The sequence below is a fragment of the Ostrea edulis genome, chromosome 9 (genome assembly GCF_947568905.1).
Source record: "Ostrea edulis chromosome 9, xbOstEdul1.1, whole genome shotgun sequence".
Classification (NCBI taxonomy): Eukaryota; Metazoa; Mollusca; class Bivalvia; order Ostreida; family Ostreidae; genus Ostrea; species Ostrea edulis.
This window is the reverse complement of record NC_079172.1, coordinates 73042257-73184030: the sequence shown is the minus strand read 5'-3', so window position 1 is coordinate 73184030 and position 141774 is coordinate 73042257. Positions and strand designations below refer to the sequence as shown.

General features: G+C 35.6%; 1 protein-coding gene, 1 long non-coding RNA gene and 28 other non-coding genes across 30 annotated transcripts; 3 read left to right on the top strand and 27 right to left on the bottom strand.

Moving 5' to 3' along the window:
- The first annotated feature begins 21525 nt into the window (after window positions 1-21525).
- LOC125658501 (acetylcholine receptor subunit beta-like) lies at window positions 21526-31000 on the top strand. Its single transcript, XM_056150869.1, has 5 exons — window positions 21526-21837; window positions 26193-26213; window positions 28382-28537; window positions 29967-30002; window positions 30242-31000. The coding sequence occupies exons 1-5, from the start codon at window positions 21526-21528 to the stop codon at window positions 30998-31000; spliced, it is 1284 nt and encodes a 427-aa protein (XP_056006844.1).
- A 44115-nt stretch (window positions 31001-75115) lies between these two features.
- On the bottom strand, window positions 75116-75188 carry Trnaf-gaa (transfer RNA phenylalanine (anticodon GAA)). The gene has a single exon. It is a non-coding gene; the product is annotated as a tRNA-Phe (tRNA).
- Window positions 75189-76376: 1188 nt separating this feature from the next.
- Trnaf-gaa (transfer RNA phenylalanine (anticodon GAA)) lies at window positions 76377-76449 on the bottom strand. Its single transcript has one exon. It is a non-coding gene; the product is annotated as a tRNA-Phe (tRNA).
- Window positions 76450-77625: 1176 nt separating this feature from the next.
- On the bottom strand, window positions 77626-77698 carry Trnaf-gaa (transfer RNA phenylalanine (anticodon GAA)). The gene has a single exon. It is a non-coding gene; the product is annotated as a tRNA-Phe (tRNA).
- A 1184-nt stretch (window positions 77699-78882) lies between these two features.
- On the bottom strand, window positions 78883-78955 carry Trnaf-gaa (transfer RNA phenylalanine (anticodon GAA)). Its single transcript has one exon. It is a non-coding gene; the product is annotated as a tRNA-Phe (tRNA).
- A 170-nt stretch (window positions 78956-79125) lies between these two features.
- LOC125653728 (uncharacterized) lies at window positions 79126-85863 on the top strand. Its single transcript, XR_008798895.1, has 4 exons — window positions 79126-79542; window positions 82748-82832; window positions 83419-83474; window positions 85499-85863. It is a non-coding gene; the product is annotated as an uncharacterized LOC125653728 (long non-coding RNA).
- Window positions 85864-94950: 9087 nt separating this feature from the next.
- Window positions 94951-95023, top strand: Trnaf-gaa (transfer RNA phenylalanine (anticodon GAA)). The gene has a single exon. It is a non-coding gene; the product is annotated as a tRNA-Phe (tRNA).
- A 6406-nt stretch (window positions 95024-101429) lies between these two features.
- Trnaf-gaa (transfer RNA phenylalanine (anticodon GAA)) lies at window positions 101430-101502 on the bottom strand. Its single transcript has one exon. It is a non-coding gene; the product is annotated as a tRNA-Phe (tRNA).
- Window positions 101503-102691: 1189 nt separating this feature from the next.
- On the bottom strand, window positions 102692-102764 carry Trnaf-gaa (transfer RNA phenylalanine (anticodon GAA)). The gene has a single exon. It is a non-coding gene; the product is annotated as a tRNA-Phe (tRNA).
- A 1185-nt stretch (window positions 102765-103949) lies between these two features.
- On the bottom strand, window positions 103950-104022 carry Trnaf-gaa (transfer RNA phenylalanine (anticodon GAA)). Its single transcript has one exon. It is a non-coding gene; the product is annotated as a tRNA-Phe (tRNA).
- A 1189-nt stretch (window positions 104023-105211) lies between these two features.
- On the bottom strand, window positions 105212-105284 carry Trnaf-gaa (transfer RNA phenylalanine (anticodon GAA)). Its single transcript has one exon. It is a non-coding gene; the product is annotated as a tRNA-Phe (tRNA).
- A 1183-nt stretch (window positions 105285-106467) lies between these two features.
- Window positions 106468-106540, bottom strand: Trnaf-gaa (transfer RNA phenylalanine (anticodon GAA)). Its single transcript has one exon. It is a non-coding gene; the product is annotated as a tRNA-Phe (tRNA).
- Window positions 106541-107723: 1183 nt separating this feature from the next.
- On the bottom strand, window positions 107724-107796 carry Trnaf-gaa (transfer RNA phenylalanine (anticodon GAA)). Its single transcript has one exon. It is a non-coding gene; the product is annotated as a tRNA-Phe (tRNA).
- Window positions 107797-108980: 1184 nt separating this feature from the next.
- Trnaf-gaa (transfer RNA phenylalanine (anticodon GAA)) lies at window positions 108981-109053 on the bottom strand. The gene has a single exon. It is a non-coding gene; the product is annotated as a tRNA-Phe (tRNA).
- Window positions 109054-110241: 1188 nt separating this feature from the next.
- Window positions 110242-110314, bottom strand: Trnaf-gaa (transfer RNA phenylalanine (anticodon GAA)). The gene has a single exon. It is a non-coding gene; the product is annotated as a tRNA-Phe (tRNA).
- Window positions 110315-111499: 1185 nt separating this feature from the next.
- Trnaf-gaa (transfer RNA phenylalanine (anticodon GAA)) lies at window positions 111500-111572 on the bottom strand. The gene has a single exon. It is a non-coding gene; the product is annotated as a tRNA-Phe (tRNA).
- Window positions 111573-112757: 1185 nt separating this feature from the next.
- Trnaf-gaa (transfer RNA phenylalanine (anticodon GAA)) lies at window positions 112758-112830 on the bottom strand. The gene has a single exon. It is a non-coding gene; the product is annotated as a tRNA-Phe (tRNA).
- A 1185-nt stretch (window positions 112831-114015) lies between these two features.
- Trnaf-gaa (transfer RNA phenylalanine (anticodon GAA)) lies at window positions 114016-114088 on the bottom strand. The gene has a single exon. It is a non-coding gene; the product is annotated as a tRNA-Phe (tRNA).
- A 1185-nt stretch (window positions 114089-115273) lies between these two features.
- Window positions 115274-115346, bottom strand: Trnaf-gaa (transfer RNA phenylalanine (anticodon GAA)). The gene has a single exon. It is a non-coding gene; the product is annotated as a tRNA-Phe (tRNA).
- A 1185-nt stretch (window positions 115347-116531) lies between these two features.
- Trnaf-gaa (transfer RNA phenylalanine (anticodon GAA)) lies at window positions 116532-116604 on the bottom strand. The gene has a single exon. It is a non-coding gene; the product is annotated as a tRNA-Phe (tRNA).
- Window positions 116605-117789: 1185 nt separating this feature from the next.
- Window positions 117790-117862, bottom strand: Trnaf-gaa (transfer RNA phenylalanine (anticodon GAA)). The gene has a single exon. It is a non-coding gene; the product is annotated as a tRNA-Phe (tRNA).
- A 1185-nt stretch (window positions 117863-119047) lies between these two features.
- On the bottom strand, window positions 119048-119120 carry Trnaf-gaa (transfer RNA phenylalanine (anticodon GAA)). The gene has a single exon. It is a non-coding gene; the product is annotated as a tRNA-Phe (tRNA).
- Window positions 119121-120306: 1186 nt separating this feature from the next.
- Trnaf-gaa (transfer RNA phenylalanine (anticodon GAA)) lies at window positions 120307-120379 on the bottom strand. The gene has a single exon. It is a non-coding gene; the product is annotated as a tRNA-Phe (tRNA).
- A 1185-nt stretch (window positions 120380-121564) lies between these two features.
- On the bottom strand, window positions 121565-121637 carry Trnaf-gaa (transfer RNA phenylalanine (anticodon GAA)). The gene has a single exon. It is a non-coding gene; the product is annotated as a tRNA-Phe (tRNA).
- A 1185-nt stretch (window positions 121638-122822) lies between these two features.
- Trnaf-gaa (transfer RNA phenylalanine (anticodon GAA)) lies at window positions 122823-122895 on the bottom strand. The gene has a single exon. It is a non-coding gene; the product is annotated as a tRNA-Phe (tRNA).
- Window positions 122896-124080: 1185 nt separating this feature from the next.
- Trnaf-gaa (transfer RNA phenylalanine (anticodon GAA)) lies at window positions 124081-124153 on the bottom strand. Its single transcript has one exon. It is a non-coding gene; the product is annotated as a tRNA-Phe (tRNA).
- A 1185-nt stretch (window positions 124154-125338) lies between these two features.
- Window positions 125339-125411, bottom strand: Trnaf-gaa (transfer RNA phenylalanine (anticodon GAA)). Its single transcript has one exon. It is a non-coding gene; the product is annotated as a tRNA-Phe (tRNA).
- Window positions 125412-127845: 2434 nt separating this feature from the next.
- On the bottom strand, window positions 127846-127918 carry Trnaf-gaa (transfer RNA phenylalanine (anticodon GAA)). The gene has a single exon. It is a non-coding gene; the product is annotated as a tRNA-Phe (tRNA).
- Window positions 127919-129103: 1185 nt separating this feature from the next.
- Window positions 129104-129176, bottom strand: Trnaf-gaa (transfer RNA phenylalanine (anticodon GAA)). Its single transcript has one exon. It is a non-coding gene; the product is annotated as a tRNA-Phe (tRNA).
- An 8321-nt stretch (window positions 129177-137497) lies between these two features.
- Window positions 137498-137570, bottom strand: Trnaf-gaa (transfer RNA phenylalanine (anticodon GAA)). The gene has a single exon. It is a non-coding gene; the product is annotated as a tRNA-Phe (tRNA).
- Window positions 137571-141774: the final 4204 nt, after the last annotated feature.

Below are 141774 nucleotides of genomic sequence, written 5' to 3'. Positions count from 1 at the left end.
AGGGTTATTATGCCTTGCTTACTTATATTCTTTTTAACAAATGAATTGAACTAGCATTCACACACATGGATATAAACAGGTTTCCGTTGGGTTCGTTACAGCGTGATATGCCTGGTAATTGTTTTAATCAATATGGGCTGCTGGCGCTGTTTATGTTGTGGGGGTTCAGCGCCTCATTTACGTTCGGAGTTTTGTGAATTATGTGATCGTTGTGGCGGTCTGATTTTTGAATGCAGACTGTTTTTAGGTTGGGTGTTAAGCCGTTCTTTGCGTTGTGACTTGTAGTCTGTTTGCGTGGTCGGAATATGACATTTGCGGCATATATGACCGGTCAGTGAGAGATGCTTGCTCCAAGTGGCTGTCTGGTTCCAATCCCAGTGTATCTGTTTAAAAAACAGGTTCATTACCAAGAACATACAAGGATTATTATGCCTTGTTCACTTATGTTCTTTATATAAACTGGTAGCATTCACTCAAATGAAAATGAATATAACTTGTATTCACACTCATAAAATCACACATTTTGGTTGGGTGCGCGGGAGCATGTTTTCCGTGTGCTCCGTTTATGAATGGAGGCGGACTGCTGGCCGATGCGTCAATGTTGTGGAAATTCAGTTTTCTTGCTTTGCTTCGGCGTTTTGCGAATTCTGTGCTTGCTTTGGCTATGTGATTTATGAATGCAGCTTGTCATTGGACCGTCTGCTATCTGACGTGTTTAGTGTAGGTTGTTAAGCCGTTCACTGCGTGCTAGGTCAGAGGGGTTTGCGGCGGGTGTGTTCGGACTGTGGGAAATGCTCGCTTCTGATTTTGTCTCTGGTGTGTTTGTGTTTGGCGTGCTACTGGTTGGGTATTCTTGATTGGAATTATGAGATTGTTCCCTCGTCATTTTCTGTAGTTTTTCCTGAATGTAATTATTATCCACACACAACAAATTAAAGACGTTGATCACCAAGGACACACAAGGGTTATTATGCCTTGTTCACTAATGGTTTTTTTTAAAAAACTGAATGTAACTAGTATTGACACACTTGAAAAGGAATTGAACTAGTATTCACTCACATGAAAAATGAAACTGGTATTCACTCACATAAAATGAATGGAACTACTATTCACACACATGAAAATAAATGGAACTAGTATTCACAGACATAGATATAAACAGGTTTTTGTTGGTTTCGCTGGAACGTGCTGTGAGTGACTTATTTGTAAATTATTGCGGGCTGATTATTGAATGCAGACTGTTTTTAGGTTGGGTGTTAAGCCGTTCTTTGCGTTGTGACTTGTAGTCTGTTTGCGTGGTCGGAATATGACATCTGCGGCATATATGACCGGTCAGTGGGAGATGCTTGCTCCAAGTGGCCGTCTTGTTCCAATCCCAGTGTATCTGTTTGAAAAACAGGTTCATTACCAAGAACATACAAGGATTATTATGCCTTGTTCACTTATGTCCTTTATATAAACTGGTAGCATTCACTCAAATGAAAATGAATATAACTAGTATTCACACTCATAAAATCACATATTTTGGTTGGGTGAGCGGGAACATGTTTTCCGTGTGCTCCGTTTATGAATGGAGACGGACTGCTGACCGATGCGTCAATGTTGTGGAAATTCAGTTTTCTTGCTTTGCTTCGGCGTTTTGCGAATTCTGTGCTTGCTTTGGCTATGTGATTTATGAATGCAGCTTGTCATTGGGCCGTCTGCTATCTGACGTGCTTAGTGTAGGTTGTTAAGCCGTTCACTGCGTGCTAGGTCAGAGGGGTTTGCGGCGGGTGTGTTCGGACTGTGGGAAATGCTCGCTTCTGATTTTGTCTCTGGTGTGTCTGTGTTTGGCGTGCTACTGGTTGGGTATTCTTGATTGGAATTATGAGATTGTTCCCTCGTCATTTTCTGTAGTTTTTCCTGAATGCAATTATTATTCACACACAACAAATTAAAGACGTTGATCACCAAGGACACACAAGGGTTATTATGCCTTGTTCACTAATGGTCTTTTACAAAACTGAATGTAACTAGTATTGACACACTTGAAAAGAAATTGAACTACTATTCACTCACATGAAAAATGAAACTGGTATTCACTCACATAAAATGAATGGAACTACTATTCACACACAAGAAAATAAATGGAATTAGTATTCACACACATAGATATAAACAGGTTTTTGTTGGTTTCGCTGGAACGTGCTGTGAGTGACTTATTTTTAAATTATTGCGGGCTGATTTTTGAATGCAGACTTTTTAGGTTGGGTGTTAAGCCGTTCTTTGCGTTGTGACTTGTAGTCTGTTTGCGTAGTCGGAATATGACGTTTGCGGCATATATGACCGGTCAGTGGGAGATGCTTGCTCCAAGTGGCTGTCTGGTTCCAATCCCAGTGTATCTGTTTTAAAAACAGGTTCATTACCAAGAACATACAAGGATTATTATGCCTTGTTCACTTATGTTCTTTATATAAACTGGTAGCATTCACTCAAATGAAAATGAATATAACTAGTATTCACACTCATAAAATCACACATTTTGGTTGGGTGCGCGGGAGCATGTTTTCCGTGTGCTCCGTTTATGAATGGAGGCGGGCTGCTGACCGCAATTCAGTTTTCTTGCTTTGCTTCGGCGTTTTGCGAATTCTGTGCTTGCTTTGGCTATGTGAGTTATGAATGCAGCTTGTCATTGGACCGTCTGCTATCTGACGTGTTTAGTGTAGGTTGTTAAGCCGTTCACTGCGTGCTAGGTCAGAGGGGTTTGCGGCGGGTGTGTTCGGACTGTGGGAAATGCTCGCTTCTGATTTTGTCTCTGGTGTGTCTGTGTTTGGCGTGCTACTGGTTGGGTATTCTTGATTGGAATTATGAGATTGTTCCCTCGTCATTTTCTGTAGTTTTTCCTGAATGCAATTATAATTTCGGTTGGGAGCGTCCTTTCCGTGTTGTAGGTTTTTAAATTGAGACAGGCTGCTGACGGGTGTGTTGATGTTTTGGGGTTAGGGGAAGGGGTCGGCGGTTAGCTCTGATGTGTCTGTGCCCTACTTTTGATCGTGTATTCGTTTTGGGGATTGTGAGATTGGTTGCTGTTCATTGTTTTCGCTTTTTCATAAACTAAATGTAACTAATATACACAAACTGGAAAACAAAGAAGTGAATCACCAAGGACATACAAGGATTATTGTGCCTTCACTTATGTCCTTTATATAAACTGAGGGTAACTGACATTCACACAGATGAAAATGAAATAAAGATTTCCATCACCAAGGAGAAACAAGGATTATTGTGCCTTGTTCACAGATATGAATATACATGATATGTAACTAATATTTACACATAAAACCACACAGATTTTGTTGGATGTGTAGGAACATGTATTCCGCGTGTTCTATTGAAGAATTGAGCAGCTGCTGGTAGATGTGGTCGGTGAGCGGAGAATGCTTGCTCTTCCTGGGCGCCTGCTCCCGGTTCCGAGTTGTCCGTGTTTGACCCACTTTTGATTGTGTATTATTCGTGAGAATTGTGGGATTGGTCACTGTCCGTTGTCTTCTCCTTTTTATAAACTTAATGGAACTAATACACACAAACTGGAAAATAAAGAAGTGCATCACCAAGGACATACAAGGATTATTGTGCCTTATTCACTTATGTCCTTTATATAAACCGAATGTCACTAGGATTCACACACATGAAAATAAAGATTTCCATCACCAAGGAGAAACAAGGATTATTGTGCCTTGTTCATATGCCATTTCTCTAAACTCAATTTAACTAGTGCTGAACCGTTGGTTGACGTGAGGGTTGTGTATCGCTTGGAATCGGCGTTTTGCGCATTCTGTGGGCGTCTTGGTGGTTTGATTTGCAGATACAACCTGTCATCAGATCAGCTGTTATCAGATGTGGTTCGTGCTTTTTCTTAAACTGTTCTCTGCGTGTTAGTTTTGACTACGGGTTGCTCTGTTTTGATTGGTCATAGTGTTGGGTTTCTGGCGATTGTGTTCGGCTGGTGGGGATGCCCGTTCCTTGTTGCCTGATCTCGCCTCTATTGTCCGTGTTTGCCGTGCTCGTGGTCAGGTTTTCTGATATGAATATGCGATTGTTCGCGGATTTTCTTAAACTGAATGTAAATATTATTTTTTCATAAACTAAATGTATCTAATATACACAAACTAGAAAATAAAGAAGTGAACCACCAAGAACATCACCAGGGACACAAAAGGGTTATGATGCCTTGTTTAGTTATGTCCTCTATATAAACTGAATCTAACTTTAATTCTCCCAGAAGAAAATTCACATACTCGTGAAAATGTTACTAGGTAGGAAAACCAGCAGGAAAGTATCCACCCCACAGGGCATACAAGGATTATTATTCCTAGGTCTTTTATGTTCTTTATATAAACTGGGAGGATTCACACAAATGAAAATGAATATAACTAGCATTCACAGAAAACATCATACAGATTTTGGTTGGGAGCGTCTTTCCGTGTTGTAGGTTTTGGAATTGAGGCAGGGTGCTGACGTGTGTGTTGATGTTTTGGGGTTTGATGAGGGGGTCGGCGTTTAGCGGATTCTGTGGTTGTGGAGGTCGGATATGTGGATACAGCCTGTCATTGGGTCAGGTGTTGTCTTGTGTCTTTAGTGTATGTTGTTTGCGTCTGGTTTTCACTACGAAATGTTTCTCTTGTTTGATCGAGATGTGGGACCTAAGGCGGATGTTCTAGGTGAGCGGAGAATGCTTGCTCCTTCTTAGTGTCTGCTCCCAGCTATGATGTGTCCGTGTTTGCCCTGCTTTTGATTGTGTATTCTTTATGGGGATTGTGAGATTTGTCGCTGCTAATTGTCTTTGCTTTTTAAAAAAAACTTAATGTAACTAATATACACAAATTGGAAAACACAGGAATGCATCACCAAGGACATACAAGGATTATTGTGCCTTGTTCACTTATGTCCTTTATATAAACCGAATGTCACTAGGATTCACACAAATGAAAATAAAGATTTCCATCACCAAGGAGAAACAAGGATTATTGTGCCTTGTTCACATGCCATTTCTATCAACTCAATGTAACAAGTGCTGAACCGTTGGTTGACGTGAGGGTTGTGTATCGCTTGGGGTCGGCGTTTTGCGGATTGTGTAGGCGTGTTGGCGGTTTGGTTTGTAGAGCAAGCCTGTCATTGGATCAACTGCTACCTGTTGTTTTTGCGCTGTTTTTAAACCGTTCTCTGTGTGGTGGTTTTGACTACGTGTTGCTCTGTTTTGTCTGGTCATAGTGTTGGGTTTGTGGCGGATTTGTTCGTCCGGTGGAGGATGCTTGCTCCTTGGCGCTTGGTCTCGCCTCTAGTGTCCATGTTTGCCGTTCTTGTGGTTAGATATTTCTAATGGGACTATGGAATTGGTGGTTCCTCTTTGTCTTGGGTTTTTCCTAAACTGAATGTAAGTATTATTGATAAACAGGAAAATGTCTAGGTCCATCACCAGCGACACACAAGGATTATTATGCCTTGTTTGCTTATGTTCTTTATATAAACTGAATTTAACTAGCATACCCTCACAGGACAATTCACATAACTAATATTCACATGCATGAAAATGGTACTAGGGAGGAAAACCAGCAGGGAAAGATCCATCCACAGGACATACAAGGATTAGTATGCCTTGTTCACCTATGTCCTTTATATAAACTAAAGGTAACTGACATTCACATATCAAGATTTCCATCAGCAAGGACAAACTAGGATTATTGTGCCTTGTTCGCATGCCATTTCCATAAACTGAATTTAACTAGTAGTTACACACATTCAGATATATATAACTAGTATTCATGCATGGAAATAAACAGAATTTGGTGGGGTTCTAGTGAGCGTGTATTGCGTTTGGTGTTCTCGTAAATGGAGGCGGGCTGCTAACCGGTTGATTGATGTTGTGGGAATTCATTGGTCTCGCTTGGCGTTTCGTTGATTCTGTGGTCGTTCTGGCGGTCTGATTTGCGGATGCAACTATTACGTGTGTTTCTTACCGGTTGTTAGGTCGTTCTTTGCGTTGTAACTAGTTGTTAGTACGTTTGCATGGTCGAAACTGTGACGGGTGTAACCAGTCGGCAGAGCATTCTTGCTCCACCTGGGCATCTGGTCCCGATTCTGGTTCGTCCGTGTTTGCTATTGAAAGTAAACAGGTCCATCACAAAGGACACACAAGGATTATTATGCCTTGTTTACCGATGTCCTTTATATAAACTGAATTTAACTAGCATTCTCACACAGGAAATTTCACATAATTATTATTCACACGCTTGAAAATGTTACTAGGTAGGAAAAGCAGCAGGAAAGTATCCACTCCATGGGACATACAAGGATTATTATGCCTTGTTCACTTATGTCCTTTATATAAACTGGCAGCATTGACACAAATGAAAATTAATATAACTAGCATTCACACAAAGAATCATACAGATTTTGTTTGAGAGCGTCTTTTCCGTGTTGTAGGTTTTTGAATTGAGGCAGGGTGCTGACGGGTATGTTCATGTTTTGGGCTTTAAGGAGGGGGTCGGTCTTTAGCGGATTATGTGGTTGTGGAGGTCGGATATGTGGATACTGCTTGCCATTCGGTCCGGTGTTGTCTTGTGGCTTTAGTACCTGTTGTTTGCGTCTGATTTTCACTACGAAATATTTCTCTTGCTGGGTCGGGATGTGAGACCACAGACGGATGTTCTCGGTAAGCGGAGAATGCTTTCTCCTTCTTAGTGTCTGCTCCCGGCTCTGGTGTGTCCGTGTTTGACCTGCTTTTGATTGTGTATTCTTTATCGGGATTGTGAAATCCGTCGCTGTTCATTGTCTTCGCTTTTTTTATAAACTTAATGTAACTAATGTACATAACCTGGAAAATAAAGGAGTCCATCACCAAGGACACGCAAGGATTATTGTGCCTTATTCACTTATGTCCTTTATATAAACCGAAGGTCACTAGGATTCACACACATGAAAATAAAGATTTCCATCACCAAGGAGAAACAAGGATTATGCCGTGTTTATCTATGTCCTTTATATAAACTGAAGGTAACTGACATTCACACATCAATATTCCCATCAGCAAGGAGAAACAAGAATTATTGTGCCTTGTTCGCATGCCATTTCCATAAACTGAATTTAACTAGTAGTCACACACATTCAGATATATATAACTAGTATTCATGCATAGAAATAAACAGAATTTGGTGGGGTGTTAGTGAGCGTGTATTGCGTTTGGTGTTCTCGTAAATGGAGGCGGGCTGCTAACCGGTTGATTGATGTTGTGGGAATTCATTGGTCTCGCTTGGCGTGTCGTTGATTCTGTGGTCGTTCTGGCGGTCTGATTTGCGGATGCAACCATTACGTGTTTCTTACCGGTTGTTAGGTCATTCTTTGCGTTGTAACTAGTTGTTTGTACGTTTGCATGGTCGAAGCTGTGGCGGGTGTAACCGGTCGGCGGGGGATGTTTGCTCCACCTGGGCATCCAGTCCCGATTCTGGTTTGTCCGTGTTTGCTATTGAAAGTAAACAGGTCCATCACAAAGGACATACAAGGATTATTATGCCTTGTTTACCGATGTCCTTTATATAAACTGAGGGTAACTGACATTCACACAGATGAAAACTAAAATAAAGATTTCCATCATCAAGGAGAAACAAGGATTATTGTGCCTTGTTCACATTCCATTTCTAAAAACGCAATGTAACTAAAGCTGAACCGTTGGTTGATGTGAGGGTTCAGTGGTCACCGTTGGTGTCGGTGTTTTCCGGATTCCATGAGCGTGTTGGCGGTGTGATTTACAGATAGAGCTTGTCATTGGATCAGCTGCTATCTGATGTATTTCGCGGAAATTCTTAAACCGTTTTCTGTGTGCTAGTTTTGACTACGGGTTGCTCTGTTTTGTCTGGTCATAGTGTTGGGTTTGTGGCGGGTGTGTTCGGCTGGTGGGGGATACGCTCCTTGTCGCATGATTTCGCCTCTATAATCCGTGTTTGCCATGCTCGTGGTTAGGTATGTCTGGTGGGAATATGATATTGTTCGCGGCTTTTCCTAAACTGAATGTAAGTATTATTTTTCATAAACTAAATGTAGCTAATATACACAAACGGGAAAATAAAGAAGTGAATCACCAAGGACATCACCCGGGACATACAAGGGTTATTATGCCTTGTTTACCTATGTCCTGTATGTAAACTGAATTTAACTAGCATCCTCACACAGGAAAATTCACATAACTAGTATTGACACGCATGAAAATGTTACTAGGTACAAAAACAGCAGGAAAGTATCCACCCCACAGGACATACAAGGATTATTATGCCTTGGTCACTTGTGTCCTTTACATTCACACAAGTATATCTAGTGTTCACACATGAAATTACACCGATTTTGGTATGGTCGAAGCTGTGGCGGGTGTGTCCGGTCGGCGGGGGGTGCTTCCTCCACCTGGGCATCTGCTCTCGATTCTGGTGCGTCCGTGCTTGCCCTTGAAAATAAACAGGTCCATCACAAAGGACATACAAGGATTATTATGCCTTGTTCACTTATATGTATGTCTTTTACATAAACTGAATGTAACTACACATAGTATTCACACACAGTGAAAGAAGACATTTAAAATTACACATTGTAAAAGGAAAATTGTATTATTTATCGTTTTGGAAATTCGACATGTTTTAGTGGACGGTTTCCATGTTTCATTAATATAGAAATATTATAAACAAAAACCTCTGTCTCTAATCACTTTGAAATAAGTATTTGCACGCTAACTTTATACAAAGATGGCGGACAAGGGAATGTTTCTTAATCGTAGTGCTAATATCCAGTTTGAATCTTTTTAAATTATGTAAACATGTAATACAACAATTGACAGTTTTCGGTCAATACGATGTTATATTAACCGAGCCCGGAATGTTAATAAAACAAAACCTACAATATTGTATCTATTCATGTGTTTTTTTTAAATAATCAGTTTTTGTTATGTTTATCACAACCAAATGTAATCAAATATAGCACTGAAGTAATGATTACGCATTTTGAAGTACATAAAACATTATAAATAATTACTAAATTTTGTATATGGAAATAAGCTACTATGTCAATTTTTAAATAAATTTTGTTTCAGAAATAGTACTTAAAAAATGCTTAGACATTGTAAAGTACATACATGAAATGTTAAACATTTATAAGTCATGATATTCGAAATTGCATTCTGAAGAAAAATTACGTATTAATAATCTTTTATATGGGAAGAAGGAACCATGCGTCACATTTTTAATTAATTCTCTTTCACCCCTTTTATATTCTTACTGAGAATGACCCTTAAAATGATAGATTTTTGTTTTTTATTTAACGACCTACATACTTCCTGTATCTACCTGCATGTTTTCCGTGTCAGACCCAGGATACACCTGGGCTTCCTGTTCCTCTTCCGCCAATTCTATTCAATTCGATGCCATTTTGGAAAAAAAAAATAAACTCAAAATAATAAACAAACAGTACAAGAAACAAAAGCAATGATACCAATTAGGATATATCTTAAAACTTTACCCCGTTGAATTAATAAATTTATAGGTGATCTAACACATTGAATTATTTCTCAAATAGATCTAATAAAGAATGAAAGATAACTTATACAAATCCAAAATGAGATTTTTCTTCTTGTAATTGCAAGGATGCAGGGCAGTTCTTCAGTTCGCAGGTAACCGTCAACTGAGGAAGGTTTAACTAAGGAACTCTTATATGTAGCCATGTTCAATTAGAAAACGCTCACTCAAGGACTAATACTCGGTAATTATCACAACTCTCTAGACGGACATGCCTGGAAGAGTGCTCATTAAATAAATGACGGGCGTCTTACCTGGAGTAGCGCTCGTTAAATACTGGACAGGTGTCTTACCTGGAGTAGTTCAGGTTAAATACCGAACTGATGTCTTACCTGGAGAAGTTCAGGTTAATACCGGACAGGTGTCAACGGAGTTAATTAGGTCGATTATTATTTTTTTTTTTTTACTTTTTCTCCGGGAACATTGCCACTTCTGGAAATAATCAATAAATTCCTATACCTTCCGGGGAAATATCTCGATGAGTGAAGCATTTGTTTTAAATAAAATATAAAATCGTATTAGTATAAAATTGCATTTCAAAATATAAACATATTTTCCCTTTCCCGTCAGAGAGCTAGAAATATATATATATACATATGCTTAGCACACCAAGTACCGTGATTTAAAAAATAGTATATCTAACAATATTTAACTATAATGATATATTTTATTTATACGGGATATACGATGTAGCACTTATTTTACACTGGGTTTATTTGCTACATGTAGTAGAACACCTTTTCACTGTTCTTTATATCATTTTATGGTATATGGACGGAAAGTCACAGGACAAAAAGTCATACAATCGGTAAGACAAGAAGTAACAAGCAATGATGTCGTTTGCTCAGATAGGATAAAAAGTCACATGACAATAGGTCACAAAATTGAATGTTTACATGTATGTCATATTCATCATTAAATCCCCCCCCCCCCCCCCAATTAACTTGTTTATATAGCAATCACTTACTGCTTGTTTTGACAATAATCTGGAGGGAAAGGAAGCCATACATAATTCTGTCATCAGATTTTGTTTTCACAATAATTGATATATAGTATTGTCAACCAAATGATCACAAAGTTTATCTTTATCGATATCAATAAAACATTCTCTGTTTTAAATCTAATTCACATTTTACAATAAAAGAAATTATTGAATTATCATTATCAAAATTTAAAGTTTCAAATTTAAATAAATTCTCATAGAAAATATAACATTTTACATATATAGATATTCTTAAACTTTACAAAAAGAACATTTTTTATTTATATAAAATGATTTTTTAACAGATTTTCTTACAAACTGTGACTTTTGTCCTGTGACAAACTCACAAAATGTGTCCTAATTTCACAAACTTTATAATTGTGACTTTTCGTCCATGGTAATTTAGTGCGTGACTTTTTGTCCCGTGACTCTCTGTCCTACATTCCATTTTATTCGTCTTATTATAGATATTGATCTACTTTGCCAAATAAGGATATGTGTCATTCCATTTATAACTTATCTGAATTTTATGCCTTTCAGACTTCCAAGTAATTTCACGGTGACGTTTGAATTTTTGTTTTTAATTCCAAAGAAGTTTAAAAAGTCAGTACCTTGAATTTCACCCACAAACTTACAACTTTGTACCTAACACGTTCCTCGATGTCTTCGTTTATCTACCACAATAAGCCTGCATTTGACAGTTGGACTATATGCCACAAAGATGCACACTAAAGAGAGTGTCACTCGCGCTGTCCAACACATTTGTCGTATTTTAAGATTTTTCGGAAATATTCGGAAAATGCTACACACGGACATTTCATACATGTAATTTAGAAATCGCGACGCCATCTTGAATTTTAGCTTTGTCAGTTGTGCATCCAAATAGCCTTAGGACTGTGTTACAAGTGCAGAATGTGGATACCCTGTCTCATGGTAGGAGAGATCTAAGACATCTTGTTTCTTTATCAGTTTACACAAGACAAAGGGTTGATCCGCTATGTTCAGGGAGGTGTGAATGAAGTAAAATTCGCACGTGCGAGTAGCCTACTCGTCATAATTACGGTAAGCTACAGTTGTCAGACTGCTGGGGGGAACAAAAGTGTGCGATTATGCAATCAAGCTACATATGTAGTTAGTACACAAAATTATACATGTCTTATGCGTGTAGTACACATGTAAATCATGCGATAATTAGTCACATTTTGGATTTAAATCTATGTCCCGATTGTAAAAACTCTCGTTATATTACTTACATGTAGGTAGTCACTTGGTACAGTGACGTCACATGCTACCCTATTCGATCAGCTCATTGTTAAAGTAGTGGTAAATAATTAAATAATTACGTTTATGTAACCGGTCTTGGATGTAAAGATAATCCACAAGATGGTTAAGGTCGTAGATTCGTTTAATAGTGGGAAACAATGAAAACAGCCCTATAACAACAATAAAAACATATAAGGACAAATACAATACAAAGACAAAAGACGCTATCGAACATATGATATATACAACGATACAAATATATATATTGGTCATCATTTTATCGTCAAAGGAAACAACTCTCTGAACCATTAATTATAAGTAATTGATATTACAAAAATGAATATAATGTCCTGCAGTGAATTGCATATGTACATGTACATACCAGTTTATGGAACTGGGCTTCAGCTTCCGAAATCAAGGTGAAGCTGCTTAAAACTCTCTTATGATGACCTATTGAATAATTTACTAAAATACTAAATTCTGTACACATATATCACTCTGCGCATTTAAATTACATAAAACTCATTATTTAATTAAAGAACAGAAATTATGTTTTTCCACAATTCTACTTTCAGTAAATCTTTTACTCATGACTTGCACACAAGTTTTATGAATAAAGAAAAGTTTAATTACTTATTTAAATACATTACTTGCTTTTAATGATATAGTAAAACTATCAGCTACTTACAGTTGTTGGTGTTAGCAAATCCTCTATAAATTAAATATATACTTTATACTTTTTAGAATTCAATAATGGCAACACCCTTTGGAATCTCTTTCAAAACTAGATTTCCTGAACCATTTCATAAAAAGAACTCAGGAATTCCCGCCAGGAATTCCTATTGGCTAGAACAAAATACTAAAACCAATCAGATGACAGAACAAGTATAACACCTAAGATATACATGAACTAATCCAAGTTATGTTTTAACTGGACCCTTACGGATTAAACCATTATATTTAAAAGGGGTATTTAGGTTTCTTTAACACACAACACAAAGTAAGTAAGTAGCGCAGCGCAAAATGTATTGAAGTGAATGAATGTGAATGGCAATATAAAAATATAAAACTAAACTAAGTACAACTACCACATTTATCAAGAGGCTCACGGGCCTCATCGGTCACCTGAGTATTCGTTAAAATAAGTAGAAACTAGGACTAGTCCTAAAGGTTATGAAATCTAAAAATAAAATTTTTGTTCTCAATATCTAAACTAAATTCTAATACTGAAAAGGTATAAAACAAGATGTTATTTAAATATCTAAATCACTGGGGTCAATGTGATGTCCGTAACTGCAGTCACTGACAAGATAGAGAATGCTGATTTAGGTAACAACATATAGTATCGTCGATTTCGCAATGATTGGGGGTACTCCTCCGTGTGTCGTGTTTTCATTGATGAACTACTTTGGATAGATCTTATGTACACAGAGTCTTAGTTTAATCCTGATTTATAAGAAGAAACCATATTTTTAAACTGGGGTGATGTGGGTAACTGTGAAAATGATGTCCGTAACTGAGAGATCAGCCTAGACAAAGGATGTCCGTACCCGTTGGATTACGTTATTTCTTTCTTTTCTTCTTCTCGATTTGATGGAACGGAAGAACAAATCTAGAGAGCTTATATACTCAATTGTCTTATGAAACACCAGTAATAATTGAGATTGATTGCATATTGTTTAACGTTCCGCTCCAGATTTTTTTCACACATATGGAGACGTTAATAAATGAGAAATATTACACAACATGTGAACCACGAATTAAGAAATTATACAAAATTAAGTATCGGGAAGGGGACACGTTGAGATATATAAAGTGTATGCATTTTATTTTTTTTTTTAGATTTTAAGTGTAAATGATAATTAAAACCCGTAATAATTCAGTTTATTGCAAACTTGGTAGAGGTCCTTTAGCGGTCACAATGAAATGTAGAATATTGATTGAATGTATATTGTTTAACTTCCCTCTTGAGAATTTGTCACTCATATGGAGACGTCACCATTGTCGGTAGAGGGCTGCAAAAGTTCAGGCCTATGCTCGGCGCTTATGGCCTTTGAGCAGGCAGGGTTCTTTATCGTGCCACACCTGCTGTGACACGGAGCCTCGGTTTTTGCGGTTTCATCCGAAGGACCGCCCCATTTAGTCGCCTCTTACGATAAGCAAGGGGTACTGAGGACCTATTCTAACCCGGATCCCAACGGGAACGTAGAATATTGAAGTATTGGGTTAAATTTAAACGATCATATAATTGTGTCTTAAAAGCATGCTATGAAGAACGAGTTTCCTGTAACAATAGTTGAATTGTAAACATTCAGAGAGAATTGACAAAGCTAGGTTTATCTTACATACATCTTTGGAATGTCTCAAATGTAAATAATAAACATAGAATGACAATTATGTACTGTTTGTGATCTAAATGATGTAGAGGATGAGTTTCACTTTGGCGGCGTAAAATGATCAACTACACATGGTGACCAACAATCCCAGAAAATATGAACAAATCCATGTAGCGGTTTCTGAGGAGTTGCGACCACAAAGTGTTCCTATTGTGTATCATGTACGAATTCAACAAAGTCCCATAACTCCTGTAATAATTGTAGAATCAAAATGGCGGCGTAATATGATCAACTACACATGGTGACTAACAAACCTGCAAAATATGAACATAATCCGTTGAGTGGTTTCCCAGGAGTTCCGTCCACAAAGTGAAGTAGGACGGACGGACGGACACCGTTGTTTCTATGTCCCCTTCCGCCTTGCGGTGGGGGACAAAAAGTAATGGAATCGTTTTGTGTGTAGTTGAATGTGGCGTATCCCGAGTTCAATTGGTGCATGGAGTTGACGAGTTGATGTGATAAAAGATCTTAGTGTGTTTGTAACTTCTAAAGTCAATGCAGTAAGTTAAAAAAATTATGTCCGGCTGGGGAAAGAAATGAAGAAAAATTGGAAATGCCTAAGCAGCGAAAGTCGGGAAAAGTTGGCTGTGGGATGTTCTAAACGAAGATTGAGTTCATCACAAAGATCACATGTGGCGGTATACGAAGCTTATCAATGATGTCCACGTCCTCTATATAGTCTAATAGATTGTTTCTGTCCCTGAAACCATATTCCCTCCGGATACGATACCTATTTCCTAGCAAAGCACAGACCACCACCATGTTCAATATAGACTTAAGACAAGTATCTGGATGTTTTAAGATTTCTAACAATTTAAGATTATCTGAAGACATGGCAGTTTTGTGAAACAGCTATGATAGATCTTATGACAAATTTTAGTCATACTGACAAAACTTTGGTCCAGTTTATAACATCAAACAAAATACTGTTTAATACGGCACATATACATGTACCTTTAAGGGTTATGACTCTAAGGGAACAGGTGTTCTTAGACCCGGCCCTTAAGCTCTGCTGTATATTTGATTAACCAGATGTCGAAAATTGACTGGTAAGGCTATTCAATAATTCAAAATGAAGGAAAATAATGAATTTTCAAATAAATCGAATAACACTTTAACTTGTCAAATACAGATAATTATGTACAACAACGGGACATACATACACGTAATAGAAATGAGCAAATTCATTTTCTTGTTTTATCATTTATTCTATTCCATCATGTCAAATGAAACAGGCACGTTGACGTCTCAATATGAGTGAAAAATCCTCGAAAGGAACGTTAAACAGTATAAAACCAATCCATTAGGTAAGATGCAACACTTCTGTCATTTCATTACCTATTGTATAATTTTCTTTATGAGTTTCTTTTAATTCAGATCTCATCTGGACAAACTTTGTGGGTTGGTTGTATATTGTTTAATGTCCCGTTCGAGAAGTTTTCTCTCCCTGATCAACATCCGTAAGCGCCGAGCATAGGCCTGAAATGTCGCAGCCTTTCACCGGCAATGGTGACGTCTCCATTGCGGGCTGCAAAATTGCAGGCCTGTGCTCGGCGCTTACGGCTGTTCATCAGGGAGAGATTTTTATCGTGCCGCACCTGCTGTGCTACAGGGCCTCGGTTTACGCAGTCTCATCCAAAAGACCGCCCCATTTAGTCGACTCTTACGACAAGTAAGGGTACTGAGGACCTATTCTAACCTGGACACTCACGGGATCGACAAATTCTGTGTGAGAAACGGGAGAAGATTTCACACTAAAACAATATGCCCCCATTCTGGGAAGTTTAATAACTTTAGAAATAAAAAATAATCCACCATAGGTATTTTAAAAAGTTTGATTTCTGCTTGATATATCAATATTTTACCTTGAAGTTTACATTGAAATGTACGGGAACATCATGTTTTATCCAAATATTTTAAAAAGAAATAGTGTTTTTAGATAATTATACAAATCTTTCGGTAAAATGTTAGATAAACTTTCTCCTTACCAAAATATGAAATGAAATTAATCATCTGTAGCAGATACAGTGATTTTAGAAAATTAGATTTTGCTTATTTGTATCAAGGAAGCGCTTCCTAGGCAGACAACTCTTCCAAAAATGTTTCAAGTGCAAAAATATTTACCCATCATGTGAATTTGGTCTATTTCACTTTTATCATTATTACCGGTAAACATTAAATAATTATTAATTATTATTGATTAATCAATTATCATTAATTATTCATATCTCGATTTAAATCTTCGAATCTGTTCACTCTCTCTTCGCTATACAATGAATACCTGAAATTGTGCATGGGGAAATCATTTGACTAGTATAAAATGACTCGATTACTAGATGAATACCAGTATCTACACAGAGTTGTCGTTCTTTGATCGCGGCTCTAGGCCCTTGTAAAACCCACTTCACATCTGTTTCAACACACTAGGTTTCATACCCAATGGTTAGTTATAAAATATCATGTTTAGGGTTTAAGAAAACTTGTGAGTTGTGCTGTTAACATGGTATTTACATAATTACACTGTAAATGTATTTTCAAGGGGATCATTTCGCGGACTAATATTGAACTTAGATACGAAAACAATATTGAACAAGTGATCCTCAGATTAGAACATCGTTTCGAACGAAACGTGTCATTTGTCAATGTTGGTACAACCTTGGATGGATACGTTGACTGAGGTGTATTTAAGATATGAACGATATATAATATCGGTTGGACATTGTGCAAATACCCATAAACAGGAAATGAAGCTTATAAATGAATATACACATACTAAAAGTGCATGATGAAAAACTTGTAAATCGAAATAGATGTTCAAAAATGATATCTTATTACACATGTAATAGAGAACTCAATATTTCATCGATTCTGGTAAACATTTCAGTCGTAAAATCATTAAGTCTACAAGATTGCTACGCGTAGCCCGGTCCTACTAAACAGAGTACGATAGAGTACGTTAGAGTACTTTAGATTACGCTGGTAAAATTTCATAATTTAATGCAATTTATCTGCTGTTCGTAGGTGTTTATACTTCACTTTAACCTTATAAATATATATCTGGAATACATTGTGTTTGTTTTCATTAATTTAGAAAATAGTTTGAATTACTGTTTACCGTTTGATCCCGATCTTTAACTATATGTACATATTGCACAAAGTACCAGCGCATTACACTTAATTTTCCAAGATTATGCCTTTATCTTATTTTCAAAGTATTAAATCTTTTTTAGTCAACTGAACAATGAATTCCATGAAAATAAATCATTCAGTGGTATTTAGATTTACATAAAAATGAAATGATTACATCTATGAAGATGAGTTCTTCGATGACTGTCGCTGTTGTTTGAAGTCAACACTGGATGTGGTTTGTTTTAAAGGCCGGCAATTATTCAATTGGTTCGAATCAAACGCGTAGTCATGTCCCCTACCACCGCAAAATATCGAAGAATAAAAGTTCCATTTTCCTGTAAAATTTGTCGAATCAAAACGACGGCGCAGAATGATCAACTACATATGGTGACTAACCATCCTATAAAATATGAACAAAATCCGTTCACCAGACTCTGAGGAGTTGTGTCGACAAAGTGTGTTCCTATAGTGTATCATGTACATATTCAACAAAGTCCCATAACTCCTGTAAAATTTGTCAAACTAAAATGGTGACGCAATATGATTAACTACATATAGTGACTAACAATCCTACAAAATATGGGGGGGGGGGGGATCCATCAAGCGGTTTCGGAGGAGTTGCGTCCACAACGTTTTCCTATAGTGTAGCACGTACACATTCGACAGAGTGCCATACTCCTGTTAAAATTGTCGAATCAAAATGGTGGCGTCATATGATCAACTAAACATGGTGACTAACAATCCCAAATTTCAACATGATGCTTGTAGTATAGTGTCAAACACTCTTTCTTGTTAAAAAAAAAATGTATAAAAATTTGACCCTGGTATATCCCTTGAACCATAGCAGATGGACTATTTGAATTTAATTAAGAGCAACACACCGAACAAAATCAGCTGCTTTTTTAAACCAAGGTCTGTGTTTTCAGAAGGATTCATCTTGATACGATTTGATAAATTTACTGTCTTACTATTGAAACCTCTAAATTTTGTACTATCAAGGTCAAACAGGTTCAAAGACTACAAGGGAGGATTCTGACTAAATAGCAAGAAAAGTTAAAGCTGTGTGGTCCGAATTAAAATATTTTTTTTCCATCTCGTAAAAACGCTATCAAATTATCGCACGTATGTAGTTATGAGACTGTACGACATATCATAAATTATTTCACCTGTTTTAACCCAAATAATTTGATTTTAAATCGATGTTTACAAATAACCGCGTCACTCTGCCATTTTAAGTGACAGTCACGTGACCAGTTCAAACTTTCAGATCATCGGTGGTCTTATCTGTGTAAAGCTGTGTATTTTGTTATAACAGTACCGTACCATAAGTTTAATAGAAATAAAAATATCAAATACCGCTTAGTAATTCGTTGTTTTACGCTCTTTCAGCCTTAAAACTAGACATTTGCGTACGAGTTAATACATCATGTTGGGATTCCCCTGACGCGCGTGGGTCTATTTATAGACGTCTATTATGGGATGATTTATATATGTAGCCACTATATTTACTTTCTAAATAATATTCGCACTGTTTTCTTTTACATGCAGATGTTTTCAAGCATGTAATTAAGGGAAAGATAATAACTTTATAAAGTAATTAATCTGCTTTAAAGTAATTATGTACAAAAATAATACATGAACATCGGGTCATACAGCTTTAATAATATGTCAATACTTCTTAAAAGCTATCAATTAACGCTTAAGTATCATTATTACCGATTTATTGTTGAACATATATCGTATAGCTATTATAATGAAAGTTTTGTCAATAAACAGACATCAAAACTGATCCAGGAAGTGTTCGCAGTGAAGATTCCATTTATTTGATACTCAGTTATACAGACATTAATGCACGGAATATTATTTATGGTTTAATGGTGTCACGCTGACAGTGTATACAACAAACCACGTCTTCCTTTGTGCCCAGGACATCACGTTAAACAGACGACCAAGACACCACCTTAAACAGACGATCAGGACACCACGTTAAACAGACGATCAGGACACCACGTTAAACAGACGGACAAGACACCACGTTAAACAGACGATCAGGACACCACGTTAAACAGACGATCAGGACACCACGTTAAACAGACGGTCAGGACACCACGTTAAACAGACGGTCAAGACAGCGCGTTAAACAGACGGTCAAGACAGCGCGTTAAACAGACGACCAAGACAGCGCGTTAAACACTCTGCCAAGACAGCGCGTTAAACAGATGGCCAAGACAGCGCGTTAAACAGACGGTCAAGACAGCGCGTTAAACAGACGGCCAAAGACACCACGTTAAACAGACGGTCAAGACACCACGTTAAACAGACGGCCAAGACAGCGCGTTAAACAGACGACCAAGACAGCTCGTTAAACAGACGGTCAAGACAGCGCGTTAAACAGACGATCAGGACACCACGTTAAACAGACGGCCAAGACACCACGTTAAACTGACAATCAGGACACCACGTTAAACAGACGGCCAGGACACCACGTTAAACAGACGGCCAAGACACCACGTTAAACAGACGGCCAAGACAGCGCGTTAAACAGACGGTCAAGACAGCGCGTTAAACAGACGGTCAAGACACCACGTTAAACAGACGGCCAAGACACCATGTTAAACAGACGGCCAAGACACCACGTTAAACAGACGGCCAAGACACCACGTTAAACAGACGGACAAGGCAGCGCGTTAAACAGACGGTCAAGACAGCGCGTTAAACAGACGGCCAAAGACACCACGTTAAACAGACGGTCAAGACACCACGTTAAACAGACGGCCAAGACAGCGCGTTAAACAGACGGCCAAGACAGCTCGTTAAACAGACGGTCAAGACAGCGCGTTAAACAGACGATCAGGACACCACGTTAAACAGACGGTCAAGACACCACGTTAAACAGACGATCAGGACACCACGTTAAACAGACGGTCAAGACACCACGTTAAACAGACGGTCAAGACACCACGTTAAACAGACGGCCAAGACACCACGTTAAACAGACGGTCAGGACACCACGTTAAACAGACGGTCAGGACACCACGTTAAACAGACGGTCAAGACACCACGTTAAACAGACGGACAAGACACCACGTTAAACAGACGGTCAGGACACCACGTTAAACAGACGGTCAAGACACCACGTTAAACAGACGGTCAAGACACCACGTTAAACAGACGGTCAGGACACCACGTTAAACAGACGATCAGGACACCACGTTAAACAGACGGTCAAGACATCACGTTAAACAGACGGTCAGGACACCACGTTAAACAGACGGTCAAGACACCACGTTAAACAGACGGTCAAGACACCACGTTAAACAGACGGTCAAGACACCACGTTAAACAGACGGTCAAGACACCACGTTAAACAGACGGTCAGGACACCACGTTAAACAGACGATCAGGACACCACGTTAAACAGACGATCAGGACACCACGTTAAACAGACGATCAAGACACCACGTTAAACAGACGGTCAAGACACCACGTTAAACAGACGGTCAAGACACCACGTTAAACAGACGGTCAGGACACCACGTTAAACAGACGATCAGGACACCACGTTAAACAGACAGTCAAGACACCACATTAAACAGACGGCCAAGACACCGCGTTAAACAGACGGTCAAGACACCACGTTAAACAGACGGCCAAGACACCACGTTAAACAGACGATCAGGACACCACGTTAAACAGACGATCAAGACACCACGTTAAACAGACGATCAAGACACCACGTTAAACAGACGATCAGGACACCACGTTAAACAGACGGTCAAGACAGCGCGTTAAACAGACGATCAGGACACCACGTTAAACAGACGGTCAAGACAGCGCGTTAAACAGACGGTCAAGACAGCGCGTTAAACAGACGACCAAGACAGCGCGTTAAACAGACTGCCAAGACAGTGCGTTAAACAGATGGCCAAGACAGCGCGTTAAACAGACGGTCAAGACAGCGCGTTAAACAGACGGTCAAGACACCACGTTAAACAGACGGCCAAGACAGCGCGTTAAACAGACGGTCAAGACAGCGCGTTAAACAGACGGCTAGGACAGCGCGTTAAACAGACGGCCAAGATAAAGATAAACAGTGACGATAGGACACCAAGCGAAGTAGCACTGATCATCAGTTACCTACATTACGCTGTAATCGTTATAAAAGATGGTCAAAACGATCTACCATGTCTTTTTGCTCGTAGTCTCCGATTTAATCACCCTAGAGACACGCTATATAGACGACTACAAGCAGCTTCAGAATTCCCTGATGACCGACTACTCTAACAAGATTCGGCCACTTTATCACCAGGATGAAACTGTCCACATATACACATCATTCTATCTGTCCACTGTTCTCGAGGTGGACGCCGTCCAACAGCGGCTGGTGACGACAGCGCACCTAGGCCTCGCATGGATAGATGAATTCCTGCAGTGGGATGAAAGCCTTACAGGAATCGAAAGACTTTATTTCAAACAGGTGAGATAGATCTCGTGGTGTTTTCTATTTGTGATCATTTCTTTTAAAGCATAGATAAAACACAATCTTCTAAAACTAGTGATATAACTATTAATGTACCGATTATTACTGACAGAAAATTATCATCCAAGACAGTAATTCAAATTAGGTCCCAAATTCTCGGGTGTGTTGTGAATTTTTTTTTCGGTATCTTGCATGTATACCAAAAATATTGTTTCAAAGACGACTCCTCCCTCTTGGGAAAGATAATGAAAACATACAATATACATGTAGCCCCGGTCATTGGTAGGAACACCCTTGGAGAGTATGTTCGCATTATATATAAATCTTTACTTAATAATTCAACGGAAACACATTTAACCAAAAAGTACCTGTCAGTCAATGTATGATGATGCTGGGATTGGCCGAATAGTTGTCAATCATTCTAGAAGAGCTTATTGCTGTTGAACTGTATACAGTACAGGGTAAGTGCTATGGTACAGGCCAAACTCTTGTTCGCAGTGTGAAACGTACTAAAATCATTTTATGAATATTATTTTTGACAACAATAAACCTTCAAAATGCAAGGGTTTGTTTCTCTAAAGGAACTGTATTGTTTCGCCTCCTACCACCTGATCAATTCTTACCAGTTATCATTTTAAAATGAGTTTTATATCAATATAGGTATTTATATGAATTTGCATAAGCGTTGATTCAGTTGACAAAATAAAGAAAGATAACTCCATAATTTTGATCCATTTCAACCTTTTTTCCGGGAGTTTTGCCCCTTTATTTGGAAATAATTATTATATGGAGGGTACATAATTTTTCCACCCTACTCCTCCCACAGTTTTCAAGTGAGAGCCTTCTTAAAATCACGTATTTCACTATAGGAATCAATTGAAAACGGAAAATATTTTAAAAACACCCCCCCCCCCCCCCCCCCCCCAGTGAAATACAAATTCCCTTTTGCAGGTATTATAAATTGCCATTTAGCAAATCTATACAAAAACTTAATGTTTCACAGGGGACACAAGTTTACAGACCAAAACAGCGAAAATGTTCACTCTGTGATGAATTGCAAATGAGGATAAAGTGTGGAAAATGAAGATTAACCATTTTTTTACTCTACAGTATAAAGTAATTTGACAAATTAAATAGCTGTTTATTGATATAAATAAGTATTTTAAAAAATCTGACGTTTTAAAGCCCGGTTTCATGGAACAATTTTTCTACTCCTGTAATGAAAAGGAGTTGAAATTAAGAACAATTAATTAGCTAACACTAGTATTAAAGTTAATAATGAATTACTAATGGATTCCTGCTTTAAAAATTTCATTAGGAAAGCAAAGCTTTTTAAAACATAGTAATTGAAAATGTAGGCGGGAATCCAGAGTTAGTGTATGTAGTTTTTTTTGTTTGTTTGTTTTTTTTTTTTTAATCAAACTAAATTCAAAATTTACTGCAATAAATGAATAAATCATATGGTATTTCTGAATGGACAGTATATCAAATACAACCTGAAATGGGATATCAAACCAAATTCAATCTGGAATAGCAAGTACAGATTAAGAACATTAACAACATACTTCTAAAATACTTTGAAAATATAGCTCCGACTCTCATTACTAAAAATCGGTGTGGTAATCACTCAGCATCCACCCCGTGAGAATCCGGGTAAGAATAGGTCCCCAGTACCTCTTGGTTGTCGTAGAAGCCGACTAAATGGGGCGGTCCTTCGGATGAGACCGCAAACACCGAGGTCCCGTGTCACAGCAGGTGTGGCACAATAAAGATCCCTCCCTGCTCAAAGGCCATAAGCGCCCAGCATAGGACTAAATTTTGCAGCCCTTCACCGGCAATGGTGACCTCTCCATATGAGTGAAATATTCTCGAAAGGGACGTTAAACAATATTCAATCAATCAATCACTCAGCATCCAAAGACTGATTAGCAATTATGATAATGCAAGGATTCTGGAACACGTAGTTTTACCTACCTGTTTGCATGTTCACGCTGTTGATCCACGACAACAGTATTGCTCCACTTATAAGTTCTAAATTGTAGCAAATCTCTCGATCATTGATTAAATGGAACGATAGGAAAAATAAGTTACTAGCATGGAGAAAGATGAGGATTAAAAACCGAGTATTGGATAAACATTCAACAGATGTATTTCCCTCTAGTTAAGCGGAGTGGTTGAACTAAGAATACATTGTAGCGTAGATTGTCGAAGAGGTTGTATGTGAGAGGGAATTGTGGTGGCCATTCAGACACGTTTACTAGTTTACTACAGAGAAAATTCAAGTCTAATGTTATTTTTGTTTTACATTAAGGGTGTACTCTCGTGGTACTTTTACCGCGAGTGAGTCTCCATACTTTTTAAAGTCGTAAATATGGGGATGCGTGTGTTTTATTTCGTATGCACAAAGAAGAACATTAATATCTGTTTTTATTTGTAAGTAATGTTAATAAACTAACAAAAAATAATTAAAACATGACAATTTTTAACTTATTTTCTCATTTTACGACATTCATGATGACGTTACGATTGTAAACAAACTCGAGCTTGAAGACGCACACTGTACGATGTCGCATTTAGTCTATTCTAAAGCAGTCCAGAAACATACATGGGCGATTCGTTAGAAGTAAAACGGCAGTTATAGATCAGTCTGAATCCGATATTCTCACAAGTGAGTGGCAGACAAAGAAAATTACAGACAAGCAGGCACAACCACGCACATGGTGACACACTACAATACTGTACATAGTGTCAGACGAGAGGGGGAAATGGAAGGATGTTAGCGATGTAGTAACCGAATCAGAGGCTGCTGATATATTATTGAATGAATTTGTAAGTTTTTCAATATACAAGAATTTTTTTTATGAAAATAAAATATACAAACTATGAAATATATGCTAAAATTCTAATCAGGATTTTTTTTTTAAATTTGCATTTTCAATACCCTATAAACAAATTTTAACATATAATTATTAAAACTTTTTGACAATTACACTTTGAAGGAATAATTAAAATAAAATTTTGATAAAATAATTTAATTTTAATTTTCCAGAACTGATTAGAAACAAATTATCGATCTATTAGCCCCCCAAAAAACATATCTATACATGTATATATAGGCAACAAAATTATCTTCTGTTTTAACTAATTTGTACAAGAATGGCGGGCCATAATTCTCTAGATGGGAGAAACCCCAGTTTTCCCTTTGAACTCTTTTTAATGAATTAAATTCGCTGTATACTTTGGCGATTTTTTAAAACAATGATATATTATTAGATCACACGTTTTAATCAAAATGATGCTTCAATAATGATACATTGAACGTTAGGCGCGAGATTCGCTCGTGACCGACTAGGCGGGATCGGGAAGATCGCAGATCAATTTAGGTACAGATCTAGACATATGGATACATACAAAGACGGGAAGATGCCTATCAATTTTGGGGTCAGAAGGTCAAAGATCAAGGTCACAGTGCATGGAAATTAGAAAATGCTGATGCGGGGGCATATGTTTTACACATTCTGTAGTTATAAATGAATTAGTATGGTATATATGCATAATGCATATATTATTTATGTTTTCTGATTATTTATCATAATAATGAAATAAATCTATAGAATTTGTAAATATGAATTGAAAAATACACATTTTATAACAAATCGTATATTGTTATTGTTTAGAATGTATGTCAGTGTAAGAAGGGGGGTGGGGGGGGGGGTGGGGTGGGGGGGTGGGGGGGGACACAAAATGGTTCAAATCTTTGTTCCAATGCACACTACCCCACACATTTTTTTTCATTTAAATTAAGCAAAAATATGATTCAAATCTACATTAGTAATTTCAGAAAAAGTTTGATACAGATATTCTCCCTAGGTTGAATTTTTTGATGAAATAGGTCTTCAGATTTGTGTGATATTTTATACAATTATGTTAATTAATACTTGGTTTTTTGTAGAATTGGTGATATATTTTATGTAAAAGTTATTGAAATAATCAATTATGCTTAATTTTCATAAAATAAAAGAAAGCCAAAATTATTCTGTCCTTAATATTTGTTTTATAGTGTGTTTCTTGTGAAAATTGGTGATTTTCATGAAAAATTAAGTTTCAGTAAAGGGGCAACTTTGAGGGGCTGTAATTCTTTAAAGTCCACACTAACATACTCTTTTTTTTATGTTTTAAATGTCTTTCGGATAAAGATGTATCAGTTAAAATAGTTTATCAAAAAAGTTTGATACTTCTGAAAAAATTCAAACCAGGAGAGAACATCCTTAAGCTAAATTAAGTATCAAACCTGGATAGAGCAAGTTCAGTTTTGATTACGTTTTCAACATTACCTCTACTCTAATACACAGAGGGACATTTGGACTCCAGACCTGGCGGCCGTTTCACTAACCGATCGTAGATCGTAAACGTACGATTACGTTTAAGATCATTTGACTCGCACGTATACGAGCGTTTCACGAAACCTATCGTAGTCGTAACACTTACGATTGCGATTTACGTCTGACCTTTTTAGAACTCTTTTCTCTATGGAGGTAGATTTAAAATTAATCCTACCATGGAAAGAAATATCCATTCATTATTTCCTCATGGTTTTAAACATATCCTTATCGTCTGCAGTAACCCATGCAAGTTGTCAACAAAAATAATGGAAATTTTGAGCCCGATCTCTAGTGTAACGTAAAGAAAATTCCTAGAATGTTTAAACAATTGATATAATAATTTTTATTGACTTTCATGTAACTAAAATGGGGGGGGGGGGGATGCTATAAGAAATAATATAAAAGATTTACATTTTAGAATTTTAAATGCCATGTATCGATCTGTTCATGCGAGTCAAGTTTCCATCAATAAGTAAACTATGTTCAATGGATTAAAAAAAAAAAAAAATAAGAAAATGAAATGATATTGATAAAAAAAAAGATAATAGAATGAAAATAAAATTGCACACAAGTATAGGAAATTTTATCCTGCATCAAACCATGGATATACATGTACTCCGGCGTTTAATCATTATAGTAAAATACGCTGTAACACTAATGACATATCTATTCACATATTTGTATAAATTTCAATCAAATCATGGGCTCAATTTGTCCCTTAATTTATTTTCCCCATGCTTTTGTATTTTATATTTTTTTTTTTTGTTTAGGCATGTAAGCATATGCTAACTTCCGTCTTTACGTGATGATGTATAATCCAGATCATTTATTAAAAATTATTATCGATATTGCACTTTATGATGATTGATTTTTATATTGTTTAACGTCCCCCTCGTGAATTTTCACTCATGGAGACGTCACCATTGCCGGTGAAGGGCTGCAAAATTTAGACCTATACTCGGCGCTTACGGCCATTGAGCAGGGAGGGATCTTTATCGTGCCACATCTGCTGTGACACGGGACGTCAGTGTTTGTAGTCTCATCCGAAGGATCGCCCCATTTAGTCGCCTCTTACGACAAGCAAGAGGTACTGAGGACCTATTCTAACCCGGATCCCCACGGGAGTGCACTAAGGGGTCGGAACCCCAAGGGTCCGATAATGACCCTTCCCTTGTCTGTGTATACATATAGGTCTAGTTTGTATGTTTAATTTCTAACGACCTTCATAAAACTACAGAAACGTTCCACTTGCAAAACTGGGATTTTAACCCCTCTCCCATTACCAAATCATTTTATTATCATATTTTCCTTAAAGTTTGTAATGTTTATCATTCGAATGTGCATGCATTATGCAGTTGGTCAGTTGCATCAAAGGTATTGATCTGACGAAAAAAAAAATAGCTGAGTACGTCGAATCGCAACGTCTCGGATTTAAATCAACTGTTACTAAAGAAACTTAATTTTTGAACATGTCTATGAGAATTTTAATGTCTTGAATTCTGTCTAATGTTTTAATATACATGTAATATAACGGTGATGCAGGCACATGTAGTAGTACCCCCCCCCCCCCCCCCCCTCCCTTATTACTTTTCTAACAACTGTTCTCGTTATTATTACATGCAAAGTTTGATATATTGACTACCCCTCCCCTCCTCACTTTTTGAAATATGAATTCATTGCCTTTACATTTATTTCAGCAGACTGGTCACAGGGACTAGGCCCGTTTTAGACCCGAACTCTGTGATACAATGAATTTACTATATTTGTGGTATCACAGAGCCCGGGCCCAAAACGGACTTGACCCCTGTGAGACTGGGATAGCTGTGGTTGTGCGTAACAAAGAAGGACAACTCTAATATTGATTTAAGATTCGGGCTCGGAATGTACAATATTCTTGTGCAAAAGCAGACTGCAAGTCATTACATTGTGATTGTTTTCTTCCTACAAAGTATAAACAAACAGCCATAAAATGACCTCAGGCGGGGCCAGCATGGCGGCCATATTGCTCATTTACGTGCATGTAGGAGCACTTACGATAGCCCTAGACCACTCGTAGGGTTACGATCAATACTGATCGTAAATCGCAAATCGTAACTTTTAGTGAAACGGTCGCACGTGCTACGTTCACGTTTAAGTCTACGTTTACGATCTACGATCTAGTGGTGCTTAAGAATGGCGTTAAAAAGTTCGAGGAGCTGGGCGGAGATTTCTACTACATTATGGTAATACCGGACGGCACAACTTATTGGTATCCCTACCAGGTGTTCGAGAGCAAATGCAACATAGACATAACCTACTTTCCGTTTGACACTCAGGTAAATGTAATAGCATGTAACATAATTATCCATTATTCACTTTCGTTTCTTTGAGAATCCTTCACTTACATCGAGACGTCAGTAAATATATAGAATAGACTAATGCATGGTGCTCAGTGCTGTGAATTTGAGGGTTCTTTATCATCCCAACGCCTGTTGTGACAAAAACTCGGTTTTAAAGGCTTTCTTTTAAACGGAAAACTCCGTTTACCTGACCAAGATATAAAGCTCAGGATGGGTGTGACCGGTCGACAGGGGACACTTACTCCTCCTAGGCACCTGATCCCAGCTCTGGTGTGTCACGGAGACCGTGTTTACCCAACTCTCTGTTTTGTACTGCTTATAGGAGTTATACGATTGATTACTGTTCGTTATCTTCACCTCTCCAAAAAGCTCCTGACTCTCAAGTATAAAAGTGAAAGATTTTCGAGCGGGACGTTAAACAATTCTGCGTTTGGTGACAAAGCAATCACTACCTATTTTCACGTCTTAGACGTGGCCACGGCTCCAAGGGAGATCAAACACACGACCTTCCGAGTACAAAATGAACGCCTTTTTTATTTTGAAAGATATGCTTAAACCACTGCGCCACCGCAAGAGGTTCTTACCTTTTTGGCATTCAAGTCTGCAATTATGTAATCTCACGAAGTTATTATTAACCTCGGTTGAGATTCGGCTCGGCTGAACATTTTGACTGACGTCTTCACCGAATCTCGGAGCAGTCCTTCATAATTCATGCCTGGAAATTTACTTTCAGCTTCAGCCGTTTCTAGCAATTAATGTGGACTTAGGTGACAGTGCTGTTCGCTTCAAATAAGTGATTTGACAGTTAAACTGACATGACCGTCACTTTCTGATTACAGACCAAAATAAAATGATTGTTTTTCTGTAGGTTTACAATATTATGTCTAATGAATGATGTGAAACATATATTGTGCATGCTAAATCAAATTTGCGTGCTCGAGTATCCACATGCTTTGTATTTTTAGCATTTTTTATCTGATCTTAACAATTACATTTTGAGATTTCAATGAAATGTTTTGAAATTTATGTATCAGATATATTTTTGGACTCTCTACTTAGAAGCATCATTAAAATCACTCATATACACACACTCAAGCACGAACGTTTAATTTTTATTGGCTACTATTTCTAAAGATAACCGGTAAATGTAAAGTGAAGATAATTAACAGTGATCAATCTCTTCTGTCTGAGAAAAATGGACTGATATTGATACAAAAACTTAGAATATACGATGGTAGGCTGTGCACAAACAGAATGACACCACTTTTTAAAGGGAGAGGGGGGCGTATGGGGAACACCCGCAACGATCCCCCGTTACAATTGGAACTTGTTACTTTCGTTTTTGGAAATCCTGTATGTAATATGAAATGACATAACCAATCCATACTATACTTTTGGCACTCAGGTCTGCAATATCGTATTCGCCAGCTGGAACTTCAGGATGACGAGGTGAACATTACACTGTTTGATGAGGAGAACGCTCCGATAGACTTCTATGACTATGTAGAGGAGAACGCTCCGATAGACTTCTATGACTATGTAGAGGAGAACGCTCCGATAGACTTCTATGACTATGTAGAGGAGAACGCTCCGATAGACTTCTATGACTATGTAGAGGAGAACGCTCCGATAGACTTCAATGACTATGTAGAGGAGAACGCTCCGATAGACTTCTATGACTATGTAGAGGAGAACGCTCCGATAGACTTCTATGACTATGTAGAGGAGAACGCTCCGATAGACTTCTATGACTATGTAGAGAATTCCGTGTGGGACATAGAGTGTACAACCTCTCACACGTCCTCTGAACAGATTCCGGACTCTCAGGTCACCTTTACTCTGGTTCTCCGTCATAAACCTTTATATTACGTCATGAATTTGATTCTGCCAATCGTTCTTCTAGGTGTGATCAATCTCATGGTATTTGTGATCCCCGAGGACTCTGGAGAGAAGATGTCGTTTTCCGTCTCTCTGTTTCTGGCGTTAGCAGTCTTTCTGTCCATTATTAATATGCATCTTCCCACCAGTTCACAAAAACTGTCACATTTTGGAGCATTTCTCATCTTTCAAATGACAATCGGTCTCGCTACAATCGTTGTGTCAGCCTTTCAACTCAGACTGCACCATCGGAAATCTGAAAGAGAGGTCGGTAAGTTCTACAAAAGGATTATTCGTATCGAAAGATGTTTGAGATGTTCATTTACAAACTGTTCAAAATCTTTTCGCTTGGAAAAAGTCAACAGAGAAGCGACTGAACGAGACATAACAGAAGATTTTGATGACGTTGACTGGAATGATGTGTCGTCTGCCATTGATTTCTCGTGTTTCTGGATAATTTTATTTTTCGAAATACCGGGTAGTCGCAATGACGGTCATTATTATGACCAGGGAGTAGCTTCGGACACCATTGGAAGTGGGATAGTGGACACATCAAAATAAAAATATATCCTGTTGTTTCACTGTCTAAACATTTAATTTCGTTTATACGTAAATGTACCAGAAGATGTCTGAATTCTCCCCTTATAAGTGACAAAATACGATTAAGACAAAACTGCAATATAATATCCTCATTAAAAAAATTTCAGCAAAATTAGTTCATTTCATGCCTAAAACTACTTTACATGTGTTTTAAATGAAACAGTTTGCGTAGTTTTCGAGTTTGAAAGCGATGGAATTCAAATCTTGCGATATGCATATCTTCTTCGATACTAGTATTTTACGCGCCATTATCTGTGACGTTATATTTCAATTTTCGAAGGAAGCTATGAGGGACAAGACGCGAGTATTTTTGTCGGCACAACGACTTTGCCATTAAAAAAAAAACCCATTAAAATTTGTCCCTGTACTTTTTCAAACAAGCACTTGGACAAAGACGTAGATAAACTGCTAGAAAATGGTTCTATCGAAGCTACGCACTGTTACATATAGGCCTACGGCGTATGCTTTCCGTTCTGCTCTCAAATTCAATACACACTCGCACCAACTGACCTTCACCTTGTAACGACTTTGCTAGCAGTGTCTACCAACTGGTAGTTTTAAAAAAGAAATTTAAAGATAATTGAACTTTCAATTATATATAATAAAATATGATATTTCCCAACTTTGAATGAATTATAATGCTTTCATTTTTTTTTTTTTAAAGAACGCGTACGTGTTTACAACAGCACGCTGGCTCCCACTTCCTAAGTAACAACGTGTAGATAACAAAAAATAATGATTAATGAAATTGCTTGAATAAAATAATTTTAAAAGTATTGTGATTTTCTCAATAAGTTTGATCGTTATTATTATTTTTTTCGAAATGCGCCCGTGACAGTGACAGTAGGCGGTACTGACTAAAACCCGGTTTCGGTCTCGGTCCCGTGACTAAAACCCGGTCTTCGGTCCCAGTCCCAGATTTTTTTATTCGATAAAAACAGAATACATCAGAATATTTTAGCCCCAATTTCTCGTTAATTTAGATATGACATATCATGCCTGCATTCTGATAGTTGATTGATAATATTATTGTCGTCTTTCGTAAAATAATATGTGAAAACTCCGGAACCGGTGGGACCGAGAAGTAAAAACAGTGCTAAAAGCCAGTCCCGGTCTCGATGTTTTTTTATTTTTCTAAATAGCCGCTTTAATCTACTTTTTTATGAGAAAAAGATAAGAGTGTTATATTCAATGACATTCCTTTGTATGTACATGTATGTTTCTGATTTATTGTATGTTTGTGTTTTATTCCAATTTTCCTTTTTAATGTCAAAATCGAACTCAACTACGTGATTTTTCTCTCCCAAATGAACGCGTTACAATACATTTTCATAAAAAGATAAGGGTGTGGAAGAGAAATGATAGATATGTACTTATCCTGGTGTATTTGTTTGTAATTTACTGTTGGATGTAGTATTTACAAAGTCTTTTTTATATTTCATTTAGGTCAAACACCTAACCACACGATTGATAAAATTTTCAAATTCAATGTTGGTGTATTCCGAACCGGGTCTCTGTATATGTACATGTATTCTCTCTCTCTCTCTCTCTCTCTCTCTCTCTCTCTCTCTCATTTACGAGTGTATCGTGAGAATCGCATTAATTTGTTAAATTATGATGTTATATTAGTTGTTTTAATCAGGGAAGAAAAGCCTCTATGTAAATATTAGAATAATACGTGCAAGATATGAGTCCAGAATGTACGATGTATGAAGTACTTTAAAAAATTATGTTCATTAGTGAAATGGAAAAAAAACCCAACAAAACAAATATTGTTCTTAAATTTTATTATGATTATTGAAACATGATGAATAATTGTTGTTGATAGCGAAACAAAATTAATGTGCACTCTAGTCAACAACCCCTCCCCCGCCCCTTTCCAGAAAGATTCTGAATACAAGAATGATGCTTTTGAAAAGCAAATGTTATACCCCCGTAATCGGATATTTGGGGCGCATTTATATAGTTTTTGGTCCATCCGTCTGTTTGTCAGCAAAAACTTGAACCTTCGGCATAACTTTAATTTTGAATGCATGTTGATAGGGTTTTCATATTTCACATGTGTACTCCTTGTGACAAGACCTTTCTTTACATGCAATTCTTCACTTTTCAAATTTGACCTACTTTTGAAAATCTTTAGCTTTAGCCATAACTCTTGAATGGTTAGTAAAAATACACGAGGGTATAAAATGCTTCACGCAGGCATACTTTTCATGAAGTGCTAACAGTAGGCCTATTTGTATTTTCAAAACTGAAATTTATTCCTTAAATAAATTTACATGTATGTCTTGCATATTTATAAATGTAGATTTCATTGTTTGTAAATTTATCAGTTTATGTCAAATTTATGCACTTTGAAATATAAGATATTTTGAAAACAGGAAACCAACAGTTTTTGTGCAGCATAATTAATACATATATGTTTGCACATATACGTATATAACTATTCACAATAAATATAGTTAGAGTATTTGAAGATCATTTAAAGTCAGAGGGTATCTTCTGTATAAGTATACAGAATCTGTGAATTTTTGGTGAGCATGTGCTCTATGTATGACACACTTTTATAGATACTATAAATATATTAGGTGGACCTTTTTAAAAGCATTGTATCTAAAAGAACCACAACTGAAAAAAAAAAGAAAACTAAGTATGAAATAAGAAAGGAAAAAATATTTTATAGTTATTATTTATTGGTTATATACAACTATACCCATATAAAGAGATCGGGTTCGGAATACCAAACATGAATCTTTGAAAACTGATTTTGACAGGAATAGAAGAAATAAAATAAATGAACAAATAAACTAACTGTAAATTACAAATAAATACACCAGGATAAGTACATATCTATTATTTTCCTTCTACATCCTTATCTTCTAATGAAAAGGTAGTGTAACGCGATCATTTGGGACAAAATGTCACGTACATGTACATGTAGTTGAGTTCGATTCTGACATAAATACACGTATAAACAATATTGGAATAAAAAACCTATACACACAATAAATATATGTATACAAAGGGATGCCATTGAGTATCACGTCCTTATATTTTTTTATGAAAAGGTAGATTAAAGCGGCTATTAAGGAAAAATATCGAGACCGGGACCGGCTTTTAGCACTGTTTTTATTTCTCGGTCCCACCGGTCCCGGAGTTTTCACATATTATTTTACAAAAGAAGAAAATGATGTGATCAATTTACTATCAGAATGCAGGCATGAGATGTCATACCTAAGTTATTGAGAAATGGGGGTCAAATATCCTGATATATTCTGTTTGTATCGAATAAAAGTATCTGGGACCGGGACCGAGACCGGGTTTTAGTCACGGGACCGAGACCGAAGACCGGGACCGAGACCGGGTTTTAGTCAGTACCACAGTAGGCCTAGTTGTCAATGATACATAATCGCATCATGATTTAGGCCTATCTAACTACTCCAAAAATAAATGTTTAATTTAGAAAAGCAACAACGCTAATTACAGTTGTTTACAGAAATGTCATTACCAAATTGTGTTTAGACAGTGATCACATGTAAACATTATTTACTCGCATTTATGCAGATTGCATCGTCGCTTTCCTCACTACATTTGGGTCGCTATTTGTATGCACTGGTGGCTAAAAGATATAAGACTCGGGAAATTTGGTTCATTATACTGAGGTGTCCTATGCTGAGGGTTTTTTTTATAAGGAGGTCCATTATAATAATGAGATCAGTATATGTATATATGTAAGACCTCGGTATAAGAGACCTCTGTGTAAAGAACCTCATGCAGTGCAAAGGGCCTCGAAGCAAAGGATCCAAGTATAACTATCAGTACAATTGATTGATTGTATTGCTATTTTCCGCCACACTCAACAATTTTTCAGTTTTCTGAAAAATTGCTGATCAGTTTTTATTGGTGGAAGAGAGAACCCAGATCAGTATATGGGCTGGGAAGAGACCACCGACCTTCCGAAAATAAACTGCAACTTTCTCACTTACCGGCGCGAGCGTGAGGTGAGAAGCCGTGTGCTTTTGAGCGCGATGCTCTAACCACTCGGCCACGCAGGCCTTTACATCAGTACAAAGCTAACTAGTATCGATCTTGGAATAAGGCATCTCGGTTGGTTATAAATTGTTTAATGTCCCGTTAGAGAATTTGTTACTCATATGGACATATCATTATCGGTGAAGAGCTGATAATTGTTAAGCATACGCTCAGCGCCTTTGAGCAGGGAGGGATCTTTATCGTGCCACACCTGCTGTGATAGGTCCTGAGTACCCCCTTGCTTGTCGTAAGAGGCGACTAAATGGGGGCGGTCCTTTTGGGTGAGACCGTAAAAACCGAGGTCCCGTGTCACAGCAGGTGTGGCACGATAAAGATCCCTCCCTGCTCAATGGCCATAAGCGCCGAGCATAGACCTAAATTTTGCGGCCTTTCACCAGAAATAGTGACATCTCCATATGAGTGAAAGATTCTCGAGAGGGACGTTACACAATATACAATCAATCAAAATATTTTGTGGCGTATTATATGTATGTGTACATGTATATATCTGTATAAAAATATATATGACAAATCACCGTGGTTGCAGCGGTCATCATTTAAACAAATTAAGTTTATATCATGGTACATCACAGATATTTCCACGTTAATTTCATCATTTTGTACATTTAGAAATCGCTCTTTTAAAAACGATCTTCAGTTTTACAGTGATGAGGTCCTAAAAATTTAAACTACCTTTTGTAATGAGCTAATCAACATATTTTTCTGATTTATTCGTAGATTTGTTAAATTTTGATTTTTTATGATTAATTCGTAGATTTGTTGAATTTCGATTTTTTATGATTTATTCGTAGATTTGTTAAATTTTGATTTTTTTTTCTGATTTATTCGTAGATTTGTTAAATTTTGAGACACCGGAATTGAAATTACCTTAGAATTCGTGGTGGCTCAATCTTCGTGGAATTCGTGGATACCCCTCACCCACGAATTTACATCCTCAACGAATAAAGACATTCCAGAGTTATCTTTCGTAGAAATATATAAATCCATGAAATTACGTCCCCACGAACCCGTAAAATTTCAGCAATACACGAAAATTGGCCCCCACGAATTTAAATGATGCAACAGTATTGTTTAATGTGTTAAAGGAGATTGCACCTTGGAAATACGGACTATAGGATAGCATGTTACAAATGTTATCCGTTTTATTTTTGGCTATTGCAGTACATGTATTTAGTAAAGAGATCTTTCTCCCCGACTACATTGTACTCACATAATATTCTGCGTGATCAGACCATTGTACACTATTTTCTGAGTTGCTAATTGCGTCTTTTGAAATAAATGTACATGTATGATATTAATCCAATACACGATAAAGGGTAGAACCATACTTATTAAGGTGTAAAATGTGTGTACAAGAATATCAATATGATTAAGATTGTCTGGATTTATATGGAGTAAAACAAGGGGAGCTCAATATCACAGTAATGACGACCAGAGTACTAATCATTTACTAACAGCGATCATTTGTCAACAATCGGTAATAAATGGTCACATGCTATTGTGTGCATGTTACTGTCGTATGAATGACACGTGTTCTATCGGACCTGCAAGGACAACCACGCCAGAAGGTCAACATAACAATGGTAGGGTTTCTTATAGTGTAATACCACTATGTCCATTTCATTCAATTGAACGTTTCATATCAAGAATTGTGTCGTATGTGCTATCAAAATTTACCGTTTTGCCATTTAAAGAAATCATTCGAAAATATGACAAATTTCCTTTTAAGGAGTATGAATACTCGAGTATTGGGGGAGACGAGGTTGCCGAGCTTAAGAAAATCCAGTCAGACGTGCGAACCATTAACGAGGCCCTGACAGCCAGTATTGGGCGGCTCCTGAGGCGTGAGGGGGACATGGAGACCCTGGAAAGGACGGCAGAAAAATTGTCAGAAAAGGTAAAATATTTAGCATCTTCTAGTTTAAATGTTAAAAACTAGAGTTCAAAATCAGCTTTCCTGGGAAGAAACCAAATTATAGAATATTTCCTTTATTTCAATGGACAACCGTGATTTATAAATTAAGATTGCAATTTATTTTGAGTAGAAAGTTATTTTATAATTGAAGGGAGAAACAGTATAAGAATATGATACTATCAAATATGATCGTTTATTTCCAGGTGTTCTGTTTTCTTTAGGGAGACAGTAACATCGTTTTAAAATTATATTGTAACGGGACTGTCTAGGGTAATCCCGTATATTTCATATCCAAAAAGGATGACAAATTCTCAGTGTTTAGCAACAATTATATTCCGTTATTATTGAACATGAAATAGACGTGCATCATTATCACATTAAATCCAAGAGAGTGTGAGTGTAATTACTGCTGCAGTTACAGAGTTGTAACAAGATGCAGAATTTAACCCCAGTCCCAAACATACTAGTAGGTCTATCCTCTATAGAAGTATATTAGTCTGACCCCCCCCCCCCACACACACACACACATACACACACACACACACACCCAATCGACTGGGCGCTAAAGTCCCTAAGCGAAGGGAAGAAACTCTAAATAATAAAGACTAATAGGGAAACACCAAATATTAAAAATATCCAAAATACAAAACCATCACACCCAACTCCCTCCTTAAGATCTAATGTGGATTCCACATAGTCTCACAATTTATCAACATACAATATACAACATACAATATACAACATACAACATACAATATACGAGTAGGGAAACATGTCTTCTTTTAATGAATTTATCAACATACAATATACGAGTAGGGAAACATGTCTTCTTTTAATGAATTTATCAACATACAATATACGAGTAGGGAAACATGTCTTCTTTTAATGAATTTATCAACATACAATATACGAGTAGGGAAACATGTCTTCTTTTAATGAATTTGAAAACTTACACGTTAAAAGTGCATACGGCACACCTGTTAATATTCAAGAACAAATACGATTTAGCATCCAGTAAACGGAATATCACATTTTATCATTGTTCATCTCAGTCACAGGTCAGAAAGCGAACAGTTACTATCATCACACGAGTTTTTGTGATTCTCTCTCTCTCTCTCTCTCTCTCTCTCTCTCTCTCTCTCTCTCTCTCTATGTTTTCGGATTTCCCGTAACAACTCCCGAATGAGTTGACTACTCCTTTCTTCTCTTTCACTCTATAATTCCACTAACTTCTTCATCATTCCCCCCCCCCCCCCCCCCCTATCCGGTCACTGTCAAAATCCGAGTTAGAGGATATACAGTCTTCTGTTCAAATTGTTTCATATACTTTCACCATTCACTTCTTTTAAATGATCGATATTGCACTATAAACAAAAGGAATTTCATGTATACATGAGAAGGGTTCTATTTAATCACCGAAATCGGCAGTTTTTGTTACAAAATAATGTGTATTTTGTGCAAGAATGTTGCTACAACTCAATTACTGTTAGAATTCTGAATCTGACTAAAAATGATACAGACTTGTACATGTGTTATCGTGAAAATGACGTGTCCTTACCCTTCACGTGAAAATGACGTGTTTTTTTACCCTTCACGCAGTTCTTCTATCAGGTAACATTGGTGGCAGGCTTGGATAAACTTTATAAAAGAACAAAACATTTATATTCCCAGTACCCTTAATTTGATTGTTAAAATCATTCTGGAAAAAAAAATCCCTAAAAGGGATTTTGATTTTGAATTATTTGTATAAAATTGAGAGAGTACATCACGCTCATTGTTCTGTACTCCAAATAACTGTAAATATCAGACAAATAACTGTAAATACCAGAGACAAATAACTGTAAATATCTGAGAGAAATAACTGTAAATATCTGATATAAATAACTGTAAATATCAGAGACAAATAACTGTAAATATCAGACAAATAACTGTAAATAACAGAGACAAATGACTGTAAATATCAGACAAATAACTGTAAATAACAGAGACAAATAACTGTAAATATCAGACAAATAACTGTTAATAACAGAGACAAATAACTAAATAACAGAGACAAATAACTGTAAATATCAGAGACAAATAACTGTAGATATCAGAAACAAATTAAATGAAAGTGTACTCTTCATGGTTTTCAAGTGCGTATTTCATTTCAAAGTGAACTACAACATGTATGTGACTTTATTTTAGTGTTATGATATGTAATAATCACAAATATAACCTTGGTAGTCGGCTCACGGCGGGTGTGACCGGTCGACAGGGGATGGTTACTCCTCCTAGGTACATTTACCTGATTCCACCTCTAGTATATCCAGGGTTCCCTGTATGCCCAACTCTCTTTTTAGGTCACCTGAATTCATTCAGGTGACCTATTGCTATCTGTTTTTGTCCGTCGTCGTTCGTCGTGCGTCGTGCGTTAACATTTGAACATTTTCAGCTTCTTCTCTGAAACCCCTGAACCAATTTCAACCAATTTTGGCATATAGCATCTGTGGGTGGAGGGGAACAAAATTTTTGAAATTCTTGGTCCCTGCCCCCCTGGGGCCTGAGGGGTGTGGTAAAAACCATCAAAATGAGTGTAATTTTAAAAAATCTTCTTCTTTACTCCTGGACATCAAGGAGCCAAACTGTGGGCATAATTATAATGAGCGTTGAGCCCTCTACCAAAATTGTGAAATTCATGGCCCCTGGGGCAGGGGTTCTTGTGTTAGGGTGGGGCTCTATTGGTCATATAGTGAAAGTGTAGAAATTCTTTGAAAATCTTCTTCTCTGTCTCTGGGTATTAAGTAGACAAGCTAATAGCATGGTAATGATGAGCAAGGATGCCTCTTTATACCCCCCGCAACAAGTTGTGGGGGGGGGGGGTATACTGGAATCGGGTTGTCCGTCTGTCCGTCCGTCCATCTGTAGACGCAATGGTTTCCGGGCTCTAAAGCATTATCCTTTCCACCTACAATCACCATATCAAACATATGGACTACCCATGGGATGAAGATGTTCCCTATCGATTTTGGGGTCAAAAGGTCAAAGGTCATGCACACTGGACATCGAAGTAGCAATATGGTTTCCGGACTCTAAAGCGTTATCCTTTCCAACTACAATCACCATATCAAACATATGGACTACCCATGGGATGAAGATGTTCCCTATCGATTTTGGGGTCAAAAGGTCAAAGGTCAAGCACACTGGACATCGAAGTAGCAATATGGTTTCTGGGCTCTAAAGTGTTATCCTTTCCACCTACAGTCACCATATCATACATATGGACTACCCATAGGATGAAGATGTTCCCTATCGATTTTGGGGTCAAAAGGTCAAAGGTCATGTGCACTGGACATTGAAGTAGCAATATGGTTTCCAGGCTCTAAGGCGTTATCCTTTCCACCTACAATCACCATAGCAAACATATGGACTACCCATGGGATGAAGATGTTCCCTATCGATTTTGGGGTCAAAAGGTCAAAGGTCAAGCGCACTGGACATCGAAGTAGCAATATGGTTTCCGGGCTCTAAAGCGTTATCCTTTCCACCTACAGTCACCATATCATACATATGGACTACCCATGGGATGAAGATGTTCCCTATCGATTTTGGGGTCAAAAGGTCAAAGGTCATGCGCACTGGACATCGAAGTAGCAACACTCAGAAAAGAGGTAGTTTATACCTATTACCAACACCCTTTGGGAGATTGGGGTTAGCGGGGGGTATTCTTAGTGAGCATTGCTCACAGTACCTCTTGTTAAAAATTGTGAAATTCATGTCCCCTGGATCAGGGGTTCTGGTGCTAGGGTGGGGCTCTATAAGTCATATAGTGAAAATGCATTATTTCTTTGAAAATCTTCTTCTCTGTCCTTGAGTATTAAGTAGACAAACTAATAGCATGGTTATGATGAGCAAGGATGCCTCTTTCAAAATTGTTAAATTCATGGCCCCTGGGTCAGGTGTTCTGGTATTAGGGTGGGGCCATATTGATCATATAGTGAAAATGCATTTTATTTCTTTGAAAATCTTCTCCTCTGCTGCTGGGTATTAAGTAGACAAACTAATAGTATGATAATGATGATCAAGGATGCTTCTTTCAAAACTGAAATTTATGGCCCCTGAGTCAGGGGTTCTGGTGCAAAGGCGGGGCTGTCCACATAGCTATTCAATGTTTCTTCCATCCAAAAGTAAAATTCTTATATTTAAACACAAACCTAATTCAAACATTGGAAGGTTGTTACATGATACTCAGGTGACCTATAAGGCCCCTGGGCCTCTTGTTTGTATTGCTTGTAGGAGTTATGAGATATATCATTGTTCGTTATTATCACCATTACATATAGAAAGGAATGAAACTCGGCTGAAATTGACTTAGTGTTCTATGCTATGTATTATATAATGATCTAATTTACAAATATAACCTCTTGTTAGGTGGAATGCTGCCTGACGTGTTTTATATCATCTGATAGACCGCTCTTTAAATACTGACTTAGACTACTGATTATTCTGTTTACCTGTTCATGATGTAGTGCCAACGGCTGATGTGACTGGTCAACAGGAGATGATTACTCTTCATAGGCACCTGATACCACCTCTGGTGTTTCCTGGGGGTCCTTATTTGCCTTTCCCTCAACTTTGTATTCTTTATGCTATTGATAAAATTGATCACTGTTCCTAAACCTCATTTTGTTATAAATAAATGACATTGTAAATACGATATCAATTCATTTTATCAACGAATAATGGCAAAATGCTGATCTCGTTTCAGGCACATGAATTCAAAGTCGTCACAAGGAAAATTAAAGGTCGTGGAATACTGAGCACCAGGAAACTCGTCTTCATCATAGGATCCATCTTTGTTTCTGTCGTCATTCTGTTATTGGTTTCGTTTCTGTTTCTGGTACCACTGAACAGTCAGTAACCTCCTAGTCCCACTGAACAGCCAATAGTCTTTTAGTGCCTTTAGACAGATCATAGCTTCTTGTGCCATTGGACAGTGTGAAGTCTTAGTATTATTCCAGGTGGAAGCCACGATGATTTCTATGTAAGAAAAAAGAGCAGTGATACAATGTATTTGGCTTCCTTCTGTAGAGGTTGCACCTTCTGGTACTCAGTAGTGGTCATCGTGCTGTCGGTCAAGTGAATGATTACGAAAATTGTGAGTTAAGAAACTCACCGTATCCATCATAAAATTTTGTGCATTCTCTGATTATTAACTTATTGAGTTGAATCAATAAAATTCCATTATGGTTTTTGTGATTCAATTCAAATTAATTGTGTGAAGAATCCAGTCACAAAATGACCTGTCAAAGTCTTTTCTACGCTTAAGGTACGGATAGAGAGCACATTCACTTGAGAATGAATGCTATTGTTGGAGGAAAGATGGACCGAAACATGCATTTTGTAAATTGATTTTTGTGTTGTTAAATCTTCGATAATCTTGTTGGAGATATATCTGATTCGGTTCAGTAAACAACTTAGCATCATCTTGCAGAGTTCATCTTTCACTGTAAGCACTTGACATACTATTTTTCAAATATTGTAAATAAGTTGTTGTAATGTAAAACTTATACGGTACCAATTTTGATCCACCAGATGCGCATTTCGACAAAACATGTCTCTTCAGTGATGCTCAACCGAAATGTTTGAAATCCGAAATAACAATGAAGTTTTAGAGCTATTATAGCCAAAAAAACAGCGTGCCAAAAAAAGTGGAGTGAAATTCGTCTAAGGATAAGAGCTATGTATGAGGGAGATAAGCCATTCCAAAATTCAACAACATATCACAGGAACCGGTAAATTTGTCTGTAATAATAATAGTAGGAGTATATATCATATCATTCCCTAATAAAGCAAAATGATTACTGGACCAGAGAGATCTTTGGGGTGGGTGACGATAAAAGTAGAATTTTAAAACTATTTTGAAACGAAGTTTTGAATTTTAAAACTATTTTGAAACGAAGTTTTGAATACAATTTCGTTTCATTCCTTGATTTTTTTTTATTAGGGGATGGAACCGTATGGTATATATCCATACTATTATTATTGAGCACTATATCTCCATCAGGTAAATGGAGTTATCAGTAGTCAAATCAGCGTGCCAAGAACGGCCTAACAATCGGTATGAAACACGTCAGACAGCATTTGACCCAATGATAGGTATTGTATTGTATTGGCAAACTAGATCGTTATAACTACCATAGAATTTTCGAAATGCTGACTTTAAACAACACTGTTGGAACCCCTGCATCATCAACTTGTATCTCAGTAGTCTGCTTCGATTTAAAAACTGACCATATGGAGAACAAGCTCTTGCGTATCGAACCAGTTTAGAGACATATACATCATATACAGGTGATAATGGAATATTGCTAAATAAATATGTGAAGTTGACGATGGGGAAGCTGCGTGTGAATTAGAATATTTCATATTGTTCTAGCTGCAATAATTTAGTTCCGTCCAACTTTAATGCAATTTTATTCTCATATTTTTGTGAAAGAGATATGTATACAATTAAAATTGCATGGGAAAGAGAACAGTAGTGCATGTTCATTATGACATTTTGTTTCCCATATTAAGTTAAAAACCTATGGTAGAAACAATCTTATCCGATTTCTTTCTCCCATGGGAAGTATGGTGGGAGCACTAATACATGTAGGAGCTAAATTCCAACCAAAGTCCCATGATTTTTTTTTTAATTTCAGGTTGAATATCTTAAAAACTACAATATTTACAGGTGTATATTTTTGTGTATATCTTGTGAACATATAATACCATCATTTATTGTAAAGGCTTTATTTGTATCCTTAATGAAACCCGTGTCCGGAGTTAAATATTGCACTGTTATATATGCATTGTGTAGTCCGATCTCTACAAATAGGTACAATCGAGCTGTAGACCCATGTTTTGTTGCAGTTTTCGGAGTTAACCGGTAATAAATGCAGTCACGCTAGACATGGTTTTTAAGTCGAATGATTGTACAAGAGAACGGTAGTAAAGACATTTACATCGCATATACCTTGAAAGCTCAAAAGGCCGACATTCTCAGGGGGTGCCATTCAATGTCATTTGAAACTAGGTACTTTTGCGTTATTATTAGTATACAGAGGTCGTAAGTTATTTACAGAAACAAGTGCCGGTGTCTTGAATCCACAAAACAGTGCCCATCCTTTTGGTATTTTTTTTATAAATGAATGGATACTTATTATATGAAATATATTGAACCCGAGACAAACACAGTAAAAATTTGCAACTATAATGTTTGTTATATTTTTCATGTTAATACGCTTGATTTGTTTCAAGAGATTATATAACTCGAAAGTCAATGTTAACAATAATTTCAACCCCTAATCAAGTAAGTGTGACTTTAATTTGGAAATATATATACAGTTATATAAATTGTCTAAAAATCCATTCATGTCAATCCCGCAGAATCGCATGCTCAGTTTGAAAACCCATATTAGAACAGGCCACACTCTTGCGCAGCCTGTAATGATCCCCATTTCTCGATAAATTAGATATGACAATTTGACAGTTGTTTAATCATATTGTTTTCTCCGTTTCAAAATAATATGTAATAAAACCGGTCCCTGTCTCGACATTTCCCCCGAACAGCCGTTTGAACCAACCTTTCATTAATATAAAAAATGTCAAGGGGAACTCAAATATATTTCCTCAACGGTATCCTCGTGTTCTCATATATTTCTAATTGATTGTCTCTTTTATTTTGATTCCAATTTTCCTTTTAAAGTCAAAATAGATTTTATTTTCACCGAAGAGAAGGATGTGGAAGAGAAATAAAGTATACGTACTTATACTCATCAACTGTTAGTGTATATTGCTATGAATACGGATGACTGCTGAAATTGCATTTCGTTTTTCTATCTTTTCTTTCTTATTTGTAGTTTTAATTATTTATCTGAACAAGCTGATGTTATAAAATACTTTGTGTGATGTAATGTGACGTTACAAGTCCCCGGCCTACATTTATATTCATATAAGTTTACTATAATCAAATTGCTTATAGCGTGAACATTCACGCCATGCATTATATCATTTATTCAATTCAATATGTTAAGCCCTTAAGATAGGTGCATAATTAGATTTGATGATTCCTTTTCGGATATCATGTATACTCAATCTTAAAATGATCTATAAAAAATTGTAAAATCTGTGATGCATTGCTCACTAAAACTTCATTTAATAATAACCTCACCGGACGTAGTTTCTCTACTAAAACTTTTGAATATTTGACCTGTAAATCTTCTAACTTTGTCTACGCTATTGAGTGTAATCTCTGTGGATCTATTTATGTCGGGGAAACTAAGAAATCACTCCATAAAAAATGTCGAGACGCAGATTTCAAATAAATGATTATGGTAACCAACTTCTATATAAACATGTCAATTCCCCAGATTATTCCATCTTGTCCATGAGGGTCAGGATTCTAGAACAAATACCATCATTCAAACAATCCAACTTTAAGTACCCCTTTTTGTAGACAACGAGAATATCACTGGATCAAGATTATGGGCACTGCATTTCCATATGGATGCAAGGTAAAGATAACGAATGCAACGACAACGTAGAATCCACAAGGAAATAACCCGAATGTGATGCCACTTTTCCCAAATATACAAAGACGTAAACGCAGTTATGGACATCGTTCGTATAGAAGACCACGTATACACGATGTCACGCTTGATTCACTTTTACCTTACGTCAACAGACAATTAAGTCCACATCATATTCGCACAAAACTTTACTCTGTTCCAATGAAAGTTTTGAATCCGCATTTCAATAAAGCCAAAGCTAGTTCATACCTCGATTTTTCAACATAGACTGAATTCTTTGATTATGGAAGTTGCCAATCCCAGGGTCTTCAAACCGACGCGGGTTCTGGATGACATTCCTTTGCAATCACGCTGCTAGGTCTTTAAACTCAAATTTACTACCAAAGGAATAAATTTTCAATTCTTTACGCGACCATTCCTCACAATATATTGAAAACTAGAATTTTCGACATTATAGACAGTTGCTTCTTTGACGAAAAATGAAAAAGGGAAATATTCATACTTAGTTATCAGTCATTCAAAAAATATCTTTCTCGCATACCGCTCTGATTCTACGCACAAATACTCTTAAGTTGATCATAAAAAGATGCTGGAGTTCCTAATCGACAGTATCTTCGTAGTCTTTCGTATTCAGCTCTTCCAACAGTCTGTTGGCTTTTCCATGGACACGAATTATCTTCCTTTGTTAGCTGACCTGTTTGCATATTCTGATGAGACAGAAGTTCTTCAAAAGCTTCTACATGAGAGGAAAATATCTCTAGCTATGACCTTTAACTCAAAATTTAGATATATCGACGACGTTTTATCTATTTGCATAATTTTGCATCATTCATAATCCCAGTGAACTAAAAAAAAAAAACAACACAGAGTCTTTTACATCTGCTTCATACTTAAATATTTTATAAAACAACGATGCTAACGGCAGACTAACAACTCAACTTTATAAGAAAAGGTAGGACTTTAGACTCATGTCAACTTTCCATTTATGTAGCAATATTCCATTAACACTTGCATATCGTGTTTATGTCTCTCAACTGGTTCGATTCGCAAGAGCCTGTTGTGCATGTCATCAGTTTTTTTAAATCGAGATAGACTGCTTACAAACAGATTAATTCACAGGGGTTTCTTTTAAGTCAACACTTAGCAAATTCTATGGTCGTCATAATGATATAGTTAGCCAATACTATCATTGGGTGACATGCTGTCTGACTTGTTTCATACCGATTGTTAGGTCGTTGTTTATACACTGATTTTGACTACGGATTACTTCGTTTACCTAATTAAGATATAGGGCTCTCGTCGGAAGTTACCAGTCGACAGGGGATGTTTATTCCTCCTAGGTACCTGATCCCACCTATGGTATATCCAGGGGTCCGTGTTTGCCCAACTGCTTCTTCTTTCTCGTTATACTAGATATATATAGTTGTAAGAAAAAAAGGTCTTGTAACATTATAATTCGTTACTAGCTTGAAAATGCGGATGTATATTTAATTGTTGTTATAAAATTTAGAAATTCATTTCAAAATTAAGGATTATCTCCCTCATGCATAGCTCTTATCCTTCAACGAATTTGGTTCCACTTTTTTGGCACGCTGTTTTTGGCTATGTTTAGCTCTAAAACTTCATAGTTATTTCGGATTTCAAACATTTCGGATGAGCATCACTGAAGAGACATTATTTGTCGAAATGCGCATCTGGTGGATCAAAATTGGTACCGTATAAGTTTTACATAGCACAACGTATCAAGTTGTTCAGATAAATAATCATAGAAACAAATAAGGAAGAAAAGAGAGAGAAAAGGGTAATGTAATTTCAGCACTAAGTCGTAAACACATATAGAGAGGCCGGGTTTGGAATAACTGTATTGTATTACTGGGAAAACGTTTACCGGAACGGGAAAATCAAAATGAATTATAAAACACTAACAGACAGTTAGAAACAAACATCAGGACAAGTACATACATTTCATTTCTCTTCCACATCCTTAATTATCTTTTATTAGGAAAAATGTATACACTAACAGTTAACGAGAAACAAAAACACCAGGATATACATTTCTGTCCCATATCCATATCTCCTATTGGGTGAAAATGTCGACATCGATTTTGACCTAAATAGGAAAATTTGAATTAAGACAAAAAACACAGAATGAATTGGCCGAGTGGTTACAGTATCGCGCTCAAAATCACACGGCCTTTCACCTCTGTCGGCGCGGATTCGAATCCCGCTCGCGCCGGTAAGTGAGAAAGTTTCCCAGTTTACTCTAGGAAGGTCGGTGGTCTCTTCCCAGGTGCATTGTGTCTGGGTTCTCTCTTCCACCATTGAAAACTGGGCACCACCAGATAACTGAAAATTTTTTGAGTGTGACAGAAAACATCAATCAATCAAGCAGTCATACAGAGGACATATTTCATAAAACAAAATCCTGAATCGAGAACTAAATTCCATTTAAAACTAAAAAAAACTATTTGAGAGGGCGTTCAGTCTACCGACCCTTGATTTCAAGTAATCAACACACAACATGATATAAACATTTACACAATATAATGTCTGTTACATGCATAATTACAACAGTTGATAAAAGTTTCAGTACGGATAATCCAATAATAAACAGGAAGCATAGCTAAATATAGCATTCCAGGATTTCCTCATTACGTGGCATGTATCTAACGTTAGGATAACAGTACTGACTGTCCGAAGACAATGATGTACTGCATGTGGACATTTATAATTCTCTCTGTGACGTACAGCCGGGGGACGGGCGCCTGTCCAGACAAGTGTAGATGTAGGACTTCGCATATTTGTAGTGGGACTTTCGTAAATTGTGATGATAGAGGACTGACCTCAGTGCCAAGCAACATCCCCAAGGACACGTGCGTCTTGTAAGTCATTCATTTAATTGAAATATACATTTTACACACATTTTTTTACAAGGACATGTGTGGCTTGTAAGTCACCCATCTTATTGAAATGTATATTGTGCATTTATTTTTTTTCGGATTTATTTTTACCGCGAAATACCTTTTCAATAAAATTAAGTATGCAAACAAGTAAACCAAGGACAGTAAGTCGGAAAGCTCCTTTATCTGAAGTTCATGAACAGTTGGTTGTCTAGAAAGAATATTAATGATTTGTAATTCACTTAAATAGAGAAATGCGAAATTCTGATTGAAAAAAAAGGAACCCAGTAAATTGCATTGTTTTACATAGTTGTTTTTCTTCCGATTGTTCGTTCCTGTATTCTTATATACTAACTACACCGAACTTGTGAGCGTCCTCGTATCAGGTTTTGTGTATCACCCGTGTTTTGACAGCAAACATTCTCAGCGGCATTGAATTTTACACATTTAGAAGATTAAGTTTTTTAAAAAAAAGGCAAGAGTGTTGCGTCTCCCTAACATCAGCTCACTTGGGCGCAACTATGTACTCTCATCGTGTTTCGTACTTGTACATGTACATTGTGTTGATAATTGTACAGATCCAGTCAATGGGCATTTATAACATGGTCATATACCAGTTTTTATGATTATTTAATCTTTTACACAGTATACACCAAAATTTTGAACCGTTTCAAGGATGCGAATTCTAAAAAAAAAAAAGCCGCATTTTGTTTAATTGTTTATTTTTGCTTGTTTGTTATGAGGATATCAATTTAAATGAATATATTCCAAAATACTTATGAATATGAAATATCACTCATAGTGTAGGAATATCTAACGTATGAAAACATTGTGTCGTGCAACGGCTTTTTTAAAGTGGTCATTACATGTAATGTGATCGGTGAACTTTTGGCTTGATGCACAAAACATGGCCTCCTCGCCAAACACAAAGTATCACTTGGTTTTATTTCGCATTTGAATTCCAGCAAATTTTAATTGTTCAAAGTGACATTGCAGCCTGGCTAAATTTTAGTCATACATGTAATTAATTTACATTACCAGATGAATGACATTAGAAAACGAGAGCCACTGAAGCACAACATCACATTATATTAATATTATATTGTAACTATTTATTGGAACTGAACCAAGGAATAAATTAATAAAAATGAAATATCAATGAAAAAAGAATGAATAAAATATTCGTTGTATAAAAGAGGTAATTTAAAAAAAAACTAATGACAAAATCTTTAGGTCTATTCAAAAGAACAATAACACAAAATAGAACGATTATCTGCCTAAACGGTAACGTTTAGCTAATTCCCTGCATGTAATTCAAATACAAATTAGTCTATGGTTTTCTATTAATATTATCAGCTTTGATAGCGTAAAAATTGATAAGGCTGCAAAAATGGGGCCAAAAAAAAAAAAAAAAAACAACAAAAAACCAGTACGGGCGTATTGATCGACAATGTTTATTTGTTGTTGTTGTTGGGTTTTTTATTGGCAAAATTAGAATATTCCATTGTAATGCTATAAAACAGAATCAAAGTGATATGTGTGACTGTGAACATTAAATGCAGGACGTTTTATTTCGATGCAAACTCCAACATCGTATATATTAACATCTACAATATTTCATTATGCATACATGATGGCTTTTTATTCACGAAATCATTCTGAAATGTGTAAAATCAATGTTTGAAATGGTGTTAGAGTGTGGAATTTGATTGCAGATTTTGAATTGAATTTCCAACAAACCAATTGACATGGCTTACATTGTTCATCCAAATGTTTCCATATACTACAGAAAAGATATCAGGATCGTCCTCATAATGACAATATTATTAGATGTGTTTTGACGCAGCACTGTCATTGTTAACTGTGATAGTTCACATTTGTATCACACCACTGCTCCTGATAACCATACTGAATTTATGATGGACAGAATATTTATCTAGGAACCAATGTCATGCATTGCCAGTATTATGCTTGATCATAATTCTACTGTGAGTTTTTTCTTTTGTCACATTTCATTCAAATATCTGAGGTCATTCTACATACATTGTATCTCAGGGCACTGAAAACTGAATATCAATTTAATGGATCAACATCAATCTATCATAAATCTTAAGAATCTATTTCATCAAATTCCATGATATAATATTCTGACTGACATAACATTGTTCAGTTTATGATACGTGTTGCAAACTCCGTTCCATTCATTAATGATATGAAGACAACACATAAATGTTTTCCCAATCAACGATTAACAGATTAATTCACGATCATTCTAGGTTCTCTATATGCTGTTAGATTAGTGGCTTATTTTATAATCTATGATATAGTTATAAGTTTTCACTATATGAAATGGTAATGTTAAGTCCATGACTAATTGATTAAGATTACATGCACGTAGTGAATCTTCAAAAATAGCCTATCATACTTGATACTTCCAATCTTACATTTTCCAAAGACATATGTTTTTTTAAATGTCTTTATAGACAATTTTCTCCTCTTTCCACAGATAGTGATTGTCTTTCGCTCAGAGGATTTACGACTTTAGAATTCAACTTCTATTAATGATTTATGTTCACAAACATAATATACACAACAAAACAATTCTGAATAATATAAGACAGAAATTGTAAAGATGCACTATTGTTTTTAAATCTAGATATCTGCATAGAAATCGATTGACGACGATAAGCAGTGGTAGTTTTGAAGGGCTATCCAACCTACTGTACCTGTAAGTATCTTAATTTTGTATACTTATATTGCACCAATGAATCGAAAAGTTCTATTTTTGGAATATGGTGAAATAGAAAGCATAAATGTGTACGCTGTGCTAATTTTTAGTCCTCTGATTTACAATTTATTGTCATCAAATAATAATATTCAAAGATTTTAACCGGTCTTACATTAAATGATAACCGCAGCTGCAGTTGTTTTCACTTGTGGTAGTGTGGTTTCCTTTCTTTATTTTTTAAATATTATGTGGGTTGAGGGAATAATTCATGTTGAATATATATATATATATATATATATATATATATATATATATATAATTCAATAAAAAAAGCAGGAAAATATACAGTTCCAAAATATATTTAAATATATTTTGGAACTGTATATTTTCCTGCTTTTTTTTTTTTTATTGAATTATTTTGACTGTGTGATATCAACTCTTTCTATTTGGATTATATATATATATATATATATATATATATATATATATATATATATATATATATATTTAAAAGTTTAATCCTACTTTTTACATCTGTTGATAACGTATCGAATTATGACTGTATTTTTCATTTCATTGCAGACGGTTACTATTTTATACTTATTTATGATAATATTCAAGCAGTTCAAATCCCCTTTGATTCAATTAATAATTTAAGTATTATGAAGCTCCGAGGAATAAAAGGAAGAGTAGATAAAAGACTTACTGTTTTCTTATTTAGATCTCTGAGATACAATCGATTGACAACTATAGAGAAGGGCAGCTTTGAGGATCTGTTTAATCTCTTGGAACTGTAAGTATGATTATATGGTGTTTGTATACTCAAGCCTACTTGACGAATTCTGTGAAATAAGAACTATTGTGTTATTATTTGTCTTGATTTAAATATATAATGTCATTACGCAAGTTGGAGATAACGAATAGTGATCAATCTCATAACTCATAAAAGAAATACAAAATTATAGATAGTTCGGTAAACACGGACCCCTGGACAGAGGTTATACATTTAAAAGATTTTTTTCCGGTCTGAAATCAACTCATAACCACAGATGCAGTTTTATTTACGTGAAGGGGTGTGGTTGATTTTCTGGCTTTTGCAATAAATACTAATATATGATAATCATGGACTCGATTTTTGTCTTTTAATGCTGAGAGAGAGAGAGAGAGAGAGAGAGAGAGAGAGAGAGATGTCTTTTGCTTTTAATAAGCATTATACCTTACTGTAGTTTTTATATTTAAAGGTATATGTACTTTTTTATATGTTACGGTCGATTGATTAATAAATAATCGAAAATGACAAAAAGAATTTGGATTTTTTAGCGGAGATAATTTGAATTTTGTAATCGGCGTGCGCATTAGAGTTTTAGAGGAGCGGATCTCAGACGGGGAGAATATACAAAGCAAACGTATGTTCACATTATACATGTAATGAGTTCAGAATAAGAAATACAAATTCATCTCATTTAATGAAACCTATGATTTCACATCTTGTAAACTGCTATTCTAAAATAAAATGTTCGACACTTCTGAAGATGGAAAACTGCTTGCATTGGATATAACTTAATGACCCTTTAAACATTTTGAAGTAATGATCTTTGGAGGAATTATCAGGTCTGTTCTATTTTTACACGAGAGAGGGTAGGCCTATTTTTGATTCACATGGAGATTTCAGGGCTCACGGCGGGTGTGACCGGCCAACAGGGGATGCTTACTCCTCCTAGGCACCTGATCCCACCTCTGGTGTGCCCAGGGGTCCGTGTTTGCCCAACTATCTATTTTGTATTGCTTATAGGAGTTATGAGATTGATCACTGTTCATTATCTTTACCTTGCATCTGTTAATAATGTATCGAATTATGACTGTATTTCTCATTTCATTGCAGATGGTAACTGTTTTATGCTCATTTATGATAATTCAAGAAGTTCAAATCCCTTTTGATTCAATTAATAATTTGTTTGCATGAAATATTACTTGTTCGTGATGCTAAGTATTATAAAGCTCCGAGGAATAAAAGGAAGAATAAGTAAAGGACTTGCAGTTAATATTTTTTAAATTTAGATCTCTGGGTTCTAATCAATTGACAACGATAGAGAATATCAACTTCGAAGGTCTTTCTAAGCTACATAAACTGTAAGTATATGACAGTTGTATACTCAAATCTATTAAACAGATGCAGTGAAATAAAATATCAATTTCTAAATCAAAAAAGGCTATTGCATTTCAAGATATTCTAATTGTAACTATTGACAGAAACAGGCAAGTAGCATCGGCGTTTTTTAAAGTTGGAGAGGGGCAGCAGAATTATTTCATAATTGACTTAACGTTTTGACAAGGAAGAAAAAAAAAATGAATTTGGAGTACTTCTCCCCAAATGCAAAACTCCTATAAATCGTAGGAGGGGGGGGGGGGGGGGGGGGGGGCGCAATCGTAGATTCACTACACATATCCTTCAATTTAGCACTTCACACATAAACTACCTTTCACTATTTATTTAAAAATAGGGGAGGGAACAGCCAATCAATTAAAAATTGCGTGTAGAAGATAAGGACTTTGTATATAAAAATAACAGGGAGTGTAAATACGTCCCATATCTATGTTGCAGTATTCTAGGAATCGTTAATTGTTCTTTGGTTAAGTAAGAAACACCATACTATACAAGCAAGCAGTGCTAATACTGTAAAAGTCACGTGCTTAGTAATTGAGTCTCTTTGGTCATGTTATGTTCAGAGAGCCGCTGGATGAGCTATGTGTCCTGGAACGCCCCAGGGACCCACATAACACACTTTCCTGGGAGTTTTTTCCCTTCGAAACAGCAATAGCAGTCAGGGCCGTGTAGATGAGAGTATTTATATAGCTAACCTCTGGTCTCATTACCTTGGTTATTTTGATCGTGTAAGTAGGGGACTTCGCCACCCTCTATTTTCCAACCTTTCAAGATGATCGTTATGGAGAAAGTACAAGTTTCAATTTATTTCCGAGGTCCAATAGGTTTAAACAATCCACTGGTGAAAAGGAAGAGTACTGCAGGAATAATGTTCTTGTGAAGCTGACTTTGTTTAATAAGGCAACGAATAGATCGCCGCTCATCCTAAATAGAGTCATAAGGCCAGTGTAGCAAATATGTGGCTGATGCTGAATTGATTTGGCTTTCTTTTCACTTGCATTAAATACTGTGACTTAAAGGCAACTGACTTGGCACTTCCGAGAAACGAAGCACTCCTTTATGTGTTGCTGTCATATTAGGAAAACATCTCCCTCTTTGGCAGCTTGTACTTCGCAGGTATAAGTGGTTCTGGGAACAAGGTCTTCCCGGGAGACATCAATTATTCGTGGAAAATTTCATATATAGCCGAGTCCAGAGTTCCATTGTTTACAGATATTCCGTACGGAACAGAGTGCAACTCCAGATAAAATGGCACTATGTTCTTTTGCAAACAGGATGTCCGGTTCTGTTGAAATGCTATCAAAGCAACAGGCGATGGTGACGTATATCTTCATCTTCTGTCCTTTTTGACACTCTTCAACTGCATTGTAAGTGGTTCACCACTAATGTCTCCTCCCTCAACACAGGCTTTCACCACTTCATTGCCATAAAATGGTAAGGACGCACACAGTTCAATATCAGTCTAGCCTGTTTTACCATCCAAAGATATCACTATTGTTTGATGTGTATGCTATTATGGATTCCAAATCATAACTTTCCTGACATTCACTATTGGTTCCTCTCCACAGATGTCTTGCCGATTCAAAACTGTTCGGTAGTTTATTTCTTTCATCAACGAAGAGTCTTCAACTGCATTGGCTTTCAGAAATTAAATATAAGTACTCGTATGGCTTGATAAGTAGACAGGGACTCACGGGACTTAAAGTATAGCAAACAGTTTTCTTCTTCAGAGATTCCTCCATTTATAAAGATAGAATTCTCCATTTGGCCACGAATATCAAGATTTCATTAATATAAGCAATGCAAGATATACTAGTATTCCTTAATAAATGGTCCATTGCCATCTTGAAATTATGTGTGTAGAAGCGTGATTTTCGCTGTTGACACATAGCGATCCACAACAATACTAAGTTGATTCCCCATCCAGTGGCCTCAATCCGTCCTACAGCTTTACAATAAAGTATATGTATCCTCCAATGTGTCATGTTTACTTGATGCAAGAAGTTTTAGAGGGTGCTTCAGCATCACTGCCATATTGATCAGTGTCACATTTGGACCGAAGTCGATTATACTTTATGTAGTTTCATCGATTGGAATCAAAACTATAGTCACATTATATTTAAGAATAAATTGAGCCATTGAGAGCATTTTGTTTAGGATGTATGTGATAAACGCGCTGAAACTGATCAATTTAAAACGGTCATCAGGATGTGCTGTGCGTCTAGACGATTGGGGGGGGGGGGGGTCTTCAGAAAAAAATATGAATTACCAAAAAATACAGTATCTTGCATTAACTGTGTTCTCAGCTTTATGTGTTGTGTAAAACACTCTTCTATAGTTCAAAAATAGAATGATTTTTTTTCACCATGAAGAAACCATTGTCTTTGAGAATTCGGGTATTTGATTAGTTGATATATTGTTATTTTGTAATCAGAAAACATGTCTATCTTACAAAAATTAGTACTCACGAATTTCTTTGTTGATTTTGGGAATTGTGAATATTAAACAAGCTTTAAAACAATCCGGGACTGGTGTTTAAAACTTGAATTTGCTTACTTACTAAACATTGCCTTCATAAGGGTCGTGCATTAGATGTGTTAATCATTTGCGATGATGTCCAGCATTGATTAACTCTTCTGGAATTATATAGTAAACAAAATCGCAAATTAACTGTATCACTAATCTTCTCTTTTTTGTACAGATAATGGATGTATTTTGCTTAGATGATTTACGACTTTAAAATTCCACTTTCATTAATGATTTATTTTCACAAATGTAATATACAGTTATGATATTATGAACACTACAAAATAACTCTGAATAAGGTGAAGCAGAATCAGCTAAGACGTGCTCTTCTTTTATTTAGTTTTATGCATAGTAATCGATTCACAAGGATAGAGCCACGTAGTTTTGAAGGGCTATCCAATCTACAGTACCTGTAAGTATATAAATTTTGTATTATGCTGATACTCGAAAATTTATCTTCATGGAATGCAGTGAAATAGAAGAGCATTATTGTATCTTGCCATCTTCACTGTACATATTTAAGCTGCGTTAATCTGATTTACAATTAACATCATTAGGGTATAAGATTCAAATATTTTAAACCGTCTTACATCAAATGATAACCACAACAGCTGCTGTTTTCATATGAGGTGTATGGTTTCATATCTGTGTTTTAATCATTTTGTGGATTGGGGAATATTTCTTTTTTTACCCTTTCTCCACCGACATTATTATAAGGTTTTTTTTTACAACTAGATGACAATATTTTAAAAATATTTTTTGCATATTCTTAAAGGGCATAATTATTATTTTATTATCATTATTATACAAAATTTATAAAGCGCTAAATATAATGTAAAGTTGCTCTAAATCGTTGTACATAAAACATGTATGGACATAAGAGCATAAATATTACTTAACAAATACTAGAGCTTAAAAATGCAAGTTAAAAAGAATATACATATAACTTTGAAAGGATTAGTAATGTTCTCATGTAAAATTCCTGTGTTGTACATTGTAATAAGGTCAATTTAATTCATTCAAAACCTCTACATGGGAAGAAAAAAAAGTCGCTAGCCATGGTCTTCAGCTAGACATTTAGATATATCGACGACGTTTTATCTATTAGGAATAATCATGTTCATTCATATGTCGATTCGATATATCCGCATGAATTCGAAATGAAAGACACCACAGAGTACTACACATGTGCTCAGTACTTAGATTATTGAACATAGATGCTAACAGAAAACTAACAACTCAATGTTTTGATAAACAGGATAATTTCAGCTTATCCATCGTCAACTTTCCAAATCTATGTAGCAATATTCCATTATTACCTACCTATAACGTCTACATGTTTGTACTTCCACTGATTCGATATACAAGAGTTTGTTCTGCGTATCATCAGCTTTCAAATCTCGACAGGCTACTTACTAACACACAAGTTGGTATTATAGGGGTTTCAACAGTCTCGTTTAAAGCCATTCTTTCGCAAATTCTAAGGTCATTATAACTATCTATTTTGTCAATTCAATCTGTCATTGGGTAAAATGTCTTTGTCGTGTTTCACCTTTTATTAAGCCTTTCGTTACACATTGCTTTTGATAACGGATTACCCCATTTATCTCATCAAGATATAGGGCTCACGACGGGTGTGACCGGCCGACAAGGGATGCTTACTCCTTCTAACCACCTAATGCCATCTCTGGTATATCCAGGGGTCCGTAGTTGCCCAGCTTTTAATTTTATATTTCATATAGATTGATCACTGTTCGATACATATCAAATAGTTTGGGTTGATTCGGCTAGCAATGTACAGCAAGTTCTATTTCGTCTCAAAAATCAATATGTGAAAGGCCGTGCGAAACAGCAGGGTACGGAATGTTTTTTTCTTGTTCGAAGAACTTGAAAACTCAAGCAACGGACAGTTTAGCGTTATCTTGTCGAATCATAATTCGTTTTCCACGCTGTAATGATATTCAATAGTTATACAGGAATGGGGTCATAGTGTACATTTTGGTCCTGTCGTCAACATGAAAGGTGAAGATAACGAACAGTGATCAATCTCATAACTCCTATAAGCAATACAAAATATAGAGTTGGGCAAACACGGAACCCTGAACACCAGATGTGGGATCAAGTAGTGTCTATGAGGAGTAAGCATCCCATGTCGACCAGTCACAGGTAAACGTAGTTATCCATAGTCAAAATCAATGTGCCAAGAACGGCCTAGCAATCTGTATGAAACCCATCAGACAGCATTTGACCCAATGATAGGCTGTATTGGCAAACTAGCTTATTATAACGACCATAGAATCTGTGAAATGCTGACTTAAAACGAGACTTTTGAAGACCCTGCACCAACAACTTGTTTGTTAGTAGTCTGCCTCGATTTAAAAATTGACCACAAGCAGAACAACATCTTGCGTATCGAATCAGCTGAGAGATATATACACCATATGGAGGTAATAATGGGAAATTGTCACATAAATTGAGTTGAGTTCAGTTGTTAGTCTGCTGGTAATATCTACTTGCAATAAATGATCTAAACATGAAGCAGAAGTGAACGATTCTGTGGTGTCTTGTACTGCAAGTTCACTGGGATATATCGAATCGACATATGCATAAAATACTATTGTTGATAGATAAAATGTCGTAGATATATTTAAATGTCGAATTGAAGGTCGTAGCAAGTTTTTTTCCCTTCTTCTCGCGTACACGTTTTTGAATATATTCTGAAATATAAATATTAACATTTCAACATATACATGTATATACAATGTTAATGAATTTTTCTTATTCAGATATCTGTGGAATAATCAATTAACAGCGATTGAAAGTGACTCTTTTCAGGTTATGTCAAATCTGCGTGAACTGTAAGTATCTTTATGGTCTTTGCATGTTAATGCAATACTAGCATTTAGAAATGTATTATCGAAGAACACATTTAAAGGGGGTCTACATCAACATTGACAATCAAATATTGCACATCAAATTCATAGTCTCTACGTTTTGCGATAGTCTATATATAGAGAGGCGGTGAACTAGAGCTTAGAGCGTTCGCCCCGCATGCGGAAGGCCGGGGTTCAAGGAGGACTCTTAAAACGGATGTACCGTGTCACAGTAGGTGTGTACGCTAAAGAACCCTCACTGCTCAATGACCATAAGCGCCGAACATAGGCCTAAATTTGAAGCCCTTCACCGGTCTTAGTGACTTCGCCATATGAGTTTAAAATTCTCGAGCGAGACGTTAAGCAAGATACAATCAAAATCTCTCTCTCTCTCTCTCTCTCTCTCTCTCTCTCTCTCTCTCTCTCTATATATATATATATATATATATATATACATATATCAATCAATCAATCAATCAATCAATCAACCAATCAATCAATCAATCAAGCTATCTATCTATCTATCTATCTATCTATCTATTTATCTATCTATATATAGTTTGTTGATACATTGTACATGCATTAGTGACATGATATTAATCTACTATATGAATGCTTAGTGATTTTATATAACTGTTCTGGAAATGCGATATGAAATAAAAACCAATTAATCCATTTGACTAAACCTCTTTCATTATGAAATGAACATATTTTGATTTAGAAATAATTTTGATAAGAAAGTTGAAATTTTAATCAACAACAGCTAAATAACACTCTGAAAAGCCTGGTAATTCTTTTTCAAATAAAATAACCTGAATAATATGGGTGAACATATATAATTGCAGAAAGATTCATTGAAGTAAAAATAAAGAGTATTTTAAAAACAAAATAATTCGAGACTTTAATATCACAAATAACATCTTAAGTTACGAATCATTGGGTGCACAAAACACCTGCCATGACTCCCTTACTCTACATGTACATCCACACCCTTTATTTAAATGCCTCAACATATAGACGATTGTAGCTTAGTTTCGTCTACTTTCTTTCCTCAAAACCATAGGAAAATAAGAAAACACATTTCGGTTGAGCATCACTGAAGAGACATTATTTGTCGAAATGCGCATCTGGTGCATCAAAATTGGTACCGTATAAGTTTTACATACAGAACACATTCCCATCATGTCAAGTGTTAAGTCAACCTACAAATGTACACCTGTATATAGTTACTAGCAGATACGCTGTAATCGCTCTGCAGTAACAATGCACGTCAGTGACCACACCGCCAAGAAAAACTGCGGTAAAGACAGTCACACTCTTTAGAAAATTTGATGCATACATACCATGGATATGTTTTGGAATGACGATTAAAATCTTAATAGAACAAATATATGTTTGACATTTTGAATGGTACATAAATAAATATGTAACACATGAAAAATGGTCGTTGGTAAGCTATTACACACAGTATATACATGTAGTGTTTCAGATACCAGTAGAAATATATCGTCAATTGTTATTATCACCAAGACTTACAAAAACTTTCTCTAGAAAACATGTTTCCTGACTTATAGTGTGCCAATATCAACATGAAAAACCAAAAATCTACTAACCATTTGAAATCTAATTAGGAACCAATTTGAATTTAAAATAGTTTCATTTAACCTGATTGCTATGATCACAACAGTCTTACACTTACACCGGTAGTTAGGACAAAGAATATCATTGGAAATAAATTAATGTTGTGCAAATGACCACAGAGGGGAAACTATTTATTGCATATAAAAATATTTCAAAGAACATAATTTTGGATATGAAAAACATTAGGTTTTATCTGATACACAGCAGATCTAGTTCCCAAGAATAAGCAATTCTCGTTGATATCGTATATTTGCGTTCTAATGGGCCTTTAATGCATTTGGTAGTTCTTTATAGTCAGAAAGCTATTTTATTCGTTTTGTTATTTGTTTGTTTTATGTCCATTGTGAAATATTTTATTCATATTGAGACCACACCAGCAAAAAATTTAGAACTCCGAGTGACGCTAAGAACCATAGCATTTCTGATTCCCCAGTATTCCAATTCCTTCGCTTAATGGTTATAGCTGAAAGACCCGTAAATCTGAGTGATAAATGCCGAGGGCTAGGCTCAATCACCGCATATGTTTACGCCTTAGATTTGACGCAGTCATGACACGAGCGAGGCATGAACTCATGACCTCCCTATCACGAAATGAACATTCCAACCACTGAACACAATGAAAGTACATACTGATGATGAAATGCATAGACATTCTATCATTGCCTGCCAGATTATATAACTTCCATGACTAGCAATGAATTCGTATCAATTATATTAAATGATAACATCTTCCTTCACCATTTGAAAGTGTATTGTTGAATATAATGAAATCTGGAGAAAAGTCGCATAAAACCCAGTCAAACTGAAACAAATACAAATCATAATGAGAATAAACCATGTTCAACCCTAAAAAAGTGTGCAACCATTCTGAGATAAAAACGAACCGTACAATGCAATCCGTGTAGCGTACCGCATAAGAAACAAACTATCAAACCGTGAAGCTGGTATATGAACATGTTTGAGTGCCTATAACTTCAATGATTCTAGCAGATCTACATGATTCACAGTAAGGATAGTAGATAATCACCGGTCTCAATCGATACAATGAAAAAAGATGGGAGAACATCTACAGACCACTCCTCATTTAACAATGACATTACAGAGAAACAAATGAAGAGAAGTGTTTATAGTTTCCTTGTACATTTTCCTTTCAATCACAATTCCATTTTTTTTAAAATATAAAAATATGCGTACTAGTTGCGTAAAGAATTACGATGTCTCAAATACAAAAGGTCTCGGACCATATTTTATATCTCTTTCCTAGGATTATTGTTATGTGGAAATTTGAAATTATAATGTAATTTACTTGTATTCCCCATCAGATAGAAAAACTACTTACGCTGATCCGTTTTATTATTATTATCATCTATAATCTGTTTATTTTCCTTTTAAAATATTTAAAACCTAAATTTTGCATCCTTCGAACTATTCATTTTGAGTGAAAGGTGAAGATAACGAACAGAGATGAATCTCAAACTTCCTATAAACAATACAAAATAAATAGTTGGGCAAATATGGACTCCTGGACACATTAGAGGTGGAATCAGGTGCCTAGGAGGAGTAAACATCCCCTGTCAATTGGTCACACCCGCCGTGAGCCCTATATCCTGATCAGGTAAACGGAGTTATCCATAGTCAAAATCAGTGTGCCAAGATCGGCCTAACCATCGGTATGAAACACGTCAGACAGAATTTGACCCAATGATAGGTTGTATTGACGAACTAGATCGTTATTACGACCATTTTTGCGAAATACTGACTTCAATCGAGACTGTTGAAACCCCTGTATCTTCAACTTGTTTGTCAGTAGCTTACCTTGATTTAAAAATTCAGCATACGCAGCTCTTGCGTATCGAATATCATAATAAAATACAAAACCTACCAAGACAACAAGGATGGGAAGTTCTCTCTTCTTAATATCCCCATAGGACGTAGTCGCCTACATATGTATATATAAGCGATATGCATCTGATCCTATCTCTGATATATCCAGGGATCCGTGTTTGCTGAAGTATTTATTTTGTATTCCTTATAGAAATCAATCGATCTTCGTTATCTTTACCTTCAATATATTTAATACTTGATTTATCCTATTAGTTCAATACATTCAACCAGCAAATTTGGCAATAGAGGTAATGTCGATAAGTCTCAACGTTAATACCAGATGTGACCTCGTCTATAAATAGGACTTTCTTCACTGTCGCATACATGTACAAAAGCGAAAAAGAGAATGTCTTTGCAGCCAGTAGAGTCTGGCTATTCATCTTCTGCCATTCAGGAGTGGTCTACGTATGATCTCCTGGCTCTTACGTTGAATTCTGTTTCTGGTTGACTTCTCCCTTATCCTTCTCTGAAAAAGCAGCACCAGAGTGTACAACCGCCCCACCCCTGACTTACAAATGCGGTCCATGCCTGATCAACGATCATTGATCAATCTCATAACTCTCATTTGCAAAACAAAATAGATAGTTGGGCAAATACGGACCCCTGAATACACCAAATGTGGGATTGTGTGCCTATGAGGAGTAAACATTCCCTGTCGCTGGGCACACCTGTCGTGAACCCTATATCTTGATCAGGTTAACGGAGTTATCTGTAGTCAAAATATGTGTGCCAAGAACGGTCTAACAATCGGTATGAAACACAGTAGACAACATTTGACCCAATGATAGGATGTATTGGCAAACTAGATAGTTATAACGACCATATCATTTGCGAAATGTTGACTTTAAAGGAGACTGTGGAAACCCTGTACCATGAACTTGTTTCTCAGTAGCTTGCCTCGATTTAAAAACTGACTATACCCAGAACAAGCTCTTGCGTGTTGAATCAGTTGAGAGATATAAACACCATAGGCAGGTGATAATGGAATATTGCTACATAAATATGGAAAGTTGACGATGGGGAAGCTGAAATCATTTCTTTTTTCATAAAGTTGAGTAACATTGCAAAAGCAAATACTTTCTTCTTTATCATGAGTACTTACCCTAAGATCTAAAATTTTGATTATCTTCGACTTGACATGCTGAAACAGAAGTTTGATAATGTGTTTGAGATCAGTAAGTGTCTATTTACTGTTTGGCATATTTTTAAACGTTATAAACAACTTTCAATTGAAAATAGTCACACATCACACTTTTTTTCTTTTTCAGAGATCTGGCTTTAAACCATTTAACAACGATAGAAAATGGTGTATTTGAAGGGCTGTCAAATCTACAGACACTGTAAGTCTCTCTGCGTCTATAATTATTATATGCTTATATTATACTAGTATTCGGACAAATGGTATTCATTGAATGTAAATAAAAGAAACAGCTGGTTTCAGTTCATCAACATAGTTCACAAACATTAGCGTACAGGTAAGTAATTTTAATGTTGATGCACATGAAATATTAGTACTTATATTATTAGTATTCGTAACGTTTTTACAAGCTTCAGCATGGTTAAATCTTTTGTCACAGTTTAATTGACAAAGAAAACTATGAAAACGTTCTACGTTAGGTAGTTTCGGTTTGTATGGTAGAACATTTATTAACTTTCCTATACTGCGCTTCTGTATTTTAATAAATAGTCATATATCCCATTAATTAGGTTCAATATGTTAGGGGTACCGATCTTAGACACCACTGACACTACATGTAAGTGAAACACTTCTTCCTTGTATACAAATCCATTTAACGAGGGTTTAAATCATATACATGTAGTATTTGTTTTCAAGTTGTTATTTCAAAATACCATATATTTGTATTTTTTAACTATTAAAGAACTGAGAATGTGTGCATTTAGAAAATTCCTTTCTTATAGAGTTAAATTTTCTCCTATCATTATATCATAGTTGTAACACAAAAAATTTAAACATTTGTTATAGTATCAAAAAACCGTGTACGTAATTATGCATTCGATGTTTATTTACTATGGTTAACTGTATAACCGATGGTCTTTCATTTGTCTAAATATTCTTTTTTAATGTTCGTGTAACAGAAAATTTCTAATGGAATTTCATTATAAAGGATAACTCCGTTTACCTGATCAGGATGTAGGGCTCACGGCGGGTGCGACCGGTCAACAGGGGATGCTTACTCCTCCTAGGCACCTGATCCCACCTCTGGTGTGTCCAGGGGTCCGTGTTTGGCCAACTATCTATTTTGTATTGCTTGTAGGAGTTATGCGATTGATCACTGTTCGTTATCTTCACCTTGCATGTATTACATAAAGTTCTACACACTACAAAATAACCCTGAATAATGTGAAGCAGTATATGTGAAGACGTACTATTTTTTATTTAGACATCTGTATAGGAATCGATTGACAACTATAGGGAGGGGTGATTTTGAAGGACTATTTAACCTACAGAACCTGTAAGTAATATAATTTTGTATACTTATATTGTACCAGTACTCGAAAAGTTCTATTCATGGAATGTGGTGAAATAGAAATCATTGTTGCGCATGTGTAGGCTGTGCTAATTTTAGTCGTCTGATCTACAATTTAATGTCATCAAATGATAAAATTCATTCAAGATTTCACGTACAGTGGTGTTGTTTCCTTTCTTTCTTTTTGTTCTATGTTATGAGTTGGAAATGATTCATCTTGAACAATTATTGATGTTTCACTTCAGTCACTGTCACGGATCCAGAATATGTTATTTATTTTAGCTAGCATTTAACATTGAAAACTATGGGAAGAGCATGTTTTATTAAACTGTTTCTTAAAGAAATTATATTTTTATACAAATCTCTTGGTAGAAATTTACATTTATTTTCTCTTCGTGTAAATATTAATCAGTTACCATACACATTTTTGGAAAATTAGATTTTTCTTAATTTTACAAAAGGCAGATAAGTCTTCAAAACAATTCTCAAATGCAGAAAGGTTGGCTGCTAATCATTTACCAGTCATATGAATTTCATCTTCTTCACTTTCATCATTATTTAGCAATAAACATTTATGCTGATTTAATTCCTTCAAAATTGTTCATTATCCTTCTGTTATACATTCAGCTTCTCCATCGCCAACTTCCCATATTTATGAAGCAATATTCCATTATCACCTGCATATGGTGTTTATATATCTCTACTGATTCGATATGTAAGAGCTTGTTCTACGTATAGTCAGTTTGTAATTCGAGGTAAGCTATTGACAAACGAGTTGATGATACAGGGGTTTCAACAGTCTCCATTGAAGTCAGCATTTCGCAAATTCTATGGTCATTATAACGATCTAGTTCGTCAATACAACTTCGCATTTGGGTCGAATGCTGTCTGACGTGTTTCATACCGATTGTTAAGCCGTTCTTGGCACACTGATTTTGATTGCGGATAACACCGTTTACCTGATCAGGATATAGGGCTCACGGCGGGTGCGACCGGTCAACAGGGGATGTTTACTCCTCCTAGGCACCTGATCCCACCTCTGGTGTGTCCAGGGGTCCGTGTTTGCCCAACTATCTATTTTGTATTGCTTATAGGAGTTATGAGATTGATCATTGTTCGTTATCTTCACCTTGCATATGGTAAACAGTGTCGACAACGAAAAATAATTTGATTGCCACAGGAACACGATTAAACAACAAAATCAACAAAGTCCATTAATAGACACATAAATCTCGCATTAAAATCAACAATCCAAGAGGTGAGCGGGAGAGAAGTCTAAGGAAAAGATACTGTATTATTTTGCAAGCTAATATATTTTTCAAAGTCAAACAAATTAAAGCCACAATCTAGATATATTAATATCGCAACATAAAGACCTATACGAATCCGAACTTATGTTTATTTAGAATAATGTTTTATCATAGTTTAGAGAGTCTAAATATGATATATTAATGATTTACTAGTCTTCAAGGTCAATACATTTCCCCCCTTTATTACCACCCCCCCCCCCTTTTTTTTTTAAAAGAAAGAGTTAAAGCTGCAATGTTGAGACCAGAATATGAAAGAGAGAGGGCTATATGAATTCATAATTGTGATGATTTCTTATAATCTTCGAACATAATTAGGAAGCATTGAAAATCAAACAATAGTCACAATTTTGGGAATTCTCATTATGGCTAAATTAAGGAATCCAAGGTCAGAGTCTTGCAACGAGGAAAACAAATTGTATTTATATTAAGCATGCAAAAGAAGATATCTTATCGGGTGAATTTTGGCGATTAGGCTATGGAAACTGATTTTAACTAAGGATTTATTATGGATTCATGCGCATGAAATCCTTCCAGTTATTCATTTTCACCTGAACGGAATGATTTCAAACAATGCATCCAGGATTTTTCTGTGATCTTTCTCTCTGCATCGCTCCATATTGGGTTATGATCAATAATAACCACCTGCATGTCTTGTCAGATGTGACCTTCTTTGTTGAAGTGTTCTCCTACAGGTTCGGTCACGCGTTTGGTTTTGATAGTTGATCGGTGGTTGTTGGTCCTAAGTCTGATATTTGTAGTTTCCTCAACATATTGTTTTCCACATTGTTTACAATTGATGAGCTATATGCAGTTGTTGGTTTTACAGAAGAGTTGACCCAATATTTTATAAGTTTTGCCTATAGTGAATCTTTGGGACGTTTCTGAATCATGGCTAAATTTGCAAAGCAAACGGCGCTTGTCAGAGCAAGTTGAAAAGCCTTCATTAGGTAGGGGGTTGTCCAATTTGGCCTTTACCACCAAATCCTTGATATTCCTGGGTCGTCTAAAGGACACCATTGGTGGTTCACCAAATTCTCTTGCCAATCTAGGATTATCCAGGAGTTTAGGTAAGTTATCCTTTAGGATTTTGTTTAGGTCCTTCAATGTAGGGTGATCAGTGGTGACCAGACTCAACAACATTTCGTTTTCTCCCTATACTGCAGCAGTGAAGACTGTCGATTGTTTTAACAGATAGTGGCTTGTAACCTCGTTTGCATAAATGAGACTTTAATTGTTGACCCTGTTTTTCAAAAGATTCATCACTTGAACAAATTGGTCTGACACGAATTGCTAGGCCTTTCGGTACACCCTTCAAAATATGATGGGGGTGACAGCTGGGTGGCATTAGATATAAATGGGCGTCGGTCGGTTTGGTATGGAGATCAAATTCAATTTCACCATTTCTAAGAGTGGATTTTTTATCAAGAAATGTTTGGTGGTATCTGAAATATCCACTGTGAAATGAATTCATTAACTCACAGAAAAACATTAAAGTAATCACTAGAAGTGATTTGCAAGGTTTACTAAAGCTCGTGTACCCGCAAAAATCTTAAATCCAAGCCAAACCGAAAAAATATAATCAAACAAAACCCGGGGGAAGTTTTATACAAGGTTAAACGTAACTTATAATTAGGTCAAATGCTGTCTGACGTGTTTCATGTCGATTGTTAGGCTGTTCCTGGCACACTGATTTTGACTACGGATAGCTCCGTTTACCTGATTAAGATATAGGGCTCACGGCGGGTGTGACCAATTGACAGGGGATGCTTACTCCTACTAGGCACCTGATCCCATCTCTGGTATATTCAGGGGTCCGTGCTTGCCCAACTCTTTATTTTATATTGATTATACCGTAGGAGTTATGAGATTGATCAATGTTCGTTATCTTCGCCTTTCATTAGCCATAACAGTCTTCACAGTCTTTGTAAATACATGTACTTTATCTGTCAAGAAAATAAACTGATACTGAATAAGATTTTAGAATTGATACTATATTATCAGATGCTGAATTGATAGAGATCCGCGGTGACTGTGATTTCAAATTCTTGTTAGTTTACTTCTTCAATCAAATTAAATTCGAGTATTTCAACTTTTCATTTGCAATGTACCTTAGTTTTAACCTTTTTTATGTTTTTCAAAATATACAATTGTGCTTTGCAGTGCAATTAACAACAATCCTCTTCAATGCGATTGTCAACTAGTTCCCTTCCTTAGTTTTGCCAAATCAAGAAGTTTGCGATTGGGAATATCGGGTGAGCCAAGCTGTCGAACTCCCAGTTTTCTGAGAGGAATGTTACTTAAGAACTTACCACTTCAAGAAATGTCAATGAACTGTAGTTTGGAATCTACTACAGTTACTCCTGGTACTACATATCTTGATATAGCATCTACAGCAGTGAGTCTCCCTAGTAAGTGTTCTACATTTACTATAAGATTTTCTAGTATTGTTAGATTCACTTTAGCATGTATCAAAAGATATACACACAGTATATCTATAATATAGCATTGAAGTAATCATTCATTTAATTACTGAAGGTAATTCAGACTCGACAACGACTACTAGAGAGAGTAAAGGCAATGCAGACTCGACAACGACTACTAGAGAGAGTAAAGGCAATTCAGACTCGACAACAACTAGAGAGAGTCCAGATACGGATGTGATCTCTACAGCAGCGATGATCCCTGGTACATGTATGTATAGGCGGTCAACGTTTAGTAAATTTTCTTGTACTGTTGTAAAACAATCTGTTAAATGCATCAATTTTCTTCATGTCCAAAGTACCACAAACATTCGTTTCATGCATAGTGTTGTAGCACTATCACGATGTTAATTTGATCGCTGATAAAAACTTTATGAAAATAATAATGTAGAGAAAATTATGCGCAGCTTTTTCACATATTTTACAGAGATATTTATGGCTTTGTTGTCAACAGAGGCATGGCTAAAACTTTTAATATTATATATATTGTTACCCATTGATACCTACGCATTGTTGCAATGACATATTCAATGTTGTTGATTGAACTAGATTATACAATTTATGTCGATATTTACATGTAACCTCAGATCAAAATGTTATATGTTATGTCGATATTGTAACGTTATCAGAAAGCATGTCACAACTATGAATAACAAACTAATTACATTTTACATGGGTATCATATCGTAAACATATTGAAAATATCTTGAAAACTGTGTCACTAAATTTGACACATCAAGTTTTATTAGTACAATACTATTGATATCAACAAGTGTATATATATTGAGAAAATGTATGTTTTGTAAATATTGGTTAATCTAATCCCGATATTGTCATGATACCAAGAATATTGACATGATACGATGTTTTGGGTACCTAAACATTTGAATAAACAAATAAAGAGTATGATGAGAGCGGTACATGCATTAGAGGTCTAAAATCAAATGTGGTACCATCTATCTACTGCCTCCTGCAAACCAAATTGAGATTTACATCCCTGCAGTCAATATGGGTAAGTAAATATCTAATAATGTATAACTAATACAATATATATTATCGGTTCACTTGATAGCTTTTCTAGTTAACGTTGGTATTTACTTGGTAAACGCGCACACGTGTTATTGTGGATGGAGTTTGAAGCGAATCAATATATCTATATTGTTGATATGGAGATTATTACTCCAGCGAGATTGATACAATGCCACATCTTTTTCTTACCGTTACAATAATGTCGTTATCAGTCATCTTTGTCAAATATTGGCATACCAACACATCTATCTATCTATCTATCTATCTATGGGGATGTGTGGGTGTGTGGTTGTAAAAACAAAACAGTCCAAAATAAAAGTGTTACATTGTCTTTTTATTTACATTTTTAGAGTTAAGCTTTACAGCTTTCAATCTGCAGAAGATCTATACCTGATATTTTGACTGTAATGTAAGTATCGTTCCTGATTCCTGGACCGGAAGTTCTGGACGCTTAGGTAAGGACTACATAAATAATCGTGTGTTTATCAATAATATGTTCAACAATCCTAATCAATTCACAGCTCGATTTCCGGTTTCATTGCTAGTAAGATATTACTCACGATTATTAAATACACGTGAACGGGAGGAAGAAGTACTGATTTTGTTATTCCATTTAAAGAAACAAAATATCAAAAATCTATTATTAAATAAAATGGAATAAAAATATCAAATATCTATTCATATCACGTATCTTAATCCCGTGTCAAATATTGAAATATTCATTACGTTGAAACAGCTTCTGGATGCATGTACATGGCTCCGAGGTTATAGATTCGCAGTGTGGCGAAGTGTTCTCAACTTTATGGTAGTTGGAATGTCAATAAATGTCCATTGGAAACACAACTGTCGAGCAGTATAAACTCAAGTAACGTAAACATAAGTTTCTGAGTGGCACATACCTGTAAATGGAGAAAGCTACTAAATGTATTTTTAAATGAACCATCACACTGTGTCGAGGTACCTAATTAATTGAAAATGACATTCCAATATCGTGACCTTAATTAGTGTAATTTCCGTGATTGCTTTATTCTACCACTTGGTTTAATTTGTCAAAGTATAAAGCAATCCTCACACGGCTGCTGTAAACACAGCTTACAGATGTACATGCTTCGCAACCATGAAACCCGGGTTTTCTATCCTGGCGACGCGTCAAACTCATGTCACGGTAGACGATAGCACAATAATGAACCCTCATTGCTAGGACCATACGGCACTGCTTCAAACTGATGCCATGGTAGGCGTTAGCATGGTAATGAACTCTTACTGTTACTACTATACGGCGCCGCGTCCAATTCATGTCACGGTAGACTTTAGCATAGTAATGAACTCTTATTGCTACAAATAGGACCATTTGAGGCCGCGTCAAACTGATGTCACGGTAGGCGTTAGCATTATAATGAACCATCACTGCTATATATGGGACCATGCGGCGCCGCGTCAAATTCATGTCACTCATGTCACGGTAGACATTAGCACAGTAATGAACCTTCACTATTAGGACTATACGGCGCCGTGTTAAATTCATGTCACTGTAGGCGTACGTTACCACTGTAATGAATCACCACGGCTAACTCCATGCGTGTCATATCTTGTCAACATTTGTGACATTTCTACATCATACCTGATTTAAAAATACTTAAATGGGACGTATATAAAACGACAAAGAAATAAATTAACAGCATGCATCATCTGATTCTCTCTCTCCCCGCACGTAGACACTCTGACCTTGACTTGGTATGATGATTGAATCAACCATGCGACAACTAATGTAATTGACCTTGACCTTTCATTTCGTCAAATATAAATTTTATAGTACCCATACTTCTACACCCAAAACGTTATGATGAAGGTTATGGTTTCTAACGGAGTATACTGAATTTGACGTTTGAAAACTACAGGTAAATGACATTGACCTCTTTTTGATCTGAAGGATCTGAACCAAACTTAGATTAAAGTGTAGTCAACTTAAACTGAGCTTAGAATATAGAGTTCAGACAGAGGTCTTCCATTTTCAGCCTTTGTAGTAACATATACAAGACATTTCATCCATTGTGGTCAACTAAGGTGTGTTGTGTGGTGTTTGGATTTTGGACAGGTGCCTACGTCAGAGGATGCTAACCGTCACATCTTTATGTGACGTAGCGTACCATGGATTGTGTAACACATGAAGTTTCTGTTGTCTATGTATTTGTCCTCTTCTGTAGCTCACTCGAGCTATAGCTGAGCTTTTCAGATCACCTGTAGGTCGTCGTCCGCCGGTCTGTCCGGTTTATTTTACTGCTTCTGAACCACAGGACCACTCTCAATCAAACTTGCAATAAAGCGTCGTTGGTAGAGGGAAGACAAATCTATTCATATGAAAGGTCATGCCCTTTTCAAATTGGGAGATAATTAAGAAATAGTAAACAAAATATGGTGGCATCTTTTAAAAGCTCTCCTTCAGAACCACCGAACCAGAAAAGACAAAAACTTGCGATGAAATTTTCTTATTGCGTGCGGATTTTAAATCGGTTCATATTATGAACCCCGGGGTAAGGTAAGGTCAAAATAGGGAAATATAGGAAAATAATCTATTTTAAGTCCACTTCTAGAGAACAAGGTAGATAAATCATATCAAAATACAAACATCCTCAGGTGATGTAGTTTATAGCTTGGCCGCGGGGGAAGGGTGTGACCACATTTCATGAACAAGGTTTTGATTGGGAATTTATAGGGTTTTCGGTTTAAATAGAAATATTTTCCACATGAGCAACATAGCCATTGCTGGTCAAGTATAATATGGGACGCAGCACAGTTAAAGTTCCAGTTAGGAGACATGTCCTTATCTATACAGGAATGTGTGTTATGACATTACACATAAACAACAAAATATCGCAACCTTTCAAATTACCATCTAATGAAATAATGTTTTTGAAATGCACGGAAGTATAGTACTACACAAAAACTGAACATTATTATTTTTTGTTAATGTAATCTGACGTGTACACCTTGAGATATAAGCAAACAATTGATCGCGATGAACTTGTCATCATATTAGTCTGAGGCAGTAAGTGGCGGATGAACAATGCCTATCTTACAAATTCACTGAAATATTTTCTATTTATCCCGTAGGAAAACATTAATGCTTTATTAATTGGTACGTGGAAACATGACTGGGTCTTACAAATCAATTGTTTGCAAGGGCATACTTACAATGCATCAGAATAGTTCTTTTCAGATGAACCAAAGAAATATTACTATTTGAAAAGTGTTGCTGTCCTGATGAAATATTAGAAATATATTATTCATTTTAAATTAAACTGCAGTCAATTGACACGCATTACAATTATAAATCGAAATCTGTCAAACTCTGCAGCGTTTTTTCATACACTACAGAGGCTGTTTAAAGTATTCGTGAATTGAAGTTTGAATTTCAACCTTATTATGACTTTGCAATATCGAAATTTATTGATGACCTCAATATCGTTGGTATATTTATGTGTGTTGGTGTCTCACCACAGGGTAGTGAAATGCGTCTAGTGTGGCGGGGATCAAAATTGTAGATCTACTGCTGGCGCTGGCTAGCTTATTTGTAGGTGAAATGGTGAGTCGAGTGCGTAAATCTTGCCTTGCCAGTACAAAGCCTCTACACTACCAAGACTCCTTCCAATGTCTCCCCGTGGCAATGCACGTCAACTGGAATCTAGTATCTCAGGCTAAATTGAAAGGGGATCTCGGAGCAGCAAGGGCCCCAGAGATGCAGTGTGTAGGCCCACCGGCGTGTGGATATGCCCTAGCACTCATCAGCCTTGTCCCAGCTATGGGTCAAATAGCTCTGCTGCCTTGTGGATACCCATTTATGAGAAAGGCTAAGGGAGAGGTAACCCTAACAGAAACCCTAAGTGCTGAAGTCGGAGGTGATTGGGCCATAACTGGCGCACTTTAACAGACCACAACACCACGCATTTACAGCCATTATGTGTAAAGGCGAACGACAAGAAAAAGAAGAAGTTGGTATATTTATTAAAACCACGTGACACCGAATCACGTGATTAGTCTAAATATGAAACAGAATCGTCCTTGATATGCATTTTACTATTTTAAACCATCATACTTTGATCAGTAAAGTTTCAAAATATTCCATCTATCCTAATAAATGATGTTTTTCAATTGCATATTTTCGGCGAAATTTCCTTTGGACACCTTAACTGCGCTGCGGAGTGGGAATACAGGTTTGATCAAATTGTGGTTCGCGTGGGGTCACAATAATAAGTTTGGGGGTGGGGTGTAGGATGGAACCTCAACAACTTCCAAAGTTTTACATTAGAATGAATAGCAGAAACACTTTAAATATCGTATTTTCAAAAGCAACAGGACAAGGAATATTAATATCAATATGCAAGCATCATCACGTGGTGAACATTCAAGTTTCTTCAAGTCAATGCTTCGGGGTAGGTTTAGCTCACAATATGGATTCAATTTTTACATGAGAATAGATGGGGAAATGATAGAAAATGTTTGAAAATCTTCTCAAGAATCAATTTGTGTAATTTATATGTTTATTTCCTCATTTGCAAACATAGTCATTGGTAAAGGGTTGTTTGTATTAAGTTGTAACAGCCAATTAATTTGGTATATTTTGCAAACCACATTCTTATAACGACCTTAGAATATGCAAACTGTTGACTTTGGAACACACAGTTGAAACCCTTGCACTACCAATATGTTTGCCAATAGCCTGCCTCGATTTAAAAACTGACCATAAGCAGACCAAACTCCTGCATATCGAATCAGATGAGATATATAAATGTCATACTGAAGGCCAGAGCAAGATACATTTTCCTCTCAAGTACAAGTTTTTGAATAAATTTTGCGTCATAAGAATATTAAAACAGGTCATCTAATAAAGAAGCACAATTCATGCCCATGGGAATTCCAATGGACTGTTGAAAGACATGTATATATGAAAGATATGAAAGATGAACTTCATGTCATTGTTTAACTTGAAGGCAAGGCGTGCACAGTGCCTACGACGTTGCCCAAGTTGTTATATGACTTTGTGATAGATACACTAACATTGTTAGTTTTTGGGGGAGGGGGAATAATTATCATTACATATGTACCTTTAAAGGAGAAAAGGTAATTTTCTTTCAATGACATTGAAACACAATTAACAGGCACACTGGATGAAACAACAATCAGCTGCTTGATTTGATTTAAAATACATCTTGTGAGTTATTTCAGAGCTAAAAATTAAGGGTGTTACAATAAAAATTTAGTAATTTTAGAATTTTCCGCTTTAACAAAAAGACGCGATATCAAAACTATGCAATTGTATATAACTTTTTCAATGCATGATATTCAGTAAAGAACGTTCAGTTATGTCAAAGGTACATATGATAAAAGTGTTAAAGTTGAAAAAAGGGAGAGAGGTTCATCCAACGTGATATTAAAGATATGTTACATGTATGTCTATGAATATTTGATTCCACTCGTACTTTATCAAAGAAAATGAAAGAAAACGTTGTGTCTGTCAGCCGCCGGAGTTGTCCATGCCGGAACCCGGGATTGAACCGGGGACCTTTAGATCTTCAGTCTAACGCTCTCCCCTCTGAGCTATTCCGGCTGACAATGGATATTAAATTGTCAATTTACAAATTGGTAAATCTCTTTAATCAATATAAAAGACATGACTTCTGAAACATGTGAGTTAAATTTAACATATTTACGCAATAGTTAACCGTATACTTGTATATCGTTGTATTGATCATGGAATATTTCTTTAGCTGTGCCGTTTTCATTCACACTTGATGGGGTTCTCAAACGAATCCGACAGGGCTCATCGAGAAGTGTGAACATTCTAACATAGACAACTGCCATAAAAACAAACTATATCCCGGGGAGTTGAGAATGAACTTAAAGGAATTGTCAGATTACATTTTCTCCTCAGCTGTTGGACTCCTGAAAGTAATGACATATCCAATGAAAAGGTGAAGATAACGAATAGTGATCAATCTCATAACTCCTAGAAGCAACACAAAATTGAACGTTTGGGCAAACACGGATCCCTGGATATACCAGACATTGGATTAAATGCCTAGGAGGAGTAAGTGTTCCCTGTCGACCTGTGACGCCAGCTGTAAGCCCTTTATCTTGATCAGGTAAACGGAGCTATCCGATGTCAAAAGCAGTGTGCCAAAATCGACCCAGAATAGGTATGAAACACATCAGATAGCATTTGATCGAATGATAAGTTGTATTTGCAAACTAGATTGTTATAACGACCATAGAATTTACAAAATGTTGACTTTAGACCAGACTGTTGAAACCCTTGCACCATCAATTTGGTTGTCAATAACCTGCCTCCATTTAAAAACTGACCATAAGCAGACCAAGCTCTTGTATATCGAATCAGATGAGATTGAAAGACAATTAACAAGCACATTGGATGAGATAACAATCAGCTGTTTGATTTCATTTCAAATACATATTGTGAGTTATTTCAGAGCAAAAATTAAGGGTGTTACAATAAAAATTTAGTAATTTTAAAATGTTCTGTTTTAGCGAGCAAATGCGATATCAAAACTATACAATTGTATATAACTTTCTCAATGCATGGTATTCAGTAAAGAACTTTCAGGCATATCAAATGTTCATATGATAAAAGTGTTAAAGTTGAAAAAAGGGAGAGAGGTTCACCCAACGTGATATTAAAGATATGTTACATGTATGTCTATGAATATTTTATTCCACTCGTACTTTATCAAAGAAAATGAAAGAAAACGTTGTGTCTGTCAGCCGCCGGAGTTGTCCATGCCGGAACCCGGGATTGAACCGGGGACCTTTAGATCTTCAGTCTAACGCTCTCCCCTCTGAGCTATTCCGGCTGACAATGGATATTAAATTGTCAATTTACAATTCGTAAATCTCTTTAATCAATATAAACGACATGACTTCTGAAACATGTGAGTTCAATTCAAAATATTTACGTACTAGTTAACCATATACTTGTATATCGTTGTATTGATCATGGAATATTTCTTTAGCTGTGCCGTTTTCATTCACACTTGATGAGGTTCTCAAAAGAATCGCAGAGGGCTCATCGAGAAGTGTGAACATTCTAACAAAGATCCCTGCCAAAAAACAAACTATCTCCCGGGGAGTTGAGAATGAACTTAAAGGAGTTGTCAGATTACATTCTCTCCTCAGCTGTTGGACTCCTGAAAGTAATGACATATCCAATGAAAAGGTGAAGATAACGAATAGTGATCAATCTCATAACTCCTAGAAGCAACACAAAATTGAACGTTTGGGCAAACACGGAACCCTGGATATACCAGACGTTGGATCAAGTGCCAAGGAGGAGTAAGTGTTCCCTGTCAACCTGTGACGCCAGCCGTAAGCCCTTTATCTTGATCAGGTAAACGGAGCTATCCGATGTCAAAAACAGTATGCCAAGATCCACCCAAAAATAGGTATGAAACACATCAGATAGCATTTGATCGAATGATAAGTTGTATTTGCAAATTAGATTGTTATACCGACCATAGAATTTACAAAATGTTGACTTTAGACCAGACTGTTGAAACCCTTGCACCATCAATTTGGTTGCCAATAACCTGCCTCCATTTAAAAACTAACCATAAGCAGACCAACCTCTTGTATATTGAATCACATGAGATTGAAAGACAAATAAGAGGCACATTGGATGAAATAACAATCAGCTGTTTGATTTCATTTCAAATAGATATTGTGAGTTATTTCAGAGGAAAAATTAAGGGTGTTACAATGAAAATTTAGTAATTTTAAAATCTTCTGTGTTAGCGAACAAATGCGATATCAAAACTATGCAAATGTATATAACGTTCTCAATGCACGGTATTCAGTAAAGAACTTTCAGGCATGTCAAATATTCATATGATAAAAGTGTTAAAGTTGAAAAAAGGGAGAGAGGTTCATCCAACGTGATATTAAATGTATGTCTATGAATATTTTATTCCACTGCTACTTTATCAAAGAAAATGAAAGAAAACGTTGTGTCTGTCAGCCGCCGGAGTTGTCCATGCCGGAACCCGGGATTGAACCGGGGACCTTTAGATCTTCAGTCTAACGCTCTCCCCTCTGAGCTATTCCGGCTAACAATGGACATTAAATTGTAAATTTACAAATTCCTAAATATCTTTAATCAATATAAAAGACATGACTTCTGAAACATGTGAGTTGAATTCAAAATATTTACGCAATAGTTAACCGTATACTTGTATATCGTTGTATTGATCATGAAATATTTCTTTAGCTGTGCCGTTTTCATTCACACTTGATGAGGTTCTCAAAAGAATCCGACAGGCTTCATCGAGAAGTGTGAACATTCTAACAAAGACCCCTGCCAAAAACAAACTATCTCTCGGGGAGTTGAGAATGAACTTAAAGGAGTTGTCAGATTACATTTTCTCCTCAGCTGTTGGACTCCTGAAAGTAATGACATATCCAATAAAAAGGTGAAGATAACGAATAGTGATCAATGTCATAACTCCCACAAGCAACACAAAATCGAACGTTTGGGCAAACACGGAACCCTGGATATACCAGACGTTGGATCAAGTGCCTAGGAGGAGTAAGTGTTCCTTGTCGACCTGTGACGCCAGCCGTAAGCCCTTTATCTTGATCAGGTAAACGGAGCTATCCGATGTCAAAAGCAGTGTTCCAAGATCGACCCAGAATAGGTATGAAACACATCAGATAGCATTTGATCGAATGATAAGTTGTATTTGCAAACTAGATTGTTATAACGACCATAGAATTGACAAAATGTTGACTTTAAACCAGACTGTTGAAACCCTTGCACCATCAATTTGGTTGTCAATAACCTGCCTCCATTTAAGAACTGACCATAAGCAGACCAAGCTCTTGTATAGCGAATCAGATGAGATTGAAAGACAATTAAGAGGCACATTGGATGAAATAACAATCAGCTGTTTGATTTCATTTCGAATACATATTGTGAGTTATTTCAGAGCAAAAATTAAGGGTGTTACAATGAAAATGTAGTCATTTTAAAATGTTCTGTTTTAGCGAACAAATGCGATATTAGAACTATTGCAATTGTATATAACTTTCTCAATGCATGGTATTCAGTAAAGAACTTTCAGGCATGTCAAAGGTTCATATGATAAAAGTGTTAAAGTTGAAAAAAGGGAGAGGGGTTCATCCACCTGATATTAAAGATATGTTTCATGTGTCTATGAATATTTTATTCCACTGGTACTTTATCAAAGAAAATGAAAGAAAACGTTGTGTCTGTCAGCCGCCGGAGTTTTCCATACCGGAACCCGGGATTGAACCGGGGACCTTTAGATCTTCAGTCTAATGCTCTCCCCTCTGAGCTATTCCGGCTGACAATGGATATTAAATTGTCAATTTACAAATTGGTAAATCTCTTTAGTCAATCTAAAAGACATGATTTCTGAAACATGTGAGTTCAATTCAAAATATTTACGCAATAGTTAACCGTATACTTGTATATCGTTGTATTGATCATGGAATATTTCTTTAGCTGTGCCGTTTTCATTCACACTTGATGAGGTTCTCAAAAGAATCCCAGAGGTTTCATCGAGAAGTGTGAACATTCTAACAAAGACCCCTGCCAAAAACAAACTATCTCCCGAGGAGTTGAGAATGAACTTAAAGGAGTTGTCAGATTACATTTTCTCCTCAGCTGTTGGACTCCTGAAAGTAATGACATATCCAATGAAAAGGTGAAGATAACGAATAGTGATCAATCTCATAACTCCCAGAAGCAACACAAAATTGAATGTTTGGGCAAACACGGACCCTGGATATACCAGACGTTGGATCAAATGCCTAGGAGGAGTAAGTGTTCCATGTCGACCTGTGACGCCAGCCGTAAGCCCTTTATCTTGATCAGGTAAACGGAGCTATCCGATGTCAAAATCAGTGTGTCAAGAGCGACCCAAGAATAGGTAAGAAACACATCAGATAGCATTTGATCGAATGATAAGTTGTATTTGCAAACTACATTGTTATAACGACCATAGAATTTTCAAAATGTTGACTTTAGACCAGACTGTTGACACCCTTGCACCATCAATTTGTTTGTCAATAACCTGCCTCCATTTAAAAACTGACTATAAGCAGACCAAGTTCTTGCATATAGAATCAAATGAGATATACAAACACCATATGCAGGTGAGAATGGAATATTGCTACATTAATATGGGAAGCTGACGATGGAGATGATGAATCATCCTGTTGATCATCAAGTTGAATTGTTAGTCTGCCCTTAATATTTATTTTCAATAAATTATCTAAGAATAAAGTAAAAGTGGACGACTCTGTGGTGTCATTTATTTTAAGTTGACATGAATATATCGAATCAACAAATGAATGAAAATTATTATCACCCCTACTAACGTGTTCGGAACATATTCTTTATCGGTGTTAAGTAGAGCGTAAAATCAAAGACTATCGAATGAGATATAATCTCGCTGCTCCGAGACTCCAACGCGAGCTACCTGAGACCCGGTGAATTTTCTACCGGATATGGATGTGCTTTAAGGAATTCCAGTGTTAATGGAAGTATCAATTAGAAATTATGGTATATTGTGCTTTATTTGTTTTTGCAATATATAGATCTACGTATCAATGCATTATTTTCCTAATGCCATCAGCTAATAAAGCTTAAATAAGAAATTGTAAGAAAGAGTTATCGTCCTTAGATTTGGACCTAGGCCAACTTTGAAAGAAGTCTTGATTATCGTGAAAAAAAATATTGAGAGGACATCTTTCTATTTCAAATACCATAATTAAATTTTAATGTTGCATAGGGATTGTGTTCAATTTATCAAACACTGAAATGTTGCATATAATTTACCATTTCCACGCAGAAAATATTATAGTCTGTTTCATGTTTGAGGTATATTCATGTATGTATCTGTGAATGTGCATGTTACAAGCAAAGAAATATGCATTGCAAGTATCTTAAAACTTCTAAACCTAATATTTCTTTGATGGAAACATAATCATTTTCCTAATCTAACAGTATAGATAAAGTGAATTTATTTTATGAAGAAAGTAAATTTTATTGATTGGATCTATTGTGGTGACCAGGGGGTGTGTATACTACCCATTCATAATTTTTTGATATGTAAAGATTTTGATAATTAAACTCATTGATGCATGCAGCACACCTTAGAAAATTAGAATGAATGAAAAGTATATGACATGTATTTGTATGATTATCATTTGGTACATATGTAAATGAAAAATTCCAACTTTTCCTTATATGATGTGATTTAATATTAATAATACCATATTTATATGGCACCCTTTTCATACACTACATGTATGTACGCTCAAAGGTGACCAATTATGGATTGTTGTTAAGTGGAGGGAAAGCAACAATAAATGGAAATTAGAACATGACTAGATGTATACATGTATATATATAGTAACCATTGCCAAAGTATATAATGTACCAGTGATAATTTTAAAAGTTGATCACAAAACTGCAAAGGACATCAGGGGACAGTGCATTATATTTAACAGGATCCTCCCTGTATCTAATGCAGGGTTGTAAATGTCATTTATAACATGTATTTTAAATCTGGTAAAAAAAATGTGCATATTAGACACCAGTGGACAATGCATTAATTAATTTTTTTTATCAGATTATGCATCAATCTTCTTATATGTAGCAAAATATCGCAGTCTTTGATTTATATAAAATCATAGTAGAAAACATTTAAAATTCCTGAGTGGTGCAGGTCTCATATTCATTTACAGATTGGCAGTTTATAGCTCTGAGTTTCTGTAACCACACACATGTATTACTAATGTTTATTTATGCAAGCATTTATGATATATATTAATCATTAACACATATATTAATGCGACGGGACAATATACATGGATATACATCATAACTTTTTCCTTTATTGATACATTATAAGCAGTACATTATATTTTCATAAGTCATTTCTAAAAAAAACCAATTCTCCTTTTATGAATGAAATACCTACATGCATTTCTGATCTTTTTAATTAATTTAGATTTACTTATTCCAATTATAAACTTATAATTACAGAAACACACATGTAATAATATCAATAATCTTTTTCATATTTAGATTAGTCATGTATCTGTATGTTAGAGGACAATCTGTACAAATATTTAAAATCTTAAATCAAATAATTGAATCACAATTAGGATTACATTGCACTACACTGTAATTAACTATTGTTTTAATATACAACAACTATATTTTGTCTGTAAGAAACCTTTGCTGTTTCATATTTAGTATTACATTTCGCAACATAATTAAACAGTTATAAGTCTCAGAAATCAAAATTGAGCTGTGATCATCCAGAAGCTGTTCTAGAAATTTAGGAGAAGAAATTATTTTGCATGATCATATTACATGGATTTTTTTTTTCAAGTTTGGCCAAGTTAGGATAATAGTGTGCACTGAGTATTATTTAACCTAAAGTAAAGAATTTTGTAATTATAAGCTCCCTTTAATGAAAAGCTGACTGTGCAATGTTAATTATTTTACATGTTTTAGTTTGTGCTATATATTTAACTGAATTGCCTTAAATTGTAAAAGAATTTGTGAATTAAATACAATTGTAACTGATCAAAATATTTATTATATTGCATGTTGATGGAGTTTTGAAAATTTAAAAGCATAAATTAAGGCATCAAATAAATTTTGTGTTTCTGACCAAAAATTAAACACGTACACTACCCTTAGTTTTTAAAATAAACATATATTGTTGAAGAGATCATTGAAGAAACATTGTTTGACATCTGTAATTCAATTTTATCCATAATAAGGAATTTTAATCAAACTAAATCTAAAAGTTTCATTGACAAGTGAAAATAAGTTCAATAAGACACAATTAATTTGTTTAAATGGAGATTGTGATCAGAATATTAAAACTTAATTGTTTACAGTTAAAGAAAAAAGTTACGAATTATATGTTCCAATCTGAATTGAAATTAGACTGGTATATTCGACTCGTCTTCGGTACACCTCAATACAAGGAAGTGTATCATAGAGAAGTGGGATTCTTTTTCTCTTGCCATTATTTTGACTTGCACAGCAATTTATATTTTTAGCCTAAATTTCAAATCATAATACATATTTGTGCATGTGTCTGCTTTCAGTGTACTTTTTGGGGACTTTGAGTGATTCACCACCCTTTGAACAAATGTATTTTGAGATCTTCAAAGGAATCCTAGATTTATCAAGGTATCACATCTTCCTATAATTGAATGTAATGATTATGTTTTCAAGATATTCTGTCTACAAAGCGAGATCATTTTATCTGTCCTTAAATTTTTAACCAAGCTATACACTGCATGCAGATAATTTTGTTTCTTAAAAAATTGTTATAGTATTTAAACATCTTTTTATGCATGGTTGTATATGTACATGTAACAGAACTTATGAAGTACATGTATATGTGTTCAGTGTTTTATTATGTAAAATCTACTTAGGGGTACAACTACATTTACAAATTATGTACATGCATACAAAGGCACAAACACAATTTCTACCTCAAAACGTTCATCAGATACAAGTAAAAAAAAATTTAAGATTATAAGAATTAAGCTAATAATTATACATGTAGCAAATCTTAGAAATATTTTCATGAAGAGATACATTATTGCTTATGCTATCACTTTGCCTGTCTTGGTTGAGTATATAGTACACTTGCAGATGACACACACTGTTTCATGGAATACTGAATCTTAATTACTGACAAATCGTATAATTTCATAATATTACATTTTTTGTTACATACTAAATAAGTGCATGATTTTTTTCCTTTTAGAAGCCATGTTTTAATTGCTGCCCATCAAATAGTACTGTGTCTTGCATGTGTAAATTGTAAGTATTCAGTGTCTTAGTATAAATCGTTAGTATTTTGAAGCATGATGTTACAGTTAGTTTATTATGTCTCCCCTCTTCCAGGAGGATCGAGACATTGTTTTTGTATTTTCTGTCTGTCCATCTGTCTGTCACAAATTCTTGTGAACACTTCTCCTCCTACCGTATATGGCTTATCCACTAGACTTGAAACTTTGTACAATGCTTCAATGCCATATGGAGATGTGCATATTGTTGGGACGGGAGGATCCAATTATTTTCCTAAAAGTTATAGTGGATCTAAGAGGGGTGGAAGATGTTTAAATAGCTTGTGAATGCTTCTCCTCTGATATGGATTATCAGAGTTAGACTTAAACTTTTCACAATACTTCAATGCCATTTGCAGATTGACATATATTGTAGGGATAGGAAGATCCAATTGTTTTCTTAAAATCTTAGGGGTGGAGGGTATAAAATAATTTGTGAACACTTCTATATGGCTTATCGGAGTTCATAAATGCTTATATGATTCTGCTCATGCTTTCTCCTCAATACCATACAGTACAATAAGGGGCAGTTTCATTTGAAGAACTTCCAATTTGGGGAGCTCAGGGAGACATTTGTATTTCCTAATAAACAATCTTTAGTTTCAAATTGTGATTATGGTATTTTTGTTTCTCTTCTATAAAATGTTAATTATATTAAATATTTATTTTGAAAAAAATTCATAAAATATATATGTAAAGTTATAATTAAAATTTTTCTTTCTGGTAAAATAGGCATAGTGTATATGCAGTGTAGGTAGAGATAAATCACATAGCAAAGAAAAATTCCAAATTGATTTTAGCTCACATGAGCTGAAAGCTTGAAAGAGCAATTCTGATCACTTTTTGCTGTCATCAGTCCATCTGTACAACCTTTTCAACTTCTTCTCCAGAACCATAGTGTTAATTTCAGCCTAAATTACCACCCTTCACAGGGGAGATAATCACAAAATAGGGTGGGTTCATTAAAAGTCTTCTCAAGAACCACAGGGCCAGAAGAGCTGAAATTTACAAGCAAGCTTCCTGGCATAGTGTAGATTCAGGTTTATTAAAATCATGACCCCCTAGGGATAGGATGGGGCCACAATAGGGGATCAAAGTTTTACATGCAAAGGTATAGGGAAAATCTTTTTAAAATCTTCTTCTCAAGAACCATTGGGCCAGGAATTAAGCACAAATTTACAAGAAACCTTCCTGACATAGTGCAGATTCAAGTTTGATAACACCATGGCCCCCGGGGGTAGGATGCGGCAACAATTGGGGATCAAAGTTTTACTTACAAATATATAGGGAAAATATAACATCTTCTCAAGAACCAATGGACCAGAAAGTAAGACAAAAGTTTATATTTACATGAAAGCTCCCTGACATAGTGCAGATTCAAATTTGTTAAAATCATAGCTCCCAGGGGTAGGATGGGGCCACAATAGGGGATCAAAATTTCACATACAAATATATAAGGAAAATCTTTTGATTTTTTTTTTGAAAGAATCACTGGGCCAGAAAGTCTTATATTTATGTCAAAGCTTGCTGACATAGTGCAGATTTAAGTTTGTTAAAATTATGCCCCCCCCCCCCCCGGGGGGGGGGGAAGGGTGTGGCCACAATAGGGGATCAAAGTTTAACATACAAATATATAGGGAAAATCTTTTTCTCAAGAAGCCATTGGGACAACGAAATTTACATTCACATGAAAGCTTCCTGACATAGTGCAGATTCAATTTTGTAATAATCATAGTTACGGTTGTAAGTTGGGGCCACAATAAGGATCAAAGCTTTACATGCAAATATACAAGAACAATCTTTAAATATGGGCCAAGGTAACTCATGTGAGCAATGTGGTCCATGGGCCTCTTGTCTTTAATGCTATTGATACTAAATTGAAACAGAATATATATCTAGAAGGAGTAATTAAGACAATCAATCAGTATTCATATTTCATACTGGAAAATAAAATTTAGATAGCTTATTTTGATCATTGTGAATTTTTCTTTCTTTCAGAGATTCATTTAGAGGAAATAGCTGGTGTGCAGTGCACATTCCTAAATGAATTCATCAGTTTACATTAAGGATCTACCTTCAAATCCTGTAATCTGGGATGCTCTAAAGTGCATGTCACAGACTAAAGTTATAAAAAATAACTTCCAATAATTTTTAAGAAATTGTTATAACTTTGAAATGTATGTATATACATGTACATGTATACTGATATTGAATTAAATTTTATAAAATTTCAGCATCTGATTTTATGTATATATAGACATATTGTAAAAATGTTCCACTCTAAAGGTTTAATTTCTTTAATATTTAAGACTTAAAAAAACACTTTTGCAGATACAGTGGTGTAACATTGTCTTACTTTCTGATCAATACATATAGATAAGAAAACTATGTATATTTCAATAAATGTGGAAAATGTTCAACCATTGAATTTCCATTTATGAGTAGTAACTTGTACATAGTACTTCTTAACCAACTTTGATACTGTGTAACTATAACTACCTGCTTGCATGCATTGCAGAGCACGTACAGCTGTAGTAATAATTCACATTTGCTGATGAATTGCTTTAGCATAAAGAGTAAAATTAGTACGTTAAGTTTTAAATTTATGAAAATGCATATTAGGCTTTTCACAGATATTTCTTAAGATATATAGAAAATATGTATATATTCATATAATTGTATAAATCCTGCTAATCTAGCTTCTTCCTAAGTGAAGTGTATGGCACGCCATATTTATACAATGTATCTACCGGGTATTCCTTTAAGGATTTCATATATAATTTATGAAATATCTTCTATTTCTGATCAGATATCTAATAAATCTTATAAGATATATATCTCATATAATATATAGTTTATAAAATATAAGATATATATTATAAATTATGAAAGATATCTCCTAAGCTTTATAAGATATATTGTATATCAAATGATATAATGTTTAACAGATATCTTATAAAACATAAAATATCTTAAATGTTTTATAAGATTTCTCACAAGCTTTATAAGTTATCTTACATATCTTATAAGATATCTCATTAACAATTTTAAAAAAAATATAGCTCAAACTTTGATATATCTTATAATATACATGCAAGATATCTTATATGTTTTATGATATATATCTTATAAAAGTAAATTCATATGATACATTATAAAGTTAACAAGATGTCTTATAAAATTTCGTTTTTGAGATATCTTATAAAATATCTTATTAAGTTTGAGATATCTTAAAAGACATAAGATACATGTATATGTTTTAAAAGATAATTTATAAAATATATAACATATTTTATCATCTTTTATCAGATATCCAATTATAAAGGATACAATATATTTCATAAACTTAAGAAGATATCTTGTAAGTTTAATAAGATATCTTATAAAATTTATGAGATATCTTTAAAGAGGAATAAATCTAAAAATAGCATGCTATAGAAGTGTAGTAATAGAATCTAACAATAACATCAATTTCATTTTTTCTGTGACGTTGATGATTAATTTGTAATGTGATATATTATTTTGTGCAGTTTATATGAGTCGCAATTATACTATAAGGGAGGAATCGCACATTTTCTTCACCAATTCTATTTTCAATGCAAAATATTCTCTTTTTGTAACCAATGCTGAAGATAAATTAATTTGTTAAAAACCTTTGACAAGAGAAAAAAAAAATTGTTTTGTCCTGTGACTTGCCCACTCTACAAAATCCTAAATCGGGGAGGGGGAACCTTTTTCCTAAGTTCGAAAAAAATCATGATTTCTTAATTCGGAGGGGGAAAGGGGTGTTAAAAACTTACTACCAAAGATAATTTTTTTATACAAATTCTCCATGAATACATGCATATATGTTTGCAGTTCTGTCTTTACCCTAGATACCACTATAAATGAAAAATGGAAGAAAGCAGTCTCCCCAATTTTTTTATTTGCATATGTTATAAACAATGGAATTATTACCATTGCCCCCCCCCCCCCCGAACAAAAGAAGAAAAGACCCTCCCCCCTCATGACACGACAATAAGACTAAATATCAGTTAAACTTCAATCTAAATCTTTAAATGACTTTAATTTCCTGAGCTTTTCACTATTTCACAATCATCGCTGGTATGACAGAACTTAATTGAATTTTCTAATATGCATTGATGATACATGTCTATTACAGTATATAGAAAATGACTATAACTTTGGCAGATTTATTTCCGGTTTCCTTCACTGCGGAATTTGATCTCACCTCTAACCTTTTAATGGGTCAAAAAACCCACGTGGTGTAAATTTAAATAACAATAACGTTAGTAGGGGTGATTATTGTTAATAGATAAAACATCGTCGATAGATCTAAATGTCACATTGAAGGTCATGGGAAGATACCTTTTAAAAGGCACATTGGATGAAATAACAATCAGCTGCTTCATTTGATTTAAAATACATCGTGTGAGTTATTTCAGAGCTAAAATTAAGAGTGTTACAATGAACATTTAGTAATTTCAAAATGTTCTCTTTTAACGAAAAAACACGATATCAAATCTAGGCAATTGTATATAACTTAATTGTTTTTTCAATGCATGATATTCAGTAAAGAACTTTTAGTCACGTCCAAGGTACATGTATATATGAAAAATTGTTAAAGTTGGAAAAAAGTAGGAGAGGTTCACCCTTCATAATATTAAAGATATGTTACATGTATGTCTATGAATATTTTATTCCACTGCTACTTTATCAAAGAAAATGAAAGAAAACGTTGTGTCTGTCAGCCGCCGGAGTTTTCCATGCCGGAACCCGGGATTGAACCGGGGACCTTTAGTCTAACGCTCTCCCCTCTGAGCTATTCCGGCTGACAATGGATATTAAATTGTCAATTTACAAATTCGTAAATCTCTTTAATCAATATAAAAGACATGACTTCTGAAACATGTGAGTTCAATTCAAAATATTTACGCACTAGTTAACCATATACTTGTATATCGTTGTATTGATCATGGAATATTTCTTTAGCTGTGCCGTTTTCATTCACACTTGATGAGGTTCTCAAAAGAATCCCAGAGGGCTCGTCAAAAAGTGTGAACATTCTAACAAAGATCCCTGCCAAAAAACAAACTATCTCCCCGGGAGTTGAGAATGAACTTAAAGGAGTTGTCAGATTACATTCTCTCCTCAGCTGTTGGACTCCTGAAAGTAATGACATATCCAATGAAAAGATGAAGATGACGAATAGTGATCAATGTCATAACTCCCACAAGCAACACAAAATAGAACGTTTGGACAAACACGGAACCCTGGATATACCAGACGTTGGATCAAGTGCCTAGGAGGAGTAAGTGTTCCCTGTCGACCTGTGACGCCAGCCGTAAGCCCTTTATCTTGATCAGGTAAACGGAGCTATCCGATTTCAAAATCAGTGTGTCAAGATCGACCCAAGAATAGGTAGGAAACACATCAGATAGCATTTGATCGAATGATAAGTTGTATTTGCAAACTACATTGTTATAAGGACAAAAAAATTGCAAAATGTTGACTTTAGACCAGACTGTTGAAACCCTTGCACCATCCATTTTTTTGTCAATAACCTGCCTCCATTTCAAAACTGACCATAAGCAGACCAAGCTCTTGCATATTGAATCAGATGAGATATGCAAACACCATATGCAGGTGAGAATGGAATATTACTACATTAATATGGGAAGTAATATGATCATCAAGTTGAATTGTTAGTCTCCCTTTAATATTTCTTCTCAATAAATTATCTAAGAAGAAAGTAAAATTGGACGACTCTGTGGTGTCATTTATTTTAAGTTGACATGAATATATCGAATCGACAAATGAATGAAATTTATTATTCTTAATAGATAAAACATCGTCGATATATCTAAATGTCATACTGAAGGCCATAGGAAGAGATCTTTTCCTCTCAAGTACAAGTTTTTCAATAAATTTTACCTCATAAAAATATTAAAACAGGTCATCTGATAAAGAAGCACAATTCATGCCCATGGGAATTCCAATAGACTGTTGGAAGACATGTATATATGAAAGATGAACTTCATGTCATTGTTTAACTTGAAGGCAAGGCGTGTGCAGTGCCTTCTACGTTGCCCAAGTTGTTATATGACTTTGTGATAGATACACTAATATTGTTAGTTTTTTGGGGGAGGGGGAATAATTATCATCATATATGTACCTTTAAAGGAGAAAAGGTAATTTTCTTTCAATGACATTGAAACACAATTAAAACGCACACTGGATGAAATAACAATCAGCTGCTTGATTTGATTTAAAATACATGCGAGTTATTTTAGAGCTAAAATGAAGGGTGTTACAATAAAAATTTAGTAATTTTAGAATTTTCCGCTTTAACGAAAAGACGCAATATCAAAACTATGCAATTGTATATAACTTTTCAATGCATGATATTCAGTAAAGAACGTTCAGTCACGTCAAAGGTACATATGATAAAAGTGTTAAAGTTGAAAAAAGGGGGAGAGGTTCATCCACGTGATATTAAAGCTGACATGAATTAATAAATACGTACACCTTTCTCATCTCATCCGCCATATTTCTCTCAGGTAGTCTAATTTACTCTACCCGTATATACCCCAAATGTGATTGTCACACCTGAGTGATTTTTCTAGGTGGACTCGACCAGTGCACATCTCTGATAGTAATATATAGGGAATGCGAAACAAAGAAAACTACATTTTAAAACATTATGCTTTGCTCAAAATTACAAAATATTTATTGTATACCAATGCAAGATTCCAAAAAGTTTAGATAATTTAGAAAAAAAATGCAAAAAAAAGCTTTTCTTACATATTTAAAAGTGCATGGAAGTATTTGCAGTTTCTTATGAAATAAATGCGGAGAAATCATTTGCCAATTAGATACTGATAGAATGGAATAAGCAAAGAGCATAAATATATTATTTATATCAATTCTTGCAAAATAAATGTCCATGCCATATGCATAATTTATGCAATGCACATGGCATATTCGCCATACAAAAAAAAACGTATCAAATACGGACGTCTATTCAACAGGTATCGGAGATGTGCACTTACCGAAAATATTAGATTCTCTTTATTGTGATAAATCCACTAAACAAAATGATAAACTCCATTTGTATCTCGTTAGAACTTTACAACACGTTGTCATTCCATTATACAGACTGCGAATAGGGTGTCTGCAATCAAGGGAGATGTCAGAGTCGAAAAAATTCCCTGTATTGAATGCTTGTCTGGTCGAGGTTTTGCAGTTTATAGAAATCGGGAATCTAATCATATACACTGAGCAACTGGTTGGATATATTGCGTGCTCAATTCAAAATTTATCGATGATCATATACAAATTTGGATATACAAATAAGGGAATAATGATCGAAAATAGACATCTGTTTAAAAATGCGGGTATTACATTTGTAATCCATAATAAACAGTTGATTACACAAAGACACATATGAATGGAAATGTATAAACGAAAATATAGTTTTATTGTTTCTTTGGGAACCACATAATTATTTACGGTCTCTGTATGTCCATATTCATTGATTGAACAGGAGAGAGAGAGAGAGAGAGAGAGAGAGAGAGAGAGAGAGAGAGAGAGAGACTCTCCTACTTCGATGTATAATACATGTAGATCATTTCACAGAAGGAAAGAAAATTAATCACTTATATAATGGTAAGCTTACAAGCATTAAAACATTCCAGCTATTAAAAAAATTGTTATGACAATATATTAAAAACGTACAGGAGTTGATGCTTATAATTGAATTCATTACAAGTTTTAAAAAAATCAGTTTAAACTGTGCATGTAGAAAATACTGACTTTGTATGTTAGAATGACGGGAAAAAGTAAATTGTCAAAAAAGTGGAGAGAGCAGACAAGCCCAGCCTCCCTGCCCACCTCTGTATACGTGCCTGAAACAACATATCAATTCGTGTTGAAAGAAAGGTGCATATTTGCATTTCATTCAATTCCAAATGAGCTCGAATTTATGTGTTTCCCTATTAATTATTTTGTATGCAAGATTCGTTCCCGAATTTAGAATCATGCTTTCAGTCAGAGCAGAAATGAATTCATTTTGAAGTACATCTAGTTTGAATGCAAATGTGGGTTTCCTTCATTTAATTTCATCAGACTCATTTGAACCCCCTTCCCCAAAATATGCAGCTTTGTTTTATTGATATCTAAATCGGCATATGAATCCGGATACAAATTATATAATGTTTTTTCGTAATCATATAGATATCGATACTAGAAAATGTTTATACTCTTGCCTTTTGCATATCCTACTAATGCATTACAGTAGATTGACACTGTATCATATCAAATAAAACCTCAACACGAATTTTACTGATTTATGAATACTAACATCTTATCGAATACATTTGGATATGAAATTTCGACGTACAGCGGTATGTCTATTTTCAGAATATATCCATTGCGCCAGATCTACGAAATGAAAATAATCATTATGGCATGTTACAGAAATGTTAAAACACACATATGCTACAGTCCTGCAATGCATGCATGAAATTTTTCTGAATACATGTATTTATGTATTCGTGAATGAAGTTCCTACGCTTAAAACTATCTTGGCCTTTATGCATTTTGTTTTTTGATTTTGGTTTACCATTCCTTACACTGTAAATGAAGGAAAACTTGGTAAAAGGTGCAATTCTACACCATACAATTAGTATGCATGCATGTGTTGAAAAGCAAAATGTACATGTAATAACCAGACATGTATCGTCATTTTTCATGGGGGGGGGGGGGGGGGGGTGCAACAGGAAGAAAAAAATGGAAAATTGGATTCTTCAAAATATTTTGCCATTCAAAATAATAATTAAAAAAGATGAACGAAAACAGAAATAAAATAAAACAAAAAACCCAAACAAACCATTATGTTTTATCCGATGTTCAAAGTCCTAATGTGGGGGTGAAGGGTTAAAAGAGTCTTTTACTTTGACTGCCTCAATAATTTCCCCTACACTTCATTTTCTTCCATCGTTGGGGGTGGGATTGGGTGGTTAGAGTCCTCTACTATGAGTGCCTCATAATATCTTCATTTTCTTAATTGGTGGTGGTGTGTCTTCTACTATTATATCAGAACTTTCAAGCTGGGGTCAAGTTTGAAGGGGGGGGGGTTGTCACCCAATATATTTTTTACTTGCATTACAAAATAACGGCCTCTCACTTCTGTCGTCGCGGGTTCGAAACCCGCTCGTGCCGGTAAGTGAGAAAGTTTCCCAATTTACTTTCGGAAGGTCGGTGGTCTCTTCTCAGGTACATTGTATCTGGTTTCTCTCTTCCACCAACAAAAACTGGGCGCCACCAGATAACTGAAAAATTGTTGAGTGTGGCAGAAAACATAAAAAAGAAAAAAAAATAACCAAAAAAATGGATATTGTTATCAAAGGTGGGGGACAGACACTCTTGTCCCCTCCCCTTGACTCTATGTACCTTTGTACTTGACCTTTGTATTTGGGAGAGGGCCTACATAGGATATGCCTGTTCCCCAATTCTGTTGAGTTTCTCAATAAAATATGTTTAAATCAAAAATAATTCTATGTGCTTGATAACTACGCATATGATAAACTCAATTATCACATTTTGCATTACTACAATTTGCTTGGAGTTCAACGCAGAATGTAATAAAGCAAAATGGCATAGATATATAAGATCTATTGAGCGCCGAATTAGCATAAAATGAAGTAATTGAAAATAACATTATTTAAAGATATGTTTAATCTTTAATTATTGAATGTTTTAAAGGAATCAAATAAATCTGTATTATCAATTAATGAGAGCAATATTGAGTTACTGTTCTCTTATATTGAATTAACGATATCATTTGTCTTAATAAGAGCGCAATTATGACAAGATCATCGTTTGAATCTCTCTCTCTCTCTCTCTCTCTCTCTCTCTCTCTCTCTCTCTCTCTCATCCCATATACTCGTGCAGTGTTGTATATGCAAATTATCTATGCACAAACACTTTATGTACCTAAATGATTTCCTAATTTATAAATCTGCAATACTCTGACAAGTAAATCATATGGTATAAGGATTCATGCACAGTACAGGGTAAATATTCTACTCTGATACTTCCCCTGACTGAAGATAACTGATCGGCACGGGCTAAGTGTGTTACAGTCTGTACAATGGACAATGTTGTTTACTGTTGGAATACAAATGGAGTGTATCGTTTTGTTTCATGGATTATGCTAATAAAGGGAGTTTTATTACTACTTTGAGTATTTTCGTCAAGTGTACACGTACATCTTCGGTCCTTTACAGATATTACGAGTAGACCCAGTTAAATAGTCATCCGCATTCGATGCTTTTTCATGACGAGCATACATGACCATGTCTTCTTTATACGTACAGTAGCATTTATGTATTTGCATTTTGCTTGAAGTGTGAATGGTATGGATTTTATACCCTTTGCTTATTCCATTTCATCAATAGATCTAGATAATAGATGAAATATTTCTCCGCGTTTTTGTATAGTTTTGACATATTTATTGCAAATGTACGCACATTCACGTAAAGAAAAGGCATTCTATATTTATTTATCGAAAGTTTTTAGAATGATTTATTACTGTACAATATGTTTATTGTAATTTTTAGCACTGCATGGTGTTTCAAAACGTGATTTCATTTCTTTTTGATGTCCAATAAATTAGTACCGTTTATACTTATGGTCAGTTTTTAAATGGAGGCAGGTTATTGACAACCAAATTGATGGTGCAAGGGTTTCAACAGTCTTGTCTAAAGTCAACATTTTGCAAATTCTATGGTCGTTATAACAATGTAGTTTGCAAATACAACTTATCATTCGATCAAGTGCTATCTGATATGTTTCATACCTATTCTTGGGTCGATCTTGGCACACTGATTTTGACATCAGATAGCTCCGTTGACCTGATCAAGATAAAGGGCTTACGGCTGGCGTCACAGGTTGACAGGGAACACTTACTCCTCCTAGGCACTTGATCCAACGTCTGGTATATCCAGGGTTCCGTGTTTGCCGAAACATTCAATTTTGTGTTGCTTGTGGGAGTTATGAGATTGATCACTATTCGTTATCTTCACCTTTTCATTGGATATGTCATTACTTTCAGGAGTCCAACAGCTGAGGAGAAAATGTAATCTGACAACTCCTTTAAGTTCATTCTCAACTACCCGGGAGATAGTTCGTTGTTTAGGAAGGGATCTTTGTTAAAATGTTCACACTTCTCCATGAGCCCTCTCAGATTCGTTTGAGAACCTATGAAGTGTGAATGAAAACGGCACAGCTAAAGAAATATTCCATGATCAATACAACGATATACAAGTATACGGTTAACTATTGCGTAAATATTTTGAATTTAACTCACATGTTTCAGAAGTCATGTCTTTTATATTGATTAAAGAGATTTACGAATTTGTAAATTGACAATTTAATATCCACTGTAAGCCGGAATAGCTCAGAGGGGAGAGTGTTAGACTGAAGATCTAAAGGTCCCCGGTTCAATCCCGCGTTCCGGCATGGAAAACTCCGGCGGCTGACAGACACAACATTTTCTTTCATTTTCTTTGATAAAGTACCAGTGGAAAAAAATATTCATAGACATACATGCAACATATATTTAAAGCTGACATGAATTAATAAATATACTATAATTCTATATGTCCGCCATATTTCTTTGCTAATCCGCCATATTAGTTGGATATTCTATTGTTATATGTATCAGGGTTCGCATGGTATATAAGGGGACGAGTTTTGCTACGCTTCACTTCACATCAGTCTCTTCGATTTACCTGTGCGGGTAGCTTCGACAGGTAACACGTACATCTCCGATACTAATTCATAGGACATCAAAAAGAAATGAAATCACGTTTTGAAACACCATGCAGTGCTAAAAATTACAATAAACATATCTTACAGTAGTAAATCATTCTAAAAGTTTTGGATAAATAAATATAGAATGCCTTTTCTTTACGTGAATGTGCGAACATTTGCAATAAATATGTCAAAACTATACAAAAACGCGGAGAAATATTTCATCTATTATCTAGATCTTTTGATGAAATAGGAATAAGCAAAGGGTATAAAATCTATCCCATTCACACTTCAAGCAAAATGCAAATACATAAATGCTACTGTACGTATAAAGAAGACATGGTCATGTATGCTCGCCATGAAAAAGCATCGAATGTGGATGACTATTTACCTGGGTCTACTCGCAATATCTGTAAAGGACCGAAGATGTACGTGTACACTTGACGAAAATACTCATAGTAGTAGTAAAACTCCCTTTATTAGCATAATCCATGAAACAAAACGATACACTCCATTTGTATTCCAACAGTAAACAACATTGTCCATTGTACAGACTGCGACACACTTAGCCCGTGCCGATCAGCTATCTTCAATCAGAGGAAGTATCAGAGTAGAATATTTACCCTGTATTGTGCATGAATCCTTATACCGTATGATTTACTTGTCAGAGTATTGCAGATTTATAAATCAGGAAATCATTTAGGTATATAAATTGTTTGTGCCTAGATAATTTGCATATACAACACTGCACGAGTGTATGTGATGAGAGAGAGAGAGAGAGAGAGAGAGAGAGAGAGAGAGAGAGAGAGAGAGAGAGAGAGAGAGAGAAATTTAAACGATGATCTTGTAATAATCGCGCTCTTATTCAGACAAATGATATCGTTAATTCAATATAAGAGAACAGTAACTCAATATTGCTCTCATTAATTGATAATACAGATTTATTTGATTCATTTAAAGCATGCAATAATTAAAGATTAAACATATCTTTAAATAATGTTATTTTCAATTACTTCATTTTATGCTAATTCGGCGCTCAATAGATCTTATATATCTATGCCATTTTGCTTTATTACATTCTGCGTTGAACTCCAAGCAAATTGTGGTAGTGCAAAATGTAATAATTTAGTTTATCATATGCGAAGTTATTAAGCACATAGATTTTATTTTATTTAAACATATTTTATTGAGAAACTCAACAGGATTGGGCAACAGGCATAGCCTATGTAGGCCCTCTCCCAAATACAAAGGTCAAGTACAAAGATACATAGAGTCAAGGGGAGGGGACAAGAGTGTCTGTCCCCCACCTTTGATAACAATATCCATTTTTTTGGGGTTTGTTTTGTTTTTGTTTTGTTTTTATATTTTCCGCCACACTCAACAATTTTTCAGTTATCTGGTGGCGCCCAGTTTTTGTTGGTGGAAGAGAGAAACCAGATACAATGTACCTGGGAAGAGACCACCGGCCTTCCGAAAGTAAACTGGGAAACTATTTCACTTACCAGCGCGAGCGGGTTTCGAACCCGCGACGACAGAAGTGAGAGGCCAATATTTTGTAATGCAAGTAAAAAAATATATCGGGTGACAACCCCCCTCCCCCAAACTTGACCCCAGCTTGAAAGTTCTGATATAATAGTAGAAGGCACACACCACCACCAATTAAGAAAATGAAGATATTATGAGGCACTCATAGTAGAGGACTCTAACCACCCCGACAATGGAAGAAGATGAAGTGTAGGGGGAAATTATTGAGGCAGTCAAAGTAAAAGACTCTTTTAACCCTTCACCCCCACATTAAGACTTTGAACATCGGATAAAACATCTTGCTTTGTTTGGGTTTTTATACACCCGTCCGTCTGTCTGTCTGTCCGGACCTTGTGGGCAGGATACAGACTGAACAATAAGCCTTAGGGCTTTACAACTTGGTATATTTGATCACCGTGATCAGAGGAAGATGCCTATTGTTTTTCAAGCTCAGAGATCAAATGTCAAGATCGTAGTATCACGTTTTAGGAAAACCGTGTGGCCAAGATACAAACCGAACCGTAAGCTCCAGGATATTATAATTTGCTATATTTGATTATCATGACGAGAGGAAGGTGCCTATTGTTTTTCAAGGTCAGAGGTCAAAGGTCAAGATCGTAGTATCACTTTTTAGGAAAACCTTGTGGGCAGGATACAAACGGAACCGCCAGCTCCAGGATGTTATAACTTAGTACATTTGATCACCATGATAAGAGGAAGATGCCTATTGTTTTTCAAGGTCAAAGGTCAAGGTCGTAGTATCACTTATTAGGAAAACCTTGTGGGCAGGATACAAACCGAACCGTAAGCTCCAGGATATTATAACTTGGTATATTTGATCACCATGATGAGAGGAAGATGCCTATTGTTTTTCGAGGTCAAAGGTCAAGATCGTAGTATCACTTATTAGGAAAACTTTGTGGGCAGAATACAAACCGAACCGTAAGCTCCAGGATATTATAACTTGGTATTTTTGATCATCATGATGAGAGGAAGGGGCCTATTGTTTTTCAAGGTCAAAGGTCAAGGTCGTAGTATCTCTTATTAGGAAAACCTTGTGGGCAGGATACAAACCGAACCGTTAGCATATTTATGAAGTAGCGCATTCTAAGGCTATCCCTCTTTATATCTTGATATCCATTTCTACAAGCATAATAATGAATTTGCTCACAGAGGACAGTGCTAACTTCACTAAAATATGAATCCCACTAAAATATGTTTTCCTTGAGCAAAATCTACGGGCGTATTATGCCACGTTGGCGTTGCTCTTGTTTGTTTTATTTTATTTCTGTTTTCGTTCATCTTTTTAAATTATTATTTTGAATGGCAAGAAATTTTGAAGAATCCAATTTTCCATTTTTCTCTTACTGTTGTAACCCCCCCTCCCCATGACAAATGACGATACATGTCTGGTTATTACATGTACATTTTGCTTTTCAACACATGCATGCATACTAATTGTATGGTGTAGAATTGCACCCTTTACCAAGTTTTCCTTCATTTACACAGTGTAAGGAATGGAAAATCAAAATTACAAAACAAAATGCATAAAGGCCAAGATAATTTTAAGCGTCGGAACTTCATTCATAAATACATGTATTCAGAAAAATCGCATGCATGCATTGTAGGACTATAGCATATGTGTGTTTTAACGTTTCTGTAACGTGCCATAATGATTATTTTCATTTCGTAGATCTGGCGCAATGGATATATTCTGAAAATAGACATACCGCTGTACGTCGAAATTTCATATCCAAATGTATTCGATAAGATGTTAGTATTCATAAATCAGTAAAATTCGTGTTGAGGTTTTATTTGATATGATACAGTGTCAATCTACTGTAATGCATTAGTAAGATATGCAAAAGGCAAGAGTATAAACATTTTCTAGTATCGATATCTATATGATCACGAAAAAACATTATATAATTTGTATCCGGATTCATATGCCGATTTAGATATCAATAAAAACAAAGCTGCATAGTTTTGGGAAGAAGTTCTAATGAGTCTCATGAAATTAAAAGAAAGAACCCCACATTTGCATTCAAACTAGATGTACTTCAAAATGAATTCATTTCTGCTCTGACTGAAAGCATGATTCTATATTCGGGAACGAATCTTGTATACAAAATAATTAATTGGGGAACACATCAATTCGAGCTCCTTTGTAATTGAATGAAATGCAAATATGCACCTTTCTTTCAACACGAATTGATATGTTGTTTCAGGCACGTATACAGGGGGTTGGGGTGGGCAGGGAGGCTGGGCTGGTCTGCTCTCCCCACTTTTTCGACAATTTACTTTTTTCCGTTATTCTAACATACAAAGTCAGTATTTTCTACATGCAGTTTAAACTGATATCTTGTTTTTAAATTTGTAATGAATTCAATTATAAGCATCACTCCTGTAAGTTTTTAATATATTGTCAATAACAAATTTTTAAATAGCTGGAATTTTTTAATGCTTGTAAGCTTACCATTATATCGGTGATCAATTTTCTTTCCTTCTGGGAAATGATATATTGTACATCGAAGTAGGAAACTCTCTCTCTCTCTCTCTCTCTCTCTCTCTCTCTCTCTCTCTCTCTCTCTCATTCTCCTGTTCAATCAATGAATATGGACATACAGAGACCGTAAAAAATTATATGGTTCCTAAAGAAACAATAAAACTATATTTTCGTTTATACATTTCCTTTTATATGTGTCTTTGTGTAATCAACTGTTTATTGTGGATTGCAAATGTAATACCCGCATTTTTAAACAGATGTCCATTTTCGATCATTATTCCCTTATTTGTATATCCAAATTTGTATATGATCATCAAAAAATTTTGAATTGAGCACGCAATATATCCAAGCAGATGCTCAGTGTATATGATTAGATTTCCGATTTCTATATACTGCAAAACCTCGACTAGACAAGCATTCAATACAGGAAAAATTTTCGACTCTGACATCTCCCCTGATTGAAGACACCCTATTTGGTACAGGTGAAGTGTGTCGCAGTCTGTATAATGGAATCACAACGTATTGTAAAGTTCTAACGAGATACAAATGGAGTTTATCATTTTATTTCGTGGATTTATCAGAATAAAGAAAATCTAATATTTTCGGTAAGTGCACATCTCCGATACCCGTTGAATAGACGTCCGTATTTGATACGGGTTTTTTTTTTATGTGGCGAATATGCCATATCTGCATTACATATTATGCATATGGCATGGACCTGTATTTTGTAAGAATTGATATAAATAATATATTTTGTGCTCTTTGCTTATTCCATTCTATCAGTATGTAATTGGCAAATGATTTCTCCGCAATTATTTCATAAGAAACTGCAAATACTTGCATGCACTTGCAAGTAAGCAAGAAAAGCTTCTTTCTTCTTTTTTTTTTTTTTTTTTTTGCATTTTTTTTCTAAATTATCTAAACTTTCGGAATATTGCATTGGTATACAATAAATATTTTGTAATTTTGAGCAAAGCATAGTGTTTTAAAATGTGATTTTATTTGTTTCGTATTCCCTATATATTACTATCGGAGATATGCACTGGTCGAGTCCACCTAGAAAAATCACTCAGGTGTGACAATCACATTTGGGGTATAAACGGGTACAGTAAATTAGGCTACCTGAGAGTAATATAGCGGATAAGATGAGAAAGGTGTACGTATTTATTAATTCATGTCAGCTTTAAATGAGTTTTCAGATTACATTTTCTCCTCAGCTGTTGGACTCCTGAAAGTAATGACATATCCAATGAAAAGGTGAAGATAACGAATAGTGATCAATCTCATAACTCCCACAAGCAACACAAAATTGAACGTTTGGGCAAACACGGAACCCTGGATATACCAGGCGTTGGATCAAGTGCCTAGGAGGAGTAAGTGTTCCCTGTCGACCTGTGATGCCAGCCGTAAGCCCTTTTATCTTGATCAGGTAAACGGAGCTATCCGATGTCAAAAGCAGTATGCCAAGATCGACCCAGAATAGGTATGAAACACATCAGATAGCATTTGCTCGAATGATAAGTTGTATTTGCAAACTACATTGTTATAACGACCATAGAATTTACAAAATGTTGACTTTAGACCAGACTGTTGAAACCCTTGCACCATCAATTTGGTTGTCAATAACCTGCCTCCATTTAAAAACTAACCATAAGAAGACCAAGCTCTTGTATATCGAATCAGATGAGATTGAAAGACAATTAAGAGGCACATTGGATGAAATAACAATCAGCTGTTTGATTTCATTTCAAATACATATTGTGAGTTATTTCAGGGCAAAAATTAAGGGTGTTACAATAAAAATTTAGTAATTTTAAAATGTTCTGTGTTAGCGAACAAATGCGATATCAAAACTGTGCAATCGTATATGACTTTCTCAATGCATGATATTCAGTTAAGAATGTTCAGTCATGTCAAAGGTACATATGATAAAAGTGTTAAAGTTGAAAAAAGGGGGAGAGGTTCATCCAACGTGATATTAAAGATATGTTACATGTAAGTCTATGAATATTTTATTCCACTGCTACTTTATCAAAGAAAATGAAAGAAAACGTTGTGTCTGTCAGCCGCCGGAGTTTTCCATGCCAGAACCCGGGATTGAACCGGGGACCTTTAGATCTTCAGTCTAACGCTCTCCCCTCTGAGCTATTCCGGCTGACAATGGATATTAAATTGTCAATTTACAAATTCGTAAATCTCTTTAATCTATATAAAAGACATGACTTCTGAAACATGTGAGTTAAATTCAAAATATTTACGCAATAGTTAACCGTATACTTGTATATCGTTGTATTGATCATGGAATATTTCTTTAGCTGTGCCGTTTTCATTCACACTTGATGAGGTTCTCAAAAGAATCCGACAGGGCTCATCGAGAAGTGTGAACATTCTAACAAAGATCCCCGCCAAAAAAAGAAACTATATCCCGGGGAGTTGAGAATGAACTTAAAGGAGTTGTCAGATTACATTTTCTCCTCAGCTGTTGGACTCCTGAAAGTAATGATATATCCAATGAAAAGGTGAAGATAACGAATAGTGATCAATCTCATAACTCCCACAAGCAACACAAAATTGAACGTTTGGGCAAACACGGAACCCTGGATATACCAGGCGTTGGATCAAGTGCCTAGGAGGAGTAAGTGTTCCCTGTCGACCTGTGACGCCAGCCGTAAGTCCTTTTATCTTGATCAGGTGAACGGAGCTATCCGATGTCAAAAGCAGTATGCCAAGATCGACCCAGAATAGGTATGAAACACATCAGATAGCATTTGCTCGAATGATAAGTTGTATTTGCAAACTACATTGTTATAACGACCATAGAATTTACAAAATGTTGACTTTAGACCAGACTGTTGAAACCCTTGCACCATCAATTTGGTTGTCAATAACCTGCCTCCATTTAAAAACTGACCATAAGAAGACCAACCTCTTGTATATCGAATCAGATGAGATTGAAAGACAATTAAGAGGCACATTGGATGAAATAACAATCAGCTGTTTGATTTCATTTCAAATACATATTGTGAGTTATTTCAGAGCAAAAATTAAGGGTGTTACAATAAAAATTTAGTAATTTTAAAATGTTCTGTGTTAGCAAACAAATGCGATATCAAAACTGTGCAATCGTATATAACTTTCTCAATGCATGATATTCAGTAAAGAATGTTCAGTTATGTCAAAGGTACATATGATAAAAGTGTTAAAGTTGAAAAAAGGGGGAGAGGTTCATCCAACGTGATATTAAAGATATGGTACATGTATGTCTATGAATATTTTATTCCACTGCTACTTTATCAAAGAAAATGAAAGAAAACGTTGTGTCTGTCAGCCGCCGGAGTTTTCCATGCCGGAACCCGGGATTGAACCGGGGACCTTTAGATCTTCAGTCTAACGCTCTCCCCTCTGAGCTATTCCGGCTGACAATGGATGTTAAATTGTCAATTTACAAATTCGTAAATCTCTTTAATCAATATAAGACATGACTTCTGAAACATGTGAGTTAAATTCAAAATATTTACGCAATAGTTAACCGTATACTTGTATATCGTTGTATTGATCATGGAATATTTCTTTAGCTGTGCCGTTTTCATTCACACTTGATGAGGTTCTCAAAAGAATCCGAGAGGCCTCATCGAGAAGTGTGAACATTCTAACAAAGATCCCTGCCAAAAAACAAACTATCTCCCGGGGAGTTGAGAATGAATTTAAAGGAGTTGTCCGATTACATTTTCTCCTCAGCTGTTGGACTCCTGAAAGTAATGACATATCCAATGAAAAGGTGAAGATAACGAATAGTGATCAATCTCATAACTCCCACAAGCAACACAAAATTGAACGTTTGGGCAAACACGGAACCCTGGATATACCAGACGTTGGATCAAGTGCCTAGGAGGAGTAAGTGTTCCCTGTCGACCTGTGACGCCAGTCGTAAGCCCATTATCTTGATCAGGTAAACGGAGCTATCCGATGTCAAAAGCAGTATGCCAAGATCGACCCAGAATAGGTATGAAACACATCAGATAGCATTTGCTCGAATGATAAGTTGTATTTGCAAACTACATTGTTATAACGGCCATAGAATTTGCAAAATGTTGACTTTAGACCAGACTGTTGAAACCCTTGCACCATCAATTTGGTTGTCAATAACCTGCCTCCATTTAAAAACTGACCATAAGAAGACCAACCTCTTGTATATCGAATCAGATGAGATTGAAAGACAATTAAGAGGCACATTGGATAAAATAACAATCAGCTGTTTGATTTCATTTCAAATACATATTGTGAGTTATTTCAGAGCAAAAATTAAGGGTGTTACAATAAAAATTTAGTAATTTTAAAATGTTCTGTGTTAGCGAACAAATGCGATATCAAAACTGTGCAATCGTATATGACTTTCTCAATGCATGATATTCAGTTAAGAATGTTCAGTCATGTCAAAGGTACATATGATAAAAGTGTTAAAGTTGAAAAAAGGGGGAGAGGTTCATCCAACGTGATATTAAAGATATGTTACATGTAAGTCTATGAATATTTTATTCCACTGCTACTTTATCAAAGAAAATGAAAGAAAACGTTGTGTCTGTCAGCCGCCGGAGTTTTCCATGCCAGAACCCGGGATTGAACCGGGGACCTTTAGATCTTCAGTCTAACGCTCTCCCCTCTGAGCTATTCCGGCTGACAATGGATATTAAATTGTCAATTTACAAATTCGTAAATCTCTTTAATCTATATAAAAGACATGACTTCTGAAACATGTGAGTTAAATTCAAAATATTTACGCAATAGTTAACCGTATACTTGTATATCGTTGTATTGATCATGGAATATTTCTTTAGCTGTGCCGTTTTCATTCACACTTGATGAGGTTCTCAAAAGAATCCGACAGGGCTCATCGAGAAGTGTGAACATTCTAACAAAGATCCCCGCCAAAAAAAGAAACTATATCCCGGGGAGTTGAGAATGAACTTAAAGGAGTTGTCAGATTACATTTTCTCCTCAGCTGTTGGACTCCTGAAAGTAATGATATATCCAATGAAAAGGTGAAGATAACGAATAGTGATCAATCTCATAACTCCCACAAGCAACACAAAATTGAACGTTTGGGCAAACACGGAACCCTGGATATACCAGGCGTTGGATCAAGTGCCTAGGAGGAGTAAGTGTTCCCTGTCGACCTGTGACGCCAGCCGTAAGTCCTTTTATCTTGATCAGGTGAACGGAGCTATCCGATGTCAAAAGCAGTATGCCAAGATCGACCCAGAATAGGTATGAAACACATCAGATAGCATTTGCTCGAATGATAAGTTGTATTTGCAAACTACATTGTTATAACGACCATAGAATTTACAAAATGTTGACTTTAGACCAGACTGTTGAAACCCTTGCACCATCAATTTGGTTGTCAATAACCTGCCTCCATTTAAAAACTGACCATAAGAAGACCAACCTCTTGTATATCGAATCAGATGAGATTGAAAGACAATTAAGAGGCACATTGGATGAAATAACAATCAGCTGTTTGATTTCATTTCAAATACATATTGTGAGTTATTTCAGAGCAAAAATTAAGGGTGTTACAATAAAAATTTAGTAATTTTAAAATGTTCTGTGTTAGCAAACAAATGCGATATCAAAACTGTGCAATCGTATATAACTTTCTCAATGCATGATATTCAGTAAAGAATGTTCAGTTATGTCAAAGGTACATATGATAAAAGTGTTAAAGTTGAAAAAAGGGGGAGAGGTTCATCCAACGTGATATTAAAGATATGGTACATGTATGTCTATGAATATTTTATTCCACTGCTACTTTATCAAAGAAAATGAAAGAAAACGTTGTGTCTGTCAGCCGCCGGAGTTTTCCATGCCGGAACCCGGGATTGAACCGGGGACCTTTAGATCTTCAGTCTAACGCTCTCCCCTCTGAGCTATTCCGGCTGACAATGGATGTTAAATTGTCAATTTACAAATTCGTAAATCTCTTTAATCAATATAAGACATGACTTCTGAAACATGTGAGTTAAATTCAAAATATTTACGCAATAGTTAACCGTATACTTGTATATCGTTGTATTGATCATGGAATATTTCTTTAGCTGTGCCGTTTTCATTCACACTTGATGAGGTTCTCAAAAGAATCCGAGAGGCCTCATCGAGAAGTGTGAACATTCTAACAAAGATCCCTGCCAAAAAACAAACTATCTCCCGGGGAGTTGAGAATGAATTTAAAGGAGTTGTCCGATTACATTTTCTCCTCAGCTGTTGGACTCCTGAAAGTAATGACATATCCAATGAAAAGGTGAAGATAACGAATAGTGATCAATCTCATAACTCCCACAAGCAACACAAAATTGAACGTTTGGGCAAACACGGAACCCTGGATATACCAGACGTTGGATCAAGTGCCTAGGAGGAGTAAGTGTTCCCTGTCGACCTGTGACGCCAGTCGTAAGCCCATTATCTTGATCAGGTAAACGGAGCTATCCGATGTCAAAAGCAGTATGCCAAGATCGACCCAGAATAGGTATGAAACACATCAGATAGCATTTGCTCGAATGATAAGTTGTATTTGCAAACTACATTGTTATAACGGCCATAGAATTTGCAAAATGTTGACTTTAGACCAGACTGTTGAAACCCTTGCACCATCAATTTGGTTGTCAATAACCTGCCTCCATTTAAAAACTGACCATAAGAAGACCAACCTCTTGTATATCGAATCAGATGAGATTGAAAGACAATTAAGAGGCACATTGGATAAAATAACAATCAGCTGTTTGATTTCATTTCAAATACATATTGTGAGTTATTTCAGAGCAAAAATTAAGGGTGTTACAATGAAAATTTAGTAATTTTAAAATGTTCTGTGTTAGCGAACAAATGCGATATCAAAACTGCAATCGTATATAACTTTCTCAATGCATGATATTCAGTAAAGAATGTTCAGTTATGTCAAAGGTACATATGATAAAAGTGTTAAAGTTGAAAAAAGGGGGAGAGGTTCATCCAACGTGATATTAAAGATATGGTACATGTATGTCTATGAATATTTTATTCCACTGCTACTTTATCAAAGAAAATGAAAGAAAACGTTGTGTCTGTCAGCCGCCGGAGTTTTCCATGCCGGAACCCGGGATTGAACCGGGAACCTTTAGATCTTCAGTCTAACGCTCTCCCCTCTGAGCTATTCCGGCTGACAATGGATGTTAAATTGTCAATTTACAAATTCGTAAATCTCTTTAATCAATATAAGACATGACTTCTGAAACATGTGAGTTAAATTCAAAATATTTACGCAATAGTTAACCGTATACTTGTATATCGTTGTATTGATCATGGAATATTTCTTTAGCTGTGCCGTTTTCATTCACACTTGATGAGGTTCTCAAAAGAATCCGAGAGGCCTCATCGAGAAGTGTGAACATTCTAACAAAGATCCCTGCCAAAAAACAAACTATCTCCCGGGGAGTTGAGAATGAATTTAAAGGAGTTGTCCGATTACATTTTCTCCTCAGCTGTTGGACTCCTGAAAGTAATGACATATCCAATGAAAAGGTGAAGATAACGAATAGTGATCAATCTCATAACTCCCACAAGCAACACAAAATTGAACGTTTGGGCAAACACGGAACCCTGGATATACCAGACGTTGGATCAAGTGCCTAGGAGGAGTAAGTGTTCCCTGTCGACCTGTGACGCCAGCCGTAAGCCAATTATCTTGATCAGGTAAACGGAGCTATCCGATGTCAAAAGCAGTATGCCAAGATCGACCCAGAATAGGTATGAAACACATCAGATAGCATTTGCTCGAATGATAAGTTGTATTTGCAAACTACATTGTTATAACGGCCATAGAATTTGCAAAATGTTGACTTTAGACCAGACTGTTGAAACCCTTGCACCATCAATTTGGTTGTCAATAACCTGCCTCCATTTAAAAACTGACCATAAGAAGACCAACCTCTTGTATATCGAATCAGATGAGATTGAAAGACAATTAAGAGGCACATTGGATAAAATAACAATCAGCTGTTTGATTTCATTTCAAATACATATTGTGAGTTATTTCAGAGCAAAAATTAAGGGTGTTACAATGAAAATTTAGTAATTTTAAAATGTTCTGTGTTAGCGAACAAATGCGATATCAAAACTGCAATCGTATATAACTTTCTCAATGCATGATATTCAGTAAAGAATGTTCAGTTATGTCAAAGGTACATATGATAAAAGTGTTAAAGTTGAAAAAAGGGGGAGAGGTTCATCCAACGTGATATTAAAGATATGGTACATGTATGTCTATGAATATTTTATTCCACTGCTACTTTATCAAAGAAAATGAAAGAAAACGTTGTGTCTGTCAGCCGCCGGAGTTTTCCATGCCGGAACCCGGGATTGAACCGGGGACCTTTAGATCTTCAGTCTAACGCTCTCCCCTCTGAGCTATTCCGGCTGACAATGGATGTTAAATTGTCAATTTACAAATTCGTAAATCTCTTTAATCAATATAAGACATGACTTCTGAAACATGTGATTAAATTCAAAATATTTACGCAATAGTTAACCGTATACTTGTATATCGTTGTATTGATCATGGAATATTTCTTTAGCTGTGCCGTTTTCATTCACACTTGATGAGGTTCTCAAAAGAATCCGAGAGGCCTCATCGAGAAGTGTGAACATTCTAACAAAGATCCCTGCCAAAAAACAAACTATCTCCCGGGGAGTTGAGAATGAATTTAAAGGAGTTGTCCGATTACATTTTCTCCTCAGCTGTTGGACTCCTGAAAGTAATGACATATCCAATGAAAAGGTGAAGATAACGAATAGTGATCAATCTCATAACTCCCACAAGCAACACAAAATTGAACGTTTGGGCAAACACGGAACCCTGGATATACCAGACGTTGGATCAAGTGCCTAGGAGGAGTAAGTGTTTCCTGTCGACCTGTGACGCCAGTCGTAAGCCCATTATCTTGATCAGGTAAACGGAGCTATCCGATGTCAAAAGCAGTATGCCAAGATCGACCCAGAATAGGTATGAAACACATCAGATAGCATTTGCTCGAATGATAAGTTGTATTTGCAAACTACATTGTTATAACGACCATAGAATTTGCAAAATGTTGACTTTAGACCAGACTGTTGAAACCCTTGCACCATCAATTTGGTTGTCAATAACCTGCCTCCATTTAAAAACTGACCATAAGAAGACCAAGCTCTTGTATATCGAATCAGATGAGATTGAAAGACAATTAAGAGGCACATTGGATAAAATAACAATCAGCTGTTTGATTTCATTTCAAATACATATTGTGAGTTATTTCAGAGCAAAAATTAAGGGTGTTACAATGAAAATTTAGTAATTTTAAAATGTTCTGTGTTAGCGAACAAATGCGATATCAAAACTGTTCAATCGTATATAACTTTCTCAATGCATGATATTCAGTAAAGAATGTTCAGTCATGTCAAAGGTACATATGATAAAAGTGTTAAAGTTGAAAAAAGGGGGAGAGGTTCATCCAACGTGATATTAAAGATATGGTACATGTATGTCTATGAATATTTTATTCCACTGCTACTTTATCAAAGAAAATGAAAGAAAACGTTGTGTCTGTCAGCCGCCGGAGTTTTCCATGCCGGAACCCGGGATTGAACCGGGGACCTTTAGATCTTCAGTCTAACGCTCTCCCCTCTGAGCTATTCCGGCTGACAATGGATGTTAAATTGTCAATTTACAAATTCGTAAATCTCTTTAATCTATATAAGACATGACTTCTGAAACATGTGAGTTAAATTCAAAATATTTACGCAATAGTTAACCGTATACTTGTATATCGTTGTATTGATCATGGAATATTTCTTTAGCTGTGCCGTTTTCATTCACACTTGATGAGGTTCTCAAAAGAATCCGAGAGGCCTCATCGAGAAGTGTGAACATTCTAACAAAGATCCCTGCCAAAAAACAAACTATCTCCCGGGGAGTTGAGAATGAATTTAAAGGAGTTGTCCGATTACATTTTCTCCTCAGCTGTTGGACTCCTGAAAGTAATGACATATCCAATGAAAAGGTGAAGATAACGAATAGTGATCAATCTCATAACTCCCACAAGCAACACAAAATTGAACGTTTGGGCAAACACGGAACCCTGGATATACCAGGCGTTGGATCAAGTGCCTAGGAAGGGTAAATGTTCCCTGTCGACCTGTGATGCCAGCCGTAAGCCCTTTTATCTTGATCAGGTAAACGGAGCTATCCGATGTCAAAAGCAGTATGCCAAGGTCGACCCAGAATAGGTATGAAACACATCAGATAGCATTTGCTCGAATGATAAGTTGTATTTGCAAACTACATTGTTATAACGGCCATAGAATTTGCAAAATGTTGACTTTAGACCAGACTGTTGAAACCCTTGCACCATCAATTTGGTTGTCAATAACCTGCCTCCATTTAAAAACTGACCATAAGAAGACCAACCTCTTGTATATCGAATCAGATGAGATTGAAAGACAATTAAGAGGCACATTGGATGAAATAACAATCAGCTGTTTGATTTCATTTCAAATACATATTGTGAGTTATTTCAGAGCAAAAATTAAGGGTGTTACAATAAAAATTTAGTAATTTTAAAATGTTCTGTGTTAGCGAACAAATGCGATATCAAAAAACTGTTCAATCGTATATAACTTTCTCAATGCATGATATTCAGTAAAGAATGTTCAGTCATGTCAAAGGTACATATGATAAAAGTGTTAAAGTTGAAAAAAGGGGGAGAAGTTCATCCAACGTGATATTAAAGATATGTTACATGTAAGTCTATGAATATTTTATTCCACTGCTACTTTATCAAAGAAAATGAAAGAAAACGTTGTGTCTGTCAGCCGCCGGAGTTTTCCATGCCGGAACCCGGGATTGAACCGGGGACCTTTAGATCTTCAGTCTAACGCTCTCCCCTCTGAGCTATTCCGGCTGACAATGGATGTTAAATTGTCAATTTACAAATTCGTAAATGTCTTTAATCAATATAAGACATGACTTCTGAAACATGTGAGTTAAATTCAAAATATTTACGCAATAGTTAACCGTATACTTGTATATCGTTGTATTGATCATGGAATATTTCTTTAGCTGTGCCATTTTCATTCACACTTGATGAGGTTCTCAAACGAATCCGAGAGGCCTCATCGAGAAGTGTGAACATTCTAACAAAGATCCCTGCCAAAAAACAAACTATCTCCCGGGGAGTTGAGAATGAATTTAAAGGAGTTGTCCGATTACATTTTCTCCTCAGCTGTTGGACTCCTGAAAGTAATGACATATCCAATGAAAAGGTGAAGATAACGAATAGTGATCAATCTCATAACTCCCACAAGCAACACAAAATTGAACGTTTGGGCAAACACGGAACCCTGGATATACCAGACGTTGGATCAAGTGCCTAGGAGGAGTAAGTGTTCCCTGTCGACCTGTGACGCCAGCCGTAAGCCCATTATCTTGATCAGGTAAACGGAGCTATCCGATGTCAAAAGCAGTATGCCAAGATCGACCCAGAATAGGTATGAAACACATCAGATAGCATTTGCTCGAATGATAAGTTGTATTTGCAAACTACATTGTTGTAACGGCCATAGAATTTGCAAAATGTTGACTTTAGACCAAACTGTTGAAACCCTTGCACCATCAATTTGGTTGTCAATAACCTGCCTCCATTTAAAAACTGACCATAAGAAGACCAACCTCTTGTATATCGAATCAGATGAGATTGAAAGACAATTAAGAGGCACATTGGATAAAATAACAATCAGCTGTTTGATTTCATTTCAAATACATATTGTGAGTTATTTCAGAGCAAAAATTAAGGGTGTTACAATAAAAATTTAGTAATTTTAAAATGTTCTGTGTTAGCGAACAAATGCGATATCAAAACTGTTCAATCGTATATAACTTTCTCAATGCATGATATTCAGTAAAGAATGTTCAGTCATGTCAAAGGTACATATGATAAAAGTGTTAAAGTTGAAAAAAGGGGGAGAGGTTCATCCAACGTGATATTAAAGATATGGTACATGTATGTCTATGAATATTTTATTCCACTGCTACTTTATCAAAGAAAATGAAAGAAAACGTTGTGTCTGTCAGCCGCCGGAGTTTTCCATGCCGGAACCCGGGATTGAACCGGGGACCTTTAGATCTTCAGTCTAACGCTCTCCCCTCTGAGCTATTCCGGCTGACAATGGATGTTAAATTGTCAATTTACAAATTCGTAAATCTCTTTAATCTATATAAGACATGACTTCTGAAACATGTGAGTTAAATTCAAAATATTTACGCAATAGTTAACCGTATACTTGTATATCGTTGTATTGATCATGGAATATTTCTTTAGCTGTGCCGTTTTCATTCACACTTGATGAGGTTCTCAAAAGAATCCGAGAGGCCTCATCGAGAAGTGTGAACATTCTAACAAAGATCCCTGCCAAAAAACAAACTATCTCCCGGGGAGTTGAGAATGAATTTAAAGGAGTTGTCCGATTACATTTTCTCCTCAGCTGTTGGACTCCTGAAAGTAATGATATATCCAATGAAAAGGTGAAGATAACGAATAGTGATCAATCTCATAACTCCCACAAGCAACACAAAATTGAACGTTTTGGCAAACACGGAACCCTGGATATACCAGACGTTGGATCAAGTGCCTAGGAGGAGTAAGTGTTTCCTGTCGACCTGTGACGCCAGCCGTAAGCCCATTATCTTGATCAGGTAAACGGAGCTATCCGATGTCAAAAGCAGTGTGCCAAGATCGACCCAGAATAGGTATGAAACACATCAGATAGCATTTGCTCGAATGATAAGTTGTATTTGCAAACTACATTGTTATAACGGCCATAGAATTTGCAAAATGTTGACTTTAGACCAGACTGTTGAAACCCTTGCACCATCAATTTGGTTGTCAATAACCTGCCTCCATTTAAAAACTGACCATAAGAAGACCAACCTCTTGTATATCGAATCAGATGAGATTGAAAGACAATTAAGAGGCACATTGGATGAAATAACAATCAGCTGTTTGATTTCATTTCAAATACATATTGTGAGTTTTTTCAGAGCAAAAATTAAGGGTGTTACAATAAAAATTTAGTAATTTTAAAATGTTCTGTGTTAGCGAACAAATGCGATATCAAAACTGTTCAATCGTATATAACTTTCTCAATGCATGATATTCAGTAAAGAATGTTCAGTCATGTCAAAGGTACATATGATAAAAGTGTTAAAGTTGAAAAAAGGGGGAGAAGTTCATCCAACGTGATATTAAAGATATGTTACATGTAAGTCTATGAATATTTTATTCCACTGCTTCTTTATCAAAGAAAATGAAAGAAAACGTTGTGTCTGTCAGCCGCCGGAGTTTTCCATGCCGGAACCCGGGATTGAACCGGGGACCTTTAGATCTTCAGTCTAACGCTCTCCCCTCTGAGCTATTCCGGCTGACAATGGATGTTAAATTGTCAATTTACAAATTCGTAAATCTCTTTAATCAATATAAGACATGACTTCTGAAACATGTGAGTTAAATTCAAAATATTTACGCAATAGTTAACCGTATACTTGTATATCGTTGTATTGATCATGGAATATTTCTTTAGCTGTGCCATTTTCATTCACACTTGATGAGGTTCTCAAAAGAATCCGAGAGGCCTCATCGAGAAGTGTGAACATTCTAACAAAGATCCCTGCCAAAAAACAAACTATCTCCCGGGGAGTTGAGAATGAATTTAAAGGAGTTGTCCGATTACATTTTCTCCTCAGCTGTTGGACTCCTGAAAGTAATGACATATCCAATGAAAAGGTGAAGATAACGAATAGTAATCAATCTCATAACTCCCACAAGCAACACAAAATTGAACGTTTGGGCAAACACGGAACCCTGGATATACCAGACGTTGGATCAAGTGCCTAGGAGGAGTAAGTGTTCCCTGTCGACCTGTGACGCCAGCCGTAAGCCCATTATCTTGATCAGGTAAACGGAGCTATCCGATGTCAAAAGCAGTATGCCAAGATCGACCCAGAATAGGTATGAAACACATCAGATAGCATTTGCTCGAATGATAAGTTGTATTTGCAAACTACATTGTTATAACGGCCATAGAATTTGCAAAATGTTGACTTTAGACCAAACTGTTGAAACCCTTGCACCATCAATTTGGTTGTCAATAACCTGCCTCCATTTAAAAACTGACCATAAGAAGACCAACCTCTTGTATATCGAATCAGATGAGATTGAAAGACAATTAAGAGGCACATTGGATGAAATAACAATCAGCTGTTTGATTTCATTTCAAATACATATTGTGAGTTATTTCAGAGCAAAAATTAAGGGTGTTACAATAAAAATTTAGTAATTTTAAAATGTTCTGTGTTAGCGAACAAATGCGATATCAAAACTGTTCAATCGTATATAACTTTCTCAATGCATGATATTCAGTAAAGAATGTTCAGTCATGTCAAAGGTACATATGATAAAAGTGTTAAAGTTGAAAAAAGGGGGAGAGGTTCATCCAACGTGATATTAAAGATATGGTACATGTATGTCTATGAATATTTTATTCCACTGCTACTTTATCAAAGAAAATGAAAGAAAACGTTGTGTCTGTCAGCCGCCGGAGTTTTCCATGCCGGAACCCGGGATTGAACCGGGGACCTTTAGATCTTCAGTCTAACGCTCTCCCCTCTGAGCTATTCCGGCTGACAATGGATGTTAAATTGTCAATTTACAAATTCGTAAATCTCTTTAATCAATATAAGACATGACTTCTGAAACATGTGAGTTAAATTCAAAATATTTACGCAATAGTTAACCGTATACTTGTATATCGTTGTATTGATCATGGAATATTTCTTTAGCTGTGCCGTTTTCATTCACACTTGATGAGGTTCTCAAAAGAATCCGAGAGGCCTCATCGAGAAGTGTGAACATTCTAACAAAGATCCCTGCCAAAAAACAAACTATCTCCCGGGGAGTTGAGAATGAATTTAAAGGAGTTGTCCGATTACATTTTCTCCTCAGCTGTTGGACTCCTGAAAGTAATGATATATCCAATGAAAAGGTGAAGATAACGAATAGTGATCAATCTCATAACTCCCACAAGCAACACAAAATTGAACGTTTTGGCAAACACGGAACCCTGGATATACCAGACGTTGGATCAAGTGCCTAGGAGGAGTAAGTGTTTCCTGTCGACCTGTGACGCCAGCCGTAAGCCCATTATCTTGATCAGGTAAACGGAGCTATCCGATGTCAAAAGCAGTGTGCCAAGATCGACCCAGAATAGGTATGAAACACATCAGATAGCATTTGCTCGAATGATAAGTTGTATTTGCAAACTACATTGTTATAACGGCCATAGAATTTGCAAAATGTTGACTTTAGACCAGACTGTTGAAACCCTTGCACCATCAATTTGGTTGTCAATAACCTGCCTCCATTTAAAAACTGACCATAAGAAGACCAACCTCTTGTATATCGAATCAGATGAGATTGAAAGACAATTAAGAGGCACATTGGATGAAATAACAATCAGCTGTTTGATTTCATTTCAAATACATATTGTGAGTTATTTCAGAGCAAAAATTAAGGGTGTTACAATAAAAATTTAGTAATTTTAAAATGTTCTGTGTTAGCGAACAAATGCAATATCAAAACTGTTCAATCGTATATAACTTTCTCAATGCATGATATTCAGTAAAGAATGTTCAGTCATGTCAAAGGTACATATGATAAAAGTGTTAAAGTTGAAAAAAGGGGGAGAAGTTCATCCAACGTGATATTAAAGATATGTTACATGTAAGTCTATGAATATTTTATTCCACTGCTACTTTATCAAAGAAAATGAAAGAAAACGTTGTGTCTGTCAGCCGCCGGAGTTTTCCATGCCGGAACCCGGGATTGAACCGGGGACCTTTAGATCTTCAGTCTAACGCACTCCCCTCTGAGCTATTCCGGCTGACAATGGATGTTAAATTGTCAATTTACAAATTCGTAAATCTCTTTAATCAATATAAGACATGACTTCTGAAACATGTGAGTTAAATTCAAAATATTTACGCAATAGTTAACCGTATACTTGTATATCGTTGTATTGATCATGGAATATTTCTTTAGCTGTGCCATTTTCATTCACACTTGATGAGGTTCTCAAAAGAATCCGAGAGGCCTCATCGAGAAGTGTGAACATTCTAACAAAGATCCCTGCCAAAAAACAAACTATCTCCCGGGGAGTTGAGAATGAATTTAAAGGAGTTGTCCGATTACATTTTCTCCTCAGCTGTTGGACTCCTGAAAGTAATGACATATCCAATGAAAAGGTGAAGATAACGAATAGTGATCAATCTCATAACTCCCACAAGCAACACAAAATTGAACGTTTGGGCAAACACGGAACCCTGGATATACCAGACGTTGGATCAAGTGCCTAGGAGGAGTAAGTGTTCCCTGTCGACCTGTGACGCCAGCCGTAAGCCCATTATCTTGATCAGGTAAACGGAGCTATCCGATGTCAAAAGCAGTATGCCAAGATCGACCCAGAATAGGTATGAAACACATCAGATAGCATTTGCTCGAATGATAAGTTGTATTTGCAAACTACATTGTTATAACGGCCATAGAATTTGCAAAATGTTGACTTTAGACCAAACTGTTGAAACCCTTGCACCATCAATTTGGTTGTCAATAACCTGCCTCCATTTAAAAACTGACCATAAGAAGACCAACCTCTTGTATATCGAATCAGATGAGATTGAAAGACAATTAAGAGGCACATTGGATAAAATAACAATCAGCTGTTTGATTTCATTTCAAATACATATTGTGAGTTATTTCAGAGCAAAAATTAAGGGTGTTACAATAAAAATTTAGTAATTTTAAAATGTTCTGTGTTAGCGAACAAATGCGATATCAAAACTGTTCAATCGTATATAACTTTCTCAATGCATGATATTCAGTAAAGAATGTTCAGTCATGTCAAAGGTACATATGATAAAAGTGTTAAAGTTGAAAAAAGGGGGAGAGGTTCATCCAACGTGATATTAAAGATATGGTACATGTATGTCTATGAATATTTTATTCCACTGCTACTTTATCAAAGAAAATGAAAGAAAACGTTGTGTCTGTCAGCCGCCGGAGTTTTCCATGCCGGAACCCGGGATTGAACCGGGGACCTTTAGATCTTCAGTCTAACGCTCTCCCCTCTGAGCTGTTCCGGCTGACAATGGATGTTAAATTGTCAATTTACAAATTCGTAAATCTCTTTAATCAATATAAGACATGACTTCTGAAACATGTGAGTTAAATTCAAAATATTTACGCAATAGTTAACCGTATACTTGTATATCGTTGTATTGATCATGGAATATTTCTTTAGCTGTGCCGTTTTCATTCACACTTGATGAGGTTCTCAAAAGAATCCGAGAGGCCTCATCGAGAAGTGTGAACATTCTAACAAAGATCCCTGCCAAAAAACAAACTATCTCCCGGGGAGTTGAGAATGAATTTAAAGGAGTTGTCCGATTACATTTTCTCCTCAGCTGTTGGACTCCTGAAAGTAATGATATATCCAATGAAAAGGTGAAGATAACGAATAGTGATCAATCTCATAACTCCCACAAGCAACACAAAATTGAACGTTTTGGCAAACACGGAACCCTGGATATACCAGACGTTGGATCAAGTGCCTAGGAGGAGTAAGTGTTTCCTGTCGACCTGTGACGCCAGCCGTAAGCCCATTATCTTGATCAGGTAAACGGAGCTATCCGATGTCAAAAGCAGTGTGCCAAGATCGACCCAGAATAGGTATGAAACACATCAGATAGCATTTGCTCGAATGATAAGTTGTATTTGCAAACTACATTGTTATAACGGCCATAGAATTTGCAAAATGTTGACTTTAGACCAGACTGTTGAAACCCTTGCACCATCAATTTGGTTGTCAATAACCTGCCTCCATTTAAAAACTGACCATAAGAAGACCAACCTCTTGTATATCGAATCAGATGAGATTGAAAGACAATTAAGAGGCACATTGGATGAAATAACAATCAGCTGTTTGATTTCATTTCAAATACATATTGTGAGTTATTTCAGAGCAAAAATTAAGGGTGTTACAATAAAAATTTAGTAATTTTAAAATGTTCTGTGTTAGCGAACAAATGCGATATCAAAACTGTTCAATCGTATATAACTTTCTCAATGCATGATATTCAGTAAAGAATGTTCAGTCATGTCAAAGGTACATATGATAAAAGTGTTAAAGTTGAAAAAAGGGGGAGAAGTTCATCCAACGTGATATTAAAGATATGTTACATGTAAGTCTATGAATATTTTATTCCACTGCTACTTTATCAAAGAAAATGAAAGAAAACGTTGTGTCTGTCAGCCGCCGGAGTTTTCCATGCCGGAACCCGGGATTGAACCGGGGACCTTTAGATCTTCAGTCTAACGCTCTCCCCTCTGAGCTATTCCGGCTGACAATGGATGTTAAATTGTCAATTTACAAATTCGTAAATCTCTTTAATCAATATAAGACATGACTTCTGAAACATGTGAGTTAAATTCAAAATATTTACGCAATAGTTAACCGTATACTTGTATATCGTTGTATTGATCATGGAATATTTCTTTAGCTGTGCCATTTTCATTCACACTTGATGAGGTTCTCAAAAGAATCCGAGAGGCCTCATCGAGAAGTGTGAACATTCTAACAAAGATCCCTGCCAAAAAACAAACTATCTCCCGGGGAGTTGAGAATGAATTTAAAGGAGTTGTCCGATTACATTTTCTCCTCAGCTGTTGGACTCCTGAAAGTAATGACATATCCAATGAAAAGGTGAAGATAACGAATAGTGATCAATCTCATAACTCCCACAAGCAACACAAAATTGAACGTTTGGGCAAACACGGAACCCTGGATATACCAGACGTTGGATCAAGTGCCTAGGAGGAGTAAGTGTTCCCTGTCGACCTGTGACGCCAGCCGTAAGCCCATTATCTTGATCAGGTAAACGGAGCTATCCGATGTCAAAAGCAGTATGCCAAGATCGACCCAGAATAGGTATGAAACACATCAGATAGCATTTGCTCGAATGATAAGTTGTATTTGCAAACTACATTGTTATAACGGCCATAGAATTTGCAAAATGTTGACTTTAGACCAAACTGTTGAAACCCTTGCACCATCAATTTGGTTGTCAATAACCTGCCTCCATTTAAAAACTGACCATAAGAAGACCAACCTCTTGTATATCGAATCAGATGAGATTGAAAGACAATTAAGAGGCACATTGGATAAAATAACAATCAGCTGTTTGATTTCATTTCAAATACATATTGTGAGTTATTTCAGAGCAAAAATTAAGGGTGTTACAATAAAAATTTAGTAATTTTAAAATGTTCTGTGTTAGCGAACAAATGCGATATCAAAACTGTTCAATCGTATATAACTTTCTCAATGCATGATATTCAGTAAAGAATGTTCAGTCATGTCAAAGGTACATATGATAAAAGTGTTAAAGTTGAAAAAAGGGGGAGAGGTTCATCCAACGTGATATTAAAGATATGGTACATGTATGTCTATGAATATTTTATTCCACTGCTACTTTATCAAAGAAAATGAAAGAAAACGTTGTGTCTGTCAGCCGCCGGAGTTTTCCATGCCGGAACCCGGGATTGAACCGGGGACCTTTAGATCTTCAGTCTAACGCTCTCCCCTCTGAGCTATTCCGGCTGACAATGGATGTTAAATTGTCAATTTACAAATTCGTAAATGTCTTTAATCAATATAAGACATGACTTCTGAAACATGTGAGTTAAATTCAAAATATTTACGCAATAGTTAACCGTATACTTGTATATCGTTGTATTGATCATGGAATATTTCTTTAGCTGTGCCGTTTTCATTCACACTTGATGAGGTTCTCAAAAGAATCCGAGAGGCCTCATCGAGAAGTGTGAACATTCTAACAAAGATCCCTGCCAAAAAACAAACTATCTCCCGGGGAGTTGAGAATGAATTTAAAGGAGTTGTCCGATTACATTTTCTCCTCAGCTGTTGGACTCCTGAAAGTAATGATATATCCAATGAAAAGGTGAAGATAACGAATAGTGATCAATCTCATAACTCCCACAAGCAACACAAAATTGAACGTTTTGGCAAACACGGAACCCTGGATATACCAGACGTTGGATCAAGTGCCTAGGAGGAGTAAGTGTTTCCTGTCGACCTGTGACGCCAGCCGTAAGCCCATTATCTTGATCAGGTAAACGGAGCTATCCGATGTCAAAAGCAGTGTGCCAAGATCGACCCAGAATAGGTATGAAACACATCAGATAGCATTTGCTCGAATGATAAGTTGTATTTGCAAACTACATTGTTATAACGGCCATAGAATTTGCAAAATGTTGACTTTAGACCAGACTGTTGAAACCCTTGCACCATCAATTTGGTTGTCAATAACCTGCCTCCATTTAAAAACTGACCATAAGAAGACCAACCTCTTGTATATCGAATCAGATGAGATTGAAAGACAATTAAGAGGCACATTGGATGAAATAACAATCAGCTGTTTGATTTCATTTCAAATACATATTGTGAGTTATTTCAGAGCAAAAATTAAGGGTGTTACAATAAAAATTTAGTAATTTTAAAATGTTCTGTGTTAGCGAACAAATGCGATATCAAAACTGTTCAATCGTATATAACTTTCTCAATGCATGATATTCAGTAAAGAATGTTCAGTCATGTCAAAGGTACATATGATAAAAGTGTTAAAGTTTAAAAAAAGGGGGAGAAGTTCATCCAACGTGATATTAAAGATATGTTACATGTAAGTCTATGAATATTTTATTCCACTGCTACTTTATCAAAGAAAATGAAAGAAAACGTTGTGTCTGTCAGCCGCCGGAGTTTTCCATGCCGGAACCCGGGATTGAACCGGGGACCTTTAGATCTTCAGTCTAACGCACTCCCCTCTGAGCTATTCCGGCTGACAATGGATATTAAATTGTCAATTTACAAATTCGTAAATCTCTTTAATCAATATAAGACATGACTTCTGAAACATGTGAGTTAAATTCAAAATATTTACGCAATAGTTAACCGTATACTTGTATATCGTTGTATTGATCATGGAATATTTCTTTAGCTGTGCCATTTTCATTCACACTTGATGAGGTTCTCAAAAGAATCCGAGAGGCCTCATCGAGAAGTGTGAACATTCTAACAAAGATCCCTGCCAAAAAACAAACTATCTCCCGGGGAGTTGAGAATGAATTTAAAGGAGTTGTCCGATTACATTTTCTCCTCAGCTGTTGGACTCCTGAAAGTAATGACATATCCAATGAAAAGGTGAAGATAACGAATAGTGATCAATCTCATAACTCCCACAAGCAACACAAAATTGAACGTTTGGGCAAACACGGAACCCTGGATATACCAGACGTTGGATCAAGTGCCTAGGAGGAGTAAGTGTTCCCTGTCGACCTGTGACGCCAGCCGTAAGCCCATTATCTTGATCAGGTAAACGGAGCTATCCGATGTCAAAAGCAGTATGCCAAGATCGACCCAGAATAGGTATGAAACACATCAGATAGCATTTGCTCGAATGATAAGTTGTATTTGCAAACTACATTGTTATAACGGCCATAGAATTTGCAAAATGTTGACTTTAGACCAAACTGTTGAAACCCTTGCACCATCAATTTGGTTGTCAATAACCTGCCTCCATTTAAAAACTGACCATAAGAAGACCAACCTCTTGTATATCGAATCAGATGAGATTGAAAGACAATTAAGAGGCACATTGGATAAAATAACAATCAGCTGTTTGATTTCATTTCAAATACATATTGTGAGTTATTTCAGAGCAAAAATTAAGGGTGTTACAATAAAAATTTAGTAATTTTAAAATGTTCTGTGTTAGCGAACAAATGCGATATCAAAACTGTTCAATCGTATATAACTTTCTCAATGCATGATATTCAGTAAAGAATGTTCAGTCATGTCAAAGGTACATATGATAAAAGTGTTAAAGTTGAAAAAAGGGGGAGAGGTTCATCCAACGTGATATTAAAGATATGGTACATGTATGTCTATGAATATTTTATTCCACTGCTACTTTATCAAAGAAAATGAAAGAAAACGTTGTGTCTGTCAGCCGCCGGAGTTTTCCATGCCGGAACCCGGGATTGAACCGGGGACCTTTAGATCTTCAGTCTAACGCTCTCCCCTCTGAGCTATTCCGGCTGACAATGGATGTTAAATTGTCAATTTACAAATTCGTAAATGTCTTTAATCAATATAAGACATGACTTCTGAAACATGTGAGTTAAATTCAAAATATTTACGCAATAGTTAACCGTATACTTGTATATCGTTGTATTGATCATGGAATATTTCTTTAGCTGTGCCGTTTTCATTCACACTTGATGAGGTTCTCAAAAGAATCCGAGAGGCCTCATCGAGAAGTGTGAACATTCTAACAAAGATCCCTGCCAAAAAACAAACTATCTCCCGGGGAGTTGAGAATGAATTTAAAGGAGTTGTCCGATTACATTTTCTCCTCAGCTGTTGGACTCCTGAAAGTAATGATATATCCAATGAAAAGGTGAAGATAACGAATAGTGATCAATCTCATAACTCCCACAAGCAACACAAAATTGAACGTTTTGGCAAACACGGAACCCTGGATATACCAGACGTTGGATCAAGTGCCTAGGAGGAGTAAGTGTTTCCTGTCGACCTGTGACGCCAGCCGTAAGCCCATTATCTTGATCAGGTAAACGGAGCTATCCGATGTCAAAAGCAGTGTGCCAAGATCGACCCAGAATAGGTATGAAACACATCAGATAGCATTTGCTCGAATGATAAGTTGTATTTGCAAACTACATTGTTATAACGGCCATAGAATTTGCAAAATGTTGACTTTAGACCAGACTGTTGAAACCCTTGCACCATCAATTTGGTTGTCAATAACCTGCCTCCATTTAAAAACTGACCATAAGAAGACCAACCTCTTGTATATCGAATCAGATGAGATTGAAAGACAATTAAGAGGCACATTGGATGAAATAACAATCAGCTGTTTGATTTCATTTCAAATACATATTGTGAGTTATTTCAGAGCAAAAATTAAGGGTGTTACAATAAAAATTTAGTAATTTTAAAATGTTCTGTGTTAGCGAACAAATGCGATATCAAAACTGTTCAATCGTATATAACTTTCTCAATGCATGATATTCAGTAAAGAATGTTCAGTCATGTCAAAGGTACATATGATAAAAGTGTTAAAGTTGAAAAAAGGGGGAGAAGTTCATCCAACGTGATATTAAAGATATGTTACATGTAAGTCTATGAATATTTTATTCCACTGCTACTTTATCAAAGAAAATGAAAGAAAACGTTGTGTCTGTCAGCCGCCGGAGTTTTCCATGCCGGAACCCGGGATTGAACCGGGGACCTTTAGATCTTCAGTCTAACGCTCTCCCCTCTGAGCTATTCCGGCTGACAATGGATGTTAAATTGTCAATTTACAAATTCGTAAATCTCTTTAATCAATATAAGACATGACTTCTGAAACATGTGAGTTAAATTCAAAATATTTACGCAATAGTTAACCGTATACTTGTATATCGTTGTATTGATCATGGAATATTTCTTTAGCTGTGCCATTTTCATTCACACTTGATGAGGTTCTCAAAAGAATCCGAGAGGCCTCATCGAGAAGTGTGAACATTCTAACAAAGATCCCTGCCAAAAAACAAACTATCTCCCGGGGAGTTGAGAATGAATTTAAAGGAGTTGTCCGATTACATTTTCTCCTCAGCTGTTGGACTCCTGAAAGTAATGACATATCCAATGAAAAGGTGAAGATAACGAATAGTGATCAATCTCATAACTCCCACAAGCAACACAAAATTGAACGTTTGGGCAAACACGGAACCCTGGATATACCAGACGTTGGATCAAGTGCCTAGGAGGAGTAAGTGTTCCCTGTCGACCTGTGACGCCAGCCGTAAGCCCATTATCTTGATCAGGTAAACGGAGCTATCCGATGTCAAAAGCAGTATGCCAAGATCGACCCAGAATAGGTATGAAACACATCAGATAGCATATTATCGAATGATAAGTTGTATTTGCAAACTACATTGTTATAACGGCCATAGAATTTGCAAAATGTTGACTTTAGACCAAACTGTTGAAACCCTTGCACCATCAATTTGGTTGTCAATAACCTGCCTCCATTTAAAAACTGACCATAAGAAGACCAACCTCTTGTATATCGAATCAGATGAGATTGAAAGACAATTAAGAGGCACATTGGATAAAATAACAATCAGCTGTTTGATTTCATTTCAAATACATATTGTGAGTTATTTCAGAGCAAAAATTAAGGGTGTTACAATAAAAATTTAGTAATTTTAAAATGTTCTGTGTTAGCGAACAAATGCGATATCAAAACTGTTCAATCGTATATAACTTTCTCAATGCATGATATTCAGTAAAGAATGTTCAGTCATGTCAAAGGTACATATGATAAAAGTGTTAAAGTTGAAAAAAGGGGGAGAAGTTCATCCAACGTGATATTAAAGATATGGTACATGTATGTCTATGAATATTTTATTCCACTGCTACTTTATCAAAGAAAATGAAAGAAAACGTTGTGTCTGTCAGCCGCCGGAGTTTTCCATGCCGGAACCCGGGATTGAACCGGGGACCTTTAGATCTTCAGTCTAACGCTCTCCCCTCTGAGCTATTCCGGCTGACAATGGATGTTAAATTGTCAATTTACAAATTCGTAAATGTCTTTAATCAATATAAGACATGACTTCTGAAACATGTGAGTTAAATTCAAAATATTTACGCAATAGTTAACCGTATACTTGTATATCGTTGTATTGATCATGGAATATTTCTTTAGCTGTGCCGTTTTCATTCACACTTGATGAGGTTCTCAAAAGAATCCGAGAGGCCTCATCGAGAAGTGTGAACATTCTAACAAAGATCCCTGCCAAAAAACAAACTATCTCCCGGGGAGTTGAGAATGAATTTAAAGGAGTTGTCCGATTACATTTTCTCCTCAGCTGTTGGACTCCTGAAAGTAATGATATATCCAATGAAAAGGTGAAGATAACGAATAGTGATCAATCTCATAACTCCCACAAGCAACACAAAATTGAACGTTTTGGCAAACACGGAACCCTGGATATACCAGACGTTGGATCAAGTGCCTAGGAGGAGTAAGTGTTTCCTGTCGACCTGTGACGCCAGCCGTAAGCCCATTATCTTGATCAGGTAAACGGAGCTATCCGATGTCAAAAGCAGTGTGCCAAGATAGACCCAGAATAGGTATGAAACACATCAGATAGCATTTGCTCGAATGATAAGTTGTATTTGCAAACTACATTGTTATAACGGCCATAGAATTTGCAAAATGTTGACTTTAGACCAGACTGTTGAAACCCTTGCACCATCAATTTGGTTGTCAATAACCTGCCTCCATTTAAAAACTGACCATAAGAAGACCAACCTCTTGTATATCGAATCAGATGAGATTGAAAGACAATTAAGAGGCACATTGGATGAAATAACAATCAGCTGTTTGATTTCATTTCAAATACATATTGTGAGTTATTTCAGAGCAAAAATTAAGGGTGTTACAATAAAAATTTAGTAATTTTAAAATGTTCTGTGTTAGCGAACAAATGCGATATCAAAACTGTTCAATCGTATATAACTTTCTCAATGCATGATATTCAGTAAAGAATGTTCAGTCATGTCAAAGGTACATATGATAAAAGTGTTAAAGTTGAAAAAAGGGGGAGAAGTTCATCCAACGTGATATTAAAGATATGTTACATGTAAGTCTATGAATATTTTATTCCACTGCTACTTTATCAAAGAAAATGAAAGAAAACGTTGTGTCTGTCAGCCGCCGGAGTTTTCCATGCCGGAACCCGGGATTGAACCGGGGACCTTTAGATCTTCAGTCTAACGCTCTCCCCTCTGAGCTATTCCGGCTGACAATGGATGTTAAATTGTCAATTTACAAATTCGTAAATGTCTTTAATCAATATAAGACATGACTTCTGAAACATGTGAGTTAAATTCAAAATATTTACGCAATAGTTAACCGTATACTTGTATATCGTTGTATTGATCATGGAATATTTCTTTAGCTGTGCCGTTTTCATTCACACTTGATGAGGTTCTCAAAAGAATCCGAGAGGTCTCATCGAGAAGTGTGAACATTCTAACAAAGATCCCTGCCAAAAAACAAACTATCTCCCGGGGAGTTGAGAATGAATTTAAAGGAGTTGTCCGATTACATTTTCTCCTCAGCTGTTGGACTCCTGAAAGTAATGATATATCCAATGAAAAGGTGAAGATAACGAATAGTGATCAATCTCATAACTCCCACAAGCAACACAAAATTGAACGTTTTGGCAAACACGGAACCCTGGATATACCAGACGTTGGATCAAGTGCCTAGGAGGAGTAAGTGTTTCCTGTCGACCTGTGACGCCAGCCGTAAGCCCATTATCTTGATCAGGTAAACGGAGCTATCCGATGTCAAAAGCAGTGTGCCAAGATCGACCCAGAATAGGTATGAAACACATCAGATAGCATTTGCTCGAATGATAAGTTGTATTTGCAAACTACATTGTTATAACGGCCATAGAATTTGCAAAATGTTGACTTTAGACCAGACTGTTGAAACCCTTGCACCATCAATTTGGTTGTCAATAACCTGCCTCCATTTAAAAACTGACCATAAGAAGACCAACCTCTTGTATATCGAATCAGATGAGATTGAAAGACAATTAAGAGGCACATTGGATGAAATAACAATCAGCTGTTTGATTTCATTTCAAATACATATTGTGAGTTATTTCAGAGCAAAAATTAAGGGTGTTACAATAAAAATTTAGTAATTTTAAAATGTTCTGTGTTAGCGAACAAATGCGATATCAAAACTGTTCAATCGTATATAACTTTCTCAATGCATGATATTCAGTAAAGAATGTTCAGTCATGTCAAAGGTACATATGATAAAAGTGTTAAAGTTGAAAAAAGGGGGAGAGGTTCATCCAACGTGATATTAAAGATATGTTACATGTAAGTCTATGAATATTTTATTCCACTGCTACTTTATCAAAGAAAATGAAAGAAAACGTTGTGTCTGTCAGCCGCCGGAGTTTTCCATGCCGGAACCCGGGATTGAACCGGGGACCTTAGTCTAACGCTCTCCCCTCTGAGCTATTCCGGCTGACAATGGATGTTAAATTGTCAATTTACAAATTCGTAAATCTCTTTAATCAATATAAGACATGACTTCTGAAACATGTGAGTTAAATTCAAAATATTTACGCAATAGTTAACCGTATACTTGTATATCGTTGTATTGATCATGGAATATTTCTTTAGCTGTGCCATTTTCATTCACACTTGATGAGGTTCTCAAAAGAATCCGAGAGGCCTCATCGAGAAGTGTGAACATTCTAACAAAGATCCCTGCCAAAAAACAAACTATCTCCCGGGGAGTTGAGAATGAATTTAAAGGAGTTGTCCGATTACATTTTCTCCTCAGCTGTTGGACTCCTGAAAGTAATGACATATCCAATGAAAAGGTGAAGATAACGAATAGTGATCAATCTCATAACTCCCACAAGCAACACAAAATTGAACGTTTGGGCAAACACGGAACCCTGGATATACCAGACGTTGGATCAAGTGCCTAGGAGGAGTAAGTGTTCCCTGTCGACCTGTGACGCCAGCCGTAAGCCCATTATCTTGATCAGGTAAACGGAGCTATCCGATGTCAAAAGCAGTATGCCAAGATCGACCCAGAATAGGTATGAAACACATCAGATAGCATTTGCTCGAATGATAAGTTGTATTTGCAAACTACATTGTTATAACGGCCATAGAATTTGCAAAATGTTGACTTTAGACCAAACTGTTGAAACCCTTGCACCATCAATTTGGTTGTCAATAACCTGCCTCCATTTAAAAACTGACCATAAGAAGACCAACCTCTTGTATATCGAATCAGATGAGATTGTAAGACAATTAAGAGGCACATTGGATAAAATAACAATCAGCTGTTTGATTTCATTTCAAATACATATTGTGAGTTATTTCAGAGCAAAAATTAAGGGTGTTACAATAAAAATTTAGTAATTTTAAAATGTTCTGTGTTAGCGAACAAATGCGATATCAAAACTGTTCAATCGTATATAACTTTCTCAATGCATGATATTCAGTAAAGAATGTTCAGTCATGTCAAAGGTACATATGATAAAAGTGTTAAAGTTGAAAAAAGGGGGAGAGGTTCATCCAACGTGATATTAAAGATATGGTACATGTATGTCTATGAATATTTTATTCCACTGCTACTTTATCAAAGAAAATGAAAGAAAACGTTGTGTCTGTCAGCCGCCGGAGTTTTCCATGCCGGAACCCGGGATTGAACCGGGGACCTTTAGATCTTCAGTCTAACGCTCTCCCCTCTGAGCTATTCCGGCTGACAATGGATGTTAAATTGTCAATTTACAAATTCGTAAATGTCTTTAATCAATATAAGACATGACTTCTGAAACATGTGAGTTAAATTCAAAATATTTACGCAATAGTTAACCGTATACTTGTATATCGTTGTATTGATCATGGAATATTTCTTTAGCTGTGCCGTTTTCATTCACACTTGATGAGGTTCTCAAAAGAATCCGAGAGGCCTCATCGAGAAGTGTGAACATTCTAACAAAGATCCCTGCCAAAAAACAAACTATCTCCCGGGGAGTTGAGAATGAATTTAAAGGAGTTGTCCGATTACATTTTCTCCTCAGCTGTTGGACTCCTGAAAGTAATGATATATCCAATGAAAAGGTGAAGATAACGAATAGTGATCAATCTCATAACTCCCACAAGCAACACAAAATTGAACGTTTTGGCAAACACGGAACCCTGGATATACCAGACGTTGGATCAAGTGCCTAGGAGGAGTAAGTGTTTCCTGTCGACCTGTGACGCCAGCCGTAAGCCCATTATCTTGATCAGGTAAACGGAGCTATCCGATGTCAAAAGCAGTGTGCCAAGATCGACCCAGAATAGGTATGAAACACATCAGATAGCATTTGCTCGAATGATAAGTTGTATTTGCAAACTACATTGTTATAACGGCCATAGAATTTGCAAAATGTTGACTTTAGACCAGACTGTTGAAACCCTTGCACCATCAATTTGGTTGTCAATAACCTGCCTCCATTTAAAAACTGACCATAAGAAGACCAACCTCTTGTATATCGAATCAGATGAGATTGAAAGACAATTAAGAGGCACATTGGATGAAATAACAATCAGCTGTTTGATTTCATTTCAAATACATATTGTGAGTTATTTCAGAGCAAAAATTAAGGGTGTTACAATAAAAATTTAGTAATTTTAAAATGTTCTGTGTTAGCGAACAAATGCGATATCAAAACTGTGCAATCGTATATAACTTTCTCAATGCATGATATTCATTAAAGAATGTTCAGTCATGTCAAAGGTACATATGATAAAAGTGTTAAAGTTGAAAAAAGGGGGAGAGGTTCATCCAACGTGATATTAAAGATATGTTACATGTAAGTCAATGAATATTTTATTCCACTGCTACTTTATCAAAGAAAATGAAAGAAAACGTTGTGTCTGTCAGCCGCCGGAGTTTTCCATGCCGGAACCCGGGATTGAACCGGGGACCTTTAGATCTTCAGTCTAACGCTCTCCCCTCTGAGCTATTCCGGCTGACAATGGATATTAAATTGTCAATTTACAAATTCGTAAATCTCTTTAATCTATATAAAAGACATGACTTCTGAAACATGTGAGTTAAATTCAAAATATTTACGCAATAGTTAACCGTATACTTGTATATCGTTGTATTGATCATGGAATATTTCTTTAGCTGTGCCGTTTTCATTCACACTTGATGAGGTTCTCAAAAGAATCCGACAGGGCTCATCGAGAAGTGTGAACATTCTAACAAAGATCCCCGCCAAAAAAAGAAACTATATCCCAGGGAGTTGAGAATGAACTTAAAGGAATTGTCAGATTACATTTTCTCCTCAGCTGTTGGACTCCTGAAAGTAATGATATATCCAATGAAAAGGTGAAGATAACGAATAGTGATCAATCTCATAACTCCCACAAGCAACACAAAATTGAACGTTTGGGCAAACACGGAACCCTGGATATACCAGGCGTTGGATCAAGTGCCTAGGAAGGGTAAATGTTCCCTGTCGACCTGTGATGCCAGCCGTAAGCCCTTTTATCTTGATCAGGTAAACGGAGCTATCCGATGTCAAAAGCAGTATGCCAAGGTCGACCCAGAATAGGTATGAAACACATCAGATAGCATTTGCTCGAATGATAAGTTGTATTTGCAAACTACATTGTTATAACGGCCATAGAATTTGCAAAATGTTGACTTTAGACCAGACTGTTGAAACCCTTGCACCATCAATTTGGTTGTCAATAACCTGCCTCCATTTAAAAACTGACCATAAGAAGACCAACCTCTTGTATATCGAATCAGATGAGATTGAAAGACAATTAAGAGGCACATTGGATAAAATAACAATCAGATGTTTGATTTCATTTCAAATACATATTGTGAGTTATTTCAGAGCAAAAATTAAGGGTGTTACAATGAAAATTTAGTAATTTTAAAATGTTCTGTGTTAGCGAACAAATGCGATATCAAAACTGTTCAATCGTATATAACTTTCTCAATGCATGATATTCAGTAAAGAATGTTCAGTCATGTCAAAGGTACATATGATAAAAGTGTTAAAGTTGAAAAAAGGGGGAGAGGTTCATCCAACGTGATATTAAAGATATGGTACATGTATGTCTATGAATATTTTATTCCACTGCTACTTTATCAAAGAAAATGAAAGAAAACGTTGTGTCTGTCAGCCGCCGGAGTTTTCCATGCCGGAACCCGGGATTGAACCGGGGACCTTTATTTTTTTTTTTCTCTTTTATTGATTAACATTTAAACAGATATCACAGACTAATCATCAGTTACAATCATATTTAAAACACTTTGTATCTAAAATATGAACAATAATATTCCCTCTGTTTCTTTCAATAGAGGATTTCTATGTAAGAAAAACTTTTTAAACAGGTTCATTTTCTTTTCTAAAACAGTCAATTGATAATGGTTATATGAAATGTAATGTCTCAATGTATATCTACAAAGCCTTTCAATATCTATTTTTTTTCCACTTTGCAAAAAAATCTGTCTTCTTCTATAAATACAAAATCTGCATACTGATATAAAATAATTTACAAAAAATACATTCACGTTTTTGATACCCTTATGTAATGCTGTCATGAATATTTCTTCAAAGTTTAATCTGTTAAAAACATCACTTTCACAATCTTTCAATAACGATTCAAGATGATAAATAACAAAATTGTTCTTAAATTCAGCCAACTCTTTACATCTAATAAATAAATGCATTATATCCTCGCATTCTAGCATACAAATTGGACATATTTTAGAATCAGACTTCCCTATCTTAAAAAGTTTCTCATATGTAAATATAATATTGTGAAAAATTTTGAAATCCAGTTCAGTAATATCTGGTGTTTTGTATAACACCCATACCGTTTCCCATCGCTTTTCAATGGATGATTTATCATTCATATCAAGTTTATCTCGCCAATAAATATTTGACACCGGTTCTTGAAACATTTTTTGAACTAACAAATTATAAAATATTTGTACTGTACCGGATTGGAACACTATCCTTTGATCTCTATATGAAATATCAAAATTTGGCTGAAAGCATGTTCTTTTGTACTCATTTTCATGAACATAATTTTTCCATTCTTCTGGAATAGATAATAACAAATCCTTATAATTTTTTGTAATCAGTGAGACATTTACCTCTGAATTTTGTTCTTGAAAAATCTCCACAATACGTGATATTGGTAAAAATCCCGGAATTACTTCATATGATATATCCTTGACATGTGTAATACTAGCACTAATAAAATCTTTCCAATTCAACATTTTGTTTCTTCTTTGTACTTTCGGATTAAAAAACAGACAATAATTAAAAACATCATTTTCTTTTTCTGTAACAATGATATAATCTTTTATGGCATACCATGCACAAAATAATTCATTGTAAAACTGTGGTAGACCCTCTAAATCTGTTTTCTTAAACTGTAGTAAAAATATCTCCATTCCTGCTCCTAAATTTTGAATCTTTGATAGAAAATATCTAAAAATATGTTTCCACAGAAAATCTTTATTACAACAAAAGTGCTTTGCAAGAAACTTTAGTCTAAATGATAACATTTTTATATAGATATCAGCTATTTTCAAACCACCATTGTGTTTTTCACCAATTATTGTTTTATAAGATACCAAGTGTGAGCCAAAATTCCATAAAAAATTGGTACACTCCTTTTGAATACTGTCTCTAGCCCATTGTGGAATCGATATAACTGACAATGAGTACCATAATTTAGACATGAACAAGGTATTAATTAAAGTGGCTCTACCTTGAACTGCTAAGGATCTCTGTCTCCATAAATTAAGAGTTTGCTTAATGTTTCTAACTTTGTCTCTCCAATTTAAATTTTCACACTCTACTCCATTTTTGCCAAAATAAATACCAAGAATTTTCATGACACTTGTCTCAGAAACACTCAATGATATCTTTTCCTGTTCAAAACTTCTACCAGTTCCTATACACATTATTTCAGACTTGTGAATGTTTATTTTGGCACCAGATGCTTTTTCATACATGTCAAATACTTTGAAAACTTCAAAAACAGAATTTTTGTCACACACTGTCATTGTAGTATCATCAGCATGTTGAAACATCAACCCATTCTTTTCTGACATTGGTATTGGAATGCCTCTTATTACTGTATTTTGTTTCATGACATAATTCAGAGGTTCTGCTGATAAAACATATAATAATGCAGATATTGGGCAACCTTGTCTAACAGAATTTTTAATAGGAAAATATTTTGTTAAATGTCCATTACACTTTACACTACTGTATATATCCGTATAAAATATCTGTACCCATTTTCTAAATTGGGTTCCAAAACCAAATACTTCTAATACATCAAGTAAATACTCATGACTCACTCTATCAAAAGCTTTTTCCTGATCAATTTTAACCACATAACCCTCTAAATTATCCATCTCTACCATATCAATCACATCTCTAATGCTAACTAGAGTATCTGCAATGTCTCTTCCTATTATACAACAAGTCTGTGTTTCAGACACAATATTTGGTAATACCTGTTTCAGTCTATTTGCCATAACTCTTGCTATTATCTTATAATCTACATTTAACAGGCTTATAGGCCTCCAGTTTTTCAACAATTTCTTATCTCCTTTCTTCTTGTATAACAACGTAATAACACCCATTTTCATAGAGTTAGACATCGTTTGTTTTCTGTTAATTTCTTTAAATAAATTGAGTAGAATATCTCTTAATTGTGGTAAAAACATTTTATAAAATTCAACAGTCAACCCATCAGATCCTGGGCTTTTATTATTAGCCATTTCCTTGATTGCAGTTTCAATTTCTTCTTTGTTAATATCCCTTTCACACATTTCCTTATCATTTTCTTCAATTTTTCTATTCACATATGACAAAAACTGTGCCTTACTTTCAGAGTCAATTCGCACTGATGAATATAAGTTAGAATAGAAATTGTACTCTATTTCTAAAATTGAATCAATATCCTTCTTTATTTCTTCTGTGTCACTCAACAATTCTTTTACTGAATTTGATTCTTGTCTTCGTTTTTCTAAATTCAAAAAATATTTCGTGCATTTATCTGATTCATTTGCCCACTGTGCTTTTGATCTAAGTATTGCACCCTGACACTTTTCATTTTCAAAATCTGACAATTCTTGTTTGATTGCTTCATATTTTTCAATATCAACTTGTACTCCATTTGCTAAATTTTGTGAAATTCTTTGCATTTTGTTTTGTAAACCATAATATTCTTTATTTCGTTCCCTGGCTCTAGTTTTGCTAAAACTTTGAGAAAACTTTTTGAGCTTGTATTTCAAATTATCCCACCACACCAACATTGAATTTTCATATAATATACAATTTTTTTCTCTTTCAATAATTTCTATGATTTTTGTTTTATATGTATCATCTTTCAATAGCAAATTATTATGTATCCACAACCCTGGTCCTCTTTCACAAACAGTATTATTCAAGTACATCACGACCATCGAATGATCGCTTAGTGTAGTTTCAACATAAAATATATTTCTAACATATGTTCTTATAACGTGTGAAACTAGAATGTAATCTATTCTACTTTGAACTAACATGTTTCCTACTAACATTTTTCTTGAAAAAACTTTTTCTCCTCTATTTCTACTTCTCCATAAATCTGCTACACCATGTTGATTCATCATATTGAACAGGGCTTTGTAACCCTGGTCATATACATGACGTGTCTTACCACATCTATCAATCTCTGCAAGTGTGTTATTAAAATCACCTAGTATTATAAGATTCACTGAATATGGAATGATACTAGACATATCTTGAAAAAAATTGGCCCTTTCTTTTGCAACGTTAGGTGCATATATGTTTATAATATCAAAATTTTCATCATTTTCTTTGTATTTTATATGTAGAAATCTACCATCGCACCCTTTTACATATTGAATATTATCTTTTAATTCATTTCTAATCAAAAAATCTACACCCTTTGACGACGTCTCAGAGTTATTGTACATAATACTTCCTTTCCATAAATGTTTATATTTTTCAATGAAGTCATCTCGCCAATGAGTTTCTTGTAAACCAATGATATCATACTTCCTTTCATCCAATAAACTAAATATCATTTTCATCTTATTTACATTACACAATCCATTACAGTTCCACGAAGTTACTATCACCATGATTGTAATTAAGAATAAGAGTTTGTCCATTCTTTCCATTTCATTTATTCTTTTTTGCGTTTCTCTTCTTCTTCAATTTCTTTTTTCTTTTGCCTTTCCCCTCTACGATGATGATTTCATTTTCCGAATCTGTTCCTACATTAGAGTCACTCTCACTCCGCTCTTGAATCATGTTTTCACAATCTTGAGAGGCTTCATTCAATTCCCGTTCTTGAATTTCGTTTTCACCATCCTTAGGGGCATTTTTATTAGTAGACATATTCACTTTATCGTTTTTATTCACAATAATTTGATTTTCTGTCGTCTCAGTATGTTTGTTTTGTTTTGTTTCCGCACAAATAAGTGATTCGTCTATATTTTCGTTCTCATGTTGCACCCCTTCGTTCGCCTCTTCTGTTTCCATATTTGTGTTACCCTCTAACACGTCCTCTTTCTCCACCTCAGACACTTCCAATTCATTGTTTTCTTCAGAACTGTGATCACTCATGCAACACTGGCATTTAAATGTCCATTCACCACACTGCTCACACAAGTGATTTTTACAGGCCCTCGCGTAGTGACCTTGCTGCTTACACTTGAAGCACACAAATTTTGGACATGCTCTAAATAAATGATCACTCGCGTAACACAGCGAACACACTTTCATTTGACCGTTATGAATACACCTATGATACTCCTTTTGAAATTTCACAGTGTATGGAAAAGAGGGCATATGAGGAGGTAGTTTCACCCTAACGTACCTTGTTCCGTCAGCAATTGTAGTTCCAGGATAAAATCGTCTGTTAATAGGTGACAGCAATTCAACACCCATTGATGTTAAAGTTTGTTCAATCTCTCCATCATCTATGTAAGCAGGAAGGTGTAAAAAACTAACAATCAGTGAAGTCTGTACAACTTCACGACATTCAAACAAATCATTGCCAAGTCTTATTCCTTCCAGCAAATATTGTGTTGGTGCTTTTCCATCAAGAGTAAGTTCATACAAATTACCTGATTTAGGCACACATGCATAAAGAGACCCCAAACCACAGTTCTCATTGACGAATTGTATTATTCCCTCGGGTTTGATGAGAGAATTGTCTCTAACATTTACAACCACAGTGTTCTCACGACAGTACTTTCTGTCTTTGAATAAATTGTTTGATCCGCCAAGATGGCTGCCACCCGACGTGGCTGCCATCTCACGTTTATGCACAATTATTTACAATGTTCTCAAAGTCTAACTATTTTACACAGAAAATTGAAACATATATACATAAAGCCTTCTGCAGAACAGCAGTCGGCAAATATACTACTCACAGTAGACGCAAAAAGGTAAATTTTCCGACACACAAAATTTCCTCGTGCTCACTACAACAAGTAGACCGGAAGTCTCTCTGGCTGACAATGGATGTTAAATTGTCAATTTACAAATTCGTAAATCTCTTTAATCAATATAAGACATGACTTCTGAAACATGTGAGTTAAATTCAAAATATTTACGCAATAGTTAACCGTATACTTGTATATCGTTGTATTGATCATGGAATATTTCTTTAGCTGTGCCGTTTTCATTCACACTTGATGAGGTTCTCAAAAGAATCCGAGAGGCCTCATCGAGAAGTGTGAACATTCTAACAAAGATCCCTGCCAAAAAACAAACTATCTCCCGGGGAGTTGAGAATGAATTTAAAGGAGTTGTCCGATTACATTTTCTCCTCAGCTGTTGGACTCCTGAAAGTAATGACATATCCAATGAAAAGGTGAAGATAACGAATAGTGATCAATCTCATAACTCCCACAAGCAACACAAAATTGAACGTTTCGGCAAACACGGAACCCTGGATATACCAGACGTTGGATCAAGTGCCTAGGAGGAGTAAGTGTTCCCTGTCGACCTGTGACGCCAGCCGTAAGCCCATTATCTTGATCAGGTAAACGGAGCTATCCGATGTCAAAAGCAGTGTGTCAAGATCGACCCAAGAATAGGAATGAAACACATCAGATAGCATATTATCGAATGATAAGTTTTATTTGCAAACTAGATTGTTATAACGACCATGGAAATTGCAAAATGTTGGCTTTACACCAGACTGTTGAAACCCTTGCACCATCACTTTGTTTGTCAATAACCTGCCTCCATTTAAAAACTGACCATAAGCAGACTAAGCTCTTGCATATCGAATCAGATGAGATATACAAACACCATATGCAGCTGAGAATGGAATATTGCTACATTAATATGGGAAGCAATATGATCATCAAGATGGATTGTTAGTCTGGCCTTAATATTTCTTCTCAATAAATTATCTAAAAATAAAGTAAAAGTGGACGACTCTATGGTGTCAGTTATTTTAAGTTGACATGAATATATCGAATCGACAAATGAATGACAATTATTATTCTTAATACAGAAAACATTGTCGATATATCTAAATGTCATACTGAAGGCCATAGCAAGAGACCTTTTCCTCTCAAGTACAAGTTTTTCAATAAATATTGCCTCATAAGAATATTAAAACAGGTCATCTAATAAAGAAGCACAATTCATGGCCATGGGAATTCCAATAGACTGTTGGAAGACATGTATATATCAAAGATGAACTTCATGGCATTGTTTAACTTGAAGGCAAGGCGTGCGCAGTGCCTACGACTTTGACAAAGTTGTTATATGACTTTGTGTTAGATACACTAACATTGATAGTTGTTTTTTTTTTGGGGGGGGGATAATTATCATTACATATGTACCTTTAAAGGAGAAAAGGTAACTTTCTTTCAATGACATTGAAACACAATGAAAAGGCACATTAGAAGAAATAACAATCAGCTGCTTGATTTGATTTAAAATACATGTTGTGAGTTATTTCAGAGCTAAAATGAAGGGTGTTACAATAAAAATGTAGTAATTTGAGAATTTTCCGCTTTAACGAAAAGACGCGATATCAAAACTATGCAATTGTATATAACTTTTTCAATGCATGATATTCAGTACTTTCAGCCATGTCAAAGGTACATATGATAAAAGTGTTAAAGTTGAAAAAAGGGGGAGAGGTTCATCCAACGTGATATTAAAGATATGCTACATGTATGTCTATGAATATTTTATTCCACTGGTACTTTATCAAAGAAAATGAAAGAAAACGTTGTGTCTGTCAGCCGCCGGAGTTTTCCATGCCGGAACCCGGGATTGAACCGGGGACCTTTAGATCTTCAGTCTAACGCTCTCCCCTCTGAGCTATTCCGGCTGACAATGGATATTAAATTGTCAATTTACAAATTCGTAAATCTCTTTAATCAATCTTCTGAAACATGTGACTTCAATTCAAAATATTTACGCAATAGTTAACCGTATACTTGTATATCGTTGTATTGATCATGGAATATTTCTTTAGCTGTGCCGTTTTCATTCACACTTTATGAGGTTCTCAAAAAAAACCGAGAGGGCTCATCGAGAAGTGTGAACATTCTAACAAAGATCCCTGCCAAAAAACAAACTCTCTCCCCGGGAGTTGAGAATGAACTTAAAGGAGTTGTCAGATTACATTCTCTCCTCAGCTGTTGGACTCCTGAAAGTAATGACATATCCAATGAAAAGGTGAAGATAACGAATAGTGATCAATCTCATAACTCCCACAAGCAACACAAAATAGAACGTTTCGGCAAACACGGAACCCTGGATATACCAGACGTTGGATCAAGTGCCTAGGAGGAGTAAGTGTTCCCTGTCGACCTCTGATGCCAGCCGTAAGCCCATTATCTTGATCAGGTAAACGGAGCTATCCGATGTCAAAATCAGTGTGTCAAGATCGACCCAAGAATAGGTATGAAACACATCAGATAGCATTTGATCGAATGATAAGTTGTATTTGCAAACTAGATTATTATAACGACCATAGAATTTGCAAAATGTTGGCTTTAGACCGGATTCTTACTCCTCCTAGGCACCTGATCCCACCTCTGGTGTATCCAGGGGTCCGTGTTTGCCCAACTATCTATTTTGTATTGCTTGTAGGAGTTATGAGATTGATCACTGTTCGTTAACTTCACATTGCACCAGACTGTTGAAACCCTTGCACCATCAATTTTTTTGTCAATAACCTGCCTCCATTTAAAAACTGACCATAAGCAGAACAAGCTCTTGCATATCGAATCAGATGAGATATACAAACACCATATACAGGTGAGAATGGAATATTGCTACATTAATATGGGAAGTAATATGATCATCAAGTTGAATTGTTAGTCTGCCCTTAATATTTATTCTCAATAAATTATCTAAGAAGAAAGTAAAAGTGGACGACTCTGTGGTGTCATTTATTTTAAGTTGACATGAATATATCGAATCGACAAATGAATGAAAATTATTATTCTAAATACATAAAACATCGTCGATATATCTAAATGTCATATTGAAGGTCATAGGAAGAGACCTTTTCCTATCAAGTACAAGTTTTTCAATAAATATTGCCTCATAAGAATATTAAAACAGGTCATCTAATAAAGAAATACAATTCATGCCGATGGGAATTCCAATAGACTGTTGGAAGACATGTATATATGAAAAATGAACTTCATGTCATTGTTTAACTTGAAGGCAAGGCGTGCGCAGTCCCTACGACGTTGCCCAAGTTGTTATATGACTTTGTGATAGGCACTCTAACATTGTTAGTTTTTTGGTGAAGGGGGAATAATTATCATTACATATGTACCTTTAAAGGCGAAAAGGTAATTTTCTTTCAATGACATTGAAACACAATGAAAAGGCACATTGGATGAAATAACAATCAGCTGCTTGATTTGATTTAAAATACATGTTGTGAGTTATTTCAGAGTTAAAATGAAGGGTGTTACAATAAAAATGGAATTTTAGAATTTTCCACTTTAACGAAAAGACGCGATATCAAAACTATGCAATTGTATATAACTTTTTCAATGCATGATATTCAGTAAAGAATGTTCAGTCATGTCAAAGGTACATGTGATAAAAATGTTAAAGTTGAAAAAAGGGAGAGAGGTTCATCCAACGTGATATTAAAGATATGTTACATGTATGTCTATGAATATTTTTTTCCACTGGTACTTTATCAAAGAAAATGAAAGAAAATGTTGTGTCTGTCAGCCGCCGGAGTTTTCCATGCCGGAACCCGGGATTGAACCGGGGACCTTTAGATCTTCAGTATAACGCTTTTTTTTTCTTCTCTTTTATTGATTAACATTTAAACAGATATCACAGACTAATCATCATTTACAATCACATTTAAAACACTTTGTATCTAAAATATGAACAATAATATTCCCTCTGTTTCTTTCAATAGAGGATTTCTATGTAAGAAAAACTTTTTAAACAAGTTGATTTTCTTTTCTAAAACAGTCAATTGATAATGGTTATATGAAATGTAATGTCTCAATGTATATCTTCAAAACCATTCAATATCAATTTTCTTTTCACTTTGCAAAAAAATCTGTCTTCTTCTATAAATACAAAATCTGCATACTGATATGAAATAATTTACAAAAAATACATTCACGTTTTTGATACCCTTATGTAATGCTGTCATGAATATTTCTTCAAAGTTTAATCTGTTAAAAACATCACTTTCACAAGCTTTCAATAACGATTCAAGATGATAAATAACAAAATTGTTCTTAAATTCAGCCAACTCTTTACATCTAATAAATAAATGCATTATATCCTCGCATTCTAGCATACAAATTGGACATATTTTAGAATCAGACTTCCCTATCTTAAAAAGTTTCTCATATGTAAATATAATATTGTGAACATTTTTGAAATCCAGTTCAGTAATATCTGGTGTTTTGTATAACACCCATACCGTTTCCCATCACTTTTCAATGGATGATTTATCATTCATATCAAATTTATCTCGCCAATCAATATTTGACACTGGTTCTTGAAACATTTTTTGAACTAACAAATTATAAAATATTTGTAATGTACCGGATTGGAACACTATCCTTTGATCTCTATATGAAATATCAAAATTTGGCTGAAAGCATGTTCTTTTGTACTCATTTTCATGAACATAATTTTTCCATTCTTCTGGAATAGATAATAACAAATCTTTATAATTTTTTGTAATCAGTGAGACATTTACCTCTGAATTTTGTTCTTGAAAAATCTCCACAATACATGATATTGGTAAAAATCCTGGAATTACTTCATATGAAATATCCTTGACATGTGTAATACTAGCACTAATAAAATCTTTCCAATTCAACATTTTGTTTCTTCTTTGTACTTTCGGATTAAAAAACAGACAATAATTAAAAACATCATTTTCTTTTTCTGTAACAATGATATAATCTTTTATGGCATACCATGCACAAAATAAGTCATTGTAAAACTGTGGTAGACCCTCTAAATCTGTTTTCTTAAACTGTAGTAAAAATATCTCCATTCCTGCTCCTAAATTTTGAATCTTTAATAGGAAATATCTAAAAATATGTTTCCACAGAAAATCTTTATTACAACAAAAGTGCTTTGCAAGAAACTTTAGTCTAAATGATAACATTTTTAGATAGATATCAGCTATTTTCAAACCACCATTGTGTTTTTCACCAATTATTGTTTTATAAGATACCAAGTGTGAGCCAAAATTCCATAAAAAATTGGTACACTCCTTTTGAATACTGTCTCTAGCCCATTGTGGAATCGATATAACTGACAATGAGTACCATAATTTAGACATAAACAAGGTATTAATTAAAGTGGCTCTACCTTGAACTGCTAAGGATCTCTGTCTCCATAAATTAAGAGTTTGCTTAATGTTTCTAACTTTGTCTCTCCAATTTAAATTTTCACACTCTACTCCATTTTTGCCAAAATAAATACCAAGAATTTTCATGACACTTGTCTCAGAAACACTCAATGATATCTTTTCCTGTTCAAAACTTCTACTAGTTCCTATACACATTATTTCAGACTTGTGAATGTTTATTTTGGCACCAGATGCTTTTTCATACATGTCAAATACTTTGAAAACTTCAAAAACAGAATTTTTGTCACACACTGTCATTGTAGTATCATCGGCATGTTGAAACATCAACCCATTCTTTTCTGACATTGGTATTGGAATACTTCTTATTACTGTATTTTGTTTCATGACATAATTCAGAGGTTCTGCTGATAAAACATATAATAATGCAGATATTGGACAACCTTGTCTAACAGAATTTTTAATAGTAAAATATTTAGTTAAATGTCCATTACACTTTACACTACTGTATATATCCGTATAAAATATCTGTACCCATTTTCTAAATTGGGTTCCAAATACTTCTAATACATCAAGTAAATACTCATGACTCACTCTATCAAAAGCTTTTTCCTGATCAATTTTAACCACATAACCCTCTAAATTATCCATCTCTACCATATCAATCACATCTCTAATGCTAACTAGAGTATCTGCAATATATCTTCCTATT

Bases quoted from the DNA above. Each gene is read 5' to 3' on its own strand.
- LOC125658501 (XM_056150869.1), top strand. From the start codon at position 21,526: ATGGTCAAAACGATCTACCATGTCTTTTTGCTCGTAGTCTCCGATTTA. The intron at 21,838-26,192 runs GTGAGATAGATC...TCTAATACACAG, and splicing joins AAAGACTTTATTTCAAACAG to AGGGACATTTGGACTCCAGA. The intron at 30,003-30,241 runs ATGACGAGGTGA...GACTTCTATGAC, and splicing joins TCGCCAGCTGGAACTTCAGG to TATGTAGAGGAGAACGCTCC.